The 143,382-nt window shown below is 46.9% G+C and overlaps 2 protein-coding genes across 2 annotated transcripts in view; one reads left to right on the plus strand and one right to left on the minus strand.

Annotated features, from left to right (window-relative positions):
* Nucleotides 1–12,573, plus strand: part of LOC120313817 (radial spoke head protein 3 homolog B-like) — a 25,538-nt gene extending 12,965 nt beyond the window's left edge. The window contains exons 6-9 of the mRNA XM_039356094.1: nucleotides 203–365; nucleotides 3,863–3,949; nucleotides 7,518–7,842; nucleotides 12,272–12,573. Coding sequence (XP_039212028.1) covers nucleotides 203–365; nucleotides 3,863–3,949; nucleotides 7,518–7,837 — 570 coding nt within the window. The 3' untranslated portion in view covers nucleotides 7,838–7,842; nucleotides 12,272–12,573. The remainder of the gene's footprint in view (nucleotides 1–202; nucleotides 366–3,862; nucleotides 3,950–7,517; nucleotides 7,843–12,271) is intronic.
* Nucleotides 12,574–51,642: 39,069 nt separating this feature from the next.
* NRTN (neurturin) lies at nucleotides 51,643–118,243 on the minus strand. The gene is made up of 4 exons (XM_039356093.1): nucleotides 117,880–118,243; nucleotides 103,314–103,376; nucleotides 62,491–62,743; nucleotides 51,643–52,901 (listed from the first exon to the last, which is right to left on the minus strand). The coding sequence occupies exons 3-4, from the start codon at nucleotides 62,714–62,716 to the stop codon at nucleotides 52,453–52,455; spliced, it is 675 nt and encodes a 224-aa protein (XP_039212027.1). The 5' UTR covers nucleotides 62,717–62,743; nucleotides 103,314–103,376; nucleotides 117,880–118,243; the 3' UTR covers nucleotides 51,643–52,452.
* Nucleotides 118,244–143,382: the final 25,139 nt, after the last annotated feature.

Below are 143,382 nucleotides of genomic sequence, written 5' to 3' on the forward strand. Positions count from 1 at the left end.
ACTTAAAGCGGTATATAAGTCTCATAAATAAATAAATAAATGACAGAGGGGAGACGTTAAACATGGAAACAGGGAAGAACGCCTCCGGAGTGGTCAGTTCTAGTCCAAGGGGAGTCAGCTGGCAAGGGCAGGAATGGCTGAAGAGCCAGTTGGACACCGCGAGGGAGCGGCGGCTGCACCATCCATCTCCTTTCCTCTGCAGGAACGCCGTAAAAAGCAGCAGATGGAAATCCTGCAGAAGGAGAAAGAAACGGCAGAGAAGATCGCCGCTCGCACCTTCGCCCAGCGCTATCTTTCAGATCTCATCCCGTCCGTCTTCGGCAGCCTTCGGGACAGTGGATACTTCTACGATCCGGTGGAAAGAGGTGCTGGGGAGGGGGGGGGAGAGGGTTCCTTGGGTCAGTGCTGGGAATTGGCTACCTGACTGTAGAATTGGAAAAGGCCCAGCTTGAAGTCTTTTGTGCTTTGACATCTTGATTTAATCCCCAATGCTAGCACAGGCGGAGGGACCGGTCAGTTTCAACCTTTTCCTTTCGCAGAATTCAAAATTGTCTCATTTCTCCATCTGTAAATTCAGTTCATCCCATTCCTACGAGTGTTTTTTGTTTGTTTTTTTAAGGAAAAAGCTTGCACTAGGAAAGTCTGCCAGGGGGTGGTGGTCAAAAAAGTCAAGTGTCAGCTATCTCACTAGCAGACCTCAAGGCGTTTAAGTCCCATCAGGTTAAAACTTTATTGGGTACAGCATTTCAGAACTGAAGAAGCAAAGCCAGCTCTGAGTTTTCCCACGTGAAGCGAGCTTAGTTAAAAAATAGATTCCCACCCACCAGGTATTCACATTGTCCAGTCGTACTGTTTCTTTTGTTATGGGAACACTTCACTTCTCCATCAAGCACCTGCGGCAATGGCCTTGAAGTGGGGCAGGCTCTCACGGTCCGTGAACGGCTTTCTTGCAAATTCCATTCCCTCCGTTTTCTACCCCTACCCCCTTTTCTATGGCAAAATGATGACACTAGCAGGCATCGTAGCAATTCAGTCTGGACCTCAAGATTTTGTTTATTTTATTTATTAAATTTATAGGCCTTCCACCTTGCCTAGTGTTAAATTGGAAACTGAAGTAAGATCCCACAACCAAGAGGTTACATAGAACCCCCCCCCCATTTCTGCACCATTCTGGGCCAGTTGAATTTCCTGACAGTGAGAACAATTAACCAGTGGAACGACTTGCCACCAGACGTTGTGGGTGCTCCAACACTGGAGGGTTTTAAGAAGAGGCTGAAATGTGGCAGGGTCTCCCGCTTGAGCAGGGGGTTGGACTAGAACAGTGGTTCTCAACCTTTTTAATGCCGCGACCCCCAACTGGTCGTAAGTCGAGCACTACTCAACCGGTCATAAGTCGAGGACTACTCAACGGGTGCAGCCCCGTTTGCAGAATGGGAATTTTGGCGGGTTCAGCAGGGCAGAGACAGCCTGGACAATTCCTATTGGCTTTTGAAAGCCAATAGAATTAGACTCTATTCAAGAGAGTCTATTCTATTGGCTTCCAAAAGCCAATAGAATAAAAGGGAGTAGCACAGCTAAGGAAAAGGGGTAAAAAAATGGCAGACTGCGTTGTTTGGCGACCCCCGTGAAATGGTCGTTCGACCCCAAATGGGGTCCCGACCCACAGGTTGAGAACCACTGGACTAGAACAACGGTCCCCAATCTTTGTGGCTTGGTGGCCCAGCTGGGGGGGGGAGGGAGAGGGGAACCAGGCCACTTAGGCAGCAGGCCGGCGTGCACATGCATGCGCAACTCAACTTGTGTGAGCAGCAGGCCAGCATGCATGCAACACATACCCCCAGCTCGACTGCAAGTTGAGCTGTGCATACGTGCACGCCAGCCAGCGGCCCGGTTGCAAATAGCCCACAGCCTGCTAGTGCGCTGCACCCCGCGGGTTGGGGGACCTCTGGATTAAATCAGTGGAACCTCTGTTCCACTGATTAATTGTTCTCACTGTCAGGAACTAAGGAGAAACTTCCTGACAGTGAGGACAATTAACCAATGGAACAGCCTGCCTCCAGAAGCAGTAAATGCTCCAACACTGGAAGTTTTTCAGAAGAGACTGGACAGCCATTGGTCCGAAATGGTGTAGGGTTTCCTGCCTGAGCAGGGGGTTGGACTAGATGACCTCCAAGGTCCCTTCCAACTTTACTACTATTACTATTACTAAAAGATCTCCAAGGTCCCTTCCAGTCTGTGATTCTGTTATTCTGCAGAGTCTGCTTTGTCCTTATGTGGCAATTGGTGATGGGGGAGTGGGGATGGATGGCAGAGGATTGGTGACATCCCTGTACACATTACATCACAACAGGGGTAACTTCATCACAGCTGTTGCTGGAGGGGTTGAGCTCCTTGGTGGTCTGTGGGTCAATGGAGGATGTGCTCCTGGCTACTTTCCTTCGTGAACAGAGGCAAGCTCAATTGAGAATAGCCAAGAGTCCGTGAAGGCCTTTTGTTTCGCTTATTTGCAGGGGTTCTCAACCTTGGCAACTTTAAGACGTGTGGACTTCAACTCCCAGAATTCCTCAGCCAGCAAAGCTGGCTGAGGAATTCTGGGAGTTGAAGTCCACACGTCTTAAAGTTGCCAAGGTTGAGAACCCCTGGTTTATTGCAATAAGCGGGGAGAGAAGTTATCAAAACTTGGTTCTCTCCAAAGTTCCAACCCAAAATATTCCCTTCTTTTATACGACTCTGCCCCGGCCGCCATAGCCTTCCTTGTTCCCCATTGGCTGAGGCACTGTGAGGTTACACGCTTCCCGACCGCTTCCTGCATATTTCCTGCTACCTTCCTTAAACATGCTTCACATGTACATTAATAATATAAGCTATTAGACATATTCAATTGCTTGTTTTGAGTTCTGGGGATATTTTACAGCTCCTTAGAACAATAGGTTCTTTCCTGTGTTTCAGTTTAATCTGCCTTTCCAGTTATCCCATTCAGCTAATTTTCCCTGGCTAGCCATATAATAGTAGTAGTAGTAGTAGTAGTAGTAGTAGTAGTAGTAGTAGTAATAATAATAATAATAATAATAATAATAATAATAATAAAAAGTTGGAAGGGACCTTGGAGGTCATCTAGTCCAACCCCTTGCTCAGGCAGGAAACCCTATACCATTTTGGACAAATGGCTGTCCAGTCTCTTCTTAAAAACTTCCAGTGTTGGAGCATTTACTGCTTCTGGAGGCAGGCTGTTCCACTGGTTAATTGTTCTCACCGTCAGGAAGTTTCTCCTTAGTTCCAGGTTGCTTCTCTCCTTGATCAGTTTCCACCATTGCTTCTTGTCCTGCCTTCAGGTGCTTTGGAGAATAGCTTGACTCCCTCTTCTTTGGGGCAGCCCCTGAGATACTGGAAGACTGCTATCCTGTCCCCCCTCGTCCTTCTCTTCATTAGACTAGACATCCCCAATTCCAGCAACCGTTCCTTATATGTTTTAGCCTCCAGTCCCCTAATCATCTTTGTTGCTCTTCTCTGTACTCTTTCTAGAGTCTCAACCTCTTTTTTACATCGTGGTGACCCAAACTGGTTGCCGTATTCCAAGTGTGGCTGTTTTTTTACAGCCTGTGTTCTTCCTTTTCCCACTCTGGCTCATTTTTGCCTACGTGTCTATCTTACATCCTCCCTTTATGCTACCATTTCCTGGTTCCCTATTGCAGTTTCTTGGACAGGTTTGTTTCTCCACTCAGTGAGGTTTCCCCTCCACAGCAGATTCAGTTTTAAATTTTGAAGACCTTTCATTCACTTCTATCAGGCGGGCACCATACCGGCCAGGGATGATGGGCCTTGCAATGGTGACACCTGCTTTTTTACCTCCCCCCCCCCCCAGACATCGAGACGGGCTTCATCCCATGGATAATGGGCAAGATGGAGAGGCTGCTGGAGAGAAGGTCCCTTGGACGAATCATTGCTGACAGTAAGTGAGAGTACGGTCTCCCAACCATTGGGCTGTGAGGGGCCGTCACATGTTGTCCAAAGAAGACAAGGACCCTCTCCCTTAACTGACTCAGTAAATACAGTGTTGGGCTGGGCTGGGCCCCCACCCCCACCCCTAGCCCAGCCTTGGCAGTGCATCGCCTGATCTTTGGGCAGGAGGAGGTAGCTGGCACCGGGTTGCTCCAGAGTCAGCTGCCCCCTGACAAACGCCCCCTCCCAGGCCAAAGAGGGCCAAGCCGAGACTGCAGAGGGGGCACAGAAACCCTCATTTGCAGCAAAATCTGGTTTGCGCCAGCTGCTAAGCCACGATCGGACAGCTTGACGCTTAAGGAGCTGGTCCAGGCTGAGCAGGTTGTGAGAATGGAGCCAATGGTGACTTCTCTGTGGCTTAGCAAAACGTGTCCAGCCCCTTAAGGCAGGGCTTTTCAATCTTTTCACCCATTGTGCCACTTTTAGGATGTGGCAACATCCGAGGACCACCCATCACCAAGTAAGGTGTCAAAAACCTGATGACCCCCCCCAAAAAGGAAAAAAGCGATGAAGTACAGGTAGTCCTCGACTTACAACAGTCAGCTTAGTGACAGTTCGAAGTTACAATGGCACTGAAAAAAGTGCCCCCCAAGCCACAGCCGAGCAAGATGCCTGCCTGCCCGCCCGGCCGTGCTCTTCCTCCTGTCCGAGGTTTTCATTGTTGTGAGCATTTCTGTTGAGGATTGGCAGCAGGGGTGGGGTGGGGGGTGTTTGGTTTTTATTTCCCTCCCCCCCCCCCCCCGTCTGCTGGGTGGTTGCAGCAGGTTTGGGTCACTTCACATGACCCTGGGACACTGTGACCGTCATAAATATGAATCAGTTGCCAAGCATCTGAATGTAAATCACAAGACCCTGGAGAGGCTGCAACATTCCAGCTGATTGGCGCTTCTTCTGGGCTCAGCAGAAGCCCCAGGATCAGTGCTGCTTTCCAGCTGATTGGCGCTTCTTCTGGGCTCAGCAGAAGCCCCAGGATCAGTGCCGCTTTCCAGCTGATTGGCGCTTCTTCTGGGCTCAGCAGAAGCCCCAGGATCAGTACTGCTTTTCAGCTGATTGGCTGGGCTCAGCAGAAGCCCCAGGATCAGTGCTGCTTTCCAGCTGATTGGCGCTTCTTCTGGGCTCAGCAGAAGCCCCAGGATCAGTGCCGCTTTCCAGCTGATTGGCGCTTCTTCTGGGCTCAGCAGAAGCCCCAGGATCAGTACTGCTTTCCAGCTGATTGGCGCTTCTTCTGGGCTCAGCAGAAGCCCCAGGATCAGTGCTGCTTTCCAACTGGAGCTTGGCACTGATCCTGGTGCTTCCACTGAGCCCTGACAGCCCTCAAGAAGCGCCAATCAGCTGGAAAGCAGCATTGATCCTGGCGCTTCCGCTGAGCCCTGACAGCCCTGCAGCTCCAGCCGTCTCTCGCTCAGGCTTGTGCGGTGCTGCCCCCGGTTCAGCTCATTCCCCTCCCGTGCTACCCCTTTTCTAGGATGGTCGTGTACCACCTGCCAAGTGCCCATGGACCACAGGGGGTACCCATACCACTGGTTGAAAAGCCCTGGACTAGAAGGAGAATCTTTTAAGTTGAAGGCTGACCACCAGGTTATTAACTGATCAACTGAAGCGATTCATTTAGCAGCGGCGGCAAAAAAGGTCGTAAAATGGGGCAAAACCCGCTTAACGACCGTCTGACAGCCACAGAAATTTGGGGCTCATTTGTGGACGTAAGTCGAGGACTACCTGTACACACATGCAGTCACCGTTTCCACTGCCCAAGGCCTCTTACTCCCCCTTGCTCCCCCCTGACCCCTCTAGGGCTCCAGTATGGGAGAGAGTCCCCTACTTGCTCCATGGCGAAGTGACTGCCTTAGGACAGTGTTTCCCAAACTTGACAATTTTAAGGCATGTGGACTTCAACTCCCAGAATTCCACAGCCAGCGTTGCTGGCTGTGGAATTCTGGGAGTTGAAGTCCACATGCCTTAAAATTGTCAAGTTTGGGAAACACTGCCTTAGGAGATGGGGAGGGGTCGTGGTTGGTTACGGCCATCCCCAAAGTCCCTGCAGGATCTCGTGAAGGGATTTCAGAAATACCTCATAGTTTATCTCTTTATTTATTTATTAATTAATAATAAGAGCCCCGATGTGGTGCACTGGCTAGAATGCAGCGTTGCAGGCAAACTCTGCGTTCCACAGCCAGCAGTTCGATCCTCTCATCGGCTCGAGGTCGACTCAGCCTTCCGCCCTTCCGAGGTCGGTAAAATGAGGACCCAGATGGTTGGGGGCAAATAGGCTGACACAGAAGATGCTGTGAAGCAGAACAGAGAGGTATATAAGCCTAAGTGCTAGTGCTAAGTGTGAAGGGAGGGAAGGAAGGAAGGAAGGAAGGAAGGAAGGAAGGAAGGAAGGAAGGAAGGAAGGAAGGAAGGAAGGAAGGAAGGAAGAAAGGAAGGCAGGCAGTGAGAGGGAGGGAGGGAGGGAGGGAGGGAGGGAGGAGCTGGGAATGAGAAGGAAGGAAGGAAGGAAGGAAGGAAGGAAGGAAGGAAGGAAGGAAGGAAGGAAGGAAGGGCAGTAAGAGGGAGGGAGGGAAGAGCTGGGAATGAGAAGGAAGGAAAGGAAGGAAGGAAGGAAGAAAGGGAGGGAGGGAAGGAAGGAAGGAAGGAAGGAAGGAAGGAAGGAAGGAAGGAAGGAAGGAAGGAAGGAAGGAAGGCAGGCAGTGAGAGGGAGGGAGGGAGGGAGGGAGGGAGGGAGGAGCTGGGAATGAGAAGGAAGGAAGGAAGGAAGGAAGGAAGGAAGAGGAAGGAAGGAAGGAAGGAAGGAAAGGGCAGTAAGAGGGAGGGAGGGAAGAGCTGGGAATGAGAAGGAAGGAAAGGAAGGAAGGAAGGAAGAAAGGGAGGGAGGGGAAGGAAGGAAGGAAGGAAGGAAGGAAGGGAAGGGCAGTGAGAGGGAGGGAGGGAAGAACTGGGAATGAGAAGGAAGGAAGGAAGGAAGGAAGGAAGGAAGGAAGGAAGGAAGGAAGGAAGGAAGGGAGGGAGGAAGGAAGGGAGGAAGGGCAGTGAGAGGGAGGGAGGGAAGAGCTGGGAATGAGAAGGAAGGAAAGGAAGGAAGGAAGGAAGAAAGGAGGGAGGGAAGGAAGGAAGGAAGGAAGGAAGGAAGGAAGGAAGGAAGGAAGGAAGGAAGGAAGGAAGGAAGGAAGGGCAGTGAGAGGGAGGGAGGGAAGAACTGGGAATGAGAAGGAAGGAAAGGAAGGAAGGAAGGAAGGAAGGAAGGAAGGAAGGAAGGAAGGGCCTTGGTGGTGCAGTGGTTAGAATGCAGCATCACAGGCTAAACTCTGCTCACTGCCAGCAGTTCGATCCTCTCACCGGCTCAAGGTTGACTCAGCCTTCTGTCCTTCCCAGGTCGGTAAAATGAGGACCCAGATGGTTGGGGGCTCATAGACTGACTCGGTAAACCGCTTAGAGAGGGCGGTGAAGCCCTCTAAAGCGGTCTATAAGTGCCCTTGCTGCTGCTATTGCTTCTCAGCCCAACCTCACCCCTCCTCTAGGTTTAATTCAACACGTGGTGCAAATGAGGCTGCAGGCCTTCGAAGAGGGCGCTTGGCCTGAACCGCCCGAAGCTCCCCAGCTGACTGACCTGGAAGTGGAGGAGCTGGAGGCCGCTGCCTCCCTGCTGATCGAGCCCTCGGGCCCGCTGGGGGCTCCTGACCAGCCCGAAGACACAGGCCAGGCCGAGCCTGCGGTGAGCCAGGCGGACGGTCCTGGTGAAGCCAAAACCTCAGAACCGCTGCAAGCGCCAAGCCAGCCAGAAGACGATCAAGGCCAAGCTGAGCAGCCAGACGGCGCTCTGGGGTCCGAGCCCCAGTGAATCTGGTGAGCCTCTGAAATAGAAATGAGCCCCTGGGGATGGGGGGGGCGGAATCCTAAAGGTCAAGACGGCGTCCACAGCCGTGCCGTTGAAGGCTCACTGCCTCCGATCAGAATAACAGCATCAACCAAAGGGAGCTTGGAGGTCTTCTAGTCCAACCCCCTGCTCAAATAGGAGTTGAAAAAAAAAAACAACAGTGCAAAGAAGAGCAACTCAGATGATTAAGGGCCTGGAGACAAAAACAAAAACAAAAAAGCCATAGGAAGAACGGATTTGACCAGTCTAGAGAAAAGAAGGACGTGGGGGGACAGGATAGCAGCCTTCCAGTATCTCAGGGGCTGCCCCAAAGAAGAGGGAGTCAAGCTATTCTGCAAAGCGCCGGAAGGCAGGACAAGAAGCAACAGGTGGAAACTAACCAAGGAGAGAAACAACCTAGAACTAAGGAGAAACTTCCTGACAGGGAGAACAATTAGCCGGTGGAACTCCTTGCCTCCAGAAGCCGTGAATGCTCCAACACTGGAAGTCTTTAAGAAATGACTGGACTTTTTAAGAAAAAGTTTTAATTCAGACTGGACACCTATCTGAAAGGGTACAGGATCTCCTGCTTGAGCAGAGGGTGGACTAGCTGACCTCCAAGGTCCCTTCCAGCTGTATTCCGATTGAAGGATGTAACCCTATCCCGTTCTAGACAAACGGCTGTCCAATCTCTCCTGACCACGTGCCGTGATAAGGAACAACACATACCTGGATGGGAATTTCCCAAATTTTGTTGGCCGGGTATTGAAGACCCCCTCCCCCCCCCACACACACACACACTCCGTCCCCATCAAATGCCCCTGGTTTCCCAGGCTCCTAGCAAATGGAGCTCTCTTTGCAGAGAAGATTGCCTCCAGTTGTATTGTCTCTGCCACATTAAAAAAGGTGTTGAGACTTTTTAAAAAAGAGTGGAGGGAAGAGCTACAAAGATAAGAGGCTGTACTATAGAAGAATGGATGCTTAAAGTATCAAATTTAGCAGAAATGGCTAAGATTTCTGCTTATTTGAAGGATCACTCACAAGAAAGATAACATTTCGGTCTGGAGAAGATGGGTAGATTATATTCAGAATAAATATGGGACTAAAAAGTTCCATCTAGACCAGTGTTTCCCAAACTTGACCATTTTAAGGCATGTGAACTTCAACTCCCAGAATTCCACAGCCAGCCATGCTGGCTGTGGAATTCTGGGAGTTGAAGTCCACATGCCTTAAAATGGTCAAGGTTGAGAAACACTGATCTAGTTTATGAGGAAATTTTAGAGTATTATTATTACTAATAGTTTATTATGGTGGAATTTGTATTAGTTTTATTAGTAGTAGTAGTATTGTTTAACAATTTGGATATTGTATTGTTTAATAATTAGGATATTATCTTGTTTATATTATTATGTTTATTTTTCATTTGTTTATCTTTATGTTAAAGGGGAGTTAAAGCGCATTATGGACTTGTTTATTTATATAGTTGGTTAATGTTAGTTAGAGTATGATTATTGTATTTGTAACGCTGTACTCAGCTCTGGGAAGTGGGGGAGGGAGAGGGGGGGTTTAGGGTGGGTGGGTTTTGGGGTGTATACTGTAACTTTTATAAAACTTTTCAATAAAAAAAAAAAAGATAAGAGGCTGGAGGCCAAAACATATGAGGAACAGTTGCAGGAATCAGGACCTGCAATCTATTGAAAAGAAGGACGAGGGGGGACATGATAGCGGTCTTCCAATATCTGAGGGGCTGCCCCAAAAAAGAGGGGGGTCAACCAATTGTGGCAAGGTTCTAATACATTTATATAAACTGTGTTAGAGATGTTGTCTATGGAGATTCTCAGTCATCCAAGTCACCGTTGTCCCAAAGATGCTTTTTCACGAGGTAACTGGACTTTCTTATTATTCTTTGAAGATGTTTCACTTCTCATCCAAAAAGCTTCTTCAGCTCTGGCTGGACGGTGGGGAAGGGAAGGATTTATACCCCTTGCAGACAGCTGGTCATTTGCCTCCTTTTAGAAGAGTGTTGAGGCCATTTGGAGGTTTATCTGTGTCCTCGGGGTCACCTGAGTGGTGCAAAGGACTGCGGAGCCCTGTTGGAACTGGGGAGAGGACTGTGTTGTAGACTGGAGATAGATGATGCTGTATCCATAAATGCTTGACACAACAGAGGAGAACCAACCCATCGGGACAAAAGTCAGCAGTCCATCTGCATTTAAAAGACAAAGGCTGCTCTTTTGAAGACAGCAAAGTCCACATTTTGGACAGAGAGGACCGGTGGCTTGAAAGAGGGGTCAAAGAGGCCATCTAGGTCAAATTTGAACAGCCCTCTCTCAACAGAGGGGGAGGGATACAACCTCATCTATCTCCAGTCTACAACACAGTCTTTTCGGCAGTTCCAAGAAGGCTCCACACCCATTTGCACCACTCAGGTGACTCTGAGGACACAGACAAACCTCCAGGTGGCCTCAACGACTTCTAAAGGAAGGCAAATGACCAGCAGTCTGCAAGGAGTATAAATCCTTCCCAACCATCCAATCAGAGCTGAAGAAGCTTCTCGGATGAGAAGCGAAACATCTTCCAAGAAAAACAAAGAAAGTCCAGTTGCCTCGTGAAAAAGTATTTTTGGGATAAGTAAGACCTTGATGGCTGAGAATCTCCATAGATGTTCTGTTATTCTGTTAGTCCGGCTCACAGCTTTGGAAAAAGAGAAAATATCTGTCTCGACCACTAGATGTCACTAGCAGCCCAGGGAAACCAAAAACGGATCTTCCAAGATCTTGCTGTTTTTTGCTATAGCTGAGGGCAGGTGTTGTAAATTAGTCTCTTCCTATAGGTGCCCAACCTGGCGCCCTCAGCAAGGCTTGATGGGTGTGACTCTCCCATGCATCTTTGGGGGAGAAGGTGTGTTAGGACTGCAATGGTTGCTATCAGCTCAAAGCACCCAAGATCTGGGATAGGAAGAAATTTCCAGCCCCTGCCCCCCAAACTGCAGATAGTTTTTAACCCACTGCTCCCATGGGGTTTGCTTAGGTCAGGAGTAGGCAAGCTTGGCTCTTTTATGACTGGTGGACTTCAACTCCCAGAATTCCTCAGCCAGCATGGGGGAACTATGGCTCCCTCATGACTGGTGGTCTTCAACTCCCAGAATTCCTCAGCCAGCATGGGGGAACTATGGCCCCCTCATGACTCGTGGACTTCAACTCCCAGAATTCCTGAGCCACCATGGGGGAACTATGGCCTCTTCATACTTGTGGACTTCAACTCCCAGAATTCCTCAGCCAGCATGGCTCAGCTTGGAAACCTCTCCCTTTCCCCTCAGCGTGGCTGGCTCAGGAATTCTGGGAGTTGAAGTCCACGAGTCATAAAAGAGCCAAGATGGCCTACCCCTGGCTTAGGTGAATCTGGGGAGCCCTCAATCTTTGGGAATGCTGTTCCTTCCCGCCCACTCCACGTCTTTCCATGCCTTGCTTAGCCACCATCATGCCCCTTACGGAACCGAGGCAAACCCAGTTTGCTCCCGGTCTAACGGACCAATTTGCACCCAGAACGAAATCGATTCTTCTCCATTGGTAAACCAGAACGAAAGCAAATTTGTGGTGCCGTTGAAGTCCTCTGAGCTCGGGGATGGGTTCAGAGACGTTTCATGACCCAACCAGGTAGCAGCATTGGTGAGAGGAACACGATCTGCACTGCGCTGATGTCACCTAGTTGAGATGTCCAGATCAGGCTGAGAGTAGAATAGAATAACAAAGTTGGAAGGACCTCCAAGGTCCCTTCCAACCTTACTACTATTACTATTACTATTACTAACCCCCTGCTCGGGCAGGAGACCATATCTCATTTCAGACAAATGGCTGTCCAGTCTCTTCTTAAAAACTTCCAGTGTTGGAGCATTCACCGCTTCTGGAGGCAGGTGGTTCCACTGGTTAATTGTTCTCACTGTCAGGAAGTTTCTCCTTAGTTCCAGGTTGCTTCTCTCCTTGATGAGTTTCCATCCGTTGCTTCTTGTCCTGCCTTCAGGGACTTTGGAGAATAGCTTGACTCCCTCTTCTTTGGGGGAGCCCCCGAGATACTGGAAGACTGCTATCATGTCCCCCCTCATCCTTCTCTTCGTTAAACTGGACATCCCCAATTCCAGCAATCTTTCCTTAGATATTTTAGCCTCCAGTCCCCTAATCGTCTTTGTTGCTGTTCTCTGTACTCTTTCTAGAGTCTCAGCATCTTTTTTACATCGTGGTGACCAAAACTAGATGCTGTATTCCAAGTGTGGCCTTACCAAGGCATTGAAGAGTGGTATTAATACTTCACGTGATCTTGATTCTATCCCTCTGTTAATGCAGCCCAGCACTGTGTTGGCCTTTTTGGCAGCTGCAGCACACTGCCGGTAACGATCAAATATTTTTGCTTATGTCTTTTCAGGAAATGGCGAAAGAAAACCCCGGCTAAACAGGCCTTTGCAAACTGGCAGATTATTGAATCTATTTTACTATGGTGGGCAAAGTAATAAATGGGAAGCTATAGGGGTTTCTCCCCGCCCCCAAATATCCATATGCTTATTAGCCCCAGCAAAATGAAGCCTGTCTCAGCTTCCTTTCAATGGTTCTCTTTTAACTCTACATGTGTCTTTATTGCAGAAAATGCTTCCTCCTCAATTTAAAACGTTTGTGGACCTAGGCCAGGGGTAGGCAACCTTGGCTCTTTTATGACTCGTGGACTTCAACTCCCAGAATTCCTGAGCCAGCACAGCTGGCTCAGGAATTCTGGGAGTTGAAGTCCACGAGTCATAAAAGAGCCAAGGTTGCCTACCCCGACCTGGATAAAACCTGATGGGTCTTATTTTGTTATTTAAGTCCATTTGGAACATGGAATAGGACGCCGGCGGAACCGCTTCCGATTTGAACAGGATTCCCGAGAAGGACAATATTCTAATAGGTTTTAAAGTTTAAAGTCGAATAGTTTTAAAGTCGCCGTTGTTTCCCCCCCCCCAAAGAGTTAACCCTAGTTCAATATAAGTTCTTTTTTTTTGTTTTTCTATTCTACTTGCTGGAGTTTCCCCGTGACAGGGAAAAACAAAAACCCTTAAGGAAATGTAGTTTGTAAATGTAGTGGTTGTTTTTTTCCCATTATAAGTCTGAATTGTTCATGACTTCAGCCGAAAAGGAATTCCTGCCTTTTGGAATTGTTCTTTTTGCTCTGGCGAAATTAATCACTAAGGAGATGAACAAGGTTAACGTTTTGTGTTTCCCTTTATCAAATGATTCGTTATCGGTTGACGGTTGCCCATGGTTACCGGTTGTATTCTTGGAGGGTTAATTATAGTTTCATCCTGTTCTGTTTCTGTTTATCTTCTAGAAGTGTGTGTGTGTGTGTGTACACACCCACGTATGAATAATAGTACAAATGTTAGGATAATACCTATTTTGCTAAGTTGTATTTTTACTGGGGACTCTGGCAAGATATTTTGTGTATTTTCTGTTTTCTTTTATAAAGAGAAATCATTGAAGAGATAAACCAAGTGACTAATGTTTATATTCCTCTGTTGTTGGCCGTACTCTGCTTTTCCGTCTCCAGAGCACCCCCCCCCTTTTTTTTTTTCAATCCAGATTTTACAAAAATCTAGACTTCCTTCTTTCCAGTTTCCCTGTGTCCTCGCCTTACGACGACGAGCCCTGAAATTTCGCTTGGTAAGCGAGAGGGTTGTTGAGGGAGTTTTGGCTGTGTTTTACGACTTTTCTCGCCACCGTGGTTAAGAGAATCCCTGCAGGGTTGTTGTTTTTCCCTGGGGTGCCAGGCCCAGAGGGACAACAGGGGTCTCTGAAGGATGGATTTTGACAGTGACATAAACACAGTCGTTTATGGATTGATTGGATTTGCGGAAGAATTCGATTCAGCACACCACCAACAACGAAACAGAAAAAAGAAAGGAAGCAGGAAAATTAAACCAACCAAGGGGTGTATATATTTTATTGATGGATAAATCAGATTTGCACGCCACCCATCTTGTCCAGAGGTGAATCTGGGCAGCTTACAAACATCAGAAATAGGTAAACACTAATAAACCATAATAATAATAATAATAATCAAGAAGAGAAGCAACCTAGAACTAAGGAAAAACTTCCTGACAGTCAGAACAATCAACCAGTGGAACTACCTGCCTCCAGAAGCGGTGAATGCTCCAACACTGGAGGTTTTCAAGAAGAGACTGGACAGCCATTTGTCTGAAATGATATAGGGTTTCCTGCCTGAGCAGTGGGTTGGACTAGATGACCTCCAAGGTCCCTTCCAACTTTATTATCATTATTATTAGTAGTAGTAGTATTGATCATCGCACAGTCAGCCAGATGTTCAGACTGGATTTGGCATTTTTGTGTCTACCTGTCGAGTCCTTAGCAAGGACCTGGGATAGGCAGATATGGATTATTATTATTATTATTATTATTATTATTATTATTATTATTATTATTCCTTTGGAGTACCTTAGTGGCTTTACGGGGGCCTGTGCCAGAGACTCACGCTGCCAGGCCAGTTCCTGGCACCCCCATGGTGCAGGGGCTTCATCAAATGTCCTCAAGCTGGAGAAAAGAAGGTAGAATAGACCAGCCACCCAAAATTGAGGGGTGGGGATTCTTGGTATTCTCTGATTTTGCTTTTTTTTTTTTCTTGGAAAACATTCCCTTACTCAAACTAGAGAGGGCTAGAAGGGGGGGGTGGAGGGTTGCAACCCACTCCCTCCTAGCGCTGATGATGTTACCTAGCTGGGCCATGAAAGGTCTGCAGGAAAACCACCCAGCTCAGAGAGCAGCGAGGAATTCACAGAAAGAGAAACTCAGATAAGCAGGGGTTAACCCCAGACAAACAAGCAAGCCATACCCTAATCCAGGAACTATCAATAGGGGGAGAAAAAACCGCTCTCCCAGCAACACTGACAGGACTTGCCACTAGTATATTATAAACAGAGAACCAACCCCCTCACTCCCTACGAGCACTGATGATGTTGCATAGTTGGGTAATGAAATGTCTGCAAGAAAACTACAAAACTCAGAGAGCAGCAGGAACCCCACTGTCCTCCTCCTTCTCCCTCTCCTCATCCTTCTCCTTCTTTCCTTTCCTCCTCCTCCACCTCCTTCTCTTTCTTTTTCTTACCTCCTTGTCCTCCTCTTTCTTTTCCTTTCCTCCTCCACCTCCTTCTCCCTCTTTTCTTTTTTCTTTTCCTTTCCTCCTCCCCCTCCCCCTCCCCTCCCTCTCCTCCTCCTCCTCCTTCTTTTCCTTTCCTCCTCCTCCTCCTTTCCTCCTCCTCCTCTTTCTTTTTCTTACCTCCTTCTCTTTCTTTTCCTTTCCTCCTCCTCCACCACCTCATTCTCCTTCTTATTTTTCTTTTTTTCCTCCTCTTCCTCCTCCTCCCTATTCATTTAACTCTGCAGCAATTTCCTTAGTGACCTTAGTGAAGAGGTCATCAAATCCAGCACAACCCGTGCAACAACAACAACTCCTTGTCTAGGCAAGGAAATTCCGTGGTCCCTATTGTGGCCGTTTCAGAGCGTGCGCAGTCTTATTGTGCAAGATAACCCAGGAGTAAACACAGTAAACAGTGGTCTATAGTAAATGGTGGTTTATCTTACACTATCCTAACAATATACATACACCAGGAACAATATACATGCACGTGCTAATACAGCAGGATACAACAAACCACATTTACAGCAGGAAACGGAAGAGAGAGAACCCATCAGCAGAGCTTTCCTTTATACAAAGTCTCTTAAAGAGACACAGACCCTGCTGAGCCATTCCCATCATTACATCTTACATTACATCAGCTGGTTAGCTATTAAATCAATACCTGGACAGGTTGTAAGTTGAGGACTACCTGTAACAGCTTCCAGAAAGATCCGTGGCCAGCGTGGCACTGTGGCCTGGTGCAGGAAAGGGAACCGACGGGGGGGGGGAGAGAGAGATGTATTTGTCAGCAGAGGAAGGAAACCTGATGAGCAAATTCGGGCCCCCAAAATGGGCTAAACAAAATGGGGTCTGGAAGAATCTCCCTCATTTCTCCCTTTTTCTATTTCAACCCCTAGCGCTTTTATTTTATCTTTCAAGAAAGAAAAAAATGAAAGATCCTCCCTCCCCCAATCCCTCCCCTAACAAAGCATAACTCACTCCTTCATTTAACAGTCATCAATCACGTTCTCCAATTAGTTTGAAGTGTGAACTTTCCCTCCCGTAACTCCTCTAATTACAACTGACCTTGGAAATGCTGTACTGAAATATTGTTATGGCTAACTATGCCCCCAGTACATACTTCCCCCCCCATTCTAACATTGTCTGACTTTAACTCTAGAAGTGATACACAGGTTAAATAAAACATGTTTGCTTCTTCATATATGTCAAGCAAGAACATCGGATGTTAGCAGCCTTGACATCTACACCCTGGATGCGTTCCAGCTTTCTCTTAACAGGAAATCAGTACTTCCTCTCTCTTAAAGCAAAGATATTTGGAGGGTGGGCAGCTAACCAGCCTTAACCCACCCACCCCCACCCCTCTGACAAAAGATTTTATGGGGGGCTTAAAACGCCTCACGTGGCTTCCTATCTCAGTAACCTCAGGACCACCAATCCCCAATGGGTCAACCATCCTGGAAGAGCCAAGTTTCTTGCAGATCCCCATGAGATTTTTTTTCGGGGGGGGGGAACTGATCAACAGAACCCCCTGTTACAGGTGTCGTGCTTAAAAATGGAAATTTTGGGCTCAGGTGTGGTCATAAATGCAGGACTACCTGCAAATAATAATGATAGAATGGAACGGAATGGTACAGAACAGGTGAGAGAAGAGGAGAGGAGAGGAGAGGAGAGGAGAGGAGAGGAGAGAAGAGAAGAGAAGAGAAGAGAAGAGGAGAGGAGAGAAGAGAATTAGAAGAATAGAATAGAATAGAATAGAATAGAATAGAATAGAATAGAATAGAATATGTGGAATAGAATAGAATAGAATAGAATAGAATAGAATAGAATATGTGGAATAGAATAGAATAGAATAGAATAGAATAGAATAGAATATGTGGAATGGAATGGAATGGAATGTAATAGAATAGAATAGAATAGAATAGAATAGAATAGAATAGAGCTGGAAGGGACCTTGGAGGTCATCTAGTCCAACCCCCTGCTCAAGCAGGAAACCCTATAATATTTCGGACCAATGGCTGTCCAGTCTCTTCTTAAAAACTTCCAGCGCTGGAGCATTCACCGCTTCTGTTGGCAGGTTGGTCCATTGGTTAATTGTTCCATGTATATTCTACATACCGTATGTTTTCTACAAAAACAAATTGTTAAAACTTTTGAGCGTTGGGTTTTCATGAACCTGGATTGGGATTTAAGAGAGGTGGCTGGGTAAATATTTAAAACAATAAGCTGGGATGCCCACAGGTGCTTGTCAGAAAAGTCAAGATAATCTTGGCAACGTAACCGATATAAAACCAGAAGAGGCATATATGTCCATCTTGTAGTGACGGACAAAGGAAGAGGGCGATGCCCATGTTGCTGCTCTACAAACTTCCTCTATGGAGGCCTGGGTAGACCAGGCAGCTGTAGTAGCTACGCTCCGGGTGGAATGGGCCGTGATATGCCTAGGAGCTTGCAGTGACTGAGTCTGGTATGCCAGAGAAATACAAGCTCTAATCCACCTGCCTATTGTGGATGAAGAAATCTTTTGTCCTAGTGACGAAGGGTGAAAGGACACAAACAGAGCCTCTGTTTTGCGGAAGGATGAGGTTCTCTGTATATAACAATATCAAGCCCTGCGCACATCCAATTTGTTCCACATCCTTAGTTCCAGGTCACTTCTCTCTTTGATCAGTTTCCACCCATTGCTTCTTGTCCTGCCTTCAGGTGCTTTGGAGAATAGCTTGACTCCCTCTTGTTTGGGGCAGCCCCTGAGATACTGGAACACTGCTATCCTATCCTCTTAATCCTTCTCTTCCTTAAACTGGACATACCCAATTCCAGCAACCGTTCCTTATACATTTTGGCCTCCGGTCCCCTGATCATCTTTGTTGCTCTTCTCTGCACTCTTTCTAGATAATAAGAATAATATTCCTGGGAATGTGCAGAGTGCTATTTGCCCTGCAGGTCTGTTGCTCTCCAGACCTGGAGGGATTCTTTCTAAATACCCAATAAATACGCTTGGCCACAGACGGGAGCTCATCCCTCGTTCTGAGTTTGCTCTGCCACAGATTATTCTGAATTCTTGGCTCCCTCTTGGCTTTGGACGGAGGATCGGAATCTCCGTCTCTGCCTTGGAAGATTCCAGCGGGCAGTTCCAAGGGCAGGAAACGCCACACACTTTCTTCGGCCTCGGTTTGAAAACTTTGCCAACCAGAAATAACCCCGCCCCCATAAAACCCCAAACCCACAAGTCGCATCCAAGTTCAGGATCTGCCTGCTCTTGGCAGAGTGATTTTTCCATGCCCTGCTGCCAATCAAAATGAATTTTTCAAACTTCGCTGGCCTCGGGGATGGTTCCTCCCAGCAGAAGCAGCCAAAGGCCGGGGTGGGATGGGGTGGAGTGGGGGAGGGAGGGAGGGAGGGAGAGGAAATGCAGTGGGTCTTTTTCTCCCCCCCCCCTCGTATTTTGGAGCAAAGTGTGAGTTACGGACGGCCTAGTTCTTAATGGGTGGCCGTTGCATCCTGCAGCTGCCACTCAAATCTGGGAAGGGGGGGGAAGGCTTCCCAGTGCTTTAAGCTGGCGTTAAATCTCCTTGACAAGATTATTAATAGCAACTCTGGGGTCCTGCTGGTGGTGGGTGGCAAAAGGAGCCTGCAGGGAGCGAACCAGTGAGGAAGAAGACAGGCAGAAGATGGATCGGTCAACAATTCCTTCTGCAAACGCCCCTCTCCCAGTCTCTCATCCCAGTCTCTCATCGCTTCCACCGACCGAAGGAATACAGCTACAGAATAATAGAGCAGGAAGGGACCTTGGAGGTCTTCTAGTCCAACCCACTGCTCAGGCAGGAAACCCACCAGTGACTGTCCAATCTCTTCTCAAAGAACTCCAGCGATGGAGCACCCACAACTTCTGGAGAGAAGCCATTTCATTGTCCTCGCTGTTAGGAAAATCCTCCTTAATTCCAGGTTGCTTCTCTCCTTGATTAGTTTCCATCCATTGTCTCCTGTCCTGCCTTCGGGTGCTTTGGAAAATATGTTGATTTCCCCCCCACTTTTCTGGCAGCCCCTCAAATACTGGAATGCTACTATCCTGTCCCCCCAGTCCTTCTTTTCTCTAGACTGGCCATTCCCAATTCCTGCAACCGTTCTTCATATGATTTAGCCTCCAGTCCCCTGCTCAAGCAGGAGACCTATACCGTTCCAGGCAAATGGTTGTCCAATCTCCTCTTAAAAGCCTCCAGTGATGGAGCACGCACAACTTCTGGTGGCATGCTGTTCCACTGGTTAATTGTCCTCGCTGTTAGGAAAATCCTCCTTAATTCCACGTTGCTTCTCTCCTTGATTAGTTTCCATCCATTGTTTCTTGTCCTGCCTTCGGGTGCTTTGGAAAATAAGTTGACCTCCCCCCCTTTTGTGGCAGCCCTTCAAATACTGGAATACTGTTATCATGTCCCCCCCAGTCCTTCTTTTCTCTAGACTGGCTATACCCAAATCCTGCAACTGTTCTTTATATGCCTCCAGAAGTAGTGAATGCTCCAACACTGGAAGTTTTTAAGAAGAGACTGGATAGACCTTTGTCCGAAATGGTATAGGGTTTCCTGCCTGAGCAGGGGGTTGGACTAAATGACCTCCAAGGTCCCTTCCAACTTTATTATTATTATTATTATTATTATTATTATTATTATTATTATCAACATCATCATCATCATCATCATTACTATTATTACTATGGATCATCGCACAGTCAGCCAGATGTTCAGACTGGATTTGGCATTTTGTCTACCTATCGAGTCCTTACCCAGGACCTGGGATAGGCAGATGTGGATGTTTGATGGTATTACAGGTATCGTCGCAGGATGGAAGCAGTTCCTAATAAGGCCGCCTTTTGCAATTGACTAATAGCAAATTTGTCAATGCCAATGGTGTTCAAGTGGTGCTCCAGTTGTTTTGGGATTGCACCCAAGGAGCCTATGACTATTGGTCCTACCCTTGCTTGCTTTTGCCACAGTCTTTCTATTTCTATTTGTAGGTCTTTGTATTTTGTTATCTTCTCCAGTTCTTTCTCTTCTATTCTGCTGTCTCCAGGCACTGTCACATCCACTATCCAGACTTTTTTGTCTTTCTTATCGACAATTGTTAAGTCTGGGGTGTTATGTTGCAGGTGCTTGTCTGTTTGAATTCTGAAGTCCCAGAGCAGTTTAATTTTATCATTTTCTATGACTTTCTCTATTTTATGATCCCACCAGTTTTTGCTTACAGGCAAATGATATTTTTTGCAGATCTTCCAATGCACCATTGTTGCTACTTTGTCATGCCGCTGCTTGTAATCAGTCTGTGCAATCTTCTTGCAACAGCTTACCAAGTGGTCCACTGTTTCTTCAGCTTCTTTGCATAGGCGGCACTTACTGTCTGTTGCTGTCTTCTCAATTTTGACTTTGTATGCATTTGTCCTTAAGGCTTGGTCTTGTGCAGCCAGAATTAGTCCCTCGGTCTCTTTCTTCAATTTTCCTGCTCTTAGCCATTGCCAGGTTTTATTATTATCTGCTTTCCCAGCTATTTTTTTCATGTATTGGCCATGTAGTGCTTTGTCTTCCCATGCCTCTATTCTGTTCTTCATTTGGTCTTTCTTGTAGGCCAGTTTGGTCTCTCCAGTAGTCAGTAAGCCTTCCTGATATACTAATTTCAGTGCATCTTCATCATTGTTCTTCAGATATTCTTCCAAAGCCATTTTTTCTTCTTCAACCATCTGATGTACTTGTAGCATTCCACGCCCACCTATTTGCCTTGGTAGATAAAGTCGGTCAATGTCACTGCGTGGATGAAGGGCGTGATTCATTGTCATTATTTTTCTGGTCTTCCTATCCATTGCTTTTAGTTCTGCTTGAGTCCAGTCCACTGTTCCAGCTGTGTACCTAATGACTGGGATTGCCCAGATGTTGATTGCCTTTATGGTATTTCCTCCATTGAGTTTGGACTTTAAGATCTTCTTCACTCTCTTGATGTATTCACCTCTAATCTTTTTCTTGACTTCAGTGTGCTTGATGTTGTCAGCTTGAAGGATACCCAAGTATTTGTAGTAATCTTCCTCATCCAGACTCTTAATGTTATTTTCGTGGGGCATCTTGATTCCTTCAGTTTTCACTATTTTTCCTTGTTTGATAGTAAGTGTGGCACATTTGTCCAAGCCAAACTCCATTACAATATCTTGGCTATATATACGGACAGTGTTGAGCAGCGATTCTATTTCAGATGATGTTTTTCCATACAGCTTCAGATCATCCATGTAAAGGAGGTGGGATAGTCTGGCAGATGTTTTTGATGTTTGATAGCCATGTCCTGAGTTATTCAGTATTGTTGACAGAGGAAACAGTGCAATAACAAATAGTAATGGTGATAATGAATCTCCTTGAAATATTCCTCTCTTGATATTAACCTCTCCCAGCTTCTCACCATTGATCTGCAACTGTGTCTTCCATTGTGCCATCGATCTTTGCACAAATTTTCTGATGTTTCTACTGACTCCTGTTATTTCTAGGCACTTGATTATCCAATCATGTGGCAGAGAGTCAAATGCCTTTTTGTAGTCAATCCATGCCACATTCAGGTTGGTCTTCCTTCTCTTGCAGTTTTCCAAGATCATTTTGTCTATTAGGAGTTGATCTTTTGTTCCTCTGCTATTGGGGCGGTTTCCTTTCTGCTCAGGTGGAAAGAGATTGTTTTCAACTAGATGCTGTTGTACTGCATCAGCTACCACACCAGTTAGTAATTTGAAAGTTGTTGGTAAGCAGGTAATTGGCCTGTAGTTGCCTGGTGTTGCCCCTTTTGCTGGATTTTTCATTATTAGGTAGGTTTTCCCAGTTGTTAGCCACTTTTCAATTTCTCCTCCTTGTAGTATATTGTTGAACTGCTTGGCAATGAGTGGGTGTATAACAGTTAGATGTTTCAACCAAAACCCATGCAGTTCATCTTCACCTGGTGCTGACCAATTTTTGATTTTCTTTGCTCTTTTTTCTACCATTTTTGTTGTTATTACTAGTTCTTTCATTTCAACTTCTGTTTTATTTGCATCCACCTCTTTTAACCAAGCCGCATCCTTGTTGTATTTCTTTGGGTTATCCCATATCTGCTTCCAGAACTGCACTGTTTCTTCCTTGTCAGGTACTGACTGATTCCTTGCAGTTTCTCCATTGATGGATTGGTAGAAACGTTTCTGATTGGATTGAAATTGGAGGTTCTGCCTATAGTTTGCAATTCGAGCTTCATATCTACTGATTTTCCTGGCTATAGCTGTTATTTGTTGCTTTATTATTTCCAGTGCTTCCTTGATCTTCCTTGTTTCTAAGTGGTATTTCTTGATTAGGTATTCTTTGGTCTTCTTGTTCTTCAGCTTCTTTTCTTTCATCTGTTCTAGCTTGCTTGCATGTGATCTTAACTTGCTGATCTTATTTTCTAGTCTAACCTTCCATTTTTCTGGTGCACTGTTTGTTTGTTTTTCTTCTTTGTTGATTTTGCATCCCAGGTATTCTGTTATAACTGCAGCTGTGCTGTACATTAGTTGGTTTGTTTCTTGCAGTGAATTGGTGCTTATACTTGATATTGCAGTATTTGCATCTTTTAATGCTTGTGCTAGCTGTTTCTTTGGAACAAGCTTCAATGCAGGCAGCCTTATTCTGTTGTTTTTGTGCTGTTCTAGATGCTCAGTTATTCTTTGTTTCAATTCTTTTATTTCTTTAGTTAGAGGGTTTTGTTCTTCCTGAGGAAGAGGTGCCTGGTTTCCAAATGAGAACAGTTGTATATCTCTGCTGGATTCCTTCACTGCCAACTCCCCCTGGTTTGCCTCTACATTCTGAATTACTTCTGGTAAGGCTTTGATTTCTTTGCCCTGGGTAAACCTTTGCAGTTCGTCCAATTCTGTTTCTGTGAATACTTTATTTCGTATTATAAATCGGCGTTGATCTGCTAGTCTCTGTTTTGTTATTTCTGATTATGGATGTTGTTCTTTCCAGAACTGGTGCATTCGTTTTAGATATCCTCTTCTTGTTGGACTTGATCTGTAGTAACAGATCATTATTTCTTTGTTTTCCATCACTGTGTATCTGCGATGGGTAAACACCTTTTCTTCCAGTAGTTCTGCAGCTGCTGGCCCTGGTTGCTCAGCCAACAGTCCTGAGTCCTGTAACCCATTTTTCACCAGATATCCAGGAACTCCAATATCTAGCGCGGACCTTGTTAACCTGGGCGACGTCTGAGCCGGTATGGCATTCTGCAATTTACATCTCACCATATTTTTTATGGGAGAGACACTCTTTGTCTGACTCCTCTGATGAGACCTGTCCAGTATGGTTGAACCTCTGGCATAGCTCTCATCTTCCTCAGAGTACACAAGCCCCACAACCACGTCAAGGTAGTGCCTCACTGGGGGTTGTTACTATTATTATTATTATTATTATTATTATTATTATTATTATTATTATTATTATTATTATTATTATTATGTTTTAGCCTCCAGGCCTTTGATCGTCTTTGTTGCTCTTCTCTGCACTTTTTCCAAAGTCCCAACATCTTTTTTTATATTGTGGTGACCAAAACTGGGCGCAGGTATTCCAGGTGTGTCCTGACTAAGGTTTTATGTAAGGTCAGCTGTCTTCCCTCTCAGTTTTTGCGTTGTGTGGCAGGTCTGCTGTGTTTCTCCAAGGCCTTTCCACCTTAGGACAATTCTGACACAGTTAGGAAGGAATATGTATTTCTATTTATATATTGACATTTATTTATGCAGGCAGTTTTTGACTTAACAACTGTTCTTTAGTGACCGAATTTATGCTGCCACTGAAAAAAGTGCTCACACCCAACTGACAAGCAACAGTCAAAAACCTGCAGACAAGCCAAGTCAGTGGGGAAGCATCAAAATTTCTTTTGATAAGCCAGGCAATTATTCCGTGTGTTTTGCCGCATTTTACGACCTTTCTCGCCCGTCGTTAAGTCAACTACTTCAGTTGTTTCGTTAGTCATACGGTTGTTAAGTGAATCTAGCTTCTCCATGGACTTGGCTTGTTAGAAGGTCACAAAAGGGGACCACGTGATCCCAGGGACACCTCAACCGTCGTAAATATGAGTCAGCCGTCCAAATTTTGATCGCATGGGCACGGGGAACGCTGCAACAGTAATAAGCGTGGGAAATGGTCGTAAGTCATTTTTTTTCAGTGCTGTCGTAACTTTGAATGGTCCCTAAACAAATTTGTTGTAAGTCAAGGACTAACTGGATGCTGAATAGTAACAATAATAATAATAATAATAATAATACTGGAGAAGATAACAAAATACAAAGACCTACAAATAGAAATAGAAAGACTGTGGCAAAAGCAAGCAAGGGTAGTACCAATAGTAATAGGCTCCTTAGGTGCAATCCCAAAACAACTGGAGCACCACTTGAACACCATTGGCATTGACAAATTCGCTATTAGTCAATTGCAAAAAGGGGCCTTATTAGGAACTGCTTCCATCCTGCGACGAGATCTGTAATACCATCCAACATCCACATCTGCCTATCCCAGGTCCTGGGTAAGGACTCGATAGGTAGACAAAATGCCAAATCCAGTCTGAACATCTGGCTGACTGTGCGATGATCAATAATAATAATAATAACGTTGGAAGGGACCTTGGAGATCATTGAATCCAACCCTCTGCTCAGGCAGGAAACCCTATACCATTTCAGACAAATGGCTGTCTAGTCTCTTCTTAAAAACTTCCAGTGTTGGAGCACTTACTGCTTCTGGAGGCAGGTTGTTCCACTGGTTAATTAATTATTATTATTATTATTATTATTATTATTATTATTATTAATAATAATAATAATAATAAAGTTGGAAGGGACCTTGGAGGTCACCTACTGTAACCCCCTGCTCAGGCAGGAAACCCTACACCATTTCGGACAAATGGCTGTCCAGTCTCTTCTTAAAAACTTCCAGTGTTGGAGCATTCACTGCTTCTGGAGGCAGGTAGTTCCACTGGTTAATTGTTCTAACTGTCAGGAAGTTTCTCCTTATTTCTAGGTTGCTTCTCTCCTTGATGAGTTTCCATCCGTTGCTTCTTGTCCTTCCCTCAGGCACCTTGGAGAATAGCTTGACTCCCTCTTCTTTGGGGCAGCCCCTGAGATACTGGGGAGTTTTGGTACCCCCCCTCCCAGACCCAAAGTTTTTAAAACTTGAATCGAATAATAATAATAATAATAATAATAATAATAAAGTTGGAAGGGACCTTGGAGGTCATCGAGTCCAGCCCCCTGCTCAGGCAGGAAATGGCTGTCCAGTCTCTTCTTAAAAACTTAAAAATCAGCTATGCTATGTCTTCAACTGAGGGATGAGCAAATTGGGAGGAAAAAAAAAATATCTCTGGCCTTATAGGGGAAAAATATCTTTTGTGTAGGGGACTCCTCAAAAGTACAGGGGACACAAAATATACTCATCCCTCATGGATTTCTTTGCCGTCTGGAGCCATCAATAAAGATGCTTCACGGTTTGGAGTTTAATATTATCCCGAAGAAGGAATTGGATCTAACTTAGATTGTGGGAAGGATGCTGGCACGTTTGATTGTAGCACACGTTGGATTCCAGCCTTGTGCAATTTCTTACAGCAACGCACACAGACCCTACACCCCATCCTCTTCCCAATATTCTCCCAAGATTTTGGTATATTCTCCACCGGCCGAGGCTTATAACAAGCACGACACTATTTTGTGGCCAGGTCTATTATTTCTAATATTTCCACATACAGGAATTATCTGCCTGGCTAAAAGTTTGCTGTGGATTTTTTTTTTTTTTTCTTAAGGATGCTCTTGCACAATTTTCCATCCGGTGTTTCCCAAAAAAAAAAAAAAAAAAACCCTGCCCAAGCAAATTGCCAGTATTACTACTACAAAAACAGCCACCTAGAAGTTTGATTAATTAGATGTGCGCTGGGATCATTTTGGAAAGAGCAAATGTTTGATTGCTTAGAGGAGATGAAGAAGGTTTTTTTTAAAAAAAACAATTGAGGCAACCGTAATCCTGCAACGTGCATATAACAAGGGGTGGGGTTCTGATGCCCTGGTTGGGGCCGCCATCTTGACTTTTTTGACCTTCCTGCTTGGTTGAACCTGGTGTGGCATTGCACCAATGCATATCCTGAAAGAATCTCTCTCTCTCTCTCTCTCTCTCTCTTTGTCTCCTGTGTGTGTGTCTGTCTCTATGTCTCGCTCTTCCTCTGTCTTTTCTCTCTCTCTCTCTTTCTCTCTGTCTTTCTGTCTTTCTCTGCCTCTGTCTCTCTGTCTCTCTATCTCTGTCTGTCTGTCTCTGTCTGTCTGTCTCTCTGTGTGTGTGTCTGTCTCTGTATTTCTGTCTCTCTCTTTGTCTCCCTCTGTGTGTGTGTCTCTATGTCTCGCTCTTTCTCTGTCTTTCTCTCTCTCTCTCTCTTTCTCTCTCTCTCTTTGTCTCCTGTGTGTGTGTCTGTCTCTATATCTCACTCTTTCTCTGTCTTTTTCTCTGTCTCTCTCTCTTTCTCTGTCTTTCTGTCTTTCTCTTTCTGTCTTTCTCTTTCTCTCTGTCTGTCTGTCTCTGTCTGCCTGCCCCCCCCCCTCTCTCTCACATACACACACACACACACACAAACACACACACACACCTTCCTACCTATTTATCTGCTTGCATTTGCATGCTTCTGAACTGCTAAGTGAGCAGGAGCTGAGGTGAGGACAGGAGCTCACCCTATCACGTAGTGCTCGGGTCTCAAACCTGGAAGGGACCTTGGAGGTCATCTAGTCGAACCCCCTGCTCAGGCAGGAAATCCTATACCACTGAGTCATGCCCCAAAAAGAAATCAATAAAAAATAAATAAATAGAGACAAAAAGCAGTGACTTCAAACTTCTTCCAGTGCAGTAAGATCCATCATAAAATTACACCATCAACTTTTTAATTGTGCCAAATAACAACCCATCGCCCCATTTGTGCAATAATGAGTCACTTAATTGTCAAAACACAAAACCTTTCATTTCCCCCCCCCCCTCGTTTAGGCAAAAAGTCCAGAATAGAATAGGATCTCAATATAAATAAATATCCAATTTACAGAAAGTCTTTTTTTTCCCCCTTATTCGTTTTTGGAAGGTTTTGGTTTCTCCTTGGAATAACTGAAAGAGAAAAGAGGATAATCCACCCGCTTTAAACAAAAAATGTGCTATTTTTTCCTGGGCATCTCCCAAATCAACAAGGAATGGGGCTGATGCTCAGAGGGAATCACCCCCCCCCTCTTTTTTTTTTATTTAGACCTACATCAAATGTTGCCAGAGCGACAAACTTGTCATTTCCAGCAAAGATTAGAAAGACTTTACGGAAAAAAAATGTTGCAGTGGAAAAACTGCATCTGTCTTTAAATATCCTAATTTATAGTGTCTTCGCTGGCTCGGTGCAAAGCTTCGGGCCAGATGTCTTAATTCTCCACAGCCCTCAGCAAAGTCGACTCGCAGAAAAGGGGGAGATTAACATATCAAAGGGACTTTGGCAGGCAGACTAAGGGTGCTTCTCCTGTCTGTCAAAGTCTGGCCGTCTGACTTGGCCCGGACTTGACAGAAGGAAAGGCTCCAGCCTGCCAAACTGAGGGCCAAAACGGAGCTCTCTGACTGTCTCAGCAGGCTCAAAGGAGATCATAGAATCCGACGGTGGGATGGGTTCTTGAAGGCCATCTAGTCCAGCCCCCTGCTGAAAAATGAAAGCTGGCTGGCTGTCCTTGGGCCAATCACCAGGAGACAGTGGGTACTAGTCCCGCCTTAGGCTTGAAAGCCGGGTGGGTGACTTTGGGCCAATCACCAGGAGACAGTGAATTCTAGTCCCGCCTTAGGGACGAAAGCTGGCTGGGTGACTTTGGGCCAATCACAGGAGACAGGGAGTTCTAGTCCCGCCTTAGGCATGAAAGCCAGATGGGTGACTTTGAGCCAATCACCAGGAGACAGTGAATTCTAGTCCCGCCTTAGGGACGAAAGCCAGCTGGATGACTTTGAGCCAATCACCAGGAGACAGTGAATTCTAGTCCCGCCTAGCCACCATTGCTAATGAAACTTCCGCCTAGTCCCAGCTAGCCACCATTGCTAATGAAACTTCCAGCCCCCGAGGCAATCTGTCTGTGAACTCTGGAACCTATTACCTTCTACAGTCACAGTTGCAAGCCTCCAGCCCCTTTTTTTCTGCCATTCCCCTTTAGGACTCCGAGGGTCAGATTGGATGACCTTTTGGCTCTCTTTCCGAGCGGAGAACCGGGCCTAATGATAGGTTAGTCCTACTGAAAAATGAAGCAGAGCTGAGCCCAGCGCTACAATCTTCCACCCTCTGCAAGGGGAAAAAAAAGAGCGGTGTTTGTATGAAGGTCTTTGGTTGTTCGGGTTTTCTCCCGCGTAAAATTGGAAGTGTCTTGGCGACGTTTCGACGAAGTCCCATTCGTCATCTTCAGGCTGGTGTTTTCAGCTTCGTGCTTCAAGGAGCAATGTGTGATCATAGCTGTTTCTTCCTTTTAATTGCCAGTGGGGGTATGAACTGATTGGGTGGGAGCTTGGCTGTGTTCTGATTGGGTGGAGGTGTGTTCTGATTGGTTAGGGGCTTGGCTGTGCTCTGATTGGCTGGGGGCTTGGCTGTGCTCTGATTGGCTGGAGGAGTGTTGCCAAAAGTCAACATTTTAATAACAGAATAATCAGAATAATCAGAGAAGCCATCAAGATAGAAAAACGCCCACACAGCATGAACAAGCGAGATGATACCTCCCGCCTACCAGCCATTTGGAAACCCGCCCTTATTGACAAACGACTCCCTAACACAAAAAATGATACCAGACCGACACTCACAAAAACCACACAGGATGTCACCACCACACATCCACGCAAAAAGCAAACCCAAAGCCACACCGATGATGAGGCACGACCACAAACCAGAAGCCAGACCACAGCTGCATCATTAGCCACTTTAAACCCCTCCAATCCATACATGAAGCAAACTGACACCCTCCATGAAGATGAGGCACGACCACAAACGCGAAGCCAAAAAATAGCAAGGCAGCCCACTATCTTAAATCCCCCTGCAATTGAGCACAACCAAACAGAACACTCCCCCACAACCTGAGCACAACCAAACAGAACACTCCCCCAGCCAATATATATATGTTGCCTTTTGCAGCTGGGCCAAGTCCTTTCGGCTTAGCTGGGAGGGCCAGCTGGTTTTCAGCTGGAAATAACAGAGAAACCGAGTTGAAGGTACCTTGGAGGTCATCTAGTCCAACCCCCTGCTCGAGCAGGACACCCGCCCAAACCATATCAGACAAATGGCTGTCCAGTCTCTTCTTAAAATCCTCCAGTGATGGAGCGAAAACACAACGTCTGGTGGCAAGCTGTTCCACCGGTTAATCGTCCTCACTGACAGGAAGTTTATTCTTAATTCCAGGTTAATTCTTCTTTCCTTGATCCGTTTCCATCCGTCGCTTCTTCTCCTGCCTTTTGGGGCTTTGGATAATAGATGGAAACCCCCCCTCCTCTTCTTTGCGGCAGCCCCTCAAATATTGCAATACTGCTATCGTGGGACCCATAATCCTTTTCTTCGTTAAACTGCTTGCAAAGCCCCCTGAGCAGGGGGTTGGACCAGATGACCTCCAAGGTCCCTTCCAACTTTATTATTATTATACTTTTATTCATTAAACATGAACCTCAGTCAACTGAACATTCAAATTGGCTGGCGCTGATGGTTGACACAGATTGCTATCAGCATCCTAAGTGTCAACCAGGTACCTCCTTAAAATATAAGATTTCCGAGTAGCGCAGTTTTTTGTAACATTGCTGGAGTTATTGCAGGAAGCTGCAGTTTCTTGATGTGTTTTGCAAAGTTTTTGGACATAGTTCCCAGTGCCTGGATGACAATGGTATCACTGTTACACGTTTCATCCATAATCGTGCAGTTTCGATGGCCAGGTCGTGATATTTCGTAATTTTTTCCAGTTCTTTTTCTTAGACTCTGGCATCTCCTGGTACAGCGATATCAATCAGCTGTACGCTTCGGTTCTCTACAACTGCGATATCTGGCATGTTGTGTTCCAAATGGCGATCTGTCTGTATTCGAAAGTCCCACAAGATCTTCACCCTTTCATTCTCAACAACTTTTTCCACCCTATGTTCCCACGGCTTTTCGGACACAGGCAAGTCATATTTTTTACACAGTACCCAGTGGATTAGTTTAGCAACTCGGTCATGTCTAGCTTTGTAATCGGTTTGCGCGATTTTGCTGCACTCACAAATTAGGTGTGAAACAGTTTCAACTTTGTCATTGCAAAGCCGGCACTTTGGATTGTCAGTGGATTTTTGTAACTTCGCTTTCGTGGCATTAGTTTGTAGTGTTTGTTCTTGAGCAGCCAGTATTAGGCCTTCTGTTTCTTTCATTATTATTATTATTATTATTATTATTATTATTATTATTATTAGAGCAAGGGCCCTGTTTTTCTGCAGGAATAGCCTGACCCACACCGTCTCACAGGGAGAGGCAGCTGGGGGGGGGTTTGACTTTCCTTAAGAAATCAGAGCTTAAGGAGGACCTGGACTGTAACGCTCAGAGTTGGAAGGGGCCTTAGAGGTCATCTAGTCTAATCCCCTGCTCTCGCAACTGACCTATGAAAGTCGTCCTCAAATTACAACAGTTCATTTAGTGACCGTTCAAAGTTAAAGAGGTGCTGAAAAAAACATGCCGTCTTTCACACCGTCATCCCATCCCCATGGTCACGTGATTTACATTCGGATGCTTGGCAAATGACTCGTAGTTATGACGGCTGCAGTTCTATGTGATCCTCTTCCTATGCGATCCCCTTCCTATGCGATCCCGCCTTCCAACAGGCAAGTGACTAATTTAATCCCTAACTGCAGTGATCCACTTAATAAACGTGGCAAGGAAAGTCGTAAAATGGGGCAAAACTCACTTAGCAAGATAAATTGTGGGTCCAGTTGTGGCCGTAAGCCAAAGACCTCCTGTACTATTTCTAATAAAGGACTGTCCAGACTGAAACAGCCCCCTCACCACGGCATGGCTTGACCCCACATCCCATAAACACTCAGATTATTTTCCTTTTAGAAAAAAAAAAGACTCTTTTGGAGTGGAATGTTTCTAACCCGACAGGAATTTTACATGTTTATGAGGTTTGGGTTGGTTTAATTTCTGCCTCGAACTTTGCATCCAGACATGTGCAAATTATTGTCACCGGTTGTTAAGTGTTTGTGGCCAGAGAAATTGTGCTAGGGATGAGCAGAGAGGAATTGCCTTGGATTTCTCAATGTTTCAAGGGCTTGCCTCTTCTTCTCCCCATCTGGTGTTTTTGTGTGTTTGTGTGTTAGGGTCGGTGTTTACAGAGTTGAGTCAAGGTGGCAGCCACAATGGTGCTAAATGGAATGGAATGGAGTGGAAGAGAATAGAATAGAATAGAATAGAATAGAAATTAGAAGAGAAGAGAAATTAGAATAGAACACAACAGTAGAATAGAATAAGAAATAGAATAGAATAAGGAATAGAATAGAACAGAACAGAACAGAACAGAATAGAATAGAATATAGAATGGAATGGAGAGTAGAAAATATGGAATAGAAAATATGGCATAGAAAATATGGAATAGAATAGAAAAGAATAGAATAGAAATTAGAAGAGAAGAGAAATTAGAATAGAACAAACAGAACAGTAGAATAGAATAAGGAATAGAATAGAATAAGGAATAGAATAGAATAGAATAGAATAGAATAAGGGATAGAATAAGGAATAGAATAGAATAAGGAATAGAATAGACAGAATAGAATAGAATAGAAAAAGGAATAGAATAGAATAGAATAGAATAGAATAGAATAGAATAGAATAGAATAGAATAGAGATAGATATAAGAATAGAATAGAACAGAACAGGACAGGACAGGATAGGATAGGATAGGATAGGATGGAATAGAATGGAATGGAATGGAAATTAGAATAGAATAGAATGGAATGGAAATTAGAATAGAATGGAATGGAATGGAATGGAAATTAGAATAGATTAGAACAGAACAGAACAGAGCTGACTGGGAGAAAAACGTTCAGTGTCAGCACAGGGAGGAAATCGGAAGGGTGGAAAGGGACCTTAGAGGGCCTCTAGTCCAACCCTCACTTCATATCAGTGCAAAAAGCGGGAGGAAATGCAATCCAAAGCAGTGTTTCGGAACCTGGCTGATTTTATGATCTGTGGACTTCCACGTGCCAGGACGCTGGCAAGAAGAGGCGTTTACTCCCACCAACGACCCTTCCTTTTTGCCCGGCTGATGCTTTTCCCAAATTCCTGCCCTGCTGCTGTGGAGGCCAAGCGATGCAGACAACAGCTGCCGCCACCCAGGGCATAAAACTCCACATTCCTGGCTGACAGCTGGATAGGCCATAATTTGGGGGGGGGTCTGAGATGTTCCTCCTGTTGCTGAGTGGGGTGGGGGAGAGCAAGCGAATCTGAGAACTGGCGGGAGGGGAGGGGGAGAGGGGACGGGGCAGCTGGGCTCAGTTCGTGGGCCTGGATGTGTGGGGTCCCTGCGCTCTCTGCCACTCGAGCTAAGCGAACCACGGTTGTGAAGTTAGGAATGAATCTGGATTCCCCCGTTGACTTGGCCTGCCAGAAAAAGGAGATTTACACACGATCCCAGGACAATACACCCATCGTAAATCTGAGACAGTTGCCAAATGCCTGAGCTCTGATTAATAATAATAATAATAATAATAATAATAATAATAATAATAATAAAGTTGGAAGGCACCTTGGAGGTCATCTAGTCCAACCCCTGCTCAGGCAGGAAACCCTATCCTATTTCAGACAAATGGTAGTCCAGTCTCTTCTTAAAAACCTCCAGTGTTGGAGCATTCACCGCTTCTGGAGGCAGGTTGTTCCACTGGCTAATTGTTCTCCCTGTCAGGAAGTTTCTCCTTAGTTCCAGGTTGCTTCTCTCCTTGATCAGTTTCCATCCGTTGCTTCTTGTCCTGCCTTCTGGCACCTTGGAAAATAGCTTGACTGCCACTTCTTTGGGGCAGCCCCTGAGATACTGGAACTTCCATTGTTGGAGCATTCACAACTTCTAGAGCAGTGGTTCCCAACCTTTTTAATGCCGCAAGCCCCAACCGGTCATAAGTCGAGGACTACTCAACCGGTCGTAAGTCGAGGACTACTCAACTGGTGCAGCACCGTTTGCAGACTGGGACTTTTGGCGGGCTCAGCAGGGCAGAGACAGCCTGGACCATTCCTATTGGCTTTCAAAAGCCAATAGAATTAGACTCTATTCAAGAGAGTCTATTCTATTGGCTTTCAAAAGCCAATGGAATAAAAAGGAGTAGCACAGCTAAGGAAAAGGGGAGAAAAAATGGCGGACTGCGTTGTTTGGAGACCCCCGTGAAATGGTCGTTCGACCCCAAATGGGGTCCTGACCCACAGGTTGAGAACCACTGTTCTAGAGGCAGATTGTTCCACTAGTTAATTGTTCTAACTGTCAGGAAGTTTCTCCTTAGTTCTAGGTTGCTTCTCTCCTTGCTTAGTTTCCACCCGTTGCTTCTTGTCCTGCCTTCAGGTGCTCTGGAGAATAGCTTGACTCCCTCTTCTTTGGGGCAGTCCCTGAGATACTGGAAGACTGCTATCATGTCCCCCCTTGTCCTTCTCTTCGTTAAACTAGACAGACCCAATTCCAGCAACCGTTCCTTATATGTTTTAGCCTCCAGGCCCCTAATCATCTTTGTTGCTCTTCTCTGCACTCTTTCCAGAGTCTCAACCTCTTTTTTACATCGTGGTAACCAAAACTGGATGCAGTATTCCAAGTGTGGCCTTTCCGAGGCCTTGTAAAGTGGTATTAATACTTAATGTGATCTTGATTCTACGTGACCCTGGGGATGCCGCAGGGGTGTTGAGTGCGAGAAACAGTCCTAAGTCACTTTTTTTCTCAGTGCCATTTGTAATATCAAACAGCAGCTAAATGAACGGTTGTAAGTCGACCTGTGTTATAAGTAATTGTATTCCTGTTATTCTCTCCCTGGTTTTGAGGATGGTGGCACTCCGTCTACGAGGTGTCTGCATTTCGCTATCTGATAGCATTTGGTGTCTGATCAAAGTCTCTTTCCTTATAAATTCCTGTCTTCCAGCCTGCAACGGAGGATGGAGCTAGCCCCTCTCGGTCTCAAGAGAGCGACGGGGCCGCAATAATCCATTTTATAGCAGAGGCTCAGTGTTCCCCAGCCTTTTCCGGGAGGGGGGTGGAGGAGGGGGCAGGGGAGGGGGAGGAGTTGAAATCTAAAATGTGGGGGTCTATTTTCCCCAAAAGATTTGATAAAGGAAAGGTCCACTCCAGGTGGCATGCTGGAAGATAGGGAGTTAGAAGCCGCCTTGCAAAGGGCAGCTTGATCAGATTGCAAAAGAGATCCGATGTTGAAATACAGAGCGTGCAGAATGGGAGGAAGGGAGGGAATAGGAAGGAGAGCAGGGAGGGAGGGAGGGAGGAAAAAGGAAGGAAGGGAGGGAGGGAATGAGAGGAAGGAAGGAAAGAAATGGGGAAGGAAGGAAGGAAGGAAGGAAGGAAGGAAGGAAGGAAGGAAGGAAGGAAGGAAGGAAGGGAGGGAGGGAATAGGAAGGAGAGCAGGGAAGGAGGGAGGGAGGAAAAAGGAAGGAAGGGAGGGAGGGAATGATAGGAAGGAAGGAAAGAAATGGGGAAGGAAGGAAGGGAGGGAGGGAGGGAGGGAGGGAGGGAGGGAGGGAGGGAATAGGAAGGAGAGCAGGGAAGGAGGGAGGGAGGAAAAAGGAAGGGAGGGAGGGAGGAAATGAGAGGAAGGAAGGAAAGAAATGGGGAAGGAAGGAAGGAAGGAAGGAAGGAAGGAAGGAAGGAAGGGAGGGAGGAAAGGAGGGAATAGGAAGGAGAGCAGGGAAGGAGGGAGGGAGGAAAAAGGAAGGAAGGGAGGGAGGGAATGAGAGGAAGGAAGGAAAGAAATGGGGAAGGAAGGAAGGGAGGGAGGGAGGGAGGGAGGAAGGGAGGGAATAGGAAGGAGAGCAGGGAAGGAGGAAGGAAGGAAGGAAGGAAGGAAGGAAGGAAGGAAGGAAGGAAGGAAGGAAGGAAGGAAGGAAGGAAGGAAGGAAGGAAGAGCTGTGATGGCTCAGTAGTTAAAATGTGGCATTGCAGGATAATTCTGCCCACTGTCGGCATTTCGATCCTGACCGGCTCAAGGTTGACCCAGCCTTCTGGCCTTCCAAGATCGAGGTCAGTAAAATGGGAACCCAGATGGTTGGGGGCAAATAGGTTGATTCTGTAAACCGCTTAGAGAGGGCGGTAAAGCACTGTGTAGTGGTGCATAAGTCTAAGGTTGTGCTTGTGCTAAGTGGGAAGGAAGGAAGGAAGGAAGGAAGGAAGAAAGGAAGGAAGGAAGGAAGGAAGGAAGGAAGGAAGGAAGGAAGGAAGGAAGGAAGGAAGGAAGGAAGGAAGGAAGGAAGGAAGGAGGGAGGAAGAGCCAGGATTCCCTCTACTTTTCCAGAGGCCTCTCAGCTGTAGAGGGACCTGCTCTAACCACTGCACCACAGAGCCTCTTTTTCTTCATCCCAGCTCTTCTGCCGGCTGCTCTGTGCAGCCAGTTACAGCCCAACGGTCTCCCCTCTGCCCAGCCTCGTGGGCTCGGCCTGCAGTTCATCTCCAGGAGGGCCTGGGGTGACACCCAGGAGAACAGCTGCCGCTCAGCATGGAGCTCACACCACCAAAGCGTCAAGATGGGTTTTCACCTGGCAGGGGGGATGGACTAGATCAGTGGTTCTCAACCTTTTTAATGCCGTGACCCCCAACCGGTTGTAAGTCGAGGACTACTCAACTGGTGCAGCAGCATTTGCAGAATGGGACTTTTGGCGGGCTCAGCAGGGCAGAGACAGCCTGGACAATTCCTATTGGCTTTGGAAAGCCAATAGAATTAGACTCTATTCAAGAGAGTCTATTCTATTGGCTTTCCAAAGCCAACAGAATAAAAGGGAGTAGCACAGCTAAGGAAAAGGGGGGGGGGGGAATGGCAGACTGCGTTGTTTGGCGACCCCCGTGAAATGGTTGTTCGACCCCAAATGGGGTCCCGACCCACAGGTGGAGAACCGCTGGACTAGATGATCTCCACTTCTCCCTCCAAGCTTCCTTTTCTAGAATGTTATGAGCAGTGGAAGGACGCTCCATTTGTTCCTGTGTCCCTTTCCTGCACCCTTCTGCAGCTTCCACATGCGGAGAGCCACAGTCGGGATGTCACGAGGTCTAGAAACTTGCTCATAAGAACTCATCGGGAATAGCCAGAGGAGGATTTTCAGCAGGGTGGCTTAACCACTCAGGACCAGCGCGGAGCCGTGGACCAGGACCAGCCCTGCTTGCAAGGTGGTCCAGATGGTGCCCATCCGTTGGGCCAACGTCCAGCATCCTGACCTCACTTGCCCTCCTTCTTGGCCACTGGGCCACGCTGCAAGTTTCCGCCTCCGAGGCTTTGCTCCCGCAGGTCCCAGTCGTGATGCAATCCTGCAAGACGGCCAAAGATGCCAGCGAAAAAATGTCAGCAATCCAGAAGGGGAAAAAAGGACATTGTATTCCCCTCCTTGAGCTTTGGAGGTAACAGACTAACAAGGGGACCTTGGAGGTCATCTAGTCCAACCCCCTGCTCAGGCAGTAAACCCTGTACCATTTCGGACAAATGGCTGTCCAGTCTCTTCTTAAAAACTTCCAGTGTTGGAGCATTCACCGCTTCTGAAGGCAGGTGGTTCCACTGGTGAATTGTTCTAACTGTCAGGAAGTTTCTCCTTAGTTCTAGGTTGCTTCTCTCCTTGATTAGTTTACATCCGTTGCTTCTTGTCCTGCCTTCAGGCGCCTTGGAAAATAGCTTGACTCCCTCTTCCAGCTTGAAGTCTTTAGAAATGGAGATTTTGTCACCCATTCAGAAAGACGGGGCCACTCTATTCATAAGCAAAGAGCCCACAGAGACTCCAGATGATGAGAATTATATATTCTCCATATAGTGAGAATGGCCGAAAAGATCACTGTCAGTTCCCTCCCTCCCTCCCATCCAGGACAAAGCACAGAAGCGCTGCTTGAGCAGGGTCCGTAAGATTATCTGGAAAACCACACACCCTCTTCACAACCTGTTTTCCTTGTTCCCTTCTGGGTGGAGGGGGCTTCGTGGTATCCGAAGGAGAACATCCAGATTCAGCCAGAGTTTCATTCCATACCGCATTAACCTTGCGAACTCCCAAGCTTCCTCCTTCCATTAGATATTCAAGAGGGACAGGGTTTAATATTTATTTCATATGTATATGGAGGGGTGTAGGTCTGTACATATCTTGTATATGTATGTTTAGGTGTGTGTCATGTATGTGTTTCACTTTGAGAGCGGGCAACTAAATCTCATTTTTGATGTGTGCCGTTGTGCCCACAGTATAAAAATGACAATAAAGGTTATCTTACCTTATCTTATCTTATCTTATCTTATCTTATCAGAAACACAATTAGACAAGCCAAAAAGAAGAGGGAGTCAAGCTATTCTCCAAAGCGCCTGAAGGCAGGACAAGAAGCAACAGATGGAAACTAACCAAGGAGAGATTCAGCCTGAAATTAAGGAAAAATTTCCTAACAGTGAGAACTATTAATCAGTGGAACAGCTTGCCACCAGACGTTGTGAATGCTCCAACACTGGAAGTTTTTAACAGTGTTTCCAATACTGTTATTATTCTATTCTATTCTATTCTATTCTATTCTATTCTATTCTATTCTATTCTATTCTATTCTATTCTATTCTATATTCTATTCTATTCTATTCTATTCTGTATTCTGTATTCTGTGTTCTATTCTATAATATGTTGTTGTTGTTAATTGCGAAGTCGTGTCCGACCCATCGCGACCCCATGGACAACGTTCCTCCAGGTCTTCCTGTCCTCTACCAACTTCTGGAGTCCATTTAAGTTCACATCTCCTGCTTCAGTGACTCCATCCAGCCATCTCATTCTCTGTCGTCCCCTTCTTCTCTTGCCCTCCATCTTTCCCAGCATCAGGCTCTTCTCCAGTGAGTCCTTCCTTCTCATTAGGTGGCCAGAGTACTTGAGTTTCAACTTCAGGATCTGACCTTCTAAAGAGCAGTCGGGGTTGATCTCTTCTCGGACTGACCATTTTGATCACCTTGCAGTCCAGGGGACTCGCAGGAGTCTTCTCCAGCACCAGAGTTCAACGGCCTCCATTCTTTGGCGCTCAGCCTTTCTTACGGTCCAACTTTCACAGCCATATATTGCAACTGGGAAAACCATGATTCTATAATATACTCTATTCTGTATTCTGTATTCTGTATTCTATTCTATTCTATTCTATTCTATTCTATTCTATTCTATTCTATCCTATTCTATATTCTATTCTAATCCTCTTTCATGTCTATATCTGACACCCTGCAGGAGACACAAAAAGCTGGGCTAGATCCCCGTTGTTTAAGAACAGAGAGGGGAAAAGTGTGTTTTGTCTGTTTGCAGAGAGCGAAGAACATCTGGAGAGGCACAGAAGCAGATAAAGAGGCAGGACCCCCTCGTTCGCTTCTCATACCAGTCCACAGGTGGTGAGATTGTGTCCAAAAAAGAAAAACCCTCACCCCAAAGTGACGGACGTCCCACTTGAGGAATCCTGGTGAGGCCCCGGGGATGAAACAACCCATGAATGCCATTCCTCTCCTTTTGGAAACATCTGGCCCAAATGAGCTCCAGATGCCTGCAAGTGATTTGGAACAGAGGCTGAAAAAGCCGCTGGAGGAGGAACTATGCAGAGAGCAGGCGGGGGGGGGGGGGCGAAAGTGGGGGGAGGGGGCTTTCCCAATCTCAGGAAGGCTCGGGATCCTTACAGGCTGAAAGATTTTCCCACAATGCATTGCAGGACAGCCAGTGATAGCCTGAAGGATGCTCTGGTTTTCCTTGGGAACCTTCAGGAATGAACATTCTGATCTTCGGGTCTTGAAGGAGAGGCCATGGCTGCATTCCAAGACGGGTTCCTAAATTTCTTTTAGGATCACTTCCTAAAAACTTTAGGAAGGAATACCTGCATCCAGTTTCGGTCACCACGTTACAAAAAAGACGTTGAGACTTTGGAAAAGGTGCAGAGAAGAGCAACTAAGAGGATCCAAGGAGACTGCAAACTAAAACCTACGAACAACGGCTGCAGGACTTGGGTTTGGCTAGTCTAGAGAAAAGAAGAACGAGGGGAGACATGATAGCAGAGTTCCAGTGTTTGAGGGGCTGCCCCAAAGAAGAGGGGGGGTCAATTTATTCTCCAAAGCACCTGAAGGCAGGAGAAGAAACAACGGATGGAAACTGATCAAGGAGAGAAGCAACCTGGAGTTAAGGAGAAACTTCCTGACAGCAAGGACAATTAACCAGTGGAACAGCTTGCCACCAGAAGTGGTAAATGCTCCAACACTGGAGGTTTTCAAAAATAGATCGGACAGCTACTTGTCTGCAATGGGATACGGTCTCTTGCTTGGACTAGAAGACCTGGAATTGGGCATGTCTAGTTTAATGAAGAGAAGGACGAGGGGGGGGGACATGATAACAGTCTTCCAGTATCTCAGGGGCTGCCCCAAAGAAGAGGCAGTCAAGCTGTTCTCCAAAGCGCCTGAAGGCAGGACGAGAGGCAACGGATGGAAACTCATCAAGGAGAGAAGCAACCTAAGGAGAAACTTCCTGACAGTGAGAACAATTAACCATGGAACAATCTGCCTCCAGAAGTGGTGAATGCTCCAACAGTGGAAGTTTTTAAGAAGAGACTGGACAGCCATTTGTCCGAAATGGTGTAGGGTTTCCTGCCTGAGCAGGGGGTTGGACTAGATGACCTCCAAGGACCCTTCCAACTCTGTTATTCTATTCTATTCTATTCTATTCTATTCTATTCTATTCTATTCTATTCTATTCTATTTTTCTATTCTATTTATTCCATTCTATTCTATTCTATCTATTCCCATATTTTCTATTCTATTCTATTCTATTCTATTCTATTCTATTCTATTCTATTCTATTCTATTCTATTCTATTCTATTCCATTCCATTCCATTCCATTCCATTCCATTCCATATTTCTATTCTATTCTATTCTATTCTATTCTATTCTATTCTATTCTATTCTATTCTATTCTATTCTATTCTATTCTATTCCATTCCATTCCATTCCATTCCATTCCATTCTATTCTATTCTATTCTATTCTATTCTATTCTATTCTATTCTCCATTCCATATTCTATTCTATTCTATTCTATTCTATTCTATGGATTCTGGGAGTTGAAGTCCATCCATCTTCAAGGTCCCACGGTTGAGAAATATTATCCGGGTGCTGTGACAACGTAGCTACAAAACGATGACAACAATGCCCCTTTCACTGAGGCTGGCCCTTCTGTGTTACAATCCTTCCTTTGTTATTTCCCACGTACTTCGTCTGGATTGTGACATTCTGTCCTTACCTGCATTTCACAATGGCACCAACGTCCCCTGGAAACATTTTTTTTTCTGTTGCACGCTTGCGATGTTGCCTGTCATTTTGCACCTTCCAAGGGATGCACTGGGCTTAAGCTGTCCCACGCAGGACTATTCCTTGATTTACAACCATTCTTTTAGTGACCATTTCAAGGGACAGCAGCCCTGCAAAAACTGTCTTATAAATCTTTCCCCACCGGTATGGACTAGATGACCTCCAAGGTTCCTTCCAACTCCAGTTATTCTATTTTTTTTTTATCGTTTTTCACACTTCATGACCGTTGCAGCATCTCCGTGGTGACGTGATCCAAATTCAGACACTTGACAACTGGCCTTTATTTATGATGGTCACAGCCTCCCAGGCTCCTTTTGCGAACTTTTGACAAGCAACACAAGTGGGGAAGCCAAGCATGTGGCTAACTTAACAACCGTAGTGATTGACTTAAGAGCCATGGCAAGCAAGGTCGTAAAATGGGGCAAAACTCACTTATCAGCTGTCTCACTTAGCAATGGGAACTTTGGGCCCAGTTATGATCTTATGTCATACTAAATTACTGGACCAATGAAAGACTGTGGACATTTGGCAAAGTAGAGCATAAGCTACTTCTTGGCAAGCTAAGAACAGAATAGAATGGAATGGAATGGAAAAGAATAGAATAGAATAGAATAGAATAGAATAGAATAGAATAGAATAGAATAGAATAGAATAGAATAGAATAGAATATATGGAATAGAATAGAATAGAATAGAATAGAATAGAAAATATGGAATAGAATAGAATGGAATGGAATGGAATGGAATGGAATGGAATGGAATGGAATAGAATAGAATAGAATAGAATAGAATAGAATAGAATAGAATAGAATAGAAAATAGAATGGAATGGAATGGAATGGAATAGAATAGAATAGAAAGAATAGAATAAATAGAATATAATAGAATAGAATAGAATATGGAATGGAGAATGGAATAGAATAGAATAGAATAGAAAGAATAGAATAGAATAGAATAGAAAGAATAGAATAGAATAGATAGAATAGAATAAGAATAGAATAGAATAGAAAATATGGAATAGAATAGAATAGAATAGAAGAATAGAAGAATAGAATAGAATAGAATAGAATGGAATGGAATGGAATAGAATAGAATAGAATAGAATAGAATAGAATAGAATAGAAAATATGGAATAGAATAGAATAGAATAGAATAGAATAGAATAGAGTAGAAAATATGGAATAGAATAGAATAGAATATGGAATAGAGAATAGAATATGGAATAGAGAATAGAATAGAATATGGAATGGAGAATAGAATATGGAATGGAGAATAGAATATGGAATAGAGAATAGAATAGAATATGGAATGGAGAATAGAATAGAATAGAATAGAATAGAATAGAATAGAATAGAATAGAATAGAATAGAATAGAATAGAATAGAAAATATGGAATAGAATAGAATAGAATAGAATAGAATAGAACAGAACAGAACAGAACAGAATAGAATAGAATATGGAATGGAGAATAGAATATAATATAATATAATAGAATAGAATAGAATAGAATAGAATAGAATAGAATAGAATAGAATAGAATAGAATATGGAATGGAGAATAGAATAGAATAGAATAGAATAGAATAGAATAGAATAGAATAGAATAGAATAGAATAGAATAGAATAGAATAGAATAGAATAGAATAGAATATGGAATGGAGCATAGAATAGAATAGAATAGAATAGAATAGAATAGAATAGAATAGAATAGAATAGAATAGAATAGAATAGAATAGAATAGGAATAGAAGAATAGATAGAATAGAATAGAATAGAATAGAATAGAACAGAATAGAATATGAATGGAGAATAGAATAGAATAGAATAGAATAGAATAGAATAGAACAGAATAGAATATGGAATGGAGAATAGAATAGAATAGAATAGAATAGAATAGAATAGAATAGAATAGAACAGAACAGAACAGAACAGAACAGAACAGAACAGAATAGAATAGAATAGAATAGAATATGGAATGGAGAATAGAATAGAATAGAATAGAATGGAATGGAATGGAATAGCAGAATAGCTTCTGCTCCCCTTGCATCATTCACCAAACGCCTTTTGGGCTCTCTTCTTGGGGCTGCATCCTTCTCTGCACCTTTTGCAAACACCCCACTGTCTGGACGCACCAATTGGCCTGGCTTGAAAAATCCCCCTCGCTCTTTCCCTCCCCCCCCCTCCGCCCCACCAAGAACCCCATCGCAGGGCTAAGGAGGCTGTCCGTTCCTCTTTCAAGAAAGCCGAGATTTATGAGACTCCAGAGATGCTTAATAAAATATTTACAGAGTGTGGCTTTGAATAGTTTGAGTTCAGTAAACTCTCCCCGCTGCTGTCGGGAGGGGAGGCAGACAAATGTAAACCCAGCATTTTTCCATTCCGCAAAGCGAGATAAATCTTCAGGGCTTTCTAAAGCTGTTTTTTTCCCCTTTCTTTCTTTTTCTTTCTTTCTTTCTTTCTTTCTTTCTTTCTTTCTTTCTTTCTTTCTTTCTTTCTTTCTTTCTTTCTTTCTTTCTTTCTTTCTCTTTCTTTCCTTTCTTTTTCTTTCAATAAAAAGGGCAACAACAATAATAATAATAATAATAAAGTTGGAAGGGACCTTGGAGGTCATCTAGTCCAACCCCCTGCTCAGGTAGGAAACCCTACACCATTTCGGACAGATGGCTGTCCAGTCTCTTCTTAAAAACTTCCAGTGTTGGAGCATTCACCGCTTCTGGAGGCAGGTAGTTCCGCTGGTTAATTGTTCTCACTGTCAGGAAGTTTCTCCTTAGTTCCAGGTTGCTTCTCTCCTTGATGAGTTTCCACCCGTTGCTTCTTGTCCTGCCTTCAGGGGCTTTGGAGAATAGCTTGACTCCCTCTTCTTTGGGGCAGCCCCTGAGATACTGGAACACTGCTATCATGTCCCCCAGTGTCAAACCATTTTTCAGGGATTGTCTTGCCTTGCATTCTGATGCAACCCAAGCTCCTAGTCCTTAGGTTTTGTGTTTTTTAATCAGAATAAAGCTGGAGGGGACCTTGGGGGTCTTCTAGTCTAACCCCCCTGATCAAGCAACAGACCCTACACCATTTCAGACAAGTAGCTTGTCCAATCTCTTCTCGAAAACCTCCAGTGATGGCGCACCCACAACTTCTGGTGGCAAGCTGTTCCGCTGGTTGATTTATCCTATCAGGAAATCCCTCAATTCTCCTTGATCAGTTTCCATCCGTTCTTTCTTATGCTGCCTTCTGTGCTTTGGAGAATAAGTTGACCTCCTCTTCTTTATGGCAGCCCCTCAGATACTGGAAGACTGCTATCATGTCCCCCCCCCCCGCCAGTCCTTCTTTTCTTTTGATTGGCCAAACCCCAATACTGCAATGGATCTTTATATGTTTTAGCCTCCAGGCCTTTAATCCTCTTAGTTGCTCTTCTCTGCACTTTTTTTTCCCCAAAGTCTCAACACCTTTTTTTTTGTAATGTGGGGACCACAACTTGATGCAGGTATTCCAGGTGTGGCCTTACTAAGGCTTTACAAAGCGGTACTAAGACTTCACATGATTTTGATTCTACGCCTCTGTTCATACAAGCAAGGATTGCATTGGTTTCTTTTGCTGCTGCCACACCTGGCTGGCTCATATTTAAGTGGTTTTAAATATAATAATAAATAATAATACATAAATAAATACTAATACTAATAATAAAGTTGGAAGGGACCTTGGAGGTCATCAAGTCCAACCCCCTGCTTAGGCAGGTAACCCCATACCATTTCGGACAAATGGCTGTCCAGTTTCTTCTTAAAAACTTCCAGTGTTGGAGCATTCACCGCTTCTGGAGGCAGGTTGTTCCACTGGTTAATTGTTCTGTCAGGAAGTTTCTCCTTAATTCCAGGTTGCTTCCCTCCCTTATTTAGTTTCCATCCGTTGCTTCTTGTCCTGCCTTCAGGGGCTTTGGAGAATAGCTTGACTCCCTCTTTTGGGGGGCAGCCCCTGAGATACTGGAAGACTGCTATCATGTCCCCCCTCGTCCTTCTCTTCATTAAACTGGACATCCCCAATTCCAGCAACCGTTCCTTATATGTTTTAGCCTCCAGTCCCCTAATCATCTTTGTTGCTCTTCTCTGTACTCTTTCTAAATAAACGTTTAGTGATTTTAATGCTTCCATAGTTCCCAGCTTTGCGGTCTGCGTCTGCCTGAGCCGATCGGCTTCCTGTAGGAATGATCTGCAGAAAGGTAAAAGAAAAAAAAAAAAACCCGTCATTAAACTGAGGCACGATGCATAGGGGATGTTTAGTCTGGAGGAGAGGGACACAGCATCCACCTGCTAAGAGTCTGCAAGGCGGTGAAAGGCAGGATCATTTTAGAGCAGTCCCAGAAACCACTGGGTTAAATTTACAAGGCCGGTTTAAGATCAGAAAAAACAAAAACCTTCCCTGTCAAAGCTTTTTAGGAAATGGAACTGGATGCTTCAGGCAGCTACGGATTCTCCTTTGCTGGAGATGAGTCCATCGTGGCTGTTGGGAAGGCTATAACCACAGAGGTCTGCCCTGGACCACGGGTTGGACTAGATGACCTCCCGGAGCCCTCCAAACTGCAGGAACGTCAAAACCCATCTCTTGGGTTCCAGGCAAGATCCCGACCTCGAATTCTCTGTAACTGCAAATCTCTCTTCTTGGGTTTTGTGCCGAACTGAGCAGTTTTTAAGGATGCATTTTCACTGCTTTTTATTACGGCCGGAAGCTTAACGATCGATTTTAGTTTGCAGTTCCAACACGGTTTGTCTCCGGTCTGGAGCAAGTGATGGCTTGCAATACCCCTACGGCAGGAAGGTTGTGTTAGTTGTGCCACAAAAGGAGAATCAACACAAAAGACCTCTTTTCTTCCATAAGTCGTTCTTTTTAATTAATTGCTGCCCCCCCATCCCGCCACTTGGTTTGAATAGGCACCACCACTCTACTCGGTTTGGTTTTTAAGGCATTTACTCCTTACGCAATTTTATTTTTCAAATGCATCCTGCTTTTTTTCCCCCCCTCTAGAAGGAAAACAGTAAAAAATAATAATAATAATAAAAGAGCCAGAGCCGAAAGTCAAATAAACTTCAGTACCACTTTTGTGCAATAAATTAAAAAGAAGAAGAACAACAAAACAACTCGAGGCAAAGCCGGAAATTAAGAGAGAACAGTCCCGGAGAGGTCAAATGCACTTTGGACGGTACCTAAAATAAATATCATAAGTTAGCTTTGAATAAATAGCAGTTCATCTAGAATAAAATAGAGAGATTATCGCATCAACCTCTTAAGCCGAGCTCCATGAGAAAGTGTGAGGGCCCCGGATTTGGTGGAATGCAAAATGTGGACAATTTGGGATTTTGCAAAATGTGGACAAGCTTAACGTAGATTGGAGGGGCCCGGGGCCCACCAGGCCAGAGATGGCAGGGGCTTTTAGCTGAGAAAACATCTCCCTTATAGCTAGTCAATGACTTGTTCAGAGTGACCTTTCCAGCTGGCTTCCGTGATCTCGTGATTGGCTTAACAATTGCAAACCGATTTGCTTAACGGCCGTGGCAAAAACAGTCGTAAAGTGAGGTGCAGCTGACGTTTAACCTCTTTGCTGAGCAACAGAAATCCTGACACACACACACCCCCGTCGTGGACATAAAGCGAGGACTCTCTGTGGAAGATCCGGGATGGGAAAGGAGGTGGATGGGGCACAAAATCCCCCCAGAGAGAGCTTGCTTCCCCCCCCCCCCCGCTTCCATTCATGCCTGTCCATACCTGCCCCCTAGACCTTTTTAATGCCGCGACCCCCCAACCGGTCATAAGTCGAGGACTACTCAACCGGTCATAAGTCGAGGACTACTCAACTGGTGCAGCACCGTTTGCAGAATGGGGCTTTTGGCGGGCTCAGCAGGGCAGAGATAGCCTGGACAATTCTTATTGGCTTTGGAAAGCCAATAGAATCAGACTCTATTCAAGAGAGTCTCTTCTATTGGCTTTCAAAAACCAATCGAATAAAAGGGAGGAGCACAGCTAAGGAAAAGGGGGGAAAAATGGCGGACTGCGTTGTTTGGCGACCCCCGTGAAATGGTCGTTCGACCCCAAATGGGGTCCAGACCCACAGGTGGAGAACCACTGCCCTTTCTCCGCACCCGTCCGGAGAGGGATGACCCCTCCGGTACGGCTCTTGCCGAGCATTGTGCCGATGCTGCTCCGTGGGTCAGGCGGTAAAGAGGGGCAAACACAGGGAAGGATCTTTGCTCTCACACACACACACACACACACACACACACACACACACACACCCTTCCCACCTCCTGCCTCTGCTTCGCCCCACAATCCCCCCCCCGGTCCCCGGGAACCCAGAAAGAGAGGGTCAACGGAGGGGGTGTGGTGGGAGGTCTGGATGGAAGGAAACCACCGACGGTGGAAGACCGTCATCGGGGACCCTTCTTGCACCCTGGAAAACCTACGAATGGGGGGGGGGAGAGGAAGGCAGCTCGGGGGGGGGAAAGCCCTCCAAGTCTGGGGCAGAGGGTCTTTTTGCAGGCAACAAGGCCAGCTAGCCCAGTGGTTCTCAATCTTTTTAATGCCGCGACCCCCCCCAACCGGTCGTAAGTCGAGGACTACTCAACCGGTCGTAAGTCGAGGACTACTCAACTGGTGCAGCCCCGTTTGCAGACTGGGACTTTTGGCGGGCTCAGCAGGGCAGAGACAGCCTGGACCATTCCTATTGGCTTTGGAAAGCCAATCGAATTAGACTCTATTCAAGAGAGTCTCTTCTATTGGCTTTCCAAAGCCAACAGAATAAAAGGGAGTAGCACAGCCAAGGAAAAGGGGGGGAAAAAATGGCGGACTGCGTTGTTTGGTGACCCCCGTGAAATGGTCGTTCGACCCCAAATGGGGTCCCGACCCACAGGTGGAGAACCGCTGAGCTAGCCTGAGACGGAGAGGGGGCAGCCCCACGGTGGCATTGGGGCTGGCCATCTTTTACTCCCCTCCTCTCTCCAGGGTGGATAGGCAGAGGGCCAGAGGGGGGGGGTTTCCAAGAAGGGCTTGAGCCTGGAAGGGGAGGGGGCCAAGGGGCTCTGGGGAGGGGGCTTCCAAGGTGGAGCATTGGGAAGGGGGCCCTGCGGAGCCCAAGGGAGGGACCCCAAGAGGGGGGAGGGAGGGGGAGGGAGGTCAAGCAAGCCAAGCCAAGAGGAACCGAAGCCCGGGCAGAGGGGGGCAGAAAAGGTGGGGCACTGCAGCCAACCTTCCAGGACTGTGACTTCCCAGAAAGCTTGAAAGGAGATGCCAGTTTTGTGCCTGGCAGCTGTCAGTCAGCCCAGGCTTGGCAAGTTCCAGGCAAGTTCCAATCCCCTGGCTGAGGAGGATGGGTTCAATTGTCCAACATAGGGGTAGGCCACCTTGGCTCTTTTATGATCCGTGGACTTCAACTCCCAGAATTCCTGAGCCAGCATGGGGAAAACATTGGCCCCTTTATGACTCGTGGACTTCAACTCCCAGAATTCCTCAGCCAACATGGGGGAACTATGGTCCCTTCATAACTGGTGGACTTCAACTCCCAGAATTCCTGAACCAGCATGGGGGAACTATGGCCCCCTCATGGCTCATGGACTTCAACTCCCAGAATTCCTGAGCCATCATGGGGGAACTATGGCCCCCTCATGACTCGGGGACTTCAACTCCCAGAATTCCTGAGCCAGCATGGGGGAACTATGGCTCCCTTTATGACTCGTGGACTTCAACTCCCAGAATTCCTGAGCCATCATGGGGGAACTATGGCCCCCTCATGACTCGGGGACTTCAACTCCCAGAATTCCTGAGCCAGCATGGGGAAAACATTGGCCCCTTTATGACTCGTGGACTTCAACTCCCAGAATTCCTCAGCCAACATGGGGGAACTATGGCCCCTTCATAACTGGTGGACTTCAACTCCCAGAATTCCTGAACCAGCATGGGGGAACTATGGCCCCCTCTTGGCTCGTGGACTTCAACTCCCAGAATTCCTGAGCCAGCATGGGGGAACTATGGCCCCCACATTACTCATGGACTTCAACTCCCAGAATTCCTGAGCCATCATGGGGGAACTATGGCCCCCTCATGACTCAGGGACTTCAACTCCCAGAATTCCTGAGCCAGCCTGGCTCAGCTTGGAAATCTCTCCCTTTTCCCTCAGCGTAGCTGGCTCAGGAATTCTGGGAGTTGAAGTCCATGAGTCATAAAGCAGCCTAGGCCTAGGGCAGGTGTAGGCAACCTTGGTTCTTTTATGACTCATGGACTTCAACTCCCAGAATTCCTGAGCCAGCCTGGCTCAGCTTGGAAACCTCTCTTTCCCTTCAGTGTGGCTGGCTGAGGAATTCTGGGAGTTGAAGTCCACAGAGCCAAGGTTGCCTACCCCTGGTCTAACGTCTCAAAGGCGGGAACCCGCCAGGGAGACTGACCCCCTTCTGCCCCAGGGAATCCAGGTGAGGGATCCAGGCAGACAGCGCCACGATCTTGCCCCACAGGAAGGAAAGCCGTTGGCAGCAGCCTCCAAGGCCCCGCAGGTCTCCCCTCCACCAATGCAGCCTTGCCTGGTGTGCACACACACACACACACACACAGGGACACAAACACACATACACACACATGGATACAATCAGGAGTGCCCTTGTTCTGAAGGCAGACTGTCCACTGCTCTGCACCCTCAGACGACACAAAAAGTCCCTGGGGAAGAAGCAGCCCGTTATTTCGGAGAGAAGAAATGGGTCTGGGGGCTCCTGAAGAGACACCCCCACTTCATCCCTCCCCCCACTCTTTCCTGACTAAGAAGGTATGCCACAGAAGGATGGAGTACAACTCCCTGACATCAGTGGGGGCAGTGGGGCAAATTGGTCCCTCTCTATTCCAAGAGGCTAGTCCTCATGGACTTCCGGATACAAATGCTCTGAGGTCCAAGACTGGTGGAACCAATTCGCAAACGGGACAGGAAAGAGGAAAGAGGCGGGGAGAGGACTGGCGTTTGCCATCCCCGATTGCCCAAGATCAGAACCCTGGGAATGGGGAAGGTGGCGGGTCTTGGGCAACATGGGTTCTGGGTTCCTCCAAATGTTCCTCTGGGGTGGAAAGTCACGGACATAGCTGGAGACCCCCAGGGCCTTTTCCTTCCTTGCCCCTCTTTTGTGCCCCCACCATCTTGCCCCCCCCCCAGGAGAGAGGCTTCATTCATCCTAAATTGTGAAAGGGGGCAGTCACAAAAAAAAGTCAAGATGGCTGCCGTGCGAGGAGAGGAGAATATGGATGGGGATTAGGATTGGGTTAAATAAGACATCTCTACATTCCTTTCCTTTCCTCTCGTCTGTCCCGCCGGCGATTTCTTGGACCGCTCCTGACGATGTGCCCAAGGTGTGAAATATCACCGCCTCACCTGCTGCCTCAAAGAGAAGTTTGGGGTCTGCAGAGGGGGACAGAGGGGGGTGGTGGCAATGAGGATGTTGAATCTCCTTAGCTTGATAAATTGGAAAGGAAGGGAAGGGCCGCTAAAATGGTGGGAGGACTTATCTTGAATCCAGGCCTTGTGAAGATCGGGGAAAGATATGGGGAGGTTGAGCTTGCAGAGAAGAAGGTTGAGGGGGGCAGGAGGGGGGGGTCCTCAAAACTCTGAAGGGCTGTCATTCTGGAAAGGGTTCGGACTTCTCGGATGCTCTCAAAGGTCAGAGCAGAATGAACGGGATGAAACTTCAAGGATGTAAATGTGGATTAAAGCGGTATCTTCTTAACTTTGGGCCCTTGAAGATGGATGGACTTCAACTCCCAGAATTCCCCAACCAGCCAAGAAGTTCACTCATCCTCAAGGGCCCCAGGTTGAGAAACACCGGATTATATACTAGGAATTTGTGAGATTAGGTTTGGCATACGGTTCCTTCCTTTTCCCTGGAGCTTTTCAGAGACTGGATAGTCTCTGGCGAATGGGCTTGATGACCTCAGGAATTCTGGGAGTTGAAGTCCACGAGTCATAAAAGAGCCAAGGTTGCCTGCCCCTGCCCTAGGGTTTACACCAGGGGTAGACAACCTTGGCTCTTTTATGACTTGTGGACTTCAACTCCCAGAATTCCTGAGCCAGCCTGGCTCAGCTTGGAAACCTCTCTTTCCCCTCAGCATGGCTGGCTGAGGAATTCTGGGAGTTGAAGTCCACGAGTCATAAAAGAGCCAAGGTTGCCTACCCCTGGTTTACACCATAAAGACTTTAACAAGTTCAGCCAGACTTTCAGCAACTTTCAGCCAGACTTTCAGCAATGGAGAAGGTCCAAAGAGTTGCTTGCACTAACAGCAGCTCTTGAGAACGAGGAGTGAGACCCACTCTTGAACACAAAGCCCCATCCCCGTGGCTGAAGGACTGTGTTCTGCCCCCCCCCTCACAAGAGTAGGCAAGGCAATCAGCAAACAGAGTTCTCCTAATCATCCAAACCCTCCCAGGATGCTAAAACTCCAGCCCTTCTTAGTCTACAACTTGGCCCCTAAAAGCAAAGTAAGTTACTGGTCCTCAGGATCCCTCTATGCCATAGGGATTTTTGGAACAGCTGCCTTGTATTCAGCCCACTCAACCTGCCCTCCTCTAATGCAGGACGTTTGGCAGAGCATCAAGGCTCAAAGACTGAACGCGCGGCCTTCTGCCATCCCCGACAGGCGTTTTGTGTCTGAACGCCACACTGATCTTCGTCATTTAAATTCAGCTCTGCATCGTCTGCAGAACCTGCTTGAAACAGACCCCATTAAGAAGTTGATGCACCGCCGACCGAAGAATGAGGTTTTGTACATATCTGTCAATATTTTAGACCTAGGTCCACGTTCTATATATGTATGTATGTATGTATGTATGTATGTATGTATGTATGTATGTTTTCTGAGGTTTTCGCGGGTGTTGTATGTAGGTCTTTGGTTGTTCGGGTTTTCTCCCGTGTAAAATTGGAAGTGTCTTGGCGACATTTTGACGAAGTCCCATTCGTCATCTTCAGGCTGGTGTCTTCAGCTTCGTGCTTCGAGGAGCAAATGATGACTCCTCGAAGCACGAAGCTGAAGACACCAGCCTGAAGATGACGAATGGGACTTCGTCAAAACGTCGCCAAGACACTTCCAATTTTACACGGGAGAAAACCCGAACAACCAAATACATACATACTACATAAACACACACATATATATATATTATACATATATATATATTATTTTTACATGGTCCTGTTGATCATGGTGCCAGTACGTGAACGCAATGACGCGAGGGAAGAATCCCTCAACCTGCCAGCCTCTTTTACCAGCAAGTCTTTTAAAGAAACAGAATCTTGGCCTGCCAGACAGGAACACCCCCCCCCCCACAACTTCGGTTCCCAAATGGAATCACTTAACGGAGGACCTCCCAGGCTTCGCTCGTGCATTTTAGCAGACACAATCTGTTGAAGATCGCAGGCAAGACCCCTTCGTTGTGCATGGAAAGCTGGGAATGAGTCAAGTGTTCTCGTTTTTTTTTCTTCCCAACCATGCAGCGTCAGTCCTGGGAAGCCCCCCCCCCTCTTTTGTGGAAGCCGAGAACGCATGTTGGTCAAGACTCAAAAGAAGGGCCTTCTGTCCAGTGTCCAGTGCCACATCTGGTCAGAAGGTGGAAGCTATTGGGGGAGGTCCCAAATATAGCCATCTCTGCTTCCCAGCTGCTCGGCATATCCTGCCAAAAATGCTGGTCCTCCAGCTGTGAGTCCTTTGGCCCACCACCATCCTTGAGGTAGACCTTCCAAGCAGTTGTCCACCTCCGGTCCTCTCTCGTCTGCTCTCCTTTGCTTTCCTCCTGGAGGTACACCCTGGCTGGTCCCCCATGGGCGCAGCCAAGGGAGACGGAGACTCTCTTCCTTCTCGTTGGCGTTTCCTCCTCCCGGTCACACGCAGCCGCATTCCTTGGCCGAGACCTCATTTACGGTGTAGTATCGGTTACCCGTGTCCAAGAACGAGATGTCATCGTCGTAGGACAACGGTCTGCAGCACGGACGCGCTCGCACCTTCTCCTTCCGGATCTTCCTCCTGCTCCGCACGTGCTTCAGGGAGAGGTCGTAGTTCCGCACGGCCGAGTCACAGGTCCCGCTGCAGTAGCGGAAGAGGACTGTCTCGTCCGAATTGTAGCCCAGGCCTAGCTCGCTGATGGTCACCTCCAGCTCCTTGAGGGAGCAGGGCTTGTGGCGGGCCTTGGCGCGCTTCATCCGGTTGCCGGCTTTGGCCAAGAGAGGCAGCTCGTGTTCTCCCGAGTTCATGGACTGGCTGTAGCGCTCGATCAAAGTGGAGATCAGCTGGTGGATTTCCCCCTCGGTGTAGCTCTCGAACAAAGTGCTGTCTGAAATCAGAAGAGGGACAGAGGTTAGCAAAGGGAGGGAAACAGGTGCGCAGGTGTCATCTCTCCTATGGGCATTACACTGGCGGCCGATTGGCTTCCAGGTCCCGTTCAAGGTGCTGCGGTCACCTTTCAGGCCCTACGTGGCTTGGGACCAGGTGATCTGAAGGACGGTCTCTTCTTGGTTACCCACCGGAGTGGAAGAAGCAGGGGATGTCATGGGTCCCCTCTCTTAAGGATGTCCATATAGAGCAGGGGTCTTCAAACTTGGCCCTTTTATGACTGGTGGACTTCAACTCCCAGAATTCCTCAGCCAGCGTTGCTGGCTGAGGAATTCTGGGAGTTGAAGTCCACCAGTCATAAAAGGGCCAAGTTTGAAGACCCCTGATATAGAGGACCGAGAAGGAGGGCCTTCTCTGTGGTGTCTCCCTCCGTGTTACTTGAAGGACCACATTTCCCCACTTACCTCCACCCAACCTACCAGAGCAGGGAGGCAGGGGATGCTACGGGTCCCCTCTTCCAAGCGGGATCAAGAAGGGGGGTCTTCTCTGTGGTGGCCCCCTCCTTTTAGTACACCCTTCCTGCGGAGGCAAGACCGGCCCCCACTTTCACAGTCTTTCCCAAGGCCCTGAAGACCTGGTTTGGCCAACGGGCCTGGGCATCGCAGAGTGGGACGGAGCCCATCCGACGACTCATCTGATTGTTATCGCCAGGAGAGTGACAGATTCTTGCTTTCTCCTGTTTTTATCTTGGGTTTTTATCTTTGTCCCTGAGGATGAATTGAATGGCCACCTACATTCTTTTAAATAAATAATTGAATAAAGCTACTGGGCAACGCCAAAGAAAAGCTGTGACCTTGCCTGGCCTGGGAGGCCTTGCTCACAGTCATCTCCCTTCTAGATTACTGGCCTCGGTCTTGGTCATCTCCCGTCTAGATTACTGCAACCCTCTCTACACGGGGCTGTCCTTGAAGACCACCCGGAAACTTCAACTGGTCTAGGAGGCAGCAGCGTGCACAGTAATGGGGGCCTCAGATTTGCCCATGGAACGCTTTTGTGCGCAAGCTGCACTGGCGCCTGGTTTCCCCCCACCCCCCCCGGTGCAATTCAAGGTGCTAGTCCTCACCTTTAAAACCCTACTTGGTCCAGGGGCCAGGTTATTGGCGGGACCACCTCTCCCAAAGGATGCCTACTGGGTCCCACCAGTTCAGATAAATTTTGATTTTTGTTTAGCAATAGCACATGGACTTTACAGCTGCTTTACAGCTCTCTCTAAACAGTTTACAGAATCAGCACGTTGCCCCCTGCAACAATCTGGATCCTCCTTTTATGGACCTCGGAAGGACGGAAGGCTGAGTCAACCTTGAGTCAGTGAGACTCAAATTGCTGGCAGTGGGCACAATTATCCTGCAGTACTGCATTCTAACCACTGCTCCACGGCCCTTCCTTCCTTCCTTCCTTCCTTCCTTCCTTCCTTCCTTCCTTCCTTCCTTCCTTCCTTCCTTCCTTCCTTCCTTTTCCTTCCTTTCCTCCCTCCTTCCTTTCTTTCCCATCTCTTTCCTTCCTCCCATTCCCATTCCCATTCCCTCCTTCCCTCCCTCCCTTCCTCCCTCCCTTCCTTCCTTCCCTCCCCATTTCTTTCCTTCCTTCCTCTCATTCCCTCCCTCCCTCCCTTCCTTCCTTTTTCCTCCCTCCCTCCTTTCCTGCTCTCCTTCCTATTCCCTCCCTCCCTTCCTTCCTTCCTTCCTTCCTTCCCTCCCCATTTCTTTCCTTCCTTCCTCTCATTCCCTCCCTCCCTTCCTTTTTCCTCCCTCCCTCCTTTCCTGCTCTCCTTCCTATTCCCTCCCTCCCTCCCTCTCTCCCTTCCTTCCTTCCTTCCTTCCTTCCTTCCTTCCTTCCTTCCTCTCATTACCATTTCTTTCCTTCCTCCCTCCCTTCCTCCCTCCCTTCCTTCCTTCCTTCCTTCCTTCCTCTCATTACCATTTCTTTCCTTCCTCCCTCCCTTCCTTCCTTCCTTCCTTCCTTCCTCTCATTACCATTTCTTTCCTTCCTCCCTCCCTTCCTCCCTCCCTCCCTTCCTTCCTTCCTTCCTTCCTTCCTCTCATTACCATTTCTTTCCTTCCTCCCTCCCTTCCTTCCTTCCTTCCTTCCTTCCTTCCTTCCTTCCTTCCTCTCATTACCATTTCTTTCCTTCCTCCCTCCCTTCCTCCCTCCCTCCCTCCCTTCCTTCCTTCCCACTTAGCACTAGCACTTAGGCTTATATTCCGCTTCATGCTGCTTTACAGCATCTTCTGAGTCAGCCTATTTGCTCCCAACAATCTGGACCCTCCTTTTACAGACCTCGGAAGGATGGAAGGCAGAGTCAACCTTGAGCCCGTCAGGATCGAACTGCTGGCAGCGGGCAGAATGAGCCTGCAGTGCCGCAATCTCACCACTGCGCCACCGCGGCTCTCTTTTCCCTGTTCATTATTACTTTTATTGTTTTATGAGCCGATGGACATGTGTTTATCCCAAGCATGTTTAGGGTACGTGGATGTTTGAGCAGGCTTTTCCCCTCCGAAGTGCTGGGACACGGTGAGCTGACTTACTGCCAAAGTTTTATTTCCCTTAAGGTTTAATGGGCTTAGTTTTATGGCTGTAATATGGGTTTTATGATGCTTTAACTTTTCATTGGGTTCTAAAGTGGGTGGCTGTATTAATGTTTCAAATGAATAAATAGAAGAAGGGACTCTGCACATCCTAATACTAAAAAAAAAAAAAAAAAAAAAAAAAAAAAATCTAGTTGTGTCCCGGGAGGCCTCAGAAAGAATCTGGATTACAGATAGTCCTTGATTTACGACAGTTCATTTACTGACCTTTCCAAAGGTACAAAAGCACTGAAAAAGATGACGTGGCCATTTCCCACACCTAAAAATGAACTTAAACGAACCTAACACTGTAGTAGTAGTAGCATCCTCCTGATCACGTGGTATTTGAGCAAATACGATGGGAAATCAGGGGAAAAAATGACAGAATAGAATAGAATAGAATGGAATGGAATAGAAAATGGAATGGAATAGAAAATGGAATGGAATGGAATGGAATAGAATAGAATAGAATAGAATAGAATAGAATAGAATAGAATAGAATAGAATAGAATAACAGAGTTACAGAGTTGGAAGGGACCTTGGAGGTCATCTAGTCCAACCCCTTGCTCAGGCAGGAAACCCTAACCCATTTCAGACAAATGGCTGTCCAGTCTCTTCTTAAAAACCTCCAGTGTTGGAGCATTCACAAGTTCAAGGAGAGAAGCAACCTAGAAGGAAGGAGAAATTTCCTGACAGTCAGAACCAGTTGTTCCACTGATCAATTGTTCTGACTGTCAGGAAGTTTCTCCTTAGTTCCAGGTTGCTTCTCTCCTTGATGAGTTTCCATCCGTTGCTTCTTGTCCTGCCTTCAGGGGCTTTGGAGAAGAGCTTGACTCCCTCTTCTTTGGGGCAGCCCCTGAGATACTGGAACGCTGCTATCATGGTGACCAAAACTGGATGCATTGTTCCAGGTGTGGTCTTACCAAGGCATTTATAAAGTGGTACTAACACTTACATCCCGGCAGGGTTTTTTTGCTCCTCCTGATGTTCTGCAAAGGACCCCCCACCCCCCAAAGAGCCTGTTGCAATATATGTGGATTTGTAATAAGCATGAATAAACATTTGACTAATCCCATTTGAAAGGCCAGCTCAGCCCGTGCCGCCAAGACAGTTATAACTCTGGAATCTGAAACAGGAAAGCTGGTCCCCAGGAATTGCTTACTCGAAGGCAGACATCCCCTCGGACCAAATTCCCATGAAATGAATCAATGCGGATAATGTCAAGCCATAAAACTTTCCTACCCAAAAATGCACATTATTGCGCGAGAACCGCATCCAGTCCTCTTTGTAAGCGTGGCCAGCCTTAAAATGTGTGCACCGCGGGGTACCGCATGGAGCCAAAATCACGGGAAGTCTTAGTACCGCTTTATAAAGGCGGTACTTTAGTCAGGGCCTACCTGGAATACCTGCATCCAGTTTTGGTCATCATATCAGAAAAAAGATGTTGAGAGTTTGAGGGGGGGGGGAAGTGCAGAGAAGAGCAACTAAGATGGTCAAAAGCCTGGAGACAAAAACATATGAAGAACAGGATTTGGGCATGGCCAGTCTAGAGACAAGAAGTGGAAAAGGGGGGACGTGATAGCAGCGTTCCCAGTATTCAAGGGGCTGCCCCAAAGAAGAAGAGGAGATCAAGCTATTCTCCAAAGCACCTGAAGGCAGGACAAGAAGCAACGGGTGGAAACTGATCAAGGAGAGAAGCAACCTGGAACTAAGGAGAAACTTCCCAACAGTGAGGATAATTAACCAGTGGAACAGTTTGCCACCAGAAATGGTGGGCCCTCCATCACTGGAGACTTTTAAGAAGAGACTGGACAGTCACTTGTCTGAGATGGTCTAGGTTCTCCTGCTTGAGCAGGGGGCTGGACTAGAAGATCTCCAAGGTCCCTTCCAGCTCTATTCTATTCTATTCTATTCATAGATCCAAGGAGACTGGAGACTAAAACATACGAAGAACGTCTGCAGGACTTGGGTTTGGCAGTCTAGAGAAAAGAAGGACCAGGGGGGACATGATAGCAGTGCTCCAAAATCTCAAGGGTTGCCCCAAAGAAGAGGGAGTCAAGCTATTCTCCAAGGCACCTGAAGGCAGGACAAGAAGCAACAAATGGAAACGAATCAAGGAGAGAAGCAACCTGGAACTAAGGAGGAATTTCCTGACATAATTAATTAGTGGAACTGCTTCCCTTCAGAAATTGTGGGTGTTTCATCACTGGACACTTTCAAGAAGAGACTGGACAGCCACTTGTCTGAAATCGTAGAGGGTCTCTTGCTTAAGGAGCAGGCTGGACTAGAAGACCTCCAAGTTCCCTTCCAGCTCTATTCTGGAATTGAACTGAATTGTTCTGCTGCGCTTGCAGCATTTAATTATTATTATTATTATTATTAATAATAATAATAATAGTCAGTCTGTAGTCAGACTGACAATGGTGCATTGGAAGATCTGCAAAAAATATCATTTGCCTGTAAGCAAAAACTGGTGGGATCATAAAATAGAGAAATTCATAGAAAATGATAAAATTAAACTGCTCTGGGACTTCAGAATTCAAACAGACAAGCACCTGCAACATAACACCCCAGACTTAACAATTGTCGATAAGAAAGACAAAAAAGTCTGGATAGTGGATGTGGCAGTGCCTGAGATAGCAGAATAGAAGAGAAAGAACTGGAGAAGATAACAAAATACAAAGACCTACAAATAGAAATAGAAAGACTGTGGCAAAAGCAAGCAAGGGTAGGACCAATAGTGATAGGCTCCTTGGGTGCAATTCCGAAACAACTGGAGCACCACTTGAACACCATTGGCATTGACAAACTCGCTATTAGTCAATTGCAAAAGGCGGCCTTATTAGGAACTGCTTCCATCCTGCGACGATACCTGTAATACCATCAAACATCCACATCTGCCTATCCCAGGTCCTGGGTAAGGACTCGATAGGTAGACAAAATGCGAAATCCAGTCTGAACATCTGGCTGACTGTGCGATGATCTATAATAATAATAATAATAATAATAATAAAAAGTTGGAAGGGACCTTGGAGGTCATCTAGTCCAACCCCCTGCTCAGGCAGGAAACCCTACACCATTTTGGACAAATGGCTGTCCAGTCTCTTCTTAAAAACTTTCAGTGTGGGAACATTCACTGCTTCTGGAGGCAGGTGGTTCCCCTGGTTAATTGTTCTAACTATCAGGAAGTTTTTCCTTAGTTCCAGGTTGCTTCGCTCCTTTCAAGAGGCGCTCCCTAGTCCTTCAAAGTTTGATTTAATTACCTACACATACCCATCCTAATCAGCTGCCTCTCATACAAGGCTCATTTCTATGCAAGCGTACAATTAAATCCAAATAAAGCCTACCACATCATCGTGACAAAGCCAAATGTACCCCAGCCTTTGTTTTCTGCTCAAACAGCCGCAATTCCAGTCGATCCTTTGTTCCCACTGACTCGGGAGGCAGGATCTGGATTTAATTGCAAAAGGGTTATGCGGATTACCCTTCCACAAAGCAGTTGATTGGACTACATTTGGGTCTTTCCTGGCGGCAATCTTGATGTGATTAACTGATTATCTCTGTTTTAGAAGTCTGTTTCCTTCGGAGAGAAGCGGTTTAGAAAAGTGAGTATGGCTATTTTAATGAAAAGGAGGGGTGACACGATAGCATCTTCCAATATCTGAGGGGCTGCCCCAAAGAAGAGGGGGGGCACCTATTGTCCAAAGCACCTGAAGGCAGGACAAGAAGCAACGGATGGAAAGTAACCAAGGAGAGAAGCAACCAAGAACTAAGGAGAAAATTCCTGACTCTGAGAACAATTAATCAGTGGAACTACTTGCCTCCAGAAGTTGTAGGCGCTCCATCACTGGACGTTTTTAAGAAGAGACTAAATGACCCTTTGCAATGTGATAAGGTCTCCTGCTTGCCACCAGAAGTTGTGAATCAGTGGAACTACTTGCCACCAGAAGTTGCCACTGGAAAGTTTTTAAGAAGTGACTGGACAGCCATTTGTCTGAAATGGTATAGGGTTTCCTGCCTGAGCAGGGGGTTGGACTAGATGACCTCCAAGGTCCCTTCCAACTTTGTTATCCTGTTCTGTTCTAAATGTCCACCTCTTGAAAAAATCAGCAGGATCAGCCTAACCTTGTGGACCTCCTGTGATCACAGGTGGTGTGATCCTTATGCAACGTTACCCAGCGTTGGTGTGAGAACCTCAAAAACATGCACATATTTGGCTTTTCCAGCATGCTGAAGATCTTAGAACAGTGGTGGCGAACCTCTGGCACATGTGCCAGAGGCAGCACTCAGAGCCCTCTCTGTGGGCACACACGCCATTGCCGCCAGCAGCAGGTGCATCAGGCTGGAGCAGGAGCCCTGCCCAGCACAAAGGTGAAGAGGCCGACTTGCAAGCTCAAGTGAGGTGGTAGAGCAGAGGTCACCAACCATTGTCGATTGGTGGACTGGAAGAAAAGGGAAGGGGAAGCATTTTACATGCATGCGTGCGTGCATGGGGCCGTGAGCACGCACGCGCTGCAAATGGGGCGGGGCTAGTGCCTGCGTGATACTCACTAGCCCTGCCCTGTTCTTGCATGGTGCAGCGCCTTTTATCTGCACCCCACGGCACGGCCGTTTTTGCGCCTTGCAGCACGGTGGCCCATTTTTGCACCCCCGGTTTTTGCGTGCCAGAGTCGACACTCAGAGGCGCCTCCCTGCCGCCCCCCCATGAGGGCACCACAATGCTGATGCGGCCCTGGCACTTAGCAATAAATAAGTGGGTTTTGGGTTGCGGTTTGGGCACTCGGTCTCTAAAAGGTTCACCATCACTGTCTTAGAAGGTTTGGCCAATTGTGCGATGTTTTAAAAAATGTGAGGCTCTGCGGACAAAATCTAGGAGCATCTGAGATGTCCTAGCACTTAGGGACATGAATACAGACAGTCCTCAACTTACAGTGACAACTGAGCCTAAAACCTCCATTACTAAGCAAGGCAATCGTTAAGCGAGTCGCGCCCCATTTTGCGACCTTTTTTGCCATGATTATTAAGTGAATCACCATTGCTAAGTGAACCGTGCGGGCGTTAAGCAAATCTGGCTTTCCCCCATTGACTTTGCTTGTCAAAAGCCAGCTGGGAAGGTTATAAATGGTAATCACTTGACCCCAGGATACTGCAACAGTCACTAGTACCTGTCAGTTACCAAGCACCTGAATTTTGATCACATGACCACAGGGAAGCTGCAAAGGTCAGAATGGTGAAAAAAGGTCCTGAGTTATTTTTTTCAGTGTTGTAACATTGAGTGGTCATTAAATGAACGTGGTAAGATGAGGACTACTCGTAGTGATGTTCATGTGTGCAGCTATGTTGTTAGCCGGATCCAGAGGCTGGTTCAGACAAACCACAAATCCTACAACATCAGATTGTCATGGAATTGCGCGTCAGGTGTCCAACTGAAGTTAGAGATGCTGACCCAAAACTTGTAGTTTTACATAAATAAATATATTGAACATCTATATTCACTACAGACGAGATAGGAACATCATGAGGTAAATGTAAACAGCAGAAGAAAAAGGCGGGAAAAAGGGACACTCCTCCTTTTTACCCAAACAACCAATCACAGTGCAGATTGCCTCATGCATGAGCAGACAAGATAGTCGGGAACACTCCCCATTTTCACTCATAGCAACCAATTCCACTCATGGAATTGCGCGTCAGGTGTCCAACTGAAGTTAGAGATGCTGACCCAAACTTGTAGTTTTACATAAATAAATATATTGAACATCTATATTCACTGCAGACGAGATAGGAACATTATGAGGTAAATGTAAACAGCAGAAGAAAAGCGGGAAAAAGGGACACTCCTCCTTTTTACCCAAACAACCAATCACAGTGCAGATTGCCTCATGCATGAGCAGACAAGATAGTCGGGAACACTCCCCATTTTCACTCACAGCAATCAATTCCAATCATGGAATTGCGCGTCAGGTGTCCAACTGAAGTTAGAGATGCTGACCCAAACTTGTAATTTTACATAAATAAATATATTGAACATCTATATTCACTGCAGATGAGATAGGAACACCATGAGGTAAATATAAATAGCAGAAGAAAAAGGCGGGAAAAAGGGACACTCCTCCTTTTTACCCAAACAACCAATCACAGTGCAGATTGCCTCATGCATGAGCAGACAAGATAGTCAGGAACACTCCCCGTTTTCACTCACAGCAACCAATCGCAGCATAGATTGCCTCATGCACCAGCAGACAAGATAGTCAGGAACACAGGAACATCGTGAGGTAAATTAAACAGTATACAGAGCACACAGAAGAAAAAAGCGGGAAAAAAGGGAAACTCCTCCTTTTCACCCACAGCAACCAATCACAGCATAGATTGCCTCATGCATTAGCCAGTACTCCAACCAATCAGCTACAACTATGTGTTCTGGCCTAGACCACACATAGACCAATAGCCTGAGGCCAACTGGCACATAAGAGTACAGGTAGTCCTCAACTTATGACCACAATGGAGCCCAAAATCTCTGTTGCTAAGTGAGACACTTTGTCCCATTTTATAACTTTTCTTGCCATAGGTTGTTAAGTGAATCCCTGCAGTTGTTAAACTAGTAGCATGATAGTGAAGTGCATCTGGCTTCCCCCTTGGCTTTGCTGGTCAGACGGTTGTCAAAGGGGATCACATGACCCCAGGACACTGAAACCGTCATAAGTACAAGTCAGTTGACAAGCCATGTGTATTTTGATCACATGACCATGGTTGTAATGATTGTAAATGTGAAAAGCGATCATAGGTCACCTTTTTTTCAGTGACGTTGTAACTTCGAACAGTCACTCAACTAGCAGTTGTAAGTTGAGGACTACCTGTAGAAGATCAGTTGAGATCAGGCCACACTCGGAGTGGGATAAAACCCCTCAGAGGTTCCTGGACACTCCCGTTGCACCCGAGAAAAAAGAAGAAACAGACACACCGACTTACACTGGGAGATCAGCGACCTGTGGCGTCCCAGCTCCCGCGGACGTCTTCTGGATCCCTGGGTCAACGAGGAGGAGGAGGAGGCGTCAGTGGCGTCAGTTCTGGAGAACAGCGACAAAGGGAAGGCAGCGGATTTGAGGAGCCGGCTGAGCACGTCTCTACAAACCAAAACGGAGAGCATGGAGCCGAAAACCATGGTGCCTATGGCTGCAAACTTCCATATCTTCATCTTAGACCCAGTCAGGACATTGGAAATCTGGAAGACAGTCAAAAGCAACAGGCTTAATTCCACCTGTCCTCCCGAAGGATGCCACATCTGCAAAATCCAAAGACGTTGCACCCAGGGTTGACTATTTCTCCACCACCAATCCGTCCTGTCGAATGCAATCCGTCCTGTCAAATGCTTAGAGCCGTGGCAGAAAAGTCCAGCTGTCTTCCCCGCTAGAAAACAATTCCACGTTTGCAGAACTCCTGACTAAAAAGGACTTGTTTCATTTTCCCGGGCTGCGTACCCTTTCACCCCACTGAAGCGTTCCGCCTTTAGCAACACCGGTGTGTTTCATGCCCTCAGTCCTTGCCCGCGATTGCTTCGTTGCTACAGGGGTTATCTTAACTGCTGAAAAATATCTAGGAAAGACTTTTGCCCAGCTTATACGATGTGTCGTATGTGTGTGTTTCCAAAAAGTCAAGACACTTGTAAAAAAAAAAAAGTTTAAGGCTTCAATCGCTAGATAGTAGCTTCCATTTTGACTTTTCTTGACTCCCCCTGCAAACGCTTCTACTCATATTGATAAAAACCAACAAAATAAAAAAATAAATAAATGAAACGGGTTGCTTTTTTTTATGTACAGGCCGTTCTTCACTTACAGCCACAACTGAGGCCAAAATGTCTATTGTTAGACAAGGGGGTTGTTTAAGTGAATTTTGCCCCATTTTTGCCATGCTTGTTAAGTGAATCCTGCAGTCACTAAACAAATCTGATTTCTCCCATTGACTTTGCTTATCGGAAGCCGGTTGGGAAGGTTACAAATGATGATCATGTGACCCCAGGATTATTCCAACCGTCATAAATACATGCCAGTTGCCAAGCGCCCAAATTTGGATCACGTGAACACGGGGATGCTGCAACTGTCGTAAATGTACATGCCAGTCAAAAGTCACTTTTTTCAGTGCCTTTGTAACTTCAAACGATCACTAAACAAATGATTGTAAGTGGAGCACTATCTGCAATTTAGTTTGATTTTTAAAAATAATATTTTAAAAAAACTCCAATCAGATAATATTTTCCCAACCTAACAGATGAATTTTGTATCACCTTATCCAATGCACATAGTTTTGCACTAACATTCTCCTGTTTTGCAAGTGATTTTCCTTAGTACCCTATAATAATAATAATAATTATTATTATTATTATTTTATTAATTATTATTAATAATAATAATAATAATAACGACTCGATAGGTAGACAAAATGCCAAATCCAGTCTGAATATCTGGCTGACTGTGCAATGATCCATAATAATAATAATAATAATAATAATAATAATAATAATAATAATAATAATAATAATAATAATGTTGGAAGGGACCTTGGAGGTCATCAAATCCAACCCCCTGTTCAGGCAGGAAACCCTACACCATTTCGGACAAATGGCTGTCCCAGTCTCTTCTTAAAAACTTCCAGTGTTGGAGCATTCACCGCTTCTGGAGGCAGGTTGTTCCACTGGTTAATTGTTAGGTCTGTGGGAAAATTATACAGTCCGTGCTTTATGGGACAAGGGGACAACTCGGCGTGGCCAACTGGGGGTCGAGCAATTGGGGGTGGCCCCCTTGCTACCACCAAGTCATCTCTGTCAACTCACTGCCACCGAGTCATTGCAGGATAACTCAACACAGGCAATTTGTTGAGAGGACAACTCACAGGGGGTGCCACGATGGAGAGCCAGGTGGACGGGTGGGCAAGTGATCAGGTGGGTGGGCAGAGCGAACATCGGCAGTAGCAGCAGCTGGAGGCTTCCCATTTTCACACTGCTATGAACAAGGACACACATTCAGTTTTGCAGCTACTAAGATTGTTGGCTGAGCAGGGACAAAAACAGCCAGGGAAGTGATTGAAGCCTGAGAAACAGGCCCCTCATCAGTCAACAGGAATGCTGATTTACCACCAGCTCATCAAGTACTTAGAAGGTGAGAGCTGAGCAGCACAAGCAAACAACAGCCAACAACTTAAAAACCAGCCATCAATACACCCCAATCACTGTCTTAAAAGCCACATACAACAGGCGCCATGTAACTACCACATCTTCAACAGCACACACTCTGCTAGAAAGACGTTCCACGAAGGCAGGCTCCAGAACAAGTCTGAAAGCTCGGAAGACAAGCTGGTCCCTGGTGACCAACCCATATTGGATCCTGCATGTTCACATTCCCCACCGCGATCACCTCTATTGCTTCCGTGCTGAGCTCCGGGGCGTTCAGGGTTCAGACCATTTGGCGGTGGTGGTAGTGGGCGGGGCGTGCGACAGGGAGGAGGTGGTGGCCGGGAACTTCCTGTGGGGGATGTGAAAATGGGAAGCTCCAGGCTGCAGCCACCACTGTACATTCTGCCCACCTGCTCGGTCACTTGCATGTCCAGCTCTCCATCCAGGTACTATTGCCAACGTTGAGTTGTCCCGCAACAACTTAGTGGCACTAGACCCTGCTTCTATGCCGCTCAGAGTAGCTGGGATTCGGGCAGCATAGAAATTTAATAAATGATTCTTATTGTGATTATTCACAGACTTTTCACGACGTCTTTGTAACCAGCAACCATGCCATTTTCCCACCAAAAAATGCAGTTTTGCATTTCTCATTCTTCTTCCCCCTCGTTTCAAACTTGAGCATCAAATTCAGAAGAGGATTAAGTCTGGCATAATGTGGGCCACAACGGAAAATCTGAAGACACTGCATAAAAGTTAAACACCTGGTCTCCATCATCACGAGGGTCGTAATGAAAATTATCCACGGTGAGGGAAGAGAAAGGGACTGTCTTCACGATCCTCGACTTACGATCACAATCAAAACTAGAATTTCCATTGCTAAGCAAGACAGTTGTTTTCAGGTTAGCATGTGGTACTGCAGGCTAATTCTGCCCAGTGCCAGGAGTTCGATCCTGACCAGCTCAAGTTTGACTCAGCCTTCTGTCCTTCCGAGGCCAGTAAAATGAGGACCCAGATTGCTAAGGGCAAATAGACTGACTCTGTAAACCGCTTAGAGGGAGCTGTAAAGCACTGCGAAGTAGTGCATAAGTCTAAGTGCTAGTTGTAAGTAGGAAGGGAGGGAGGGAGGGAGGGAGGGAGGGCAAGCCATGGTTGTGTAGTAGTTAGAATGCAGCATTGCAAGCTAATTCTGCCCATTGCCAGGAGTTCGATCATGACCATCAACCCTCTGATCTGCAAGTCAGCTCACCGTGTCCCAGCATTTCGGGGGGGAGGGGAGTTTGGCCAAACTTCCACATGCTTAAACATGCTTGGAATAAACACATATCCATCAGTTCATTAAAAAAAAAATTTTTTTTTTTAAAAATTAACAGGAAAAATAGAGCCATGGTGGCGCAGTGGTGAAATTGCCGCATTGCAGGCTAATTCTGCCCATTGCCAGGAGTTCGATCCTGACTGACTCAATCACCTGACTGAGATGGTATAGGTCCTCCTGCTTGAGCAGGGGGCTGGACTAGAAGACCTCCAAGGTCCCTTCCAGCTCTATTCTATTCTATTCGGTTCCTGCGCTGGGGAGGAAGGGACCAGCCGCCGAGAAACATGACGGGCCTTTTAGCTCCTGTGTTGAACCTCCAGCGCCTGATCTAGAAAACCAGTGGTCCTTGCTTAATGAAGTTGCTTAATGTTACGACACCCCCCCCCCCAAGAGCTACTATGGTTTCCATATGAGCCGTTGGGGCACCGTAATTAGAATGCAATATTGCAGGCTAATTCTGCCCACCGCCAGGAGTTCGATCCTCTCACAAAAAAACAAAAATCCACACCTCTATTTATGCAGAGGATAAATTATTCTCCCTGGTCAAGAGAGGCGGTGGCGCAGTGGTTAGCCTGGGGTACTGCAGGCTAATTCTGCCCAGTGCCAGCAGTTCGATCATCTCACCAGCTCAAGGCTGACTCAGCCTTCCGTCCTTCCGAGGTCGGTAAAATGAGTACCCAGATTGTTGGGGGCAAATAGGCTGACTCTGTAAACTGCTTAGAGAGGGCTGTGAAAGCGGTATATAAGTCTAAGTGCTGTTGCTATTCTCTCTCTTCCTCTGTCCCTCTCCCCTTCCTTCGCGCTCTTTTCTTTCTACCTTTCTTTTCTTTCCCTCTACCCTCTCCTCCCTTCCCTTCTTTTTCTCCACGTTTTATCTCTCCTGCTCTATCTCTTTATTTCACTCCTCTTTCTCTCTCCCTCTTCTTCCTTTCTCTCTCCTTTTTCTTCCTCCCTTCCTTCCTTCCTTTCTCTTGTAAAGAGCCCTGGTGGCGCCGTGGTTAGAGTGCAGCATTGCAGGCCGACTCTGCCCACTGCCAGCAGTTCGATCCTCTCACCGGCTCAAAGTCGACTCAGCCTTCCGTCCTTCCAAGGTCAGTAAAATGAGGACCCTGATGGTTGGGGGCAAATAGGCTGACTCTGTAAACCGTTTAGAGAGGGCTGTAAAAGGGCTGTGAAGCGGTATATAAGACTAAGTCCTTATTGCTATTGCGATGACTGTATTCCAGCGCCTTTACAGCCGGCGTTCCGTGGTCACGTGGCCACGATTTACAATGTTTTGGGGTTGTTGTCTTTTGTGGGGGGCAGTTTCTACACAAATATGAAGCGATACAGGCCTGCGTTTAACAACCACCATTTTCACCCCAAAAATAACATCATAAAATCGAGTCCGATTACATTGGCGATGGTCATGATTTGGGATGGAGATTCTGAGTGCCATTTTGTGGTCGTTAAGTCAAGGACTACCCATAATTATCCCAGCAGGCCCTACCTCGCAGGCCTGTGGCAAAGATGTGAGAATGGATATCGCTCACCAAATTTAAAAACACTCGGAAAGGATTTTATTTCGGCTCCTTCTTTCTTTTCTTGTTGTTTTTTTTCCCCCTTTTTAAAAATGAGCACTCTGGTTTCTCTCTTCCCCAATCTGCTACTTTAAGGGGAAATGGCTTTTCCGCTTTAATGCACCCTGACATATTGTTTCCTGCCCTGGGGGTTATTTAAAAAAGTATTTTGATGTGCTTCAGTTGCTTAGAATTCATCTCAGCCCCCCCCGTCCCCCCCCCGGATTTTAGCCTTGAGGAGGGAAGATGGAGTAAAGAGAAGAAAACCTCCTTTTCTGGCCAAATGTGGCACATCTTCCTCCGAGGTGCTGAATTCAAATCCTCCGGAAGACAGACTCGAACTGAAGGTTAAGAGAATCCAATAAATCGATCAGAATAGAGCTGGAAGGGATCTCAGAGATCTTCTAGTCCAGACACCAGGTCCAAGCCGAAGACCCTCTACCATTTCAGACAAGTGGCTGTCTTAAAAACTTCCAATGTTAGAGCATTCACAACTTCTGGTGGCAAGCTGTTCCACTGGTTAATTGTCCTCACTGTCAGGAAGTTTCTCCTTAATTCCAGGTTGCTTCTGTCTTTGATCAGTTTCCAACCATTGTTTCTCATCCTTCCATCTGGTGCTTTGGAGAATAATTTGACCCCCTCTTCTTTCTTGTGGCAGCCCCTCAGATACTGGAATGCTGCTATCATGTCTCCCCTATTTCTTCTTTTCTTTAGACTAGCCAAACCCAGTTCCTGCAGCCGTTCTTCGTATGTTTTAGCCTCCAGTCTCCTTGGATCCTCTTAGTTGCTCTTCTCTGAATTTTTTCCCAAACTCTCAACATCTTTTTTGTGATATGGTGACCAAAATTGGCTGCAGTATGCCAGGTGTGGATTTTATAAAGCGGTACTAATACTTTGCGGGATCTTGATGGAGCACTTAACCTTCTGAAGTGAACTGGTTGATTGTTCTCCGTCAGGAAATTCCTCCTTATTTCTAGATTGGTCCTCTCCTGCTGAATGAAATGGAATGGAATGGAATGGAATGGAATAGAATAGAATAGAATAGATTAGAATAGAATAGAATAGAATAGAATAGAATAGAATAGAATAGAATAGAATAGAATAGAATAGAATAGAATAGAATAACAAAATAATAATAATAGAATAGAATAGAATAGAATAGAATAGAATAGAATAGAATAGAATAGAATAGAAGTTGGAAGGGACCTTGGAGGTCATCTAGTCCAACCCCCTGCTCAGGCAAGAAACCCTATACCATTTCAGACAAAGGGCTGTCCAGTCTCTTCTTAAAAACTTCCAGTGTTGGAGCATTCACCGCTTCTGGAGGCAGGTTGTTCCACTGGTGAATTGTTCTAACTGTCAGGAAGTTTCTCCTTAGTTCTAGGTTGCTTCTCTCCTTGATTAGTTTCCATCCGTTGCTTCTTGCCCTGCCTTTAGGGGCTTTGGAGAATAGCTTGACTCCCCCTTCTTTGGGGCAACCCCTGAGATACTGGAACACTGCTATCATGTCCCCCCTCGTCCTTCTCTTCATTAAACTAGACATCCCCAATTCCAGCAACCGTTCCTTATATGTTTTAGCCTCCAGTCCCCTGATCCTCTTTGTTGCTCTTCTCTGTACTCTTTCTAGAATCTCAACATTTTTTTTTTACATCGTGGTGATGACCAAAACTGGCTGCCCTATTCCAGGTGTTCCACGTTTCTCAAATTCATCAACTTTAAGACGTGTGGGCTTCTGTCTAGGAATTCTGAGAGTTGAAGTCCCCCTGGTTTAAAAGTTGCCTGTTTTCAGGAAGCTGGTCATCATTTGGACATAAAGGTGTCTCCTCTGGCCAACATTGGCCATCTCTCTTTCGGGGGCTGGGAGAAATGGCTGTTGTTTTTTTCAAAACGTGACTACAAATAGTCTTTTGAGATTCTCCATCTGATATTTAGGCCGAGAAATTTGGTGGAAAAGCTGCCTGAATTCCTCACACATTCATGAATGCAAGACTTCCCCTTAGTTGGAACAACACACACACACACACACACACACACACACACACACACAAACACACACCACTTCAGAAGATGTTTCTCACCTCTGGGCTTCCTTACTTACTTCTTTTTCCCTCCACAACAATAACCCTGCAAGGTAGGCTGAGCTGAGAGAGAAGGACTGATCTAAATTCACATTTGTGCCTAAGGCGGGACTAGAACTCACCCTCTCCTGGTGATTGGCCCAAAGTCATCAAGTCAGCTTTCCTGCCTAAGGCGGGACTAGAACTCACCGTCTCCTGGTGATTGGCCCAAAGTCACCCAGTTCTTTTTCATGCCTAAGGCGGGACTAGAACTCACCCTCTCCTGGTGATTGGCCCAAAGTCATCAAGTCAGCTTTCCTGCCTAAGGCGGGACTAGAACTCACCCTCTCCTGGTGATTGGCCCAAAGTCACCCAGTTCTTTTTCATGCCTAAGGCGGGACTAGAACTCACCCTCTCCTGGTGATTGGCCCAAAGTCATCAAGTCAGCTTTCCTGCCTAAGGCGGGACTAGAACTCACCCTCTCCTGGTGATTGGCCCAAAGTCACCCAGTTCTTTTTCATGCCTAAGGCGGGACTAGAACTCACCCTCTCCTGGTGATTGGCCCAAAGTCATCAAGTCAGCTTTCCTGCCTAAGGCGGGACTAGAACTCACCCTCTCCTGGTGATTGGCCCAAAGTCACCCAGCTGGCTTTTATAAAGAAACGGGACTAGAACTCACCGTCTCCTGGTGACTGGCCCAAGTCACCCAGCTGGCTTCCACGCTTAAGGCAGGACTAGAACTCACTGTCGCCTAGTAACTGTCCCAAAATCTCCCTGCTGGCTTTTATAGCTAAGGTGAGACTAGAACTCACCGTCTCCTGGTTATTGGCCCAAAGCAGTCGTGGGATTCAGCCAGTTCGCACCACTTCGGCAGAACCGGTAGCTAATTTTTTTTATTGCCCAGGCCCACAACGGACTTCTGGAAGTGGCATCCACACAGAGAACCGGTTGTTTACATATCTGAATCCCAGCACTGGCCCAAAGTCATGGCTAAGGCGGGACTAGAACTCACCGTCTCCTGGCAATTGGCCCAAAGTCTCCCTGCTGGCTTTTATGGCTAAGGTGAGACTAGAACTCACCGTCTCCCAGTGATTGGCCCAAAGTCATGTCTAAGGGGGGGACTGGAATTTACCGTCTCCTGGCAATTGGCCCAAAGTCATGGCTAAGGCGGGACTAGAACTCACTGTCTCCTGGCAATTGGCCCAAACTCTCCCTGCTGGCTTTTATGGCTAAGGTGGGACTAGAACTCACTGTCTCCTGGTGATTGGCCCAAAGTCATGGCTAAGGCGGGACTAGAACTCACTGTCTCCTGGCAATAGGCCCAAACTCTCCCTGCTGGCTTTTATGGCTAAGGTGGGACTAGAACTCACTATCTCCTGGTGATTGGCCCAAAGTCATGGCTAAGGCGGGACTAGAACTCACCATCTCCCAGTGATTGGCCCAATATCAACCAGTTGGCTTTCATGCCAAGGCGGAACTAGAACTCACCATTTCCCGGTGATTGACCCAAACTCCCTTAACCAGCTTTGGCGCCTAAGACAAGACCAGGATTCCCAGTCTCCTGGTGAGCTCATGCCTCAGGGTGGGATTAGAAGTAAGGAACTTAGGTTCTCAGCCGGCCCCTGACCCACGCCGTCCTAACCTCGAACGGTCACTAAGCAAGGCAGTCGGTAAGTGAGATCTACCTTTATAATAAAGCAGGATCACAAGCAACCACCATTTACAAAACTCAAGGAAGGAGGCTGAGTCTGGCAGCGGAGAGGCAGTGCTGATGGATCTGTTTTTCCAATTACGTCCCCCCCCCCCGCCACTATCCTGTACCCATCTGTCTGACATTGTCAAGATGTTTAGGAAAAGGCTAGGATTAGAAAGAAAGCTTGAAGACATTTTGCAAAATGGAGGGCAGGGGGGAGGAGAACGGTTGCTAGAATTGGGTATGTCTAGTTTAACGAAGAGAAGGACAAGGGGGGACATGATAGGAAGTCTTCCAGTATCTCAGGGGCTGCCATAAAGAAGAGGCAGTCAAGCTCTTCTCCAAAGCACCTGAAGGCAGGACAAGAAGCAACGGATGGAAACTAATCAAGGAGAGAAGCAACCTAGAACTAAGGAGAAACTTCCTGACAGTGAGAACAATTAACCAGTGGAACAACCTGCCTCCAGAAGCGGTGAATACTCCAACACTGGAGGTTTTTAAGAAGAGACTGGACAGCCACTTATCCGAAATGGTGTAGGGTTTCCTGCCCGAGCAAGGGGTTGGACTAGATGACCTCCAAGGTCTCTTCCAACTTTATTACTACTACTATTACGAGAAGGGAAGGGAATCTCCAGCAGAAAAATAGAACAGGCTGACTAGCTCGCTATTTCTTTCCAAGCCCCCCCCCCTTCCCCATTTTTTTTTTAATTTCCAGGGTGTAAGTAAAAACAGTTGTTCTTGTGGGCACCACGAACCCCTGCGAAGGTTCTCAAGCGTACTTGGGGAACTCGGGGGGGGGGGGCAATATCAGCATTGTCGCCAGCAAGACCCGAATTCATCCCATCCAGCCGGTTCCCCAAGTCTTTCAACATAAGCCCCCCCCCCTTCCTGGATAACATTCCCCTTCCGACTGGGAATAAAAAAAGGATGACTTTATCCCCATGTATAATTTCCCTTTTTGCAATGGGCCCTTCGTGGAACACAGAATGACAGGAGTGGAAGGGTCCTTGGAGGTCATGTAGTCCAGCCCTCTGCTCAGGCAGGGAAGCCTATACCATTTCAGACAAATGGCTGTCCAGTCTCTCCTTAAAAAGCTCCAGTGTTGGAGCATTCACAGCTTCTGGTGGCAGGCAGTTCCACTGGTTAATTGTTCTCACTGTCAGGAAGTTTCTCCTTAGTTCCAGGTTGCTTCTCTCCTTTATCAGTTTCCATCCGTCGCTTCTTGTCCTGCCTTCAGGCACTTTGGAGAATAGCTTGACCCCCTCCTCTTCTTTGTGGCAGTCCCTCAAATACTGGGAACGCTGCTATCATGTCCCCCCTTTTCCACTTCTTTTCTCTAGACTGGCCATCCCCAAATCCTGCAACCGTTCTTCATATCTTTTTGTCTCCAGGCCTTTAATCATCCTAGCTACTCTTCTCTGCCCTTTTTCCAAAGTCTCAACATCTTTTTTTGTAATGTGGCGACCAAAACTGGATGCACCTGGATCCAGGTGTGGCCTTACTAAGGCTTTATAAAGCGGTACTAAGACTTCAATCTGGGTCCTCATTTTGCTAAGCGGTTTACAGACTCAGCCTCTTTGCCCCCAACAATCTGGGTCCTGATTTTACTGACCTGGGAAGGATGGAAGGCTAATCAGGATCGAACCCCTGGCAGTGGGCAGTGAGTTAGCCTGCAACAGATTTTCTGCAATACAAAAATCCTAGTGGACGATCCCTTAAACGTGAGCCAGTCGTATGTGGCAGCAGCCAAAAAAACCAATACAATCCTGGGTTGCATAAACAGAGGCATAGAATCAAAACCACATGACGTTACTAGTACTGCTTTACAAGGCCTTGGTAAGGCCACACCTGGAATATCTGCATCCAGTTTTGGTCACCACGATGTAAAAAAGATGTTGAGACTCTGGAAAGAGTGCAGAGAAGAGCAACAAAGACGATCAGGGGACTGGAGGCTAAAGCATACAAGGAACGGTTGCTGGAATTGGGTATGTCTAGTTTAACGAAGAGAAGGACGAGGGGGGACAGGATAGCAGTATTCCAATATCTCAGGAGCTGCCCCAAAGAAGAGGGAGTCAAGCTATTCTCCAAAGTATATGAATCAGCCTTAGTAACGGTCATAAGTGTGAGTCAGTTGCCAAAGCGTGATCATGGGGATGCTGCAAAGGTTATAAGTGTGAAAAACAGCCAGGAGTCACATTGTTCAATAATACTATTTGTTATTGCACTGTTTCCTCTGTCAACAATACTGAATAACTCAGGACATGGCTATCAAACATCAAAAACATCTACCAGACTATCCCATCTCCTTTACATGGATGATCTGAAGCTGTATGGAAAAACATCATCTGAAATAGAATCGCTGCTCAACACTGTCCGTATATATAGCCAAGATATTGTAATGGAGTTTGGCTTGGACAAATGTGCCACACTTACTATCAAACAAGGAAAAATAGTGAAAACTGAAGGAATCAAGATGCCCCACGAAAATAACATTAAGAGTCTGGATGAGGAAGAGTACTACAAATACTTGGGTATCCTTCAAGCTGACAACATCAAGCACACTGAAGTCAAGAAAAAGATTAGAGGTGAATACATCAAGAGAGTGAAGAAGATCTTAAAGTCCAAACTCAATGGAGGAAATACCATAAAGGCAATCAACACCTGGGCAATCCCAGTCATTAGGTACACAGCTGGAATAGTGGACTGGACTCAAGCAGAACTAAAAGCAATGGATAGGCAGACCAGAAAAATAATGACAATGAATCATGCCCTTCATCCACGCAGTGACATTGATAGACTTTATCTACCAAGGCAAATAGGTGGGCGTGGAATGCTACAAGTACATCAGATGGTTGAAGAAGAAAAAATGGCTTTGGAAGAATATCTGAAGAACAATGATGAAGATGCACTGAAATTAGTATATCAGGAAGGCTTACTAACTACTGGAGAGACCAAACTGGCCTACAAGAAAGACCAAATGAAGAACAGAATAGAGGCATGGGAAGACAAAGCACTACATGGCCAATACATGAAAAAAATAGCTGGGAAAGCAGATAATAATAAAACCTGGCAATGGCTAAGAGCAGGAAAATTGAAGAAAGAGACCGAGGGACTAATTCTGGCTGCACAAGACCAAGCCTTAAGGACAAATGCATACAAAGTCAAAATTGAGAAGACAGCAACAGACAGTAAGTGCCGCCTATGCAAAGAAGCTGAAGAAACAGTGGACCACTTGGTAAGCTGTTGCAAGAAGATTGCACAAACTGATTACAAGCAGCGGCATGACAAAGTAGCAACAATGGTGCATTGGAAGATCTGCAAAAAATATCATTTGCCTGTAAGCAAAAACTGGTGGGATCATAAAATAGAGAAAGTCATAGAAAATGATCAAATTAAACTGCTCTGGGACTTCAGAATTCAAACAGACAAGCACCTGCAACATAACACCCCAGACTTAACAATTGTCGATAAGAAAGACAAAAAAGTCTGGATAGTGGACGTGGCAGTGCCTGGAGACAGCAGAATAGAAGAGAAAGAACTGGAGAAGATAACAAAATACAAAGACCTACAAATAGAAATAGAAAGACTGTGGCAAAAGCAAGCAAGGGTAGTACCAATAGTCATAGGCTCCTTGGGTGCAATCCCAAAACAACTGGAGCACCACTTGAACACCATTGGCATTGACAAATTCGCTATTAGTCAATTGCAAAAGGCGGCCTTACTAGGAACTGCTTCCATCCTGCGACGATACCTGTAATACCATCAAACATCCACATCTGCCTATCCCAGGTCCTGGGTAAGGACTCATAGGTAGACAAAATGCCAAATCCAGTCTGAACATCTGGCTGACTGTGCGATGATCCATAATAACAACAATAATAATAATAATAATAATAATAATAATAATAATAATAATAATAATAATAAAGTTGGAAGGGACCTTGGAGGTCATCTAGTCCAACCCCCTGCTCAGGCAGGAACCCTACACCATTTCAGACAAATGGCTCTCCAGTCTCTTCTTAAAAACTTCTGAGATGCCGTTGTAACTTTGAACGGCCACTAAATGAACTAAACTAAATGATATATTTTTCTCTATTTTCTCTGGATCTGCTGAAAGGTAGCCCTCGGCTACAGTCCGTTTAGTGACCATTTAGTGACCATTCAAAGTTACAACGGCATTGAAAAAAGTGACTTGTGGCCATTTTTCATATACACACACACATATAGTGTTGGGTTTCCTGCTTGAGCAGGGGGTTGGACTAGAAGACCTCCAAGGTCCCTTCCAACTCTGCTATTCTATTCCATTCCGTTCTGTTCTATTCTATTCTATTCTATTCTGTTCTGTTCTGTTCTGTTCCTTTCCATTCTGTTCTGTTCTGTTCCTTTCTATTCTATGTTGCTCTATTTCTATTCTGTTCTGTTCTATTCTATGTTCTCTTCTAATTCTGAATTCTATTCTACTATATTCTACCACTATTCTATTCTATTCTGCATTCTATTCTATCTCCATTCCATTCCATTCTCCATTCCATATTCTATTCTATTCTATTCTATTCTATTCTATTCTATTCTATTCTATTCTATTCTATTCTATTCTATCATTATTCTATTCTATTCTATTCTATTCTATTCTATTCTATTCTTTGATTTAAAGCAATCTTTCTGAATAGCTAATAATCAAACATATGTACACATAGGCATAGTATATTAATACATAGTATAGTATAATAATATAATATCACTTTATAAAGCCTTAGTAAGGCCACACCTGGAATCCTGCATCCTGTTTTGGTCACACCATTTCAAAAAAGATGTTGAGACTTTGAAAAAAGTGCAGAGAAGAGCAACTAAGATGATCAAAGGCCTGGAGACTAAAACATACAAAGAACGGTTGCAGCCATTGGGCATGGCCAGTCTAGAGAAAAGAAGGACTGGGGGGGGGGGACAGGATAGCAGCCTTCCAATATCTGAGGGGCTGCCACAAAGAGGAAGGGGGGGGGTCAACTTATTTTCCAAAGCACCAGAAGGCCAGACAAGAAACAACGGATGGAAACTAACCAAGGAGAGAAGTAACCTGGAATTAAGGAGAAACTTCCTAACAGCGAGGACAATCGACCAGTGGAACAGCCTGCCTCCAGAAGTCGTGGGCGCTCCATTGCTGGAGGTTTTTAGGACGAGGCTGGACAACCATCTGCCTGGCTGGACTAGAAGACCTCTGAGGTCCTTCCAGCTGATTGATGGACACTGCTCCTGGGATGCCTTCAAAGGCAGCCCCATGCCGAGCGCGTGGCAGTAGCCCAGCCGAGCGCAGATGAAGGTGTCCCACCGCTGGAGCTGAGATGCCAAACATCAGCAGCAGCTCCACCTTTACGGGAGAGGATGGACCGGCCGTTCCAGGCCCCGACTTGTCTGAATTTGGCCTTCAGTTGGAGCGTTGGGCCCTAACAGACACTCAAGTCTTTGTCCGATTCCGCCAAGACATACATTTCTTTCTTTTCTTTTTTTTTTTGTCCTGACATGGAAGATAATTATTTCCTTCTCAGACACACACACACACACACACACAAACACACACACACATCCCTTCCCCGATAGCTCTGAATCTCCTCCAGCAAAACCTGGGGTGAAAGAAAGCCCCCCTATTGTTTGCATGATGGATCGTTTGGCGGCAGGCACCCGTCAACAAATTGTCTTGGGGGGGGGAGGCAAACCTGGAAGAGACACGTCCCATCCCACTTCCAAGGTGGAAAGAGCCAGTCAGCCCCCCCCCCACCTCCCAGCGTTGATCTTGGCCAACCCCAAAAGGATTCAGCTCAGAGGGAAATTATGATTTATCTCCCATCCATCCGCTGGCCCCAGAGTCGGTAAGAGTCTCTTGGCAGAACTGGGCGAAGGAGGCTTGCCAAGCCCCCCCCCCCTCCCAGCAGCTTTTTATTTCTTGAATGAAAAGCCGTGCAGGCATGTCCCAACGGGAAGACACCCGAGATGGACACAGAACAAAAACACCAGAGGTTTTTCAGAAGACCGCTATCCGATTCGGAATCAGAATCACAAGAGTTGGAAGGGACCTTGGAGGTCATCTAGTCCAACCCCCTGCTCAGGCAGGAAATACTATACCGTTTCAGACAAGGGGCTGTCCAGTCTCTTCTTAAAAACCTCCAGCGATGGAGCACCCACAACTTCTGGTGGCAAGCTGTTCCATTGGTGGATTGTCCTCCCTGTCAGGAAATGTCTCCTTGTTTCCAGGCTGAATGTCTCCTTGATCAGTTCCTATCCCCTGTTCCTTGTCTGGCTTTCAGGTGCTTTGGAAAATAGGTTGACCTCCCCCCCCCTCCTCTCCGTGGCAGCCCCTCAAAGACTGCAAGGCTGCTATCCTGTCCCCCCTCATCCTTCTCTTCATTAAACTAGACATCCCCAGTTCCAGCAACCGGTCTTTGTATGTTTCAGCCTGCAGGCCCCTGATCCTCTTTGTTGCTCTTCTCTGCCCAGCCTCAGAGCTGGAAATGTTTTTGAAGATGCTCCATGATGTTTTTACCCCCACAGAGTTAGGAGGCAACTTAGTTATGTTTAACAAAAGAGAAGGAGTAGGGGAGATAGATGATAGCAGTAGTGCAATATTGGGGTAGGGGGCTGCCCCAAAGAAGACGATGGTGTGTGTGGGTGGGTGGGTGGGTGGGTGGGTGTAGCTATTCTCCAAAGCACCAGAAGGCAGGACGAGAAACAAGGGATGGAAACTGACCAAAGAGAGAAGCAACCTGGAACTAAGGAGAAACTTCCTGACAGGGAGAAGAACTAACCCGTGGAACTGCTTGCCTCCAGACCTTGTGGGCGCTCCATCACTGGAGGCTTTTAATAAGAGACTGGGCCGCCCCTTGTCTGAGATGGTAGAGGGTCTCCAGGCCCCTAAGCATCTTTGTTGCTCTTCTCTGCCCTTTTTCCAAAGTCTCAACATCTTTTTTGTACCCTGATGGCCAAAACTGATGCAGGATTCCAGGTGTGCCCTTGTAGCATTCGCATTCAGAGCCCTTCCAAATCCTCTTACCAGCCGTCCATGACAATCTGGGATGAGCAGGCGGGGATGCAACCGGTAGAGTTTCTCCCAGCCAGGAGAAAGGGTGATGCTGGTGGATTTCCCCTTCCTTATCCACTCACCGTGCCTCTTTCCCATTAATTACAGTGCGTGGGCTGGGAAAATAGACTTTTAGGAGATGATTAAGAACAGATTTATTTCTGAAGCCTCTTCATCTTAAGCACCTCAATCCAGGCCCAAAACATCGCCCAAAGTCCTCTTTGGATCATCTAGTACAGATCCCCTTCCCGTCCCCTTCAATCTAGCATGGATCCCCTTCTCGTCCCCTTCAATCTAGCACAGATCCTCTTCCCGTTCCTTTCGATCTAGCACAGATCCCCCTCCCGTCCCCTTCAATCCAGCACAGATCCTCTTCCCGTTCCTTTCGATCTAGCACAGATCCTCTTTCCGTCCCCTTCAATCTAGCACAGATCCTCTTCCCATCCCCTTCAATGTAGCACAGATCTCCTTCCCTTCCCCTTTGATCTAGCACGGATCCCCTTCCTGTCCCCTTCGATCTAGCACAGATCCCTTCCCGTCCCCTTCGATCTAGCACAGATCCCTTCCTGTCCCCTTCAATCTAGCACGGATCCCTTCCCGTCCCCTTCAATCTAGCACACTTCCCCACACCTCCGTGTGAGAAGAATAATTTGGGGTTCCAACTGCGCAAGAACAAATAAAAAAGGGATCCAGACAGCTGTGAGGAAAGAAAAAAGATCTATTCCTAAAAGCAAAGTGTTTGCCTTTAGGGGCATCTGCAGAGAAATGGGGTTCAGGGACAGACTTTTATAGGGGAGACTGTCTGGGGTGTGGAAGTGTCTACGTGCTGATTCTAGGATGACACTTGAGGGGTGTGTGTGTGTGTGTGTGTGTGTGTGTAGGTAGGTCTGTGACGTTTATTCTTGTGAACATGCAGTTCCTCTGGGAAGTTAATTCGATTAACTCCATTTGTGTTTGCAGACCTTATCCTTTGATACGTGGATGAGGTTCCAGGTAATTTATTTGGGGAGTTTGAGGTAGTTTGCTAATTTTAATTAACTTAATTTCAGCTCGATTACCTAATGGAGACCACTGATCCTCAGACCATGGTGGATTCTGTTAATATTTTAAGGGATGGTGGAAACAGTATAAAGAATAAAATATATTTGGATATAAAACTTCTCACATCCAGGTTCATAGATCAAGGAGGAGACCCCCTCCTCCCTCCCTCCCCCCCCCCCGCCGCCTCTCCTCCTCTGGGGACCATCCCTGGCCAAGGAGTGAGCAAGCAAACGTAGGCGTGCCACGGAAAGCGAGCCAAGCTAGCCCACCCCCACCCCCACCCGGAAAACCTCCCACAGGTTACAAATGGTCCAGTGATAAAAATTAAAAAAATAAAATAAAATAGCAAAGCCCTAGAAACCAACTCAAGAAGACACAGCAAAAAAAAAAAAAAAAAAGAAGAAGTACCAATCTGGACAAAGTCAATTTTGCAATCTCAGAATAAGGGGGGGGGGGGAATCAAGCACTGCAAAATTAGGGAAACAGAATTATTGGGGAGGGCTGACACGCAGGGAGGGGTGCAAAGGTCACCCCGAGAAATGGACGGAGAAAAAAAAAACGGCTTGGGATGCAGTTTCCACCAGCTGGAAATAAAACACTGGAAGGCTTAGGAAAAAAAAACTGGAAAAATGGGGGAGGGGGTGAATGAGTTATTTTCTGGGTGCTTTTTTTTTTTTTGCAAACGGCGTTGGAAACCCTATTTTTTTTTTCTCCCCAATTTTTCCAAGGTTTTTTTTTTTTCCCCACCCTTCCCATCTCTAGCTGGAAATTACAGCGGGCACATTTTAAGCCTGGAGGGGGAGGAGAGGGGATGCTTGAAAGCTGGAATTGCCATCCAGGGGTCCCTGAAGACCCCCTCCATCATCCCCAGCTGCTCCCCTCACATCCTCTGAGCCAGGAATGTGACTGGCTCAGAGGATGGGCATCTGGAAGCCCCAACCCAACTGGGGGAGAGGGACCCCCCGTTACTGGGGATGGAAACAGACCCCACTCCATTGGACACTCCTGCAAGCAGTTGCCTCTACGTCAGCGGTTCTCAACCTGTGGGTCGGGATCCCATTTGGAGTCGAACGACCATTTCACGGGGGTCGCCAAACAACGCTGTCCGCCATTTCCCCCCCCCCTTTTCCTTAGCTGTGCTCCTCCCTTTTATTCTATTGGCTTTTGAAAGCCAATAGAAGAGACTCTCTTGAATAGAGTCTAATTCTATTGGCTTTCAAAAGCCCATAGGAATTGTCCAGGCTGTCTCTGCCCTGCTGTGCCCGCCAAAGTCCCATTCTGCAAACGGTGCTGCACCAGTTGAGTAGTCCTCGACTTACGACCGGTTGAGTAGTCCTCGACTTACGACCGGTTGGGGGTCGCGGCATTAAAAAGGTTGAGAACCACTGCTCTACGTGCTCTCAAACTCACTGCAGGTGAGAAAGACGCGTGAATGTGGGTAGGGGGGGAGACCAACACCTTACGGGCAAAATAGTCACCCAGAAACACACACACACAAACACACGTGCAGCTTCATTTCTGTACTTGATCTGCTGCACTACTTGCAGAGAAATTTTCCACCCCTCTCCCCCACCCTTCCCCCCCCCCAAAAGGGCAGCCATGTTTAGGGGCATTGGCAGACTTTTGCTTCCGAGGGGCCAAGAAGCAACGGATGGAAACTAATCAAGGAGAGAAGCAACCTAGAACTAAGGAGAAACTTCCTGACAGTTAGAACAATTAACCAGTGGAACAACCTGCCTCCAGAAGCAGTGAATGCTCCAACACTGGAAGTTTTTAAGAAGAGACCGGACAGCCATTTGTGTGAAATGGTGCAGGGTTTCCTGCCTGAGCAGGGGGTTGGACTAGATGACCTCCAAGGTCCCTTCCAACTTTATTATTATTGTTATTATTATTCATCATCGCACAGTCAGCCAGATGTTCAGACTGGATTTGGCATTTTGTCTACCTATCGAGTCCTTACCCAGGACCTGGATAGGCAGATGTGGATGTTTGATGGTATTACAGGTATCGTCGCAGGATGGAAGCAGTTCCTAGTAAGGCTGCCTTTTGCAATTGACTAATAGCGAATTTGTCAATGCCGATGATGGTGTCCAAGGGGTGCTCCAGTTGTTTTGGGACTGCACCCAATAGTACCCTATTGGTACTACCCTTGCTTGCATTTGCCACAGTCTTTCTATTTCTATTTGTAGGTCTTTGTATTTTGTTATCTTCTCCAGTTCTTTCTCTTCTATTCTGCTGTCTCCAGGCACTGCCACATCCACTATCCAGACTTTTTTGTCTTTCTTATCGACAATTGTTAAGTCTGGGGTGTTATGTTGCAGGTGCTTGTCTGTTTGAATTCTGAAGTCCCAGAGCAGTTTAATTTTATCATTTTCTATGACTTTCTCTATTTTATGATCCCACCAGTTTTTGCTTACAGGCAAATGATATTTTTTGCAGATCTTCCAATGCACCATTGTTGCTACTTTGTCATGCCGCTGCTTGTAATCAGTTGTGCAATCTTCTTGCAACAGCTTACCAAGTGGTCCACTGTTTCTTCAGCTTCTTTGCATAGGCGGCACTTACTGTCTGTTGCTGTCTTCTCAATTTTGACTTTGTATGCATTTGTCCTTAAGGCTTGGTCTTGTGCAGCCAGAATTAGTCCCTCGGTCTCTTTCTTCAATTTTCCTGCTCTTAGCCATTGCCAGGTTTTATTATTATCTGCTTTCCCAGCTATTTTTTTAATGTATTGGCCATGTAGTGCTTTGTCTTCCCATGCCTCTATTCTGTTCTTCATTTGGTCTTTCTTGTAGGCCAGTTTGGTCTCTCCAGTAGTTAGTAAGCCTTCCTGATATACTAATTTCAGTGCATCTTCATCATTGTTCTTCAGATATTCTTCCAAAGCCATTTTTTCTTCTTCAACCATCTGATGTACTTGTAGCATTCCACGCCCACCTATTTGCCTTGGTAGATAAAGTCTATCAATGTCACTGCGTGGATGAAGGGCATGATTCATTGTCATTATTTTTCTGGTCTGCCTATCCATTGCTTTTAGTTCTGCTTGAGTCCAGTCCACTATTCCAGCTGTGTACCTAATGACTGGGATTGCCCAGGTGTTGATTGCCTTTATGGTATTTCCTCCATTGAGTTTGGACTTTAAGATCTTCTTCACTCTCTTGATGTATTCACCTCTAATCTTTTTCTTGACTTCAGTGTGCTTGATGTTGTCAGCTTGAAGGATACCCAAGTATTTGTAGTACTCTTCCTCATCCAGACTCTTAATGTTATTTTCGTGGGGCATCTTGATTCCTTCAGTTTTCACTATTTTTCCTTGTTTGATAGTAAGTGTGGCACATTTGTCCAAGCCAAACTCCATTACAATATCTTGGCTATATATACGGACAGTGTTGAGCAGCGATTCTATTTCAGATGATGTTTTTCCATACAGCTTCAGATCATCCATGTAAAGGAGGTGGGATAGTCTAGCAGATGTTTTTGATGTTTGATAACCATGTCCTGAGTTATTCAGTATTGTTGACAGAGGAAACAGTGCAATAACAAATAGTAATGGTGATAATGAATCTCCTTGAAATATTCCTCTCTTGATATTAACCTCTCCCAGCTCTCACCATTGATCTGCAACTGTGTCTTCCATTGTGCCATCGATTTTTGCACAAATTTTCTGATGTTTCTACTTACTCCTGTTATTTCTAGGCACTTGATTATCCAATCATGTGGCAGAGAGTCAAATGCCTTTTTGTAGTCAATCCATGCCACATTCAGGTTGGTCTTCCTTCTCTTGCAGTTTTCCAAGATCATTTTGTCTATTAGGAGTTGATCTTTTGTTCCTCTGCTATTGGGGCGGTTTCCTTTCTGCTCAGGTGGAAAGAGATTGTTTTCAACTAGATGCTGTTGTACTGCATCAGCTACCACACCAGTTAGTAATTTGAAAGTTGTTGGTAAGCAGGTAATTGGCCTGTAGTTACCTGGTGTTGCCCCTTTTGCTGGATTTTTCATTATTAGGTAGGTTTTCCCAGTTGTTAGCCACTTTTCAATTTCTCCTCCTTGTAGTATATTGTTGAACTGCTTGGCAATGAGTGGGTGTATAACAGTTAGATGTTTCAACCAAAACCCATGCAGTTCATCTTCACCTGGTGCTGACCAATTTTTGATTTTCTTTGCTCTTTTTTCTACCATTTTTGTTGTTATTACTAGTTCTTTCATTTCAACTTCTGTTTTATTTGCATCCACCTCTTTTAACCAAGCTGCATCCTTGTTGTATTTCTTTGGGTTATCCCATATCTGCTTCCAGAATTGCACTGTTTCTTCCTTGTCAGGTACTGACTGATTCCTTGCAGTTTCTCCATTGATGGATTGGTAGAAACGTTTCTGATTGGATTGAAATTGGAGGTTCTGCCTATAGTTTGCAATTCGAGCTTCATATCTACTGATTTTCCTGGCTATAGCTGTTATTTGTTGCTTTATTATTTCCAGTGCTTCCTTGATCTTCCTTGTTTCTAAGTGGTATTTCTTGATTAGGTATTCTTTGGTCTTCTTGTTCTTCAGCTTCTTTTCTTTCATCTGTTCTAGCTTGCTTGCATGTGATCTTAACTTGCTGATCTTATTTTCTAGTCTAACCTTCCATTTTTCTGGTGCACTGTTTGTTTGTTTTTCTTCTTTGTTGATTTTGCATCCCAGGTATTCTGTTATAACTGCAGCTGTGCTGTACATTAGTTGGTTTGTTTCTTGCAGTGAATTGGTGCTTATACTTGATATTGCAGTATTTGCATCTTTTAATGCTTGTGCTAGCTGTTTCTTTGGAACAAGCTTCAATGCAGGCAGCCTTATTCTGTTGTTTTTGTGCTGTTCTAGATGCTCAGTTATTCTTTGTTTCAATTCTTTTATTTCTTTAGTTAGAGGGTTTTGTTCTTCCTGAGGAGAGGTGCCTGGTTTCCAAATGAGAACAGTTGTATATCTCTGCTGGATTCCTTCACTGCCAACTCCCCCTGGTTTGCCTCTACATTCTGAATTACTTCTGGTAAGGCTTTGATTTCTTTGCCCTGGGTAAACCTTTGCAGTTCGTCCAATTCTGTTTCTGTGAATACTTTATTTCGTATTATAAATCGGCGTTGATCTGCTAGTCTCTGTTCTGTTATTTCTGATTCTGGATGTTGTTCTTTCCAGAACTGGTGCATTCGTTTTAGATATCCTCTTCTTGTTGGACTTGATCTGTAGTAACAGATCATTATTTCTTTGTTTTCCATCACTGTGTATCTGCGACGGGTAAACACCTTTTCTTCCAGTAGTTCTGCAGCTGCTGGCCCTGGTTGCTCAGCCAACAGTCCTGAGTCCTGTAACCCATTTTTCACCAGATATCCAGGAACTCCAATATCTAGCGCGGACCTTGTTAACCCGGGCGACATCCGAGCCGGTATGGCATTCTGAAATTTACGTCTCACCATATTTTTTATGGGAGAGACACTCTTTGTCTGACTCCTCTGATGAGACCTGTCCAGTATGGTTGAACCTCTGGCATAGCTCTCATCTTCCTCAGAGTACACAAGCCCCACAACCACGTCAAGGTAGTGCCTATTATTATTATTATTATTATTATTATTATTTAAAGCAGAGAAACCTGGTTTGCAAATGGTCAGGCGGAAGAGGGACAGGCTCAGCCTCCCTCTGGCCCTCAAAGTGCCTGGACAGCTGTTTGGTGAATCCAGCCCCCTTTCTCTACCCATCCACCCCACCCAGAATCCCCAGCCAGACTGGCCTTTGGACAACTGGGGATGATGGACAGCTGGACCGCTCAACCATGCACATTTTAAGGGCACCTGATTTGGGAGGTCTGGGCTAACCCGGGGGTGGGGGTCTTTAGAACCCGGGGGAGCCATCTTAAGCCTAGCCCAGGACTGCTGGTCAGGGTCGGGGTGCTGCCAGGCTGGGGGTCACGGGGGGGGGAGACAAAGCCCTGGGAGAGGCAGCTTGCATCGATTCCACTTTTCCAAATTTTGGTGCCCCGCAAGGACGTAACCAAGAAAGCAGCCTGAAGACAGGGGGTTGGACTAGATGACCTTCAAGGTCCCTTCCAACTTTATTATTATTATTATTATTATTATTATTATTATTATTATTATTATAAACCTGGGGTTTATAAAACCTAACCCCTGGATGATTGTCTTTGTATTGTTGTTTTGTTATGTTTTATGTGTTTTTATTGTTAGCCGCCCAGAGTCCTTCGGGAGTGGGGCGCTTACAAATTTTAAAAATAAATAAAAAATAAAATAAATAAATAAATTAAGACCTCCACCAAGGGCTGGCAAGGAGGCTGGAGCCCTCTACCCTCCCTGGAAGACCTGAAGGGGACTTTCCAGCTGGCACTGCCCAAGGCCACACACACACACACACACACTCCATCTTTTCAAGCGGTCTGTTGACTTGCAAGATATTGATGAAGGGGCTCAAAAGCCTTCAACACCGTCCACCCTCTCCCTGGCAGGGCACCGGGGCACACCGGGGCTGCCAAAGCACGGTGCCAGGGGAGGTGTGCCAACACAGGTCTCAACCAGACGCACCCCCACCCCCACCGAAGCTTGCACAAGCTGAATGGCGCTGCTGGAATCCAGCTGGCACAGCCCAGGCTGGCCCCGCCCAGGGCTCTCGGCAGCGGTTCCTGGGCACTGCACATTCTAGCCGATGGATTGATGGGACCGATCCAGCTGCCCGACGCGAGCACGGCAATTCTGGGAACGGCTGGCCACGAGCCACGGGGGAAGAGAACACGTTTCGTTAGAAACCGCAGACTGCCAAAGAGGTGACCAGGATTCGCACTCGTGCCCCCTTCATCCCGGCTCCAACAGCAAGGGGGGGGGGGGGAAACCCAGTTTTTTTTTTAATGTCTTTCTGAAGATCGATACAATCAAACCAGGAAACGGTGAATTCTAGTCCCGCCTTAGGCATGAAAGCCAACTGATTTGACTTTGGGCTGCAGCTGCCAAAAAAGCCAACACAGTGCTGGGTTGCATGAACAGAGGGATAGAATCAAGATCACGTGAAGGGTTAATACCACTTTACAAGGCCTTGGTAAGGCCACACTTGGAATCCTGCATCCAGTTTTGGTCACCATGATGTAAAAAAGATGCTGAGACTCTAGAAAGAGTACAGAGAAGAACAAAGATAATCAGGGGGCTGGAGGCTAAAACATATAAGGAACAGTTGCTGGAATTGGGGATGTCTAGTTTAACAAAGAGAAGGACGAGGGGGGACATGATAGCAGCCTTCCAGTATCTCAGGGGCTGCCCCAAAGAAGAGGGAGTCAAGCTATTCTCCAAAGCGCCGGAAGGCAGGACAAGAAGCAATGGATGGAAACTTATTTAAGGAGAGAAGCAACCTAGAACCAAGGAGAAACTTCCTGACAGTGAGAACAATTAACCAGTGGAACCACCTGCCTCCAGAAGCAGTAAATGCTCCAACCCTGGAAGTTTTTAAGAAGAGACTGGACAGCCATTTGTCTGAAATGGTATAGGGTTTCCTGCCTGAGCAGGGGGTTGGACTAGATGACCTCCAAGGTCCCTTCCAACTTTACTATTATTATTATTATGGATCATCGCACAGTCAGCCAGATGTTCAGACTGGATTTGGCATTTTGTCTACCTGTCGAGTCCTTACCCAGGACCTGGGATAGGCAGATGTGGATGTTTGATGGTATTACAGATATCGTCACAGGATGGAAGCAGTTCCTAGTAAGGCCGCCTTTTGCAATTGACTAATAGCGAATTTGTCAATGCCAATGGTGTTCAAGTGGTGCTCCAGTTGTTTTGGGATTGCACCCAAGGAGACTATTACTATTGGTACTACCCTTTCTTGCTTTTGCCACAGTCTTTCTATTTCTATTTGTAGGTCTTTGTATTTTGTTATCTTCTCCAGTTCTTTCTCTTCTATTCTGCTATCTCCAGGCACTGCCACATCCACTATCCAGGCTTTTTTGTCTTTCTTATCGACAATTGTTAAGTCTGGGGTGTTATGTTGCAGGTGCTTGTCTGTTTGAATTCTGAAGTCCCAGAGCAGTTTAATTTTATCATTTTCTATGACTTTCTCTATTTTCTGATCCCACCAGTTTTTGCTTACAGGCAAATGATATTTTTTGCAGATCTTCCAATGCACCATTGTTGCTACTTTGTCATGCCGCTGCTTGTAGTCAGTCTGTGCAATCTTCTTGCAACAGCTTACCAGGTGGTCCACTGTTTCTTCAGCTTCTTTGCATAGGCGGCACTTACTGTCTGTTGTATTATTATTATTATTATTATTATTATTATTATTATTATTATTATTATTATTACCAGGAGATGGTGAATTCTAGTCCCACCTTCAGAATGAAAGCCAGCTGGGTGACTTTGGGCCAATCACCAGGAGATGGTGAGTTCTAGTCCTACATTAGACACAAAAGCATGACTTTGGGGTAAAAGGTAATCACAAGACTCTGGGACGCTACAGCTGTCATAAATTTGAGCCATTTGCCATGATCACATGAGCACATGGATGCTGCAACAGTTATACGAGTGAAAAATAGTCATAAATCGCTTTTTTCAGGACAGTTGTAACTTTGAATCATCACTAAATGAATGGTTGTAAGTCAAGGATTGCCTGTACACCTGGTGCCAAACTCCCTATGCTACCAGAAATTAAATACCAGAAATTCAACTTTAAAAGAACTAATTTTTAACAAACTCAAGAGAGAGCCTAAGCAAAATTCCATGGATGAAAATCCTAAAGGGGAAAACGACTCAAGATGCGTGGGAAACTCTGAAAAATACGATCATAAAAGCCCATATCACCACAATACCACTGAAAAAGAAAAACAAGAAATCCAAGAAGAAACCTGCATGGCTGCACAAAGAAAGATCTCTCTGATAAACTTAAAGACAAAAAGGACAAGTGCAAAAATTGCAAAGAGGGACACATAAATCAGGAAGGGAATCTGCAAAGATGAAGTCAGCAAAGCAAAGGCTTAGCAAATTGAACAAAGACTTGCAACAAAAGTCAAAGATAATAAATAAAAGTTTCTTCCAATATATTAACAACAAGGAAAAAGTCAAGGAAACTGTAGGTCCACTAAAGAGAGAAGATGGCAAGGAAGTAACAGGCAACAGAGAGAAAGCAGAGCTGCTTAACTCATTCTCTGCATCAGTCTTCACACAAAAACATAACTGTAAAAGACAGACTAGTAATAAAAATTAAAATAAGCAAGAACATGGTAAGAGAACATCTGTCTGACCGTGACGAATATAAATCACTGGGACCCGACAGATTACATCCCAGAGTTATGGAGGAGCTGGCAGATATTATCTCAGAACCATTGCACCATATCTTTCCAAAAATCTTGGAGCATCAGAGAACTACCAGAGGATTGGAAAAGAACTGATGTGGTTCCCATCTTCAAAAAAAAGAGGGGGGAAACCAATCCAGGAAATTATAAACCAATCAGCCTAACATCAGTACCTGGGAAGATACCAGAAAAAAATAATCAAAAAACAGATCTGTGAACGTCTAGAAACAAATAAAGTTATAATTTTTAAAAGCCAGCATGGATTTGTTAAAAATAAATCATGCCAAACCAATCTTACTGTAAGGACCCAGCCCACTTTGCATCTTAAGAAGACAGAACTCTTGGAATATTTCTTCCAACAGGCATCCTTTATTAAGAGAAAATGGTTGCAGGCGTTCTAGACAGGACCTGGGGACCAAGCCCTACGGTTCAAGATTTTAAGGGGTCCCCAGCAGCCCCACCCCACCATCTTTCCAGCGACAATCCCAGGCGTTACATTTCCACCTCCTTTTTCCTCACTGCCAGTGGAAGGGAGACTTCAGAGAGGAGTAGATGAAAGCTGATGGCCCCACTGTTATGCTTTAGTCCAGTGGTTCTCAACCTTTTTAATGCCACGCCCCCCAACCGGTTGTAAGTCGAGGACTACTCAACCGGTCGTAAGTCGAGGACTACTCAACTGATGCAGCACCGTTTGCAGAATGGGACTTTTGGCGGGCTCAGCAGGGCGGAGACAGCCTGGACAATTCCTATTGGCTTTGGAAAGCCAATAGAATTAGACTCTATTCAAGAGAGTCTATTTTATTGGCTTTCAAAAGCCAATAGAATAAAAGGGAGTAGCACAGCCAAGGAAAAGGGGGGAAAAAATGGTGGACTGCGTTGTTTGGCGACCCCCGTGAAATGGTCGTTCGACCCCAAATGGGGTCCCGACCCACAGGCTGAGAACCGCTGCTTTAGTCCTTTTGGTGGTATCCACATTCAATCCCTTTGAAGTTGTACCGAAGGAAGTGAGGGCCATAAAGCCCCTTTGTTCACCCCCCTTCCCCTTCATCGTATGACAGAATCCAGAGAGGGCAGAAATGGGGTTTTCCATAGTCGATAACTAGAGATGAAATATAATTGGATTCTGACACTTACTTCATTCTTGGATAAAGTAACTAAACTAGTAGACCAGCGAAATGCTGTAGACGTAGTATACTTAGATTTTAGTAAGGCATTTGACAAAGGAAAGCATAACTGACACCTTGGTAAGTTAGAAAAAGGTGGGATAGACAACATCACCACCAGATGGATCCATAGCTGGCTGACAAACCTTACTCAACGAGTAGTCCTCAATAGAACTACATCCACACAGAGAGAAATAAGCAGTGGGGTCCCACAAGGCTCCGTCTTGGGCCCAGGGCTCTTCAATATCGTCATTAATGACTTAAGATAAGGAAATAGAAGGGGAACTGATCAAATTTGCAGAGGACACCAAACTAGCAGAAGTAGCCAACACCCCAGAAGACGGACTTAGGATCCAAAAAGATCTTGACACACTTGAACAAGGGGCCCTATCCAACAAAATGAGTTTCAATGTGGAGAAAAGCAAAGTCTTATGCTTAGGCGGGAAAAAAAATCAAAGGTTTAAGTACAAGCTATTTTCCAAAGTGCCTGAAGGCAGGACAAGAAGCAATGGGTGGAAACTCATCAAGGAGAGAAGCAACCTAGAACTAAGGAGAAACTTCCTGACAGTGAGAACAATTAGCCAGTGGAACCACCTGCCTCCAGAAGCGGCAAATGCTCCAACGCTGGAAGTTTTTAAGAAGAGACTGGACAACCATTTGTCCGAAATGGTATGCAGTGATTCTCAACCTTTCTAATGCCGCGACCCCATAATACAGTTCCCCATGTTGTGGTGACCCCCAACCACTTATACATCACTGGGTGCAGGGGCGTGGCCAAAGAAAAAGGGGGAAAAAATGGCGGACAGCCTTGTTTGGCGACCCCCGTGAAATGGTCGTTCGACCCCAAATGGGGTCCCGACCCACAGGTTGAGAACCACTGGTATAGGGTTTCCTGCCTGAGCAGGGGGTTGGACTAGATGACCTCCAAAGTCCCTTCCAACTTTACTATTATTACTATTACTATTACTATTATTATTGTTACTATTACTACTACTACTACTACTACTACTACTACTACTACTATTATTATTATTATTATTATTATTATTATTATTATTATTATTATTATATTGGGCAAGAGCTGGCTCAAAAACAGTAACTGTGAGAGGGACTTTGAAGTCCTGGTGGACGATCCCTTCAATCTGAAATGGTCTTAGGGTTTCCTGCCTGAGCAGGGGGCTGGACTAGAAGACCTCCAAGGTCCCTTCCAACTCAGCTCTTCTGTTAGCAACCCGGTTGTTAAGGGGATCTGACTTCCCCATTGACTTTGTGGATCCTAAATGAGTCCGTTGCCAAGCGTTTGAATTTTGATTCACCCGACCCTGGAGATAGATGTTGCAACAGTTGTGAAAAAAAACGGTCCCAAGTCATCTTTTTCAGGGCCCCCGTTACTTTGCAGGGTCACTGCGTAAATGATTGTTAAACTGAGGATTAATTGCTTCTATCTGTGTGCTCACTAAGTGACTCCGTGGTAGACCAATCAATTAAATTAATTGCAGCTTAAAAGCACACACCACCAGAGTCGGCTGTTAAAGTTTAACGGATTTGTTCTTCCCTGTGTTTATTCTGTCGTGATTTTGGGTTGTTGTTTTTTCTTTAATTCTCGGAAACCTGATCTGAAAATCAATCCATTCCCTCCCAATGGAACAAAGAACATTTAGAAGACCTGTAGAGGACCCCCCCCCCTCTTTTAACTTCCAAAGTCATGAACCGCTTGTTTTTTTCCAAAGCCAGATCCAAGTCTTTACAAAGTCCTTGGCCGGTTGAAGCAGGCGAGTGAAATCTCTCTTTGATCGTCTTCCCAGCACCTCCGTCCTCCACCAGGCTTTAAATAACTTGCATTTTCTACGATCCACGGTTTAGAAAAATTAAATGTCATATTTTAAACCCTGCCTCATACATGGAGGTCCTCCCTTCGGCCAGAGAATGTACATTTATGCCAAGGTCAGGCAAAGGTGGGGAATAAGAATGAAAGGCGGCGGAGAAATGTAAGGAACGAATATGATTTAACAAATACAGACTTGCAGATCCTGTGGGCAGATCCTGATACTCATCTGTCATCCCTTAGGATCGGCCGGGCTGGCTGAGGCTTCTGGGAGTTGCAGTCTCCCAACTTGTAGGGATTGAGCTGATTCTCAAACAGGACAAGCAATCATTTTGCCACCACCTTATTATGTTCCCTTCTCGAAAACGAGTTGGAGTCCTCAAGACTCTGAATAAATAACAGATTCAAATTGAAAGGAGAGAGAGAGAGATGGGAGGGGGGAGGGAAGGAAGGAAGGAAGGAGGAAGTGAGAGAGGGAGAGAAGGAAGGAAGGAAGGAAGAAAGGAAGGAAGGAAACGAGGGAGGGAGAGAAGGAGGAAGGAAGGAAGGAAGGAAGGAAGGAAGGAAGGAAGGAAGGAAGGAAGGAGGAAGGGAGAGAGGGAGAGAAGGAAGAAGGGAAGGAAGGAAGGATAGAGGGAGAGAAGGAGAAGGAAGGAAAGGAGGAAATGAGGGAGGGAGAGAAGGAGGAAGAAAGGAAGGAAGGAAGGAAGGAATGAGGGAGGGGAGAGGGAGGAAGGAAGGAAGGAAAGGAAGGAAGGAGGAAGTGAGAGAGGGAGAGACGGAAGGAAAGAAGGAAGGAAAGAGTGAGGGAGAGAGGGAGAGAAGGAACGAAGGAAGGAAGGAACGAAGGAGGAAGTGAGGGAGGGAGAGAGGGAGAGAAGGAAGAAAGGAGGAAATGAGGGAGAGAGGGAGGAAGGAAAGAAGGAGATGGGAAGGAGGGAGGGAGGAAGGACAGAGGTGGGAAGGAGGGAGCGAGAAAAGAAGGATGTGGGGAAGGGAAGGGGTAGGTAGGTAGGAAGGAAGGAAGGAAGGAAGGGATATATTTTCTTTTTTTTCATCTTTTTCTCTTTCTGTTTTTCTTATATATAATGGAGTTAATGTACTTAATAATTTGTTTATTGAATGTAATCATATTTGTTTGAGGTTTATTTGAGTTTAAAAGTTTTTTCTTTTAAGTTCTAGTTAACCCTGCATTCAGCTCTGGGAAGAATGAGGGAGGGTTTTGGGGTGGGTTGGGAGGGATTGGGAAAGGGGTTTTTATTGTAAAATTGTAAAAATTTATAATAAAAAGAAAAGAAAAAGCCTGGAACGGATGGATTCTCCCGCCTGGAAGCCGGAGGGGCCGTGGGGGATTCTCGCTTCCCAGCCCAAGTCCCGGCACTGAGCAGTTGCAACAGGTGTGTGTGTCTGGGGGGGGGGGTTTCCAACACCCACTGAAACTGAAGCCCCCACAAAGGGAAGCTCAAGGCTCTTTTGGGGAATGGGGTCCTCAAGGTTTTCCGAGCGTTCAGACCTTTTTATTTAGTTTTTTCGCAACTTAAGGATGAAATTCCCCCTCTGGCCCTGTCCTTCCTTCCTTCCTTCCTTCCCATCTCTTTCCTTCCTTTGTTCCTTCTTCCTTCCTTCGTTCCTTCCTTCCCATCTCTTTCCTCCCTCCCTCCCTCCTTCCCATCTCTTTCTTTCCTTCGCTCCTCCCTCCTTCCTTCATTCCTTCCTTCCCATCTCTTTCCTTCCTTCCTTTGCTCCTCCCTCCCTCCTTCCCATCTCTTTCCTTCCTGTTCCTTCTTCCTTCCTTCGTTCTTCCTTCCCATCTCTTTCTTTCCTTCCTCCCTCCCTCCTTCCCATCTCTTTCCTTCCTTCCTTCGCTCCTTCCTCCCTCCTTCCCATCTCTTCCTTTGTTCCTTCTTCCTTCCTTCATTCCTTCCTTCCCATCTCTTTCTTTCCTTCGCTCCTCCCTCCCTCCTTACCATCTCTTTCCTTCCTTTGTCCTTCTTCCTTCCTTCCTTCGTTCCTTCCTTCCTTCCTTCCTTCCTTCCTTCCTCAACCTCTAATATCTTCTTTACTCAAGGCTCAGCATGGCAGGCGACTCCAACCCCCCTCCCCTTCTTAAGACTTGGATTCCAGGACCCATCCTCTCGCTCCAGGGTCACGAGAACCCAGCGGCAAACCTCCAACCCTTTTCCGATGCCCTGTGTGGCTCCAGACGTTTGCAGGGAGTCCTAAACAGGTGATAAAATAAACAGAAGAGGGGAAAGTGGGCATCCTTGTCTTACTCCTTTGGTTATATCCATTTTTTCCATCATTTCCTCATTTATAATTACCCTAGCTGTTTGTTTAGGATATATTTTCTCAACCATCTTTCCAAATTTTGTCCCAAAAGCCATATAGTGCAATTGTGTTATAATAAAATTCCAATTCAGATTATCAAATGCCTTCTGGGCATCAAGAAAAACCAGTGTAGCTTGTCTTTCAGGGTGGACTTCATAAAATTCTAAAGTGTTCAGTATTATAAAAAGCAGAGACATCACCCTGCCAACAAAAGTGCGCATTGTCCAGACCATGGTTTTCCCAGTTGCAATATATGGCTGTGAAAGTTGGACCATAAGAAAGGCTGAGCGCCAAAGAATGGAGGCCTTTGAACTCTGGTGCTGGAGAAGACTCCTGCGAGTCCCCTGGACTGCAAGGCGATCCAACTGGTCAGTCCTAGAGGAGATCAACCCTGACTGTTCTTTAGAAGGTCAGATTCTGAAGTGGAAACTCAAGTCCTTTGGCCACCTAATGAGAAGGAAGGACTCCGTGGAGAAGAGCCTGATGCTGGGAAAGATTGAGGGCAAGAGAAGAAGGGGACGACAGAGAATGAGATGGCTGGATGGAGTCCCTGAAGCAGGAGGTGTGAGCTTCAATGGACTCCAGAAGATGGTAGAGGACAGGAAGACCTGGAGGAACATTGTCCATGGGGTCGCGATGGGTCGGACATGACTTCACAATTAACAACAACAACAACAACATTATCATCATGTTATTTTTTGGACAAATTAACAAAAGAGATAAAAGAAAAGGAAGACACAGAGTACTATATAACATGGAACAAGTGGTATGACTGGTTGGAGACTAGAAATAATAGAGGAGAATAAATATGGAAAGGTCAAAAGTGAAAATATGTGTATAATAATGTATAATAATAATATGAATTATTCTTAGTAAGAAGTAGAATATGAAGGAAGAAAAATGTAAATAAGAAACAACGGGGCAATAAGGACAAATATTCTAAAGAAGAATAAGGGGGAAAATGTAAATAATAAAAGATTACCGTTATGTAATCACTGTTAAAAAAGGGGGGGATTGTATATACTGTGTGTGTAAGTGTGTTATGTTTTGCTTTGTTTTGTTTTGTTTTGTTTTGTTGGTTAAAAATAAAATAAAATAAAAACAGATTGCTTGGCGTTCAAAGTTAGGACGGAGCCCCTCCACAATGGTACTTATGTCGCAGATCTGACATTCTCATAGGCTGCCTCCACGCACAGTTCTGCATTCGGCAGTTGATGGCTTTTTTCCAATATCTGGGAGGCAGTTTTGCTTAATGGCCTCTGTGCTCGCTTGTCCCAAAGGTGCCTTTTTTCAGGAGGCAATTGGACTTTCTTGTTTTATCTTTGAAGACGTTTCGCTTCTCATCCCAGAAGCTTCTTCGGCTCTGACCGGATGGTGGAGAAGGGAAGGATTGATACTCCTTGCAGACAGCTGGTCATTTGCCGCCTTTGAGAGAGTCGTTGAGGCCACTTGGAAGTTTATCTCTGTGTCCTCAGGGTCACCTGAGGGGTGCAAATGGGTATGGAACAACAGAGTCCTTTCAGCAGTTGCAAGGAGGCTCCACACCCATTTGCACCCCTCAGTTGATCCTGAGGACACAGATAAACCTCCCAGTGGCCTCAACGACCCTCAGAAAGAATGCAAATGACCAGCTGTCTGCAAGGAGTATAAATCCTTCCGTTCCCCACCATCCAGTCAGAGCTGAAGAAGTGAAACATCTTCAAAGAAAAGGCTCCACCCCCATTTGCACCACTCAAGTGACCCCGAGGACACAGACAAACCTCCAAGTGGCCTCAACAACCCACTAAAAGAAGGCAAATGACCAGCGGTCTGCAAGGAATGTAAATCTTTCCCTTCCCCGCCATCCCATCAGAGCTGAAGAAACCTCCGGGAGGAGAAGCGAAATGTCTTCAAAAAAAAACAAGAAAATTCAGTTGCCTTCTGAAAAAAAAAAAAGGACCTTGGGGACAACCGTGGCGTGGGTGAGGGAGAATGTCCAGAGACATCTGTGTTAGCCTAATGATCATCACATTCCCTTCGTGACTGCTGTAAAAAAAGATTGCAGAATTGGGTCTGGCCACAGGATCCATCAAATACTTTGGCCACCTGATGAGAAGGAAGGACTCACTGGAGAAGGGCCTAATGCTGGGAAAGATGGAGGGCAATAGAAGAAGGGGACGACAGAATGAGATGGCTGGATGGAGTCACTGAAGCAGGAGGCGTGAGCTTAAATGGACTCCAGAAGATGGTAGAGGACAGGAAGATCTGGAGGAATGTTGTCCATGGGGTCGCGATGGGTCGGACACGACTTCGCAATTAACAACAACAACAGGATCCATCCACTTTATAACCATCATGGCTTAGAACTGTAACTGCCAATCTCAATTTTGGTCATGTGGCAATTATGGTTGTAAGTAACTCTGAACTGGCCATCTCACAGGCACCTGCTCCAAACTTGCTGAGTCCCTCTCTTTCTTTTTCTTTCTCTCTCACTCACTCACTCACTCACTCACTCACTCACACACACACACACACAAACACACAGACATGGGTAGGTTTGTAGGGGAGGCAGGAAAGGGTCGGTCTTTCAGAACCGTCCCTGACTACAGACATCCTTTGTTCCAAAAGAGCTCCACGCATCTCAACCCAAGCGTGGGTCCCAATTCTCCCCAGCTCTGCCTGGAAATGCCCAAACTTGAACCCAGCACTTTCTACAGGCAAACAGGAGCACCAGGACAGAGTTGGAAGAGACCTTGGAGGTCATCTAGTCCAACCCCCTGCTTAGGCAGGAAACCCTATACCATTTCAGACAAATGGCCGTCCAGTCTCTTCTTAAAAACCTCCAGTGTTGGAGCATTCACCGCTTCTGGAGGCAGGTGGTTCCACTGGTTAATTGTTCTAGCTGTCAGGAAGTTTCTCCTTAGTTCCAGGTTGCGAATAGAGTAGAGTAGAGTAGAGTAGAGTAGAGTAGAGTAGAGTAGAGTAGAGTAGAGTAGAGTAGAATGGAGAATGGAATGGAGAAGAGAAGGGGAGGGGAGGGGAGGGGAGGGAGAAGAGAAGAGAATTCAGAAGAGAATGTAGAATGGAACAGAATAGAATGCAGAATAGAATGCAGACTAGAGTACAGTAGAAGAGAAGAGAAGAGAAGAGAAAAGAGAAGAGAAGAGAATGCAGAATGGAATAGAGTGGAGTAGAATAGAGTAGAATTTTGTTCTGCTCTCCATTCCTTTCTATTTTGTTCTATTCTGCATTTTATTCTATTCCTGTTATTCTGCTTCTCACCTCTCTCAAGAAAGGACGCTTCACTCTTGTGGCTGAATCTGCTCACGGCCCCACCCTCCTCGCCTGCCTCTTCCTGCTTCTGCCAGCCCCCCCCCCGTGCCCCCACATGCGCACCCTTTTTATGCACCCCCCCCCCAAGCACCAATCACACCCAGGCCTGCTCTAAACACGGCTGGTTTCACAGCAATAAAGCAGCAAACAAAACAGGATCCTTGAAGGTTTCAAACATCTGTTGAACAAATGAGGAACGGCTGCTTCCAGATGTTTTCCACCAAGAGCCGCCCCACCCCCACCCCCAGCCCAGCCTTGGCAGTGCATCGCCTGATCTTTGGGCAGGAGGAGGTAGCTGGCACCGGGTTGCTCCAGAGTCAGCTGCCCCCTGACAAACGCCCCTCCCAGGCCAAAGAGGGCCAAGCCGAGACTGCAGGGGGGGGCACAGAAACCCTCATTTGCAGCAAAGTCTGGTTTGCGCCAGCTGCTAAGCCACGATCGGACAGCTTGACGCTTAAGGAGCTGGTCCAGGCTGAGCAGGTTGTGAGAATGGAGCCAATGGTGGCTTCTCTGTGGCTTAGCAAAACGTGTCCAGCCCCTTAAGGCAGGGCTTTTCAATCTTTTCACCCATTGTGCCACTTTTAGGATGTGGCAACATCCGAGGACCACCCGTCACCAAGTAAGGTGTCAAAAACCTGATGACCCAAAAAAAAAAAAGGAAAAAAGTGATGAAGTACAGGTAGTCCTCGACTTACAACAGACCGTTTGGTGACTGTTCGAAGTTACAATGGCACTGAAAAAAGTGCCCTCCAAGCCATAGCCGAGCAAGACACCTGCCTGCCCCCCCATCCATGCTCTTCCTCCTGTCCGAGGTTTTCATTGTTGTGAGCGTTTCTGTTGGGGATTGGCAGCAGGGGTGGGGTGGGGGGTGTTTGGTTTCTATTCCCCCCCCCATCTGCTGGGTGGTTGCAGCAGGTTTTGGTCACTTCACCTGACCCTGGGACACGGTGACCGTCATAAATATGAATCAGTTGCCAAGCATCTGAATGTCAATCACAAGACCCTGGAGAGGCTGCAACATTCCAGCTGATTGGCGCTTCTTCTGGGCTCAGCAGAAGCCCCAGGATCAGTGCTGCTTTCCAGCTGATCGGTGCTTCTTCAGAGCTCAGCAGAAGCGCCAGGATCAGCGCTGAGCTCCAGCTGGAGCCTGGTGCTGATCCTGACACTTCCACTGAGCCCTGACAGCCCCGAAGAAGCACCGATCAATTGGAAAGCGGCACTGATCCTGGCGCTTCTGCTGAGCCCCGACAGCCCTGCAGCTCCAGCCGTCTCTCGCTCAGGCTTGTGCGGTGCTGCCCCCGGTTCAGCTCATCCCCCTCCCCCGCTACCCCTTTTCTAGGATGCTCGCGTACCACCTGCCAGGGGCCAATGTCCCACAGGTAGCCCTGCTTTAATGAGAGTATGTTCATTTGAACCTCAGCCTGTTTATGCATGCAGTCCTCGACTCAACAGCCATTCATTTGGTGACCATTCCAAGTTACAACGGGACCGAAAAAAGTGACTTACGGCCGTTTTTCACCTTTACGACCGCCGCAGCCTCCCCGTGATCACGGGATGTGCATTCAGACCCTTGGCAACTGGCTCACATTTACGACGGTTGCGGTATCCCGGGAGTCAAGTGATCCCAGGAGATCTTAGCTGGAGTCCTGCCTTAGGCCTAAAGCCAGCCGGGGGATCTTGGGCCAGCCACCCTGTCTCAGCCCTAAGAAGGAGGCAATGGCAAACCACTTCTGATAAAACCTGGCCAAGGAATCTACAGGGACTTACCCAGGCAATACCCAGGGTTCAAAAAACGACTCAAAGACATCCCAAAGATGCTTTTTTCAGCAGGCAACTGGACTTCCAGATTTTTCTTTGAAGACGTTTCGCTTCTCCTCCCAGAAGCTTCTTCCGCTCTGGCTGGACGGTGGGGAAGGGAAGGATTGACACTTCTTGCAGACCGCTGGTCATTTGCCTCCTTTTAGAGCAGTGGTTCTCAACCTTTTTAATGCCGTGACCCCCCCCAACCGGTCGTAAGGCGAGGACTACTCAACCGGTCGTAAGGCGAGGACTACTCAACTGGTGCAGCACCGTTTGCAGAATGGGACTTTTGGCGGGCTCAGCAGGGCAGAGACAGCCTGGACAATGCCTATTGGCTTTGGAAAGCCAATAGAATTAGACTCTATTCAAGAGAGTCTATTCTATTGGCTTTCAAAAGCCAATGGAATAAAAGGGAGTAGCACAGCTAAGGGGAAGGGGGAAAAAATGGCGGACTGCGTTGTTTGGCGACCCCCGTGAAGTGGTCGTTCGACCCCAAATGGGGTTCCGACCCACAGGATGAGAACCGCTGGTTTAGAGAGTCATTGAGGCCGTTTGGAGGTTTATCTCCGTATCCTCAGGATCACCTGAGCAGTGCGAATGTCTATGAAGCCTTCTTGGAACTGCCGAAAGGACAGTGTTGTGGACTGGAGATGGATGAGGTCTCGTATCCTTCCCCTTTTGTTGAGAGAGGGATGTTCAGTTTTGACCTTGATGGCCTCTTTGACCCCAAAATGTGGACAGAGAGGACCAGGTTTGAAAGAGGGGTCAAAGAGGCCGTCTAGGTCAAACCTGAACAGCCCTCTCTGTCAACAGAGGGGGAGGGATACGAGACATCATCCATCTCCAGTCCACAACACAATCCTTTCGGCAGTTCCCAGAAGGCTCCAATCCCACTTGCACCTCTCAGGTGACCCTGAGGACACAGATAAACCTCCAGGTGGCCTCAATGATCCTCAGAAAGAATACTAATGACCAGATAATAATAATAATAATAATAATAATAATAATAATAATAATAATAATAATAAAAAATAATGCCACTTGCTTTTGACTGTGGCAAAAGTAAGCAAGGGTAGTACCAATAGTAATAGGCTCCTTGGGTGCAATTCCAAAACAACTGGAGCACCACTTGGACACCATCATCGGCATTGACAAATTCGCTATTAGTCAATTGCAAAAGGCAGCCTTACTAGGAACTGCTTCCATCCTGCGACGATATCTGTAATACCATCAAACATCCACATCTGCCTATCCCAGGTCCTGGGTAAGGACTCGATAGGTAGACAAAATGCCAAATCCGGTCTGAACATCTGGCTGACTGTGCGATGATCCGTAGTAGTAGTAGTAGTAGTAGTAATAATAGAAGTAGAAGTAGAAGTAGTAGTAGTAAAGTTGGAAGGGACTTTGGAGGTCATCCAATCCAACCCCCTGCTCAGGCAGGAAACCCTATACCATTTCGGACAAATGGCTGTCCAGACTCTTCTTAAAAACTCCCAGTGTTGGAGCATTCACCACTTCTGGAGGCAGGTGGTTCCACTGGTTAATTGTTCTCCCTGTCAGGAAGTTTCTCCTTAGTTCTCTATTGCTTCTTTCCTTGATGAGTTTCCATCTGTTGCTTCTTGTCCTGCCTTCAAGCGCTTTGGAGGATAGCTTGACTCCCTCTTCTTTGGGGCAGCCCCTGAGATACTGGAACACTGCTATCCTGTCCTCCCTCGTCCTTCTCTTCGTTAAACTAGACAAACCCAATTCCAGCAACCGTTCCTTATATGCTTTAGCCTCCAGTCCCCTGATCATCTTTGTTGCTCTTCTCTGTACTCTTTCTAGAGTCTCAACATCTTTTTTACATCGTGGTGACCAAAACTGGATGCAGGATTCCAAGTGTGGCCTTACCAAGACAGTGTAGAGTGGTATTAACACTTCACGTGATCTTGATTCTATCCCTCTGTTAATGCAGCCCAGCACTGTGTTGGCCTTTTTAGCAGCTGCAGCACACGGCTGGCTCCTATTTAGGTGATTGTCTACTAGGACTCTGAGGTCCCTCTCACAGTTACTATTACTAAGCAAGGTACCCCCTATACTATACTATACCTGTGCATTTGTTTTTTCCTGCCTAAAGGTCCAAGTCTTTTTCCATTAGACCCAAAAGAAAAGTTTTTATCTTTATATTCACTTTGAGAATCTTCTGTATTAAGATGTGAATCCTACTCCATTATTTCTTTGCTTTATCGCATGTCCACCTTAAGGGATAAAGGTCCCTACTTTAGATCATTAGGGCTGCAAAGAAGCCCATCCCTGTTTCCCCCCCCCAAATGTTTTGAGCCCCACAGCACTTGCCTGCTGCTCCCCCATCCCTCAGTTTCCCCAAACAATGTCCTGGCAGCTGTCTGGGTTCCTCTTCACGCATAAATGAAATTCCTTTGTCCCTGCTTGTTTGAATTAGCTCCTTCCGTGATTCCATTTTAATTTGGAATGGCCATTGCTGCGTCTCAGGAGATCAGGGCCCTCCACATCTGGCAAGGAAGGGACGGGAGAGGGGTGGGACTCCCCCCACACACCCCACCCCCCCAAACACACAGCCCCATTGCCTTCCCCAACCTGGTGCCCTCTTTCATATCACGGTCACAGGCAGGCTGCCCGACGTTTCAGGCGGGATTTTATTCGCCTTACCTCTGTTTAAACTTTTATATTCAGTTTTTATGTTTTTAACATTAGTACATTAGGGTGAGGGAGGTGGGCGGTTTCTAAATTTGATAAATAAATGGGGACTGATTACAGAGAGAGAGAGACAGACAGACAGACAGACAAGGTAGATGATTGGAGAGAGAGAGAGAGAGACAAGCAGATAAAGACAGAGATGGGAGAGAGAGAGAGAAATGATAGATAGATAGATAGATAGATAGATAGATAGATAGATAGATAGATAGATAGATAGATAGATAGATAGATAGATAGATAGATATGGATGGAGAGATAGATAGATAGATAGATAGATAGATAGATAGATAGATAGATAGATAGAGATGGATGGATGGATGGATGGATGGATGGATGGATGGATGTTAGGTAGGTAGGTAGATAGATAGATAGATAGATACAGAGAGACAGAGAGACAGAGAGACAGACAGGAGAGAGAGGATAGATAAACAGATAAGACGGATGGATGGATGATAGGTAGATAGGTAGGTAGGTAGGTGGATGGATGATAGATAGATAGATAGATAGATAGATAGATAGATAGATAGATAGACAGACAGACAGATGATAGATAGGCAGGCAGGCAAGCAGAGAGAGACAGAGACAGACAGGAGAGAGAGATGATAGATAGATAGATAGATAGATAGATAGATAGATAGATAGATAGATAGATAGATAGATAGATAGACAGACAGACAGACAGACAGAACGGGTAGATAGATGATAGATAGATAGATAGATAGATAGATAGATAGATAGATAGATAGATAGATAGATAGATAGACAGACAGACAGACAGACAGACAGACAGACAGATGATAGATAGGCAGGCAGTTAGAGAGAGACAGAGACAGACAGGAGAGAGAGATGATAGATAGATAGATAGATAGATAGATAGATAGATAGATAGATAGATAGATAGATAGACAGACAGACAGACAGACAGACAGACAGACAGACAGACAGACAGACAGATGATAGATAGGCAGGCAGGCAGGCAGAGAGAGACAGAGACAGACAGGAGAGAGAGATGATAGATAGATAGATAGATAGATAGATAGATAGATAGATAGATAGATAGATAGATAGATAGATAGATAGATAGATAGATGGATGGATGACAGAGAGAGAGAGAGATAAAGGGGTAGAGAAAGAAAGAGAATTCCTTGTTTTCAGTCCTAGAAAACTGCTACTGTCAGAGGTACAACTTTCCTCCCAGGTTCCAATGATAAACCAAAAAGCCAAACAGGTGTGCGAAATATCGGAAAGGCTGGATGTCCGTTAACAACCAAGCTTACACAACATCATCATCATCTCTTGGGGGGGGGTGTCAATCCCCAAAATGACCCCAAAACCCTTCCTCACCCCTGCCTCCAAATCAGCCCGGGGTTTTCCAGCCCCCTCCAGTCCGCATCGCCCTCTTAGGATCCCCTTGTAGCTGTTCTCCACGTCCCTTGGCCGTTTTCTTACCTGGGTTGATGTGCAGAATGGCACTTTCGGGGAGACGAGCGAGTGAGCGGGGTGAAGGATTTCCTGGGAAGGAAGCAGAAGAAACCATTCACACTGGGATCCCTTTCCAAATAATGTACTTTATTTAGATCCCTTGACCATGAGCCAGCCGTGTGCAGCAGCCGCCAAAAAAACAAACACAACCCTGGGTTGTATAAACAGAGGCACAGAATCACGATCACACGAGCTCTTAGTACCGCTTTATAAAACCCCAGTCAGGGCACACCTGAAATACTGCAGCCAATTTTGGTCACCATATCACAAAAAAGATGTTTGTTGAGACTTTGGAAAAAGTGCAGAGAAGAACAACGAAGAGGATCCAAGGCCTGGAGACTAAAACATACGAAGAACGGCTGTGGGACTTGGGTTTGGCCAGTCTAGAGAAAAGAAAGATTAGGGAGTAACATGCTAGCAGCATTCCAGTATTTGGGGGGCTGCCACAAAGAAGAGGGGGTCAAGTTATTCTCCAAATGCGTCAGAGGGCAGGACAAGAAACAACGGATGGAAACTGATCAAAGAGAGAAGCAACCTGGAATTAAGGAGAAACTTCCTAACAGGGAGGACAATTAACCAGTGGAACAGAAGTTGCCTCCAGAAGTTGTGGGTGCTCCATCCCTGGAGGTTTTTAAGAAGAGTCTGAGCCAGCCGTGTGCAGCAGCAGCCAAAAAACCTAATACAATCCTGGGTTGTATAAACAGAGGCACAGAATCAAGATCACACGAGGTCTTAGTACCGCTTTATAAAACCCCAATCAGGCCACACCTGAAATACTGCAGCCAATTTTGGTCACCATATCACAAAATAGATGTTGAGAGTTTGGAAAAAGTGCAGAGAAGAGAAACTAAGGGGATCCAAGGCCTGGAGGCTAAAACATACAAAGAATGGCTGCGGGACTTGGGTTTGGCCAGTCTAGAGAAAAGAAGAAATAGGGAAGACATAATTTATTTTATTTATTTATTTATGAGACTTATATACCGCTTTAAGTGCAAGCACTCTCTAAGCGGTGTACACCAATAAGCAATGTATATATATATATATTTACATTTACATAATAACAGCATTCATGTTATTCATCAAAGCAGCTGAAAGCAGGACGAGGAACAATGGTTGGAAACTGACCAAGGAGAGAAGCAACCTGGAACTAAGGAGAAACTTCCTGACAGTGAGGATAATTAACTAGTGGAACAGCTCGCCACCAGAAGTTATGGGTGCTTCATCACTGGAGATTTTTAAGATGAGGCTAGACCAGTGGTGGCAAATCTATGGCACGTGTGCCAGAGGTGGCACTCAGAGCTCTCCCTGTGGGCACGCGCACCATGCCTTGGAGATGGCAATCGTCCCTCTTCAGCCAGCCGCCCGCTAACTCGCCGAGGTCCCACGTGGCCGGATGCATCCCAGCACGGCTGGTTTCCCTCCTCCCCCCCATCCCATCCCTCCTGGCCTCGCAGGCTCTCCTCTTCCTGGGCACGAATCACTGCATCGCCTCCTCAGCTGTCAGCAATCTGTCCAGCTCAGAGGCAGCTTCTCTGAACTGCTGGTGGTGGGCTGTGGAGCCCCAGAGTGTGCCGGTTGAGGGGCTGGCAGGCTGTGGCTGCTAAAGGACACTGTCTGCCCCCATGCACTCGCTGGCCTCTGTGTGCAGGGGCCGATGGTGTCAGGCAGCAGCTGCCCTGCCTCGCCTTGCCCTTTGACAGTGGGACCCCCGCCCTGCCTCACCTTTCCTCGTCTCACCCTGCAGGACAAGCCTCCTGCCCACCACCCAACCTGCCAGAGACCCCCTGGATCTCCCCCAACCCTGCCCGGCCCCCACAGGCGTCCCTCCCCACGAGCAACATTGAGGTGACCACGTCCACCTTGGCCACACCCACCCAGTCTGCCATGACCACCACAGCCACGGCCACCCAGTGGGCCACGCCCACCTGGCACCCGGCGATAAATAAGTGGGTTTAGGTTGCAGTTTGGGCACTCCGTCTCTAAAAGTTTCGCCATTACTGACCTATACCATCTTAGACAACTGACTATCTAGCAGCTAGATAGTTACTTGTCTAAGATGGTATAGGTTCTCCTGCTCGAGCAGGGGGCTGGACTAGAAGACCTCCAAGGTCCCTTCCAGCTCCTATTCTATTCTATTCTATTCTATTCTATTCTATTCTATTGGAAGTTTTTAAGAAGAGACTGGACAGCCATTTGTCCGAAATGGTGTAGGGTTTCCTGCCTGAGCAGGGGGTTGGACTAGATGACCTCCAAGGTCCCTTCCAACTTTACTACTACTACTACTACTACTACTATTATTATTATTATTATTATTATTATTATTATTCTATTATTCTATTCTATTCTATTCTATTCTATTCTATTCTATTCTATTCTATTCTATTCTATTCTATTCTATTCTATTCTATTCTATTCTATTCTATTCTATTCTATTCTATTCCATTCCATTCTATTCTACTCCTTGAGCAGGAAGGTAGACTAGAATGACCTCCAGGGTAGCTTTCAGCTCTGTCATTCTATTACTCAAATATGCCCTATGGGAAGAAAGTCTCCGTCTCAAAGCTGGGAAGAACCAATTTCAAGACCCCACAGCCCTGAAGACCCCATCGGAGGGATCAGCCACCCCTGGGCCTGGCCAACATCATGAGGCTTCTCTTGCAGTCATGAATCTCAAAAGAGATCAGGAAACACACACTTGGAAATACCTGTATCCAGTTTTGGTCACCACATTACAGAAAAGATGTTGAGACTCTGGAAAGAGGGCAGAGAAGAGCAACAAAGAGGATTAGGGGACTGGAGGCTAAAACATATAAGGAATGGCTGCTAGAATTGGGTATGTCTAGTTTAACGAAGAGAAGGACGAGGGGGACATGATAGCAGTCTTCCAATATCTCGGGGGCTGCCCCAAAGAAGAGGGAGTCAAGCTATTCTCCAAAGCGCCTGAAGGCAGGACAAGAAGCAACGGATGGAAACTCATCAAGGAGAGAAGCAACCTAGAACTAAGGAGAAACTTCCTGACAGTTAGAACAATTAACCATTGGAACCACCTGCCTCCTGAAGTGGTGAATGCTCCAACACTGGAAGTTTTTAAGAAGAGACTGGACAGCCATTTGTCTGAAATGGTGTAGGGTTTCCTGGCTGAGGAGGGGGTTGGACTAGATGACCTCCAAGGTCCCTTCCAACTTTATGATAATGATGATGATGATGATGATGATGATGATGTTAGCAAGTTTTCAGTATTGAGGGGCTGCCACAAAGAAGAGGGGGGTCAATTAATTTTCTAAAGCACCAGAAGACAAAAGAAGAAACAACAGGTGGAAACTAACCAAGGAGAAAGGCAACCTGGAATTAAGGAGAAATTAAGGACAATTAACCAGTGGAACAGCTTGCCACCAGAAGTTGTGGGTGCTCCATCACTGGAAGCTTTTAAGAAGAGACTGGACATCCACCTGTCTGGAATTGTCTAGGCAGGTCTCCCGCTTGAGCAGGGGGCTGGACTAGAAGACCTCCAAGGCCCCTTCCCACTCTGCCATTCTGTGAGGTTTAATGTCATTGCCTTGCAAACGGCTTTGGCGCAGCATCCGCAGCTCTGCAAATAACATTCAGAAGCCAAGGGGGAATTCACGTGAGATTCCCCCACAAAGGGAGGAGGGCTTCGTTGCTTGTGCGCAAGGGGGGAAATTTGCAGAATTATGCAAAACCAGGAGGGGAACCCCTTTTCTCCCATTTGCATAATAGGCTCCATCCGCCTTCCTTGGCACTGTGTTCCTTTGACAGCTAATTCACAGCCAGGCCCATCTGCCTGAAGTGGCCAAGCCCATGACTCTGGAGAGGAGATGGCTGATGGGCTATGGCATACCCTTAGAATATAGAATACAGAATAACAGGAGTTGGAAGGGAGCTTGGAGGTCATTTAGTCCAACCCCCTGCTCAGGCAAGAGACCCTATACCATTTCGGACAAAGGGTTGTCCAATCTCTTCTTAAAACTTTCAGTGTTGGAGCATTCACCGCTTCTGGAGGCAGGTGGTTCCACTGGTTAATTAATAATAATGATAATAGAGTTGGAAGGGACCGTGGAGGTCATATAGTCCAGCCCCCTGCTCAGGCAGGAAACCCTACACCATTTCGGACAAATGGCTGTCCAGTCTCTTCTTAAAAACCTCCATTGTTGGAGCATTCACCGCTTCTGGAGGCAGGTTGTTCTCCTGGTTAATTGTTCTCCCTGTCAGGAAGTTTCTCCTTAGTTCCAGGTTGCTTCTCTCCTTGATCAGTTTCCACCCGTTGCTTCTTGTCCTGCCTTCAGGCGCTTTGGAGAATAGCTTGACTCCCTCTTCTTTGGGGCAGCCCCTGAGAGATTGGAAGACGGCTATCACTTGAAAGAAATCCGGGAAGCCTGTATTTGTGGAGTCTGTCTGGAAAGGACAAAGAGTGTTTATTTACTCACAGAGAATATGCACGTGCAAACACTTGTAGGCGGTTAGAGAACTGACGACAATAGCAAAGAGTTAGACAGGCTGCATAGCTCAGCTAGAAGTTACGAATAGGGATGGTTTGGAGCCAATAGAATGTGTATTAGGTAGCTCCCGGAGCCTTCATTAGCCAAGGCTTAGGAATAGGGACGCTAGAAACCAACAGAACAAATGGTTAGATGGTTACTAAAATGTTGCTTAGATGATATTTCTCATAGAGCAGTGGCCAAAATTGTGGGAAAAGTGTATTTTTGAGGTTTGATGGCTAATGACATCACTTTTTGGGGAGAGTCGTGCCATAAAATTATATATCAATGGAAAGATAATTTAACCGAGAATGTAATGCAACAAAGTTTGTTCAATTATCTGTACTGTATTCTATGAAAAGTGAAAAAGGAAAAGGAAGCCCAACTGGCTTAGGTTGATCTGAGGTAGCTTTCCTTCCTCCGATGGTAGGCAATGAGCATGAGTGTTTAGAGAGCCAATCAGGTGTCACCTTGTTTTGGCCATGAGCCAATCAGATCACAGTAGGATCCAGTGATTGATGTCCTGTATTGAAGCTGAGAGGAGGACATTGGTCAGTGTGTTATGTGATGGCTATCAAGTTGGTTGGGTTTTTTTTGTGTTCTTTCATTGAGTGAGCTTGTAAAATTAAATTAATGGTGCAAAGAGTTGACCGGTCGCCCAGAAAATGATGTGAAATAGCATTATTAAGTGAACAAGGCTACAGTTTATAAAGAAATGAGAAGAAAAATGGGTGGAAACGTAACCAAAGGTGGCATTTCTACTGAACCCTTTTCCCAAAAGGTTTCCACAGTTTTGGCCACTACTGTATATCCCGCCTTGTCCCGCCGTCCACTTTAGTGAAATTGTATAAAGCTTTCTTACTCTTTTGCTCTGGGTCCTGGCATTCTGCTGGCTGGGACCCCTTTTCCTTCAATAAAAGGAAACAAACCCTGCCCCTCATTTCTGGTGTTCCTCATCGGCTTCGGCACCTGGCTCAGACCCAAACTGGGGACCACAGGCCCTACTCCGAACCTTAATGACAGGGCTGGGTTTTGGACTACAACTCCCTCAATCCCCTGCTGCCGGCCCAGCAGGTTGGAGCCACTGGGCCCAAATCAAACATCTGCAGGACAAACCACAATTCTGGGTTGGTTGATTTCCAAGCTGGTAACTGCCCAAAGAACCGCCTGCCTCTATGGTTCCCCTCCGGCCTCTTCCATAATCCTGCTTCAAACTGGTAAAATGTTGGGCTGCATGAACAGAGGGATAGACTCAAGACCACGTGAAGTGTTAGTAGCGCTTTACAACGCCTTGGTGAGGCCACATTTGGAATACGGTATCCAGTTTTGGTCACCACCATGATGTAAAAAAGATGCTGAGACTCTGGAAAGAGTGCAGAGAAGAGCCACAAAGATGATTAGAGGACAGGAGGCCAAGACATATAAGGAATGGTTGCTGGAATTTATTTATTTATGAGACTTATATACCGCTTTAAGTGCAAGCACTCTCTAAGCGGTGTACACCAGTAAGCAACGTATATATATATTTACATTGCCCCCAACCATCTGGGTCCTCATTTGACCTACCCCGGAAGGATGGAAGGCTGAGTCAACCTTGAGCCGGTGAGATTTGAACCACTGACCTGCTGAACACAGTCAGCTAAAGCGGCCTGCAGTACTGCACTCTAACTGCTGCGCCACCTCGGGGATTGGGGATGTCTAGTCCAGTGATGGCGAACCTTTTAGAGACGGAGTGCCCAAACTGCAACCCAAAACCCACTTATGCATCGTCGGGTGCCGGGTGGGTGTGGCCCATTCAGTGGGTGTGGCCCATTCGGTGGGTGTGGCCCATTGGGTGGGCGTGGCTGCGGTGGTAATGGCAGACTGGGTGGGACTAAAAAGTTCAATCCATCAATTCCAACTTTGCGAGATCTTTTTTTTTCTTCCGCGAGAAGTTGAAATTGACTGATTGATTGAACCTTTTTTTTTTTTTTGCACACAGCAGCGGAGGCCTCAAGAGAAAAGGTTTTATAAAACCCAGCTGAAGGCCTAGGATTGGGGCGACGGCGCGCGTGTCCCCAGAAAGGGCTCTGAGTGCCGCCTCTGGCACCCGTGCCATAGGTTTGCCACCACTGGTCTAGTCTAATGAAGAGAAGGACGAGGGGGGACATGATAGCAGTGTTCCAATATCTCAGGGGCTGCCCCAAAGAAGAGGCAGTCAAGCTATTTTCCAAAGCGCCTGAAGGCAGGACAAGAAGCAACGGATGGAAACTAATCAAGGAGAGAAGCAACCTGGAACTAAGGGGGAATTTCCTGACAGAACAATTAACCAGTGGAACCACCTGCCTCCAGAAGCGGTGAATGCTCCAACACTGGAAGTTTTTAAGAAGAGACTGGACAGCCATTTGTCCGAAATGGTATAGGGTTTCCTGCCTGAGCAGGGGGTTGGACTAGATGACCTCCAAGGTCCCTTCCAACTCTTCTGTTATTCTGTTATCCTGTTGTTATCCTGTTGTGGGGCAGAGACGGATCCAGACAGACCTCCGGAGCTTGGCTGAGGCTAAGCAGCAACCTTCATCCAGATGCCTTCTCTTCCCCTTTCATTCCCCCCTGGTTCTCCTGCAGTTCAGAACTGCCCCATCCAGGAGAAATAAAGGACATTCAGTCAGATCCTCCTTGCAGTTCTCACCTGCCCCATCCAGGAGGAAAAAAGGCATTCGGGTCCTCGTTGGGAACAACGGCATGCAAAACAGACCTCCCCCCCCCTTTTTTTGAGCAAAGTTTTTGGCATGCCAAAGAGCCCGGCCAACTTTTTGCAAGGCACTTGAAACTGTAATGCAGTAAAAGTTTATATGATAGACAGACACACACCAGCAGCGTTCAAGAGCCACTGAGAACGAGTGAGCAGTTGGTGATATTTACAGCCAAAGCCCCATCCATCCGAGAGGGAAAGAGAGAGAAAATGAATGAAAGAGAAAGACAGAGAGAAGAGAGAAAGAGAAAAGGAATGAAAGAGAGAGAGGGGAGAGAAAGAGAGGGAGAGAAAGAGAGAGTAAGACAGAGAGAGAGAGGAGAGAGAAAGAAAAGAAAGAATGAAAGAGAAAGAGGGAGAGAAAGACAGAGAAAAACAGAGAGAGGGGAGAGAGAGTGAGAGAGAGAAAGAATGAAAGAGAAAGAGAGAAAAGGAATGAAAGAGAGAGGAGAGAGAAAGAGACGGAGAGAAAGACAGAGAAAAAGGGAAAGAAAGGAGAGCGAAAAAGAGAAAGAGAGCGCGAGAGAAAGAGAAAGAACGAAAGAGAGAAAGAAAGAAAGAACGAAAGAGAGAAAGAAAGAAAGAATGAAAGAGAGAGAGGAGGGAAAGAGGGAGAGGAAGAGAGGAGAGAAAGAGAGAGAAAAACAGAAAGAGAATGAGAGAGAAAGAGAGAGATAGGAGAGAATGAAAGAGAAAGACAGAGAAGAAAGAGAAAAGGAATGAAAGAGAAAGAGGAGAGAGAAAGAGAGGGAGAGAAAGAGAGAGTAAGACAGAGAGAGAGAGGAGAGAGAAAGAGAAAGAAAAGGAATGAAAGAGAGAGAGGGAGAAAGAATGAAAGAAAGAGAGAGAGAGGAGAAAGATAGAAAAGGAATGAAAGAGAGAGAGGAGAGAGAAAGAGAGGGAGAGAAAGACAGAGAAAAAGAGAGAGGAGAGAGAAAAATAGAAAGAGAGAGTGAGAGAAAGAGAAAGAACGAAAGAGAGAAAGAATGAATGAAAGAGAAAGAGAGAGAGGAGGGAAAGAGGGAGAGAAAGAGAAAGAGAGGAGAGAAAGATAGAGAAAAAGAAAGAGAATGAGAAAGAGAGAGATAGGAGAGAAAGAATGAAAGAGAAAGACAGAGAAGAGAGAAAGAGAAAAGGAATGAAAGAGAGAGGAGAGAGAGAGAGGAGAGAGAAAGAGAAAGAAAAGGAATGAAAGAGAGAGAGGGAGAGAAAGACAGAGAAAAACAGGGGGGAGAGGAAAATGAAAGAAAGAGAGAGAGAGGAGAAAGATAGAAAAGGAATGAAAGAGAGAGAGGAGAGAGAAAGAGAGGGAGAGAAAGACAGAGAAAAAGAGAGAGGAGAGAGAAAGAGAGAGTGAAAGAAAGAGAAAGAACGAAAGAAAGAGAATGAATGAAAGAGAAAGAGAGAGGAGGGAAAGAGGGAGAGGGAGAGAAAGAGAAGAGAGAAAGATAGAGAAAAACAGAAAGAGAATGAGAGAAAGAGAGAATAGAGAAAGAAAAAGAAAGAAAGAAAGAAAGAAAGAAAGAAAGAAAGAAAGAAAGAAAGAAAGAAAGAAAGAAAGAAAGAAAGAAAGAAAGAGGAGGGGGGGGGACTTGAAAGAGAGAATGATCTTCCCATTCACCAAACCAAACCAGCCGAACTATTTTGTCCTTCGGAGACAAAAGCCTTAAACAACGTTAACCGCTTTCTTTTTCAAACCCTGGAGCTGAGCTGCAAAGGCTCCTTCTGACTTCATTCTCCGCGGGGAGGGGGGGGGAAGGCGTACTTTTTGGGCAAGGGAACCCTGACACACACACACCCCCTCTGCCCACAACTGGATCTGACAGTTCCCACCTGCAGCTCAAGCTCACCTGGGCCGCCCCCAGGTGAGAAGACCTAAAGGGCAACAGGAATCCCCTTCACCCCCGGGGGTCTCTCAGCCTCAGCAGCTTTTAAGACCTGTGGACTTCAACTCCCAGAATCCCCCAGCCAGCTGGCTGGCTGGGGGATTCTGGGAGTTGAAGTCCACAGGTCTTAAAAGTGGACAAACACTTTTTTCTACTAGGCATTATGCCTGAAAAGACTAATAAGCAGAAATTATATTTAGAGTGATACCACTCTGATGGCAGAAAGTGAAGAGGAACTAAAGAGCCTCTTGATGCGGGTGAAGAAGGATTGTGCAAAAGTTGGCTTGAAACTCAACATTAAGAAAACCAAAATCATGGCATCCAGCCCTCTCAGTTCCTGGCAACTAGATGGGGAAGAAATGGAGGTAGTGACAGATTTTATTTTCCTGGGCTCCAAGATCACCTCAGATGGGGACTGCAGCCAAGAAATTAAAAGACGCTTGCTCCTGGGAGGAAAGCTATGGCAAATCAAGACAGCGTACTAAAAAGCAGAGACATCACCCTGCCAACAAAAGTGTGTATAGTCCAGGCCATGGTTTTCCCAGTTGCAATGAATGGCTGTGAAAGTTGGACCATAAGAAAGGCTGAGCGCCAAAGAATTGAGACCTTTGAACTATGGTGCTGGAGAAGACTCCTGCGAGTCCCTTGGACTGCAAGGCGTTCAAACCGGTCAGTCCTAGAAGAGATCAACCCCGACTGCTCTTTAGAAGGCCAGATCCTGAAGTTGAAACTCAAGGACTTTGGCCACCTAATGAGAAGGAAGGACTCACTGGAGAAGGGCCTAATGCTGGGAAAGATGGAGGGCAAGAGAAGAAGGGGACGACAGAGAATGAGGTGGCTGGAGGGAGTCCCTGAAGCAGTAGGCGTGAGCTTAAATGGACTCCAGAAGATGGTAGAGGACAGGAAGGCCTGGAGGAACGTTGTCCATGGGGACGCGATGGGTCGGACACGACTTCGCAATTAACAACAACATATTTAATTTTACACATCACCACAGCAGCGAGAATAATTTTTGCACAATACTGGACGAATGAAGGATTGCCATCAGAGGAAGAAATAATCACGAAAATATTGGAATGTGCAGAGATGGAGAGATTAACTATGAGGTTGAAAGATAAAGAAGATACAGACTATTATCAAACTTGGGACTTATTTTATTCTTGGTTAGAGAAAAGAATGAAGGATTAGGAATTGAATATGTATTAGCTTAGCAAACTCCAGACAACTTGTTGATTGGAAAAATTAACATACGTTGATGAGGAAAAAAATTAATAAAAATAAGAATGGGAAAAAAAAGTTGACAAACAGTCCCCTACTTTATGCAGCATAGACAGGGGAGGGGGGAGCTACTGCAGAAATACATGACAGGCCGCCCTCCGCTTAACAACCATTCATTTAGGGACCGTTTCCAAGTTACGACGGTGCTGGAAAGAAGCGATGTATGACCGTTTTTCACACTTAACGACCGTTGCAGCAGTTGCGCGATTTGCCTTCAAACGCTTGCTAATGGGCTCCTATGGATGGCGGTCACCTGATCCCCGTTTGCGACCTTCTGACACGCAAGGTCCACGGGGAAACCAGATCCACTTAGCGACCGGATTGCTACTTTAACCCCGGCAGTGATTCACTTAACGAATGCAAGAAAAGTCGGAAAATGGGACAAAACTCAACCTATTTCTCACTTGGCTATATGAATTCTAGGCTCAGTTTGGGATCGTAAGCCGTGGACCGCTTATAGACTATAATAATAATAATAATAATAAAGTTGGAAGGGACCTTGGAGGTCATCTAGTCCAACCCCCTGCTCAGCCAGGAAACCCTATACCATTTCAGACAAATGGTTGTCTCTTCTTAAAAACTTCACTGTTGGAACATTCACCGCTTCTGCAGGCAGGTAGTTCCACTGGTTAGTTTTTCTAACTGTCAGGAAGTTTCTCCTTAGTTCCAGGTTGCTTCTCTCCTTGATTAGTTTCCATCCGTTGCTTCTTGTCCTGACTTCAGGCGCTTTGGAGAATAGCTTGACTGCCTCTTCTTTATGGCAGCCCCTGAGATACTGGAAGACTGCTATCATGTCCCCCCTCGTCCTTCTCTTCATTAAACTAGACATGCCCAATTCCAGCAGCCGTTCCTTATATGTTTTAGCCTCCAGTCCCCTAATCATCTTTGTTGCTCTTCTCTGTACTCTTTCTGGAGTCTCAACATCTTTTTTACATCTGAACTCAAACGCCTTCAAACCCCAGCCCTGCCAAACCAGACCTCATGGGAATTGCAAGTTCTAAAGAATTACCCTGGTCTAACACACACTGTTTAAAGAAAAGAGATTTGCCAAAGCAAAATATTTTCTTTCTCCTTTTGTAATCATAACCCCTTTCTTTGTAAATAGCCAGCAGTAAGTAGCCTTTAGGGAGGGGGGGGAAATGCATCGTTCCAGAGAAACAGAAGGAAAACAAACTCCAGAAATTTTAGTTTATCAATTTTATAAATAAAAAATGGTTAAATCCTTAGTCAGGCCATGCCTGGTATGCTGCTTCCAATATTTTGGTCAGCACATGACAAAAAAAAAAAAAAGATGTTGAGACTTTGGAAAAAGGGCAGAGAAGAGCAAGTAAGACGACTGTAAGGCCTGGAGACTAAAACATAGAACGGCTGCAGGAATTGGATTTAGCTAGTCTAGAGAAAAGAAGAAGTAGGGGAGACATGAAAGCAGCATTCCAATATTTGAGGGGCTGCCACAAAGAAGAGGAGGGGGTCAATTTATTCTCCAAAGCACCAGAGGGAAGGACGAGAAACAACAGAGGGGAACTGATCAGGGAGAGAAGCAACCTGGAATTAAGGAGAAACTTCATGACAGTTAGAACAATTAACCAGTGGAACAACCTGCCTCCAGAAGCGGTGAATGCACCAACACTGGAAGTTTTTAAACATAGACTGGACAGTCACCAGTCAGAAATGGTCTAGGGCAGGGGTAAGCAATCTTGGCTCTTTTATGACTCATGGACTTCAACTCCCAGAATTCCTGAGCCAGCATAGCTGGGAGTTGAAGTGCACGAGTCATAAAAGAGCCAAAGTTGCCTACCCCGATATAGGGTCTCCTGCTTTAGCAGGGGGCGGGACTAGATGACCTCCAAGGTCCTTTCCAACTTTAGTTTATTTTATTATTATGGATCATCGCACAGTCAGCCAGATGTTCAGACTGGATTTGGCATTTTGTCTACCTATCGAGTCCTTACCCAGGACCTGGGATAGGCAGATGTGGATGTTTGATGGTATTACAGGTATCGTCGCAGGATGGAAGCAGTTCCTAATAAGGCCGCCTTTTGCAATTGAATAATAGCAAATTTGTCAATGCCAATGGTGTTCAAGTGGTGCTCCAGTTGTTTTGGGATTGCGCCCAAGGAGCCTATGACTATTGGTACTACCCTGGCTTGCTTTTGCCACAGTCTTTCTATTTCTATTTGTAGGTCTTTGTATTTTGTTATCTTCTCCAGTTCTTTCTCTTCTATTCTGCTATCTCCAGGCACTGCCACGTCCACTATCCAGACTTTTTTGTCTTTCTTATCGACAATGTTAAGTCTGGGGTGTTATGTTGCAGGTGCTTGTCTGTTTGAATTCTGAAGTCCCAGAGCAGTTTAATTTTATCATTTTCTATGACTTTCTCTATTTTATGATCCCACCAGTTTTTGCTTACAGGCAAATGATATTTTTTGCAGATCTTCCAATGCACCATTGTTGCATTGTTGCATTATTATTATTACTATTATTATTATTATTATTATTATTATTATTATTATTATTATTATTATTATTATTATTATTATTATTATTATAGTAAAGTTGGAAGGGACCTTGGAGGTCATCTAGTCCAACCCCCTGCTCAGGCAGGAAACCCTACACCATTTCGGACAAATGGCTGTCCAGTCTCTTCTTAAAAACTTCCAGTGTTGGAGCATTTACTGCTTCTGGAGGCAAGCTGTTCCACTGATTAATTGTTCTCACTGTCAGGAAGTTTCTCTTTAGTTATTATTATTATTATTATTATTATTATGAAATGGTAGGGGGCTGGATTAGAAGACCTCCAAGATCCCCCCCAACTCTGTAATTCTGTAAGAGTCTCCTGCTAGAGCAGGGGGCTGGACTAGAAGACCTCCATGGTCCCCACCAGCTCTGTTCGGATTGATAGCGACCGGGTTCTCATCATTTCGGGAGGCGAATTCTGAGCCCCAGCCCATCTATCCTCGGGCCCCCGACACTCTTTAACAACAACAACAACAACACCCCAAAAAAGAAAAAAAAAATAAAGCCTCACTAACTAACCTAACGCTGCCTACTTTACGCCTGCGGTTTCGCGTGCACGTGTGTTTTTAATCTTGCTAAACTATGCGGACCAACGTCATCCCCGCTCTCCTTGCAAGTCTCCTCTGGCCGCCCATATCGGGAATCTGGGCTTCCAGCTCATTAGTTAATTAATTTCAATCTGGGAGGAATTTGCGGCACGGATTTCTTTTCTTTTTTCTTTTTTCTTTTCCAGCCACGTCTGGACAGCAGGGAAAATCCGGAGATCAAAGTTGGCTTGTCTGGCAGCGCAGCAGCAGCGATCTGCCGCCCTTTCTCTGGAGGACACAAACCTCAGGGTTCCCCCCCCCCGATCCAAAGGGGCTGTGCTGGTCTGCCTCCCCTCCCCCCACACACACACCCACAAACACACCCCAGCAGTGCCACGATTTGCGAGGAAAGGGAAGAACAAGCAGAGGGGGGGGCGAAACCCACGTGAGATCTGCAAAAACTTTTATTTTGGGCGGCGGAGGCAGCTGGGGAGGAGGGGGGTCGCAGCCCCCTTCGCCACGTTTCCGAGCCCCGTTTGGTCTTCGGTCAAGGGAATCCCCGTGGGGAAGTTGCACACCCCCCCCCAAATCCGTCCCAGAAGGGACCCGCCCGCCCTCCACACACCCAGGTTGGAGCGACTCGCAGGTTGCATTCAGACAACGCCCCCCACCCACCCCCCCCAGGCACGGCTTGCTGCTTCCCCAACACCGCGATCCGTCCGAAGGCAAGGCGGACCCCGGAGCGTTCGGCACCGTCTTTGCAATCCGCGTCTCGTGTGAACGCAGCCACAACCACCTCCTGGCAATGCCTTTTGGGGAGGGGGGTTGTCTGTGCAGAATCACGCGTGGTGTGTGTGTGTGTGTGTGTGTGTGTGTGTGTGTGTGTGTGTGTGTGTGTGTGTGTGTGTGTGTGTGTGTGTGTGTGTGTGTGTGTCGGGCAAACGGCGGGCCCAGCGCACCGGCTCCAGATGTGCCCGGTGCGTAATGGAGCCGTTGTGATCGGCGGGACCCCCCCCCTCCCTCCGAACCGGCCTCGACCACCGCCCGCTGGCTTCCCCCCCCCTCCCAGGAGCCAGATCGCCCCCCCCTCCTACTCACCTTCTCCCACCGGCGGCTGCGACGGCTCCTCCGGAGGCGCGCCCTCCGCCCGGGCCGATCCCGAGCGCTCAGGATCGCTTCCCGCCAGGCGCGCCGGGCAGACTCACGCCCAGGCGGGGGGCGTCATGGCGCCGCCTTCAGATGCCCCCCCCCCGGGGGACTCGATCCCGGCGCCCAGCCGCCGCTGCAGCCGCCGCCGCTGCGCGGGATCCAAAGCGGCTGGGCGCCCGCGCATCTTTCACCCCGGGGCTCCGCGCGCCCCGCGACCCGGGCGCGAGCTTGGCTTTCTCCCTCCCCCTTCGGGCGGCGCAGGCGAAAGGAGGCGGGGTGGGGGGGTGGGATTCCGCGCCGCTCGGCTGCCCGCGATCCTGGCCGGGGCCGCGCAAGAGCGGGACTGGGCGCGCGGTGGAAGCGGCGACGGGAGCTCTGCGCGTTTCGGGCTCCGCGCCCTCCAGCCAGGGTCCGCTGCCAGCCCAGATGCGCCGGGGGGGGCGGGGGGGCAGGCCCCTCCTCCGTCCCACCGCTGGGGCTGCGGGTGTCGGGTTTCGCCCAGCGGAGGCTCCGGGAAGCGCCCTGCGAGCAGGGCTGGGGGGGGGGCTGTCCCGGGACGCCCCTTCCCCCGCCTCGACTCCAGCTCGGCCCTTTGCAGTCCCAGCGAATGGAACAGGGCCGGGGGGGGGGGTCTGGAGAACGGACTGGCGGGGAAGGTTAGGAAGAGTCTGGGGGAGTCGCAGCCTGGACCTCCGCTCTCCCACCCCCCCCACCCCCCCCCAAGAGCGAAGCGAAGACTGCGCTCTCTCTCTCTCTCTCTCTCTCTCTCTCGGTTCGGTCGCAAACTCCCGGGGCTGAGCTGGATGACCTCGGGCGTACCTTCCCCCCACTACCAATGTGGGATCGCCTTCTCGCATTCGGCTGCGTCTCAAGATTCTGCCCGCTCGGGTGGGGAAGGGGCAGCGCAGCCGGAGCAGTTCCAGGGAATGGAGGCTGGGCAGGAGGAGAAAGCCCCCCCCCACACACACACATACACACCCCTCCCCCAAATGTGTGCTTTTCAGAGGCGGCTTGCAGTAAGGGGGGGGGGGATAAAAAGAGGCATTTTGGAGCTACTGCGCCTTCTCTAATAGACCCGCGTGCCTTTCCTGACAATGCAGAGTAACAGAATAACAAAGAGTTGAAAGGGGCCCTGGAGGTCATCTAGTCCAACCCCCTGCTTAGGCAGGAAACCCTACACCATTTTGGACAGATGGCTGTCCAGTCTCTTCTTAAAGACTTCCAGTGTTGGGACATTCACAGCTTCTGGTGGCAGGTTGTTCCACTGGCTAATTGTTCTCACTGTCAGGAAGTTTCTCCTTAGTTCCAGGTTGCTTCTCTCTTTGGTTAGTTTCCACCCGTTGCTTCTTGTCCTGCCTTCAGGGGCTTTGGAAAATAGCTTGACTGCCTCTTCTTTGGGGCAGCCCCTGAGATATTGGAAGACTGCTATCCTGTCCCCCCTCGTCCTTCTCTTCGTTAAACTAGACATGCCCAATTCCAGCAACCGTTCCTTATATGTTTTAGCCTCCAGGCCTTTAATCATCTTGCTTGCTCTTCTCTGCAAGTACGATATATTTTCACGCTGCGTTGCAAAAATGGCACTCGGAATGTGCACAGAGTTTTCCTTCTCACCCTGGAAGTGACTTGCAACTCCTAAGAAGGGAAAGAAAAAAAAATTAAATCAATGACAATAATTGGGGAGCAGGCAGCCCTCGTTGCTTACCGGCCTCTGCTACTCTTGGTTATAAGGCTAAATGAATATTTGATGTGGATGTATATGGCTGTACGCATCCCTCGTCTGCGGAAGGGGCGGCCACAAGAATATGGCGGATAAATCAATACGGATTGTGACATTGTGACGTAGCCGCGGCAGGCGGGGTCAACCTAGAAATGCCAGGGAGAAAAGCACGGGGGAGCTTTGAGGCCTGCGAGCTGTGCAGGAAACGTGCTTTGGAAGGGTCCGGATCTCTGCAATCTCTTCCAGGAGTTGCCGTGTTTCCTTGGGGAAAAAAATCATGAGGTCCAGCATCTTTTCCAAGGAACACATTTTTATTATAAGGAGCCGAAGCCAGGCAGAGCTGCCCTGTGGAGGTGTTTATGCAGGAGGGTGGCACGCCATCACCCCCCCCCCCCCCACACACACACACACACTGAGCCAGTTCGTGTCCTCGTCTCCTCTTTTATGGCTGCTGGCTAATCAGGAAGTTGCAGCTTCGAACGAACGCAGGCCTCCCCAACCACAGACAAAACTGGACTTTCAACTTTGCACACGCCGCCGGGTGTGTGTGTGCCAAGGGGTTTGTTTTGGTGGTGCCAGGGCTCAGCTAGGTGTGCAAAGCACCCTGGAGCATTATTAAGGACTTTTAACTCCGCCTTATAGCAATAGCACTTAGCACTTGGACTTATATCCTGCTTCACAGGGCTTCACAATCCTCTCTAAGCGGTTTACAGAGGCAGCATATGAGCCCCCAACAGTTTGCGTCCCCGTTTTACCTACCCGGGAAGAATGGAAGACTGAATTCCAATATCTCAGGGGCTGCCCCAAAGAAGAGGGAGTCAAGCTGTTCTCCAAGGCGCCTGAAGGCAGGACAAGAAGCAACGGATAGAAACTCATCAAGGAGAGAAGCAACCTAGAACTAAGGAGAAACTTCCTGACAGTGAGAACAATTAACCAGTGGAACTACCTGCCTCCAGAAGCGGTGAATGCTCCAACACTGGAGGTTTTTAAGAAGAGACTGGACAGCCATTTGTCTGAAATGGTGTAGGGCTTCCTGCCTGAGCAGGGGGTTGGACTAGATGACCTCCAAGGTCCCTTCCCACTTGTTGTTGTTGTTGTTGTTGTTGTTATTATTATGAATCAACCTTGAGCCCATCAGAATCAGAATAGAGCTGGAAGGAGCCTTGGAGGTCTTCTAGTCCAACCCCCCCCTTGCTCAAGCAGGAGACCCTATAATGTTCCGGACAAATGTCTGGCCAATCTCTTCTTAAAAGCCTCCAGTGTTGGAGCATCCACAGCGTCTTGAGGCAGGCTGTTCCACCGGATAATTGTTCTGTTAGGAAGTTTCTCCTTAGTTCCAAGTTGCTCCTCTCCTTGATTCGTTTCCATCCGTCGCTTCATGCCCTGCCTTCAGGCGCTTTGGAGAATAGCTTGACCTCTCCTCCTCTTCTTTGGGGTAGCCCCTCAAATACTGGGAACGCTGCTATCATGCCCCCCCCCCCCTTTTCTCCTTCTTTTCTCTAGACTGGCCATCCCCAAATCCTGCAACCGTTCTTCGTATCTTTTTGTCTCCAGACCTTTAATCATCCTAGTTGCTGCTCTTCTCTGCCCTTTTTTGCAAAGTCTCAACATCTTTTTTTGTAATGTGGCGACCAAAACTGGATGCAGGTATTCCAGATGTGGCCTTATAAAGGCTTTATAAAGATCCTGAAGTTGAAACAGATCCTAAAGTTGAAACTCAAGTACTTTGGCCACCTAATGAGAAGGAAGGACTCCCTGGAGAAGGGCCTAATGCTGGGAAAGATGGAGGGCAAGAGAAGAAGGGGATGACAGAGAATGAGGTGGCTGGATGGAGTCACTGAAGCAGGAGGTGTGAACTTAAATGGACTCCAGAAGATGGTAGAGGACAGGAAGACCTGGAGGAACGTTGTCCATGGGGTCGCGATGGGTCGGACACGACTTCGCAATTAACAACAACAACAACAACATAAAGTGGTACTAATACTTCAATCTGGGTCCTCATTTTGCTAAGCGGTTTACAGACTCAGCCTCTTTGCCCCCAACAATCTGGGTCCTGATTTTACTGATCTGGGAAGGATGGAAGGCTGAGTCAACCTAATCAGGATCGAACGCCTGGCAGTGGGCAGTGAGTTAGCCTGCGACAGATTTTCTACAATACAAAAATCCTAGTGAACGATCCCTTAAACGTGGGCCAGCCATGTGCGGCAGCAGCCAAAAAAACCCAAAAGAATCCTGGGTTGCATAAACAGAGGCATAGAATCAAAATCATGTGACGTTACTAGTACCACTTTACAAGGCCTTGGTAAGGCCACACCTGGAATACCTGCATCCAGTTTTGGTCACCACGATGTAAAAAAGATGTTGAGACTCTAGAAAGAGTGCAGAGAAGAGCAGCAAAGAGGATCAGGGGACTGGAGGCTAAAACATACGAAGAACGTTGCACGATTTGAGTTTGGCCAGTCTAGAGAAAAGGACTGGGGGAGGGGGGACACGATAGCTGTATTCCAGTATTTGAGGGGCTGCCGCAAAGAGGAGGGGGGGGCATTTATTTTCCAAAGCACCAGAAGGCAAGACGGGAAACAATGGTTGGAAACTGATCAAGGAGAGAAGCAACCTGGAATTAAGGAGAAGCTTCCTAACAGAACCATTAACCAGTGGAACTGCTTGCCACCAGAAGTTGTGGGTGCTCCATCACTAGAGGCTTTAAAGAAGAGACTGGACACCCATTTGTCTGAAATGGTGAAGGGCAGTGGTTCTCCACCTGTGGGTCGGGACCCCATTTGGGGTCGAACGACCATTTCACGGGGGTCGCCAAACAACGCAGTCTGCCATTTTTCCCCCCTTTTCCTTAGCTGTGCTCCTCCCTTTTATTCTATTGGCTTTTGAAAGCCAATAGAAGAGACTGTCTTGAATAGAGTCTCATTCTATTGGCTTTCCAAGGCCAATAGGAATGGTCCAGGCTGTCTCTGCCCTGCTGAGCCCGCCAAAAGCCCCATTCTGCAAACGGTGCTGCACCAGTTGAGTAGTCCTCGACTTACGACCGGTTGAGTAGTCCTCGACTTACGACCGGTTGGGGGTCGCGGCATTAAAAAGGTTGAGAACCACGGGTGTAGGGTCTCCTGCTTGAGCAGGCGGTTGGACGAGAAGACCTCCAACGTCCCTTCCAGTTCTATTCTGATTGATTGATTGATTGATTGATTGATTGATTGATGTTCCATTCTAACCACTGCACCACCTGGCTCTTATGGAGCCTGGTTGGATCCCGTCCATCCAGATGCCACTGCTTTTGATTCATCCGCCTTAAAACAGATTCAGACTGGCAGGAGAGATGGGGCCTGCCTCCCCACCCCCACCCCCCAGGCAGGCAAAGGTGGGGAGTGAAGGGTGGGACAAGCTAAGGGGGGCCAGCAGACTTGTCAGGCCTTGCTCTGCACATGCCCAGATGCCCTCTGGGAGGTGGTGGAGAATCCCTGAGATGCCAGCCGTTTGCTCCCACCGGGTCAAACATCCCTCTCATTTAGGGCTGAAAGGGAAGCAGGCCCACTTTGAGACAGGTAGAGTGCTCCTCCCAATGCAGGCTCCACGGACCCATCGGTGAAGGGGGTCTCTGCTTGCAGGGGGGACCGACGGTCTCTCCACCCTGGCGCATGACCTTAGCGGAAAGGAAAGTGAGAAAAAAACAGGTGGGGAAAACCCGCGGCTTTTCTGTGGAATTTCTCCTTCCAGGTACGAAAGGGAAAACCCGAGTTGTAAGAACTGCATTCAAACTTCCTGGCTGCTTTTATGGCGGAATGAGTCCCCAGAGGTGCAATACCTTCATTAAAAGCCGGGTTAATCCTCTGGCAGCAGATCACAGGACAAGCCCTTGCGTCACTTTCCAGGTCACGGTAGTAAACGGGGGGGGGGGGGGTGTTGAACGCTGCAGCTGCTGAACCTCTAAAGCTGTGGTTCTCAACCTTCCTAATGCCGCGACCCTTTAATACAGTTCCTCATGTTGTGGTGACCCCCAACCATAAAATTATTTTCGTTGCTACTTCATAACTGCGATTTTGCTTAAGAACCCTGTTACTAATTTAACCTCTCTCTCTCTCTTTCTTTCTTTCTCCCTCTTTCCGTCCCTCTCTCTTCTTTCCTCTTTCTCTTTCTCCTTCTTTCTCCCTTTCTTTCTCCCTCTTTCCCTTTCTTTCTCTCTCCCTCTTTCTCTTTCTCTCCCTCTCTCTCTCCCTATTTCTCTCTCTCTTTCTCTCTCCTTCCCTCTTTCCCTCCCTCTCTCTCCCTTCCTCTTTCTCTTTCTTCCTTTCTCCCTTCCTTTCTCCCTTTCTTTCTCCCTCTTTCTCTCCCTTTCTTTCTCTCTCCCTCTCTTTCTCTTTTTTCTCTCTCCCTCTCTCTCTCTCTTTCTCTCTCCCTCTCTATTTCTCTTTCTCTCTCCCTCTCTATTTCTCGCTCCCTTTCTCTCTCTCCCTCTTTCTCTCTCCTTCCCTCTCTCCCTCCCTCTTTCTCCCTTTCTCTTTCTCCCTTTCTTTCTCCCTCTTCTCTCCCTTTCTTTCTCTCTCCCTCTCTTTCTCTTTTTTCTCTCTCCCTCTCTCTCTCCCTTTCTCTCTACCTCTCTATTTCTCGCTCCCTCCCTCTTTCTCTCTCCCTCCCTCTCTCCCTTCCTTTCTCTTTCTCCCTCTCTCTTTCTCCCTCTCTCCCTCTCTATTTCTCTCCCTCTTTCTCCCTCCCTCCCTCTCTTTCCCTCTCTCTCCCTTTCTCTTTCTCCCTTTTTTTCTGCCTCTCTCTCCCTTTCTCTCTCCCTATTTCTCTCTCCTTTTCTCTTTCTCTCTTTCTCTCTCTCCCTCTTTCTCTCTCCCTCTTTCTCCCTTCCTCCCTTTCTGTCCCTCTCTCTCCCTTCCTTTCTCTTTCTCCCTCTCTTTTTCTCTCTCCCTCTCTTCCTCCCTCCCTCCCTCCCTCTCTCTCTCCCATCCGGGATCGATTTGGAGGTGCGGACGGGAGGGGAGTGGCCGAGGGCTGCCCGTGTGACCTTGAAGCGGCCACCTTTCGAAGGACCAATGCTGTTCCAGCCAGGCTCGAGCCGGGCAGAGCGGGCGATGGGAAAGGAGCGAGCCGATCGTCTTCCCAGGAGCCGGGACTCTGGTGTGCCTTCCGGCCAGCGGGGCCTACGGTAGCGTCGGGATCGCACGGTTCCCCGGGAAAGGGACTTCCTGGCCGCACTTCTCAGGGGGTGGGGCGCCCGGGCGCAGGGCCAATCAGAAGCGGGGCATCCCGAGGAGGCCACCAGCGCCTGGTTGAAGCAGCTGGCTAGCGCTCCATTGTACCGGCTCTGCCGGCGGCGGCAGGGATCCCCCACAGTTTGCGGCTTCTGCTGCGGTGCCCGGATCGGGTTTCCCAGCGTGTGGGCGTTGGAATGTTCGATCGGTATCCCAGTTGAAAAGCCCTGGGATAGAGTGTCAATGCTGCAAATATTGTATATTCTTGCTTTTGACAATATGCAGAATTGTCTGGTAATTATGGGGTTAATACAGAGCAGAAGGGGGGTTGGGGGTAAAGCCCGGGAAAGAAAGAGGAAGGAAACCTTTGACCTTCACACTAATTGTCAACGCTGCAAATATTGTATATTCTTGCTAACTGTGGTATTTATGGGGTTAATACAGAGCAGAAGGGGAGTGGGGGTAAAGCCCGGGAAAGAAAGAGGAAGGAAACCTTTGACCTTCACACTAATTGGGTAATGTGATGGCTAATTTAGGGAGGGAACATGCTGATAATTGAACTGCTCAGAGGAAGAGAACTTAGATCCTAGCATCCCTCCGTTGTGCCTGTGCCCACATTTTGTAACAATAATAGACTTTTAGGAAAATCAATGCCTGGAAGTTCTTTGGAATGTTTCATTAGCCGGAACCACAACATAGAGGAGCAGTGTCTCGGTTCCTAAGACCATCGGAAATATGTGTTTTCCGATGACCTTAGGCGACCCCTCTGAAAGGGTCGTTCGACCCCCAAAGGGGTCACGACCCACAGGTTGAGAACCGCTGCTCTAAACCCAGCTTAGCCATGTGCAACAGAGGTGTGGCAACCACATGAAGCAAGCGTGCAAACCACCTTAGGATGGCTTCAGGTCTCAGCTCACCCAGCGTGCAAAGCCCACGCTCTCTCAGCATTCCTCCAGATTGCCTGGCCAGCTCCCGGTTTGCAGAATCTGGAGGGTTGTGTGAAGGCGGCCAGAGTTTTTAGAAAGAGGGAAAGAAGTGGGAGGGGGGAGGAGGAGGAGGGGGCTCTCCACCTCTCCAAGGTTTACAGTGCTCCCCCCCCTGTTGAGCGGTAAACCCACTGGGTTCAAGAGGGCTTAATCCCCGAGAATCAGGGATCCAACTGCAACCTTAATACAGGAAGTCCTTGACTTATGACCGAAATTGGGACAGGGCTTCCTACCGCTAAGCCAAGTGGCTGTTCGTCTGAAGCACCGTGTGACCACAACCAATTTTATCCCCCCTTTTTTTTCTTTGCCACGCTTGTTAAGGAAATCATACGGTTGTTAAGTAAATCCAGCTTAATTCTGCATCAGCAAGCTGCATTGAAATGCCTCCAGGTGTTTTCCTTTCTCAAGCTGCTTGGGATGGAGGAAGGCAATGGATTTGCTGTCGGAGTCCCCCCCTCCCCATTAAATCTGAGCCTTTCAATGGAATAACAGGGTTCAGTCAATCAGAATAGAGCTGGAAGGGACCTTGGAGGTCTTCTAGTCCAGCCCCTTGCTCAAGCAGGAGCACCTAGACCATCTCAGACAAGTGACTGTCCAGTCTCTTCTTAAAAACCTGCAGTGATGGAGCTCCCACCATTTCTGGTGACAAGCTGTTCCACTGGTTGATGGTCCTCGCTGTCAGGAAGTTTCTCCTTAATTCCAGGTTGCTTCTCTCATTGGTCAGTTTCCCACCATTGTTTCTCGTCGTTCCCTCTGGTGCTTTGGTAAATAACGTGACCCCCTCTTCTTTGTGGCAGCCCCTCAGATACTGGAACACTGCTATCATGTCTCCCCTAGTCCTTCTTTTCTCTAGACTAGCCAAACCCAAGTAATAATAAGAAGAAGGAGAAGGAGAAGGAGAAGGAGAGGAAGAAGAAGAGGAAGAGGAAGAAGAAGAAGAAGAAGAAGAAGAAGAAGAAGAAGAAGAAGAAGAAGAAGAAGAAGAAGAAGAAGAAGAAGAAGAAGAAGAAGAAGAAGAAGAAGAAGAAGAAGAAGAAGGAAGGGACCTCCAAAAGAAGAAGTTGGAAGGGACCTTGGAGGTCATCTAGTCCAACCCCCTGCTCAGGCAGGAAACCCTAGACCATTTCGGACAAATGGCTGTCCAGTCTCTTCCTGCAGCCGTTCTTTATAGGTTTTAGTCTCCAGGCCTCTGATCGTCTTCGTTGCTCTTCTCTGCACTTTTTCCAAGCTCTCAACATCTATTTTTGTGGTATGGTGACCAAAACTGGTTGCAGGTATTCCAGATGTGGACTTCAGAAGACTTCTAGTCCACACACTCCCCCCCCCCTCCGGCTCAAGCAGGTGACCCTATTCCATTTCAGACAAATGGCTGGCCAATCTCTTCCTAAAAACCTCCAGTGTTGGCAGCCCCAACAAATTGGGGGGGGGGGCACGAGCCTTTTTCCTCCTTTGTGCTGGGCTCCTCTCTGCCGGGAGCCCCCCCCCCCAGCCTTTGACCCTGCCAGTTGACTCATCTCCTCATTCCAGAAGGGTGACACACCTGTCCCGTCCCGCCTCTCTATTGGCCGAGTCCCCCTCCCTCCCCTGGGCAGATGTTGGACATTAAGCCTTTTTAGCCAATGCTTCCTGCAAGAGGCGCTTTCCAGATGGGGAAGGGGCGGGCGTGCCCACCTGAAAGATATTAGGGGGACTTTCTTCAGGGGTGGGCAACCTTGGCTCTTTGATGACTCGTGGACTTCAACTCCCAGAATTCCTGAGCCAGCACAGCTTAGCTTCTGGAGGAGAACTGATCCACTGGTTATTTGTCCTTTGCTTCTCTCTTTGATCAGTTTCCAACCATTGTTTCTCGTCCTTCCCTCTGGTGCTTTGGTGAATAATGTGACCCCCCCCCTCTTCCTTGTGGCAGCCCCTCAGATACTGGAACGCTGCTATCATGTCCCCCCTATTTCTTCTTTTCTCTAGACTAGCCATATCCAAGTCTCACAGCCATTCTTTGTATGTTTTAGCCTCCAGGCCTTGGATCATCTTTGTTGCTCTTCTCTGAATGTTTTCCAAACTTTCAACATCTTTTTTTGTGACATGGTGACCAAAATTGCTGCAGTATTCCAGGTGTGGTCTTACTAGGGCAGTGGTTCTCAACCTTTCTAATGCCGCGACCCCATAATACAGTTCCCCATATTGTGGTGACCCCCGACCACTTATACATCACCGGGTGCCAGGGGCGTGGCCAAAGAAAAGGGGAAAAATGGCGGACTGCGTTGTTTGGCGACCCCCGTGAAATGGTCGTTCGACCCCAAATGGGGTCCCGACCCACAGGTGGAGAACCACTGGACTAGGGTTTTATAAAACGGTTCTAATACCTTGCGTGATCTTGATTCTATGCCTCTGTTTATACGACCCAGGATTGTGTTAGCTTTTTTTGGCTGCTGTTGCACATCACCGGCTCATGGTCAAGGGATCGTCCACTAGGACTCCAAGGTCCCTCTCACAGTTACTGTTTTTAAGCCAGGTCTCGCCCAATCTGTGCTTGAACCTTTGGTTTTTCCTGCCTAAATATAAAACTTTGCTTTTCTCCACATTGAGACTCATTTTGTTGGATAGAGCCCCTTGTTCAAGTCTGTCAAGATCTTTTTGGATCCTAAGCCCGTCTTCTGGGGTGTTGGCTACTTCTGCCGGTTTGGTGTCCTCTGCAAATTTGATGAGTTCCCCTTCAATTTCCTTATCTTAAGTCATTAATGACGATATTGAAGAGCCCTGGGCCCAAGACGGAGCCTTGTGGGACCCCCACTGCTTACTTCTCTCCATGTGGATGTAGGGCCACTGAGGACTACTCATTGAGTGAGGTTTGTCAGCCAGCTACAGATCCCTGTGGTGGTGATGTTGTCTATCCCACGAGCCAGCCACCTCGTCCTTGTGGGCTCTGCTGCTACCACCCTCAAGTCAACCACTGCTTCCTCTTTCCCTAAGTGGGAAGGGCAGGGATTCCCCTGGAAAAAACCTGACTGGACTTTTCAGGTGAAGCCTGGCCCCATCCTGCTCCAACAAACACTCCTGATTTGGGATTCTTTCCTCTTTTGTGACCCTCAGGGAGAGGGATGTCTGTTTCTTCCACAAACTGGACCTCCTTCAGGTCCCCAATACCACGCCAGGGTTGAAGGGAGCTCCGCCCTTTGGGATGCTGAGGCCTTGGGCGCTCTCACAAAATGGCTGGCGGGGTGGGTGTGGCCTGTTGCACCACGCCCACTCAGCTGAAGGCCGCCGAGGTGCTCCTCTAGGTTCCAGGATTCTCTCCACCGCCCGACTCATCTCTGCCTTGTCTTCTGCGCCCCTGGAACTTGCTGGAATGTCTTGGAAATCGCTTTTGTCGTTAATTTGTTTATTCTTCCCTGCTTACAGCGCTCTTTCTTTAGAAGTTCCCCAGAGCAGGAACAAGAAAACATCTGCGAAAGAACAGTCGGGGAAACAATTGAAGCAAGCTGCCCTACAACAAGGTTAAAAAAAGCACAACGTGGCACCGTGTGCAGCTAAAGCACACAACTCAAGATCACGCGGCCGGCTGGCCTTCTAATCGGCCGAAGCTATTTTTAAATGCAGATTGTTGTTTTTCAAAAGCATAAATGTTTTTTTTTAAAAGATGAAACTAAAACTGGGGTGCCCGGACGCAATTGGGGCACCGGTACAGTTTCTGCTGGGTACTTCGGCGCCCGCGAGCACCGCAACGGGCACACAAGACACAAGCATCAAGCAGCGCGCCAAGATTCCCTGTGTGATCCCGAATCTAACTGGTTCCTATGGGGAGCATACTGGGGCTGGCTGAAACTTCCCTTCTTCTAAAGAAATTAGCACTTTGCTCACTTGAGGAAGAGGAATCCGCCACCACCCCCCCCAGAGGCAAACCGTGTGGAGCGTTTTCCTCCCTCCCTTTGTGATCCCTAATCTTCGTTTCCTTTTTCAGCCTGGTTCGCATTAAGCGGTTCGCTTAGCAGCTACTGGAGTTGGCCAGAAACCTTTGCGTTTCTTTCACCCTTTGTTGCGGCGCCTTTGATCCTGGGAGAAGTTCAGTTTCCTGGAGTCCACACCGCACAGATGTGCACGTGCAGATATATGCGCGGACACACACACACACAAAAGGATGGATGGATGGATGGATGGATGATGGATAATGGATGGATAGATGAATGAAAGATAGGTAGGTAGGTAGGTAGGTAGATAGGTAGATAGGATGGATGGATGATGGATGGATAAATGAATGATAGAAAGATAGGTAGATAGGTAGGTAGGTAGATAATAGGTAGGAAGATTGGATAGATGGATGATGGATGAATGATAGATAGATAGATAGATAGATAGATAGATAGATAGATAGATAGAATGGATGATGGATGGATAAATGAATGATAGATAGATAGATATGTAGGTTGGTAGGTAGGTAGATAATAGGAAGATTGGATGGATGGATGATGGATGAATGATAGATAGATAGATAGATAGATAGATAGATAGATAGATAGATAATAAATAGATAGATAGATAGATAGATAGATAGATAGATAGATAGATAGATAGGATGGATGATGGATGGATAAATGAATGAGAGATAGATATGTAGGTTGGTAGGTAGGTAGATAATAGGTACATAGGAAGATTGGATGGATGGATGGATATGGATGAAGAACCTTACCGTTTTTTAAAATAAAAGAAAGATAAAAAGGACAAGTATAGAAAGTGGAAAGAGGGGAACATAACTAAGTCAGAATATCAGCAAATAGCCCGAGCCTGCAAAGATGAAGTGAAGAAAGCCAAGGCTCAAAACAAACTAAGGCTTGCGACCAAAGTCAAAAATAACAAAAAAAGCTTCTTTCAACATGTAAAAAACAAGAAAAAAGTTAAGGAAGTGATTGGTCCATTAGTGGGTGGAAGTGGCAAGAAGGTGACAAGCAACAGGGAGAAAGCAGAACTATTTAACTCATTTTTTGCATCTGTCTTTACACAAAGGGAAAAAACAGACCAACCTATCAAAAATAGTGCCATAAAAAGCAAAACAGAAACACAAGTTAAGATAGGCAAGAAAATGGTTAGGGATCACCTGTCCAGCCTAGATGAGTTCAAATCACCAGGACCAGATGGACTACACCCCAGAGTTCTCAAGGAACTGGCAGATGTGATATCGGAGCCACTGAACTATATTTTTCAAAGATCTTGGAACACAGGGGAACTACCAGAGGACTGGAAAAGAGCTGATGTAGTTCCCATCCTCAAAAAAGGAAAAAAAATGGATCCAGGAAATTACAGACCTATCAGCCTGACCTCAATACCTGGGAAGATCCTGGAAAAGATAATCAAACAACGAATCAACGAACACCTAGAGGCAAACAAAGTCATTACTAAAAGCCAACATGGGTTTGTCAAAAATAGATCATGCCAGACAAATCTTATTGCATTCTTTGACCAAGTGACAAAATTAGTGGATCAGAGGAATGCTGTGGACATAATTTACTTGGACTTCAGTAAGGCATTTGATAAAGTAGATCACAACCTACTACTTGACAAGATAGAAAAATGTGGGGTAGACAGAACCACCACCAGATGGATCCGTAGCTGGCTGACCGGCCGTACTCAGCGAGTGGTCCTCAATGGAACTGCATCTATATGGAGGGAAGTGTGTAGTGGGGTGCCCCAGGGCTCTGTTCTGGGCCCAGTACTCTTCAACATCTTCATCAACGATTTGGATGAAGGGATAGATGGGGAACTCATCAAATTTGCAGACGACACCAAGCTGGCAGGAATAGCCAACACTCCAGAAGACAGGCTTCAGATACAGAAGGATCTGGACAGACTTGAACACTGGGCACTAACTAACAAAATGAAATTCAATGGTGAAAAAAGCAAGGTTCTACATTTAGGCAAGAAAAACCAAATGCACAAGTACAGCATAGGTGGCACCATGCTCAATAGTAGTAACTGTGAGAGGGACCTCGGAGTCCTAGTAGACAATCACTTAAATATGAGCCAGCAGTGTGCTGCAGCTGCCAAAAAGGCCAACACAGTGCTAGGCTGCATTAACAGAGGGATAGAATCAAGATCACGTGAAGTATTAATACCACTCTTTAATGCCTTGGTAAGGCCACACTTGGAATACTGCATCCAGTTTTGGTCACCACGATGTAAAAAAGATGTTGAGACTCTAGAAAGAGTACAGAGAAGAGCAACAAAGATGATTAGGGGACTGGAGGCTAAAACATATAAGGAACGGTTGCTAGAATTGGGTATGTCTAGTTTAACGAAGAGAAGGACAAGGGGGGACATGATAGCAGTATTCCAATATCTCAGGGGCTGCCATAAAGAAGAGGGAATTAAGCTATTTTCCAAAGCACCTGAAGGCAGGACAAGAAGCAACGGGTGGAAACTAATCAAGGAGAGAAGCAACCTAGAACTAAGGAGAAACTTCCTGACAGTGAGAACAATCAATCAGTGGAACAGCTTGCCTCCAGAAGCAGTAAATGCTCCAACACTGGAAGTTTTTAAGAAGAGACTGGACAGCCATTTGTCCGAAATGGTGTAGGGTTTCCTGCCCGAGCAGGGGGTTGGACTAGATGACCTCCAAGGTCCCTTCCAACTTTACTACTACTATTATTATTATTATTATAGATGATAGATAGATAGATAGATAGATAGATAGATAGATAGATAGATAGATAGATAGATAGATAGATAGATAGATAGATAGATAGATAGGAAGATAGATAATAGGTAGGTAGAGATATAGGTTGATAGGAAGATTCGATCGATGGACGGATGATGGATGGATGAATAAATAAATGAATGATAGATAGACAAAACAGACAGACAGACAGACAGACACGTAAATAGGTAGATAGGTAGATGATAGATAGAAAGAAAGAGTAGATGGATAGACAGACAGACAGATGATAGAGATAGATAGAAATGCCAGAAGCTGGAAGTGGGCTTCTCTCTCCTCCGAGCCCTTCCTGTGTCAGTCTCCCTGACTTCCTGCCTTGGGCCAGCCTCTAGGGCTCCCTCCCCTGTCTGTCACAGTAGTTGGAAGTCCAGTAGTGTAGAAATTAAACAGACAAGGGTCTCCATTTCCATCAAGGCCACCCAAAATTTCAGCTGGCCCAAATTCAAAGCAAATTCAAAAAGGATTTGTCTCTGACGCCCTTGAAAGAGGATTGGCCTTTTCATCGAAAACCCCTGCAGAATTCCAAATTCTTTGCCTCTGATTTTCAAACACACAGACTGGTGTTTTTGCTGGGGGAGGGGTCCCCCCTTTACCCCCCCCAAGTCTTTTCTTAAGGTTTCCTTGTCATCTGATGGATTTCCTAGACTAAATGATCTCCAGGTTGTCTTTCAAAGGATTCTGATCTTCCAGAGTAAGGCTTTTCAGCCTTAAATGTCAGCGCTGCTCATGTGGAATATTCTTGCTTCGGCAAAACAGGCAGAACCGTCTGGTACTTTTAGCGTTGATTCAGATGAGAACGGGAGTGGAGGGGAAAGCCGGTGGAAGGGGACAGAAGGGAATCTTTGCCCTCCAGGTTAATTGGAAGATGTGAATCATGACCCCAAAACAGGGGAGGGGAAATGCCTGAAATGTTATGTGCAAAGGAAGGGAAATTCAGATCTTGGCATCCTCCATGCCGTGCTGACACTCCGTTACACTAATAAAGGCTTTTTAGGTTAAACAATGCCTGAAAGTTCTTTGAAGTGTTTCATTAGTCAGACACATGACCTTTAGCAACTTTAAGATGGGTGAGCATCCTCTCCTCCTCCTCCTCCTTCTCCTTCCTCTCCTTCTCCTTCTCCTTTTTCTATTCCTCCTCCTCCTCCTTCCTCCTCCTTCTCCTCCTTCTCCTTTCTCTGTTCCTCCTCCTCCTTCCTCTTCCTTCTCCTCCTCCTCCTTCTCCTTCCTCTCCTCCTCCTTCCTCTATTCCTCCTCCTTCCTCTATTCCTCCTCCTCCTCCTTCCTCTTCCTCCTCCTCCTTCCTCTCCTCCTCCTTCCTCCTCCTCCTTCCTCTTCCTTCTCCTCCTCCTCCTTCCTCTCCTTCTCCTTCCTCTCCTCCTTTCTCTATTCCTCCTCCTCCTTCCTCTCCTTCTCCTTCTCCTTCCTCTCCTCCTCCTTTCTCTATTCCTCCTCCTTCCTCTTCCTCCTCCTCCTTCCTCTCCTTCTCCTTCCTCCTCCTCCTCCTCCTTCCTCTCCTCCTCCTCCTCCTCCTCCTTCCTCTTCCTTCTCCTCCTTCCTCTCCTCCTTCTCCTTCCTCTATTCCTCCTCCTCCCCCCTCCTTTTGCCAGAGTGACCACCCCCGGTGGGTGTCCAGCCTCCGGTTCTCCCGGTCACTTGCCAATGGAGACGGGTGCTCGGAGCCAAGCCACCTGCTTGCAATTACTTTTCCTTCAAAGATGGAATTGAATTATCAGGATGAAAGCTGGGGGTTTGATCCGCTGGTCGGGCGCTCTCCTTGATGCTGGTGTTGTTGCTGTCACACTGAGGGTCTGGAAGGGTCCGGGCTGTTCTTGGCTGGGCTGGGTTCCAGCGGGGAGCTGGGATCCTTTCCATCTGGAGCCTGCCGTAACCCGATCCCCAAGGGATCCTTTGCTCAGATCTTGCGACCTCCGTGCTCACAAATCTACTTTAAATATTTACCCTGTCTTGTTAAATAGAACATAGTCCCCAATTAATGGAGGTCTTGGCAGTGTGAAAGGGACACTCTCTGACTCTCTCTGTCTCCCTCTTTCTTTTTTTTTTCTCTTTCTCTCTCCCCTCTGTCTCTGTGTCTCTCTCACTCCCTTTCTTTTTCTCTTCTCTTTCTCTCTGACTCTCTCTTTCTCACTCCCGTTCTTTTTCTTTCTCTCTCCTTTCCCTTTCTTTTTCTTTCGTTCTCTTTCCCTTTCTTCTTCTTTCTCTCCTCTCTCTCACTCCGTTTCTTTCACTCCCTCTTTCTTTTTTCTCTTTCTCTCTCCCCTCTGTCTCCCTTAACTCCCTTTCTTTCTCCTCTCTCACTCCCTTTCTTTTTCTTTCTCTCTTTCTTTTTCTCTCTCCTGTCACTTTCACTCCTTTTTCTTTCTCTCCTCTCTCTCATTCTCTCTCTCCCTTTCTCTTTCTCTCTCCCCTCTCCCTTTTTCTCTTTCCCTCACTCCCTTTTTTTCTTTCTCTATCCTGTCTCTCTTTCATTGTCTCTTTCTCTCACTCCTTTTCTTTTGTCTCTCCTCTTTCTCTTTCTCTTACACTCCCTTTCTTTTCTTTCTCTCTCCCCCTCTTTCCCTCCCTCCTTCCTCTTTCTTTTTTCTTTCTCTCTCTCCCCTCTTTCTCTGTCTTTCTCTCACTCCCTTTCTTCTCTTTGTCTCTCCTCCTCTCTCTTTCTCTCACTCCCTCTTTTTTCTTTCTCTTTCTCTGTCTCTTTTTCTCTCTCTTTCTCTCTAGCACTTTCATGAGTTTCCCCTGGGGAGAGAAGAATAGAATAGAATAGAATAGAATAGAATAGAATAGAATAGAATAGAAGGGACCTTGGAGGTCATCTAGTCCAATCCTCTGCTCAGGCAGGAAACCCTATACCATTTCAGACAAATGGCTGTCCAGTCTCTTCTTAAAAACTTCCAGTGATGGAGCATTCACAGCTTCCAGAGGCAGGTTGTTCCACTGGTTAAATGTTCTAATTGTCAGGAAACCCGTGACTCTGGAGCCGCATGCGGCTCTTTCAGCCTTCTCCTGCAGCTCCAGTCCTCCGCCGCCATTTGCAGAGAGAGAGAGAGAGACAGAGAGAGGCATGTGCACTTCCTTCCTCTCTCTCTCTCTCTCTCTCTCTCTCTCTCTCTCTCTCTGATCTTCTGCCTCATGCTGTTCTCCAACAAGCTGACAAGCTTATTCGGCAGGGCTCCTACCTTTGCTGCGTCTCCGCAGTAAGCAGCAAGCATCAGCAGTGCTCTCTCCCCCCCCCTCTCTCACGCACACTGAGTGGGGGAAGAGGACTGGCAGACCAAGGGCAGGAGACCCAGCCCAATAAGAATGTGTGTCAGTTTATCGGAGAACAGCGTGAGGCCAGCTGGCCAGGTGAGCAGAAGATCGGGGGGGGGGGGGTGGAGAGAGAGAGAGAGAGAGAGAGAGAGAACTCATGCACAGCAGCCTGTATTTCTTTTTAATTAAACTCTTCAATCAAGCTCCCCCCCCTTGCGCACGCGCACAAGTTTTGTGGCTCCCAGTGTTTTCTTTTCTCTGGGAAACGGGTCCAAGTGGCTCTTTGAATGTTTAAGGTTGCCGACCCCTGTCCTAGACCACCCCCAGCTAAGTTTCTCCTTAGTTCCAGGTTGCTTCTCTCCTTGATTAGTTTCAACCCATTGGTTCTTGTCCTGCCTTCAGGTGCTTTGGAGAATAGCTTGACTCCCTCTTCTTTGGGGCAGCCCCTGAGATACTGGAAGGCTGCTATCATGTCCCCCCTTGTCCTTCTCTTCATTAAACTAGACATGCCCAATTCCAGCAGCCATTCCTTATATATTTTAGCCTCCAGTCCCCTGATCCTCTTTGTTGCTCTTCTCTGCACTCTTTCTAGAGTCTCAGCATCTTTTTTACATCGCGGTGACCAAAACTGGATGCAGGATTCCAACTCTGTTGTTTTGAAAGCTGATGAAACCCATGGGAATTCCATCCTCTCCATGGCAAAGGTTTGGAAAAGGCTCCCAGCCGGTCCCAAAGCTTCCCTTGCCAGCCTCCGGTTCCCATCTTGGCTTGCAAAGCGGCAGACAAAGGCAGGCCAAAGGTGAGGTAGCGGAAAGTGGAATTCTGCTAATATTTGGAAGTCAGACTCTCGTCCTCATTCCCCCACCCCCCCGTCCTTCCATCCTGGACCTCTGCCTAAATTGCTTTCAGCTTTATGTCTTTTCAGGGAGGGCAACGGGAGGGGGGGCTGCCCAGAGCTGTTAAAAGCCCAGGGCAGCTGCGTTGCAGACCCCAGAGGATGGGCCAGAGGTTGCTGTCCTCTTCTTCCCACAAAACCTTCCTCGGTTTATTTACGGGACTGAGATTCAGCCCCAACGTCTCTGCTAAAAGGGGTCACCGGAGAGCTGACAATCCTGGCCAAGATACCCTTGCAAACAAGGGCAAGGGAGAGACACACACACACCGAATGAAGAAGGAAATGGGGAGACACAAGGCTGGAGAAGGAGCTCGGTGGGGAGGTTTGACTGACCAATTGATGGATCGATCGATTTATACCCCACCTTTGTTTAATTTTTGCCCTTCACTCGAGGCAGCGGGACGTATCCGACAGGCCTTCCCCCTCCTGGACAAATGTCTCCATAAGCGACAAGAAAACACTGGGCTGAACTGCGAATCGTCATTCGAGGACTCTCTGCTCATGTTTGCAGTCTACCTGTGACGCCTGCCCCTTGGCCCTTTCCTTGGGTTGCTCTGTCGGACACTGGGCCCCCCAATACTGTGCTGTGCTGAGGAAGGTGGGGGGGCTCCTGGGGACACCGGAGAGGGGGCCCCCACAAGGAGCAAGGGGGGGAGGAGGCCACCTGCCCCTGTCCATCAGCCAGCCCAGCCGCGGGCCTGGAGGCAGCAGGGCGGTGGAAGCCGATCTTCGTGGGACCGGCCACCTGGTGCCCTGCTCTTCCCCCATCTGAGGGTTCCTTTTTCCTTTCCTCTCCTCTTTTCCTTTCTTTCCTTCCTTTCCTTTCCCTTCCTTTCTTTTCTTTTCCTTTCCCTTCCTTTCCCTTCCCTTCCTTTCTTTTCTTTTCCTTTCCTTTTCTTCTTTCCTTTCCTTTCCTTTCCCTTCCTTTCCCTTCCCTTCCTTTCTTTTCTTTTCCTTTCCTTTTCTTCTTTCCTTTCCTTTCCCTTCCTTTCCTTCTTTCCCTTCCTTTCCTTTCCCTTCTTTCCCTTCCTTTCCTTTCCCTTCCCTTCCTTTCTTTTCTTTTCCTTTCCTTTCCTTCTTTCCCTTCCTTTCCTTTCCCTTCCTTTCCTTCCTTTCCTTCTTTCTCTTCCTTTCCTTTCTCTTTCCTTTCCTCTCTTTTCTTTTCCTTTCCTTTCCTCTCCTTTTTTTCTTTTTCTTTCCTTTCCCTTCCCTTCCTTTCTTTTCTTTTCCTTTCCTTCTTTCTCTTCCTTTCCTTTCTCTTTCCCTTCCTTTCCTCTCCTCTGCTTTCTTTTCTTTTCTTTTCCTTTTCTCTTTCCTTTCCTTCTTTCCCTTCCTTTCCTTTTATCTTTCTCTTCCTTTCCTCTCCTTTCTTTTCCTTTCCTTTCCTCTCCTATATCCTCTTTTCTTTATTTTTTCCTTCCCTTTCTTTCATCTATTTCCTTTCCTGTTTCCTTCCCTTCCTCATCTATTTACTTCCTTTCCTTTTCTCCCTGTGTTCTTCATCTCCTCCTTCCCTTCCTGATCTATTCCTTTCCTTTTCCTTCCTTCCTTCCTTCCTTCCTTCCTTCCTTCCTTCCTTCCTCTCATCCCTTCTTCCCTCCCCTCCCCTCCCCTTTTCCAGCCACAGAAAGGGAATTCGGGGCCAAGGCATGGCATCGCTGAACCCACAGCTGAAATCTAACTTGGCCCTTAGAACCTCAACATGCAACCATAAAATTATTCCAGCTGTTTTTCCCTTTGGCGTCATTTCAAGCTAATTGTTCACATGTGTCTCCATGGGGGCGGGGGGGGCTGCAGAATCTCCCCTCGTCTGAGCTTGGGCAGAATGGGGAGGACGGGGGGGGGAGGGAAAGGGGAAGGGACTCGATGACAACAAGCATGTCGCAGGGGGGCTGCTTCTGCCCCAGGCCTCCCCCCCCCATCTGCCTCCTGGGCAGACTCTGAGTAATCCATGGGCAAAGCGAGGGGGGGTCTGCCTTGATTGATGGGTTTTTATTTTCCCACCCTTCAGCCCTGCCTCAATCTAGAGCAGGGGTAGGCCACCTTGGCTCTTTTATGACTGGTGGACTTCAACTCCCAGAATTCCTGAGCCAGCCACACTGAGGGGAAAGGGAGAGGTTTCCAAGCTGAGCCAGGCTGGCCCAGGAATTCTGGGAGTTGAAGTCCACGAGTCATGAGGGGGCCAAAATTTCCCTCATGCTGGCTCAGGAATTCTGGGAGTTGAAGTCCACGAGTCATGAGGAGGCCATAGTTCCCCCATGCTGGCTCAGGAATTCTGGGAGTTGAAGTCAACGTCATGAAGGGCCATAGTTCCCTATGCTGGCTCAGGAATTCTGGGAGTTGGTCCCCGAGTCATGAAGGGGCCATAGTTCCCCCATGCTGGCTCAGGAATTCTGGGAGTTGAAGTCCGCGAGTCATGAAGGGGCCAAAGTTTCCCTCATGCTGGCTCAGGAATTCTGGGAGTTGAAGTCCGCGAGTCATGAGGGGGCCATAGTTCCCCCATGCTGGCTCAGGAATTCTGGGAGTTGGTCCCCGAGTCATAAAAGAGCCAAGGTTGCCTACCCCTGATCTAGATCAAGAGGCTCACCCAGGCCATGCAAGCAAATAAACCATTCCCGATTTCACGCCCGTAAAATAGCATCGTTAGGACAGAGAACTGCAAACAAGAAAAAAAACCCACAAAAATAAAAACAAACGGATAAAATCCGAAGACCGTCTAGAACAACCTGGCCCGTGACAACTTTCAAAAACTCAGTGGGGCGGGGGGGGGGCGCACAGGGGAGCTGTGCTCGGCCTGCTCTGGACCCAGAGGGCACTGCCAGGCAGAAGCAGCCCCTCCTCTCTCCAGCCCCTCACCCGCCTCCCAGGAGCTCCGGAAAATATGAGACGGGCGAGTTTCATTGCCTTTAATCTATTGGTCTGCTCTGCAGGGAAGCAGGCGCGGTACAAATATTCGGGTGCTGGGTGGGTTAAAAACAGCCCTGTAGTCGATCAAGGAGAAGATTGGCAGCTCAGGACTGAAATGAGGGATCCGCTGAGTTTGGGGGGGGGGGTTTGTAGACGTTTCATGACCCAACTAAGTAATATCATCAGTGCACTGAGGATGTTGCCAGGTTTGGTCATGAAACATCTGCAAGGAAACCACCAAGCCCAGAGAGCATCAAGGACCCCACAGCCTCCTCCTCCTCCTCCTCCTCCTCCTCCTCCTCCTCCTCCTCCTCCTCCTCCTCTCAACAAACCCCGCTCCCTTCTAGCACTGATGGTGTTACATAGTTGGGTAATGAAACATCTTCAAGAAAACTAACAAGCTCAGAGAGCACCAGGGACCCCACACTCCTCCTCCTCCTCCTCCTCCTCCTTCCAACTCTTGTTGGAATTGTCAGCCTCGCTAGGTAGACAAGACAGGAAACACAGCCGACTGAACTAGTTCTACTTTGTTGTAAATCTACCTTGACAGAAAATCTTGCAAGGCTGAAAGTACAAATCTCCCGCTGTCTCTTTTTCAGCCTGAGAGATGAGGGAGGCGGCTTTCCGAGGTTCCCCCCCCCCCTCCATTGTTATGCAGCTGAGGGCTAAGTGGTCTCTTCTCTGATTGTCCCATAAGCAGCGTCTCCTTACCCTCCCTCTTTCTCTCTCTCTCTCTCTCTCCCTCTTTCTTCCCCTCCCTCCCTCCTCCTCCCTCCCTCCCTCCCTCTCTCTCCATCTCTCCCTCCCTATTTTTCTCCATCTCTCTCCCACTTTCTCTCTCCCTCCCTTTCTTCCCCTCCCTCCCTCCTCCTCCCTCCCTGTCTCTCCCTCCCACTCTCCTTCCCTATTTTTCTCCGTCCCTCTCTCGCACTTTCTCTCTCCCTCCCTCTCTTGTGCTCTCTCCCCTTCCCACTCTCTCCCTCCCTATTTTTCTCCATTTCTCTCCCACTTTCTCTCTCCCTCCCTTTCTTCCCCTCCCTCCCTCCTCCTCCCTGTCTCTCCCTCCCACTCTCCCTATTTTTCTGTCCCTCTCTCCCACTTTCTCTCTCCCTCCCTCTCTTGTGCTCTCTCCCCTTCCCACTCTCTCCCTCCCTATTTTTCTCCATCTCTCTCCCGCTTTCTCTCTCCCTCCCTTTCTTCCCCTCCCTCCCTCCTCCTCCCTCCCTGTCTCTCCCTCCCACTCTCCTTCCCTATTTTTCTCCGTCCCTCTCTCGCACTTTCTCTCTCCCTCCCTCTCTTGTGCTCTCTCCCCTTCCCACTCTCTCCCTCCCTATTTTTCTCCATTTCTCTCCCACTTTCTCTCTCCCTCCCTTTCTTCCCCTCCCTCCCTCCTCCTCCCTGTCTCTCCCTCCCACTCTCCCTCCCTATTTTTCTCCGTCTCTCTCTCCCACTTTCTCTCTCCCTCCCCCTCTTGTGCTCTCTCTCCCCTTCCCACTCTCTCCCTCCCTATTTTTCTCCATCTCTCTCCCGCTTTCTCTCTCCCTCCCTTTCTTCCCCTCCCTCCCTCCCTGTCTCTCCCTCCCACTCTCCCCTATTTTTCTCCTTCCCTCTCTCCCACTTTCTCCCTCCCTCTCTTGTGCTCTCTCTTCCCTTCCCACTCTCTCCCTCCCTATTTTTCTCCATTTCTCTCCCGCTTTCTCTCTCCCTCCCTTTCTTCCCCTCCCTCCCTCCTCCTCCCTCCCTGTCTCTCCCTCCCACTCTCCCTCCCCATTTTTCTCCGTCTCTCTCCCACTTTCTCTCTCCCTCCCTCTCTTGCACTCTCTCTCTCCCCTTCCCACTCTCTCCCTCCCTATTTTTCTCCCTCTCCCCCTCCTTCCCCTCTCCCTCTCTCCCTCTCCTCCCTGCCTCCCTCCAAATTGCCCCTGCAGCAAGATTTTTTTCCTCCTCCATCTGGCGCTCTCTCTCTCTCTCCCTTCTCTTACCCCCCCCCCACAAATTAAAGGTTTTTGGGGGGAGGCTGGGAGGGGACCTTGCAAGTGGGATTAGGCTGATAGGAAGAAATTCAGCACCTTAATCCTTCAGCCCCTTAAAAGCGCTTCCGGAAACCTTTTGGGCTGGCAGGTAGCACCCCAAAGGGGTCTGAAAACCTCTCGGGGGGGGGGGAATCTTTGCAGCCCAAAAGGGACTTTTTTTTCCCAGTCCCAGCCAGTGAAAAGAGGGGAGGGGGTGAGTTCCTCAAATTGGGCCTATTTCCCCCAAAAAACGTTCCTGTCCGGGTAGACGCTGGAGGACGTGACCCACACCAAGGCCTCTTTGTCACAGGCAGAACTTGTGAGGCTGAAGCTATTTCTGGATTGGACCCCTTTGGCTCCTTAATGGCCTCCATATGACAGGAGCAGGCCTTAAATGGAGACGTGGAGCGCCTTGCAACACGTTTCCCCGGAGATCCTCCTCCCGTCCTCCGTCTCGGCAACAGTTTGGCTCTCTGCACTCGGCTTCGGCTTCAAAGAGCTTTCAAGGGATGTTTATGCTTAGCACAGGTGCCCCTAAATGGGGCAGACGCCCCCTCCCCGAAGACCAAAACCAATGGAATCTGAGGAGAAAGGGAGTGTCCACTTAAAAAAAATACTTTATTTATATCTCTCCTTTCTCGTTTTAATAAGTCACTCAAGGCTCCGGACATGTCTAATACTCCTTCCTCGTCCTGTTTTCTCACAACAATAACCCTGTGAGGTAGGCTGCCCTGAGAGACAGTCACCCAGCCATCTTTCACGCCTAAGGCAGGATTAGAACTCACCGTCGCCTGGAGATTGGCCCAAAGTCACCCAGCTGGCTTTCATTCTGAAGGCGGGACTAGAACTCACCGTCTCCTGGAGATTGGCCCAAAATCACTCAGCCAGTGGTGGGATTCAGCCAGTTCGCCCCACTTCGGCAGAACCGGTAGCTAATTTTTTTCTTGCCCAGGCCCAGAATGGACTTCCGGAAGCAGTATCCACACAGAGAACCAGTTGTTCACCTATTTGAATCCCACCACTTCACTAACACCTTTCATAAGTAAGGCGTGACTAGAACTCACCGTCTCCTGGCGATTCACCCAAAGTCACCCGGCTGGCGTTTGCACCTAAGGCGGGACTAAAACTCAGTGCCTCCCAGTTTCTATCCCTGATGCCATGATTCCTAGATCAGGGATAGGCAACCTTGGCTCTTTTATGCTGGCTATGCTGGCTCAGGAATTCTGGTATAGGGTTTCCTGACTGGGCAGGGGGTTGGACTAGATGACCTCCAAGGTCCCTTCCAACATTATTATTATTATTATTATTATTATTATTATTATTATTATTATTTAATAAAATTGATATGCCGCCCAATCCCTAGGGACTCAGGGCGGCGTACAAAATTAAAACAATAAATATAACAATAAAACAGTAAAATAAGTGCATTCATACAGCATGTCCCAATCGTGTCCCGCCCCCCCCCCCGGGGACATCAACCCCAGGCCTGCCGGAACAGGAGAGTTTTAATGGCTTTCTTAAAGGCCGGCAAGGTGGGAGTAGTTCGAATCTCGGGGGGAAGTTGATTCCACCAGGTCAGAGCCACCACATTATTATTATTATATGGTATAGGTATAATGGTATAGTTTCCTGCCTGATATAATATAATACCATATAATATAATATACCATATAATACCTTATATGGTATTATTATTATTATATGGTATAGGTATAATGGTATAGTTTCCTGCCTGATATAATATAATACCATATAATATAA

This window comes from Crotalus tigris, unplaced genomic scaffold, assembly GCF_016545835.1.
Source record: "Crotalus tigris isolate CLP2741 ecotype Arizona unplaced genomic scaffold, ASM1654583v1 scf7180000018785.583249, whole genome shotgun sequence".
Lineage (NCBI taxonomy): Eukaryota > Metazoa > Chordata > Lepidosauria > Squamata > Viperidae > Crotalus > Crotalus tigris.

Coding starts and splice junctions, on each gene's coding strand:
- NRTN (XM_039356093.1), bottom strand. CDS start 62,716: ATGAAGATATGGAAGTTTGCAGCCATAGGCACCATGGTTTTCGGCTCC. Junction 52,902..62,490: donor CAGGTCGCTGATCTCCCAGT/GTAAGTCGGTGT, acceptor TTCTGATTTCAG/ACAGCACTTTGTTCGAGAGC.